The 111,181-nt window shown below is 38.4% G+C and overlaps 1 protein-coding gene across 1 annotated transcript; it reads right to left on the bottom strand.

The window, feature by feature from the left end:
- Positions 1 to 4,441: 4,441 nt before the first annotated feature.
- On the bottom strand, positions 4,442 to 103,880 carry LAMA1 (laminin subunit alpha 1). Its single transcript, XM_066329285.1, has 63 exons — positions 103,797 to 103,880; positions 82,441 to 82,611; positions 81,992 to 82,104; positions 74,843 to 75,085; positions 69,730 to 69,909; positions 66,749 to 66,838; positions 66,172 to 66,289; positions 64,957 to 65,135; positions 63,359 to 63,464; positions 62,698 to 62,858; positions 59,688 to 59,828; positions 58,613 to 58,786; positions 57,018 to 57,119; positions 56,087 to 56,298; positions 54,802 to 54,913; positions 53,804 to 53,914; positions 52,913 to 53,040; positions 52,252 to 52,338; positions 51,790 to 52,001; positions 51,181 to 51,287; positions 50,038 to 50,218; positions 48,641 to 48,777; positions 45,772 to 46,008; positions 44,499 to 44,642; positions 43,975 to 44,154; positions 43,176 to 43,361; positions 42,941 to 43,068; positions 41,795 to 41,915; positions 41,518 to 41,655; positions 39,704 to 39,825; positions 38,739 to 38,825; positions 38,315 to 38,508; positions 37,198 to 37,340; positions 34,236 to 34,334; positions 33,122 to 33,233; positions 32,792 to 32,954; positions 30,266 to 30,476; positions 29,918 to 30,034; positions 29,656 to 29,819; positions 28,883 to 29,021; positions 27,586 to 27,679; positions 26,305 to 26,421; positions 24,689 to 24,871; positions 24,238 to 24,392; positions 22,323 to 22,466; positions 21,307 to 21,440; positions 20,994 to 21,144; positions 20,334 to 20,458; positions 18,922 to 19,072; positions 17,623 to 17,767; positions 16,875 to 17,016; positions 15,623 to 15,737; positions 15,267 to 15,437; positions 14,700 to 14,851; positions 14,030 to 14,215; positions 13,371 to 13,533; positions 12,111 to 12,223; positions 10,844 to 11,033; positions 8,714 to 8,872; positions 7,461 to 7,614; positions 6,731 to 6,864; positions 5,447 to 5,669; positions 4,442 to 4,983 (listed from the first exon to the last, which is right to left on the bottom strand). The coding sequence occupies exons 1-63, from the start codon at positions 103,870 to 103,872 to the stop codon at positions 4,823 to 4,825; spliced, it is 9,288 nt and encodes a 3,095-aa protein (XP_066185382.1). The 5' UTR covers positions 103,873 to 103,880; the 3' UTR covers positions 4,442 to 4,822.
- Between the last annotated feature and the right edge of the window lie 7,301 nt (positions 103,881 to 111,181).

The raw sequence follows: 111,181 nt of genomic DNA, 5'->3' as shown, positions 1-111,181 counted from the left end.
TCAACTGTAATGCCACAAAACCATGCCCCCCTCCCTTCCCCTGTCACATTTTCAGGAGACAAAGGCTAGGTGAGACGGAACATTTGCCCCTAGCTCTGCCTTGTACTTGATACTCTCAGAATTAGATCTGTGTAAATGCCAGACTATGAGACGTGCTAATGGTGCCACTTACAGTCATCATCTTTTTTGTTAAACATTATAGTTTCTGTTTTGTAACCTAATTCTTTTTATTTTATTTTAGCTTTAATATGTAAGCAATTTTTATACTCTGAAGCTGCATCAACAAGAGAGATCTTTGTTCAGGTCTTGTATAATACAGCATGGAGAAGAAACAGGGCTTCCAATGAGAAAAGGGATTTAATAATTTACACATTAGGTCTTTAAAACCATAGCCAATCTAGGCCCAGTTGTGCTGGGGGTTTTACAAATACATAGCTAATTGCAGCTGGCATGCACTCTAAGCAAACACACAGGCTGACAAGAGAATTGTGGGCTGCAACTACATTGGGCATGTCAGATAGGATGTCTGGTTTGGAGCTAGTCAAGAACAAGTGATGTTCGTCACTCAGCCACCTCACTTTGGGCTATGCTGAACTAAAAGAGGTTTGTTGAGTAGGGAAATCACAAATCTCTGGAAAAGAGCAAGTATTTTTTTCATCTGTGTCACATGAAGTAAGTGTGAACCAATGCATTCAACTGCACTACAATGTCCCCATCATTAGATGATGTTGCACAATGAAACCACCCCCAGCCTGAGCAATGATTTTTGTTCCTGATTTGGACACAGAGATGAGGCAGAAGCTCTGTTTATTATATAGCAATTTAAAAGCACTCTGAACGAAATCCTCCAAGTGAACATAAAGTCTGCTGTCCTGCAGAGACAAGCCTGTCACTTGTAATGCTCTGCTGAAGCTGTGCAATGAGGATCTGAACCAGAAGCAGAGCTTCTAAAATGTGTCAAGTTAATCGTGTTCTCCAGTAGTTAACTTTCATTGTTAGTGGTCAGTGAAAGAAACTAACATTGAATCAGTAACTTTGCCAGAAACAATAATGTCTACAGAGGGCAGATCCACTCTTTCCTTATCGATAAAAAACGATAAAAAACTAGCAACATTTTCTTTAAAACAGTGACATTTTTAACTTTCTGGTGTTAGTGGGTTGGGGGGTTTTGTTGTGTTTTTTTGTTTGTTTGGTGGTCTTTTTTGAGGGTGTTTTGTTTTGTTGGGGGTTTTTTGTTTTGGTTTGGTTTGGGGGGTTTCTTTTGTTGTTGTTGTTTTTCCTTGTATGTTTGTTTGGGTTTGTTTCTTTTGTTTTTCCTCTTTCTTCTTAACACTACAGGAGACATAGTTGCAGCCAGGAAAAATACAGGACAGTTGTATTATAAAATACACTCCTTATTTTGACAACTATTTATTTTAAGTATACAAGAGATAGTAGATCTGTGGCTTGTTTATAGGACTAAGCATAAATGTTTTGTCATGTGCTTTGCTCCCAGTACCCTTTAGTTCCCTCTGTGGCAATGGACAGCTCTTTCTGCTTATGCTGCCCTTGTCTGTCAGCTCTAAAGCAGGACTAGTACTTTCCCAATAAAGGCAACATGAGAATTAGCTGAGTTAAATTCTACTCACAGTTTTAGCCAAACAATTCCCTGAGCAGATCAGGAGTTACAAACATCCATCTGGGAAGAACGAACTCAGCAGAGGCTTTTTATGTGGAAAGTGCTTTGAATACAAAGAGAATCATATAAATGCGAACTATCATTGTATCTACAGCCAACTAAAAGGCATTCTGTGACTATACAGAAAGCCTAAACATTAAGAAAATAATTTGAAATGTCACAGCAAATGAGCTAACTTCCTACAATACGTTCAGACAAATACATTGACCTCCTCCATCTTACTCACTCACTTCACTCTGTGTTCTCAACGGCTGCGCAATGGACAGGAGAGCCCTGTGTTCGTGCTGCAACTTGCTCAGCATGTTCTGGGCCTCATCTATGTTATTTCTGAAATACACAGAATGCAGATCTCCCTGCATTCTGTATGGAATACAAGGGGGTTTTGGAAAACTTTTACCACTACACAACTTAGGAAAGTCAAATATGATTTAATAAAATCCACCCTGTGAGCTCTTGTTTTATGTGAAAACTGCCTATAACGTAGTAAGACATGCATAGTAGCAGATGACCTAGATTCTACAGAGTGGCCAAATACCTCCTGTCTCTGAAAACAGAATGTCAGAATTCTCTTTTGATACAAATGGCCCTAATGACCCATGTGTAGTGGTTAATACTGTTCCACATTAAGTTGTTTTGTATTGTTTTGGTACACCAACTTGATTTAAAATGCAGCAGACAAATGGAACAAGCTCAATGGCATTTTGAAATATGAGGTCTCAACTTTAGGTCCTGTATTTCAAGATGCTGGTGGAAGCATGATGGATTTTATTCCTCCTAACAGAAATTTAAGGCAAAACTAAGTTATAAGAGGATTGTCACCTAATGAAAAGTAACACATGTGGAAAGCTATTAATAAGAAAGTGGTAGCAAGCAGGAAGAAGTTTACTGAAATTCCAAAGATGCCTCAAGCCTTTACATACTCCACGGTTCTACAGGGACAGCGTTTTGCATATCAACACAGAAAGAGAGAGAGTATTGTAAAAAGCAGGTGATGCAAAACAGATTGGAATGCTTTAACCTGTATATGCAGCAGATGTCATTAGAAAGTGTGCATGTGTGCAAATGTGTCTGTGTCCATGTATAATATTAACTACCTCACTCTGCATTTTCCAGGAAAAATATTTTGGCTTAGACATTTACTACTTAATCTCTTACCAATTTCACATTAACAGTGACAAAGTATTTCTTTTTGTACGAGGCAAGATTTGAAATTACAAAAAGAATCTAGTAAAATACGTATTTCAGGATATGGATGAAATTTTATCCAAACCACGTTGCCTAAATTATGCTTGTAATGTGAACCTTGTGAGATCAGATGTTGGGGTTAATAGACAATGAACACAAACACACGGTGTTTCATTTTTATTTTGCAATGGGTTTCTATAAACGTGTGTCTTCTCTGGAAAATAATACAATGCCACTAATCAAAGTGAAGCGTTTGTATGTACGTTTCCCTTACAATCCTCATTATGTTTTGTGTTTTGTTGAAGTGCGCCAACATGTAAGTGTATTTGTACAGCAGAGTGTGTCCACTGTATGGTATCCATGTTAAAAATAAAAACAATACAACAAAGCCAGCTCTTCAATTCTAAACACGTGTGTTTTGGATAGAAGCAGGGGGCAGAAAAGCAGTGGTGTATCTGTTTTAAAAGCAGCTGTGTTGTTACAGCACCTGAACTGCTGTACAGAGACCGTGTTCTGCCACCCTTGCTGAAGTGGAGGAGCTCATTGCTCCAGGAGCTCATCCCTTGGACTACCTCTATGCAATGCACAAAACACACTGCTTGGAATCCTGCCTCATTGAAAGCAATGGCAAGCTGCTTTGGAGTTTCATTTCATCCAGTATTTTTTAAACTAGTACAAAATACATAGAGAAAAACTAACTTTAGAACAAATTGTACAAATGCATAGTAAAAGTCAAATAAAATTGGAAGGAACAAACAAAAATACTGGTAGTTCAGTGAAAAAATAAATAAAGGGAGATGGAAGTAACTTGCAAAGAACTATGTTTATTACAGATTCATGTTAAAGTATGAGACATTTGTCACTGCTCAAGGATCTGGCCAATTGATGAATGGATGTCCTTACTTGATTGAGATTGAGTACACATCCCCCAAACCTGGCTCAAGAACACCTAAAGGAAGACTCATTTTAGAAACAGAGGCAGGCATGGTAAGAAATGGTAAGAAAATATAAAGATATAACTGCAGCCTGGGCTCAAAACTGCCTCCCAGTGTCCGTAAGAAATACTGTTTTCCAAAGAATGATGCATTAGTTTGCATTGCCAAAATACGTAATTTTTCCCAAATAAGACCCAAATTGTTTCTTCAGCAACACAGCACTTCACAGGCATCTCTGTGGCATAGAGATGCTGCTTGTGCTGGAGTTGATTCCATGAGAGCATAAATTGGAACATAATCTGTCTAGCCAATGTATCTATAATGAGCATCAGAAGCACCAGATAGTAAGGCAGAAGGAAAAGGAACTGAAGCTACCCTATGAAGTGTAACTAAGAAAATTCTATCCATTAAACTCTGAATCTGAGACCTTCAAAATTATGCCTTCAGTCAGTCTCTTGCTCCCTCTGCTGGACTATGTCCACTTATATTTCAAATAATCAAGAGTCATATAATGGCCCAGCTTGGAAAAAATGAAGATTCTCTAGCTCTAACCTCCCTGTAGTGGGCATACTTGTAACTTTTCAGCCTTCTGGCTCTTTTACTTCTAACTAAAATACATGGACAACTGAACTACATAAAATAATGCGGTTTATTGTAGTTTTATTATGTGGTCCAAAATTATTACCTTCTTACAAAACTGCCAACACACAATAAAATGAAATACTGTGAAGTAATCAAAAGAAAATACTGTAAACACTGATTAATAAAAATTCTCGAAAGAAAAATACCCAAGTAATGCCATTAAAATTGTTGTAGAGGTATTTGTTGTTTAAAACCATTTAGCTAAAATGCAGACATAGAGCTTCTGATTAAAAAAAAAAAATGACCTGAGTTGGAAAACCACCAGAAAAATCAAATAGATGCAAGTTTTTATCAGTCTTCTTTTCATTACGAAATGAGAATACAGAATAACATAACAACAAAAAAAAAACCCTCTCTCAATCCAGACAGGTTTTGCTACAGTTCAGTGCTCGGCCCCAGGGCAGGAATGAGGAAATACTCCACGCAGGTCAAAAGCTCTGCTGAAGTCAAACAATTCTGTATGTTGGCCCTTGGTCAAAACAAGGTTCCTCAAACAGCCACGGAATGAGCTCTTGCTTGTGAGGCAGTTTTGCTTGACATCAGCTGAAAAACAAACATGAAATTTGTAAAATCTATTTCCACCAAACTGAAAAAATACAACGATCCAGGTTATTAAAATTCTGCCCCTCTGAAATGAGAGATAAAACCAACACCTGAGGAGCATCAAGTTCCATTCCTGTTTGGATGAACTGTGACATCACAACATGGACAGTCACTGCTCTTTTCAAGCATAAGCCATGCATGGCAATAACTTGGCAGAGTTTGCAGAAATAGTTCTTGCCAGGGAACAGTGGAAGATGAGAGGGAAAAACAGGAGAAATTCACTCTGCATGGTGTTTTTGAAGTTAAAATAGAAACTAGCAGAACATGAAGCAACAGCTGAGCTGTACAGTGTCACAATTCCCATGGCAAACCAAAAGGTTTGTTAAAAAGCATGTTAAGCGTCACTCTTGTGAGAGTGAGCACAGGAGGGGACAGAAGGGAAAGGAAATATTATTGTACATACCAGGATAACCTCCAAGATAAATGGGATTGTTCGTATCTGCAGATGTTGACTGGATGTAGGGATTATCAGTGTGAACCAAATTCCCATCAATTATCAGTGAAATGTGATGTTTGCTTTTGTTTGCTTGAAGCTTGTGCCATTTCCCATCACACAAGCTATTTGTGCCTCTTGGTTCGTATGTAGCCGTTACTCTGCCAGCTCCATTGTTGACATGGAATAAAACCTGTACAAACAGACAGATGCCAATGAAGATATCGAGTAAGAACACATTAACTAATCTGCCTAGATAAAAGCACAATCACACTGGTGCAGAGATTTCCGTTTTAAATGTTTGGCAATATGCACGGTTAATGTTTACTTTGATGGATAAAGTAGATCCTTATTTAAGTGTTTTTTAAGATTTAAAACACTTAGATCTACTTATGCAATGGTCCATTCATACACTTCACAATGTTTCTTACAAATACAAATCAAGACTTTTTCACAGAAGCTGAGACCAGATCTGAAAGAAGATTCACAGTATGTAACTGAAGAGAAAGAAGAATGAATGGCCTGAAAGCACTTGTCATTGCCAATAAATGTATTGATTTTTTTTCATGTATTTATTTTTCAAAGGAGCAGACATTTCCTCAACTCTGTGGTGAGGATTAATATGTAAGTAGTAACTGGGAAAGTATGTCCCACAGAAGCAGTGATATTTAACACTGTCTCCAGCTAGGAAGCTTTGAATAAAAAATGAGCTATTTCTGCAAAAACAAATACTTAAGAGCAATCAAGTGCATATTTTTTATGCAAGAGATGACTGAAGAATTATGTATATTGATTGTTAAAAGGTTTATGGAGCATAATGGCCAGTAGAAGTAGAGAATGAGTAAATTGCTCATGAATATTGAAGAAGAGGTTACAAAACGGTGTGCATTGTATATGCAATATTTTTCTCAAGGACAAGGATATCTTTACAGCAGAAAAAGTATTATGCAATAAAAAAGATATGTATTTGGTCTAACATACAAGGTATGTTGTACAAGAGGTCAGAGTGGCTGCACACTAACATAAATTACACTAATTAAAAATCCAAAAAGTTCCAGTGACTCCTGCTAATCGCACATTTTATCATACAATGGCAGTGAGAAACCTTGAGACAAAGTCCGTCCTGTATTTGTTCTGTGGAAAGTTCCCTCCATCACACTTCACTGGTGTGTATTTCATGCATTCCAAGAGTTTTAGCCTCCCAGTTTCAAACAAGCCTCTGTAAAATCCATGTGCCTGCACAGGGCAGCCTACCTTGCCATGAACAATTTCCAGTCCAATGGCATCAACCTTGGCACTGCTGACCCCGAGAAGAACCCCGTGCGCCGCTGTGGTACGGAACTCCAGGGAGATGTTCACATCAGACCGCACTTTGTAGCCTTCTCTGACTGAAAAGAAGTCAGAAGCTTCTAGCAGAAGACTTGCAACCCACAGTACCAAGTTAAATATACACATTACCATTAAAAGGTCTCAAAAATTTGTTCATTATGAAGCTGGAATATGATCTTGCAGAACCTCTGGAAAATAAGTTTTCCTAAGTCATAATTCCCATTTTTTTACTGGAAAAAATAAATTCCCAAATAAGGGTTTTTTTCATTAATTTAGATATCCATTCTATCTCATTTGTAAGAAAGAGTAAAGAGCACAAATGTAATCCTTCATGTTACTTCACAAGTCTTTTGTCATTATATTCTTTAACAGACCTTAATATCATGAACATGGATATTCACAGCTAAAGAAAGATATTGTCCATGTCTTTCCCAGTGGTAAAATCATTAATTCTTTTATTTGTGCAAGATAGCCCTTTGCAGAAATGGCCACTTTTGTATGGGGTAAAGGGGCTCAGTTAGAAATCCATATGCAGGGCGTGCGCTCACTGTGTGAGGAGTCAGTTAATTACGCACAGCTCCAGTAAGACCTAAAAGGAGTATGTTTTCATTTACATTAATTCAGTAAGGCACTGTTTTCATTTAATGACACTTACCAAAAGCAGCAAAGCCACTTCCATCAAAGAAAGTACCATCCTGCACTGTTTCATAGCATTTATTCACAGCGAAGATAGAGACAGGAGTCTCGTTGTCCAGTTGTTTGCTGTTAATTGTCATGCTACCAATGCAGGCAGGAATACTGTGAGTAACCTAAGCATATGGAAATGTAAGAGACAATGTTTAGTATACTGCTGTGATGCTTTCTTAGGGATTCATCTGATCATACTGTAGATAAAACATTATCTGAACAAAGCAGAGCAGAATCTAAAATATTTACATAATTAAATTTCTGTTGTTACATATAATTATGTAATAATGTCTTAGAGTCAAAATCAAATTGTTTAGAAGCAGAGTATACACTGTCTATAATATACAGAAACGACTTGTTTATCTCTGCTTAACTCTGAGAGGGATACACCCAACAGTAAAAGCATTCCAAACATGCTTCAGCAAATTAATGAGTAATCAAAACTTTTGTAGGATATTTTGCAAGTTTTTTCATCAAAAAGATTCATCTGAATCACTCCAGAGAGTGGCTGACTACTGGAACAGACTCCCTAGGGAAGTGGTCACCGTACCAGCCTGAAAGAGTTCAAGAAGCACTTGGACAATGCTCTCAGGCACAAGGTGTGATTCTTGGAGTGTCCTGTGCAGGGCCAAGAGTTGGACTTTGATGATACTTGAGGATCCCTTCCAAATCAGGACATTCTACAATTCTATGAGAAACATCATCATCACCAGAATCCTTGTTCACGTAATGGGCTGCACAAGGAGGAAGGTGACAAAAACCTACCCTCTAAAAGCATGTGTAAAAAAATATGCTTTAATCTGAAGACAGCTAAATCCAGTATTTCAGAGATATTTAAGGCACCTAATTTCTGTTTGAATGTGATAGGACTCAGGCACCAAAATGTCTGAGATTTGTAGGTCATATTTTTCCCTTATACTGTGGAAGACAAGAATTTATATTCTTTATCCATTTTCAACAGAGAAACATAATGAAAAAAAATTCTGTTAAGGGCTATTACTAACACACGAAGATATAAGCTGTAGCTGGAGTCATTAAGCCATAGAAAGATAGAAAGATTTATCTGGTAAAGGGTCATTACTTTCCTTGTTGCTTCTTTTCCTAAGTACTTTGTTTTAGCCTGTCAGAGACAGGATGCTGAATGAGATGGGTTTGCTGCACTGTGCTCATACTAGTCTTGCAAAATGCCAGAGACACAACCCCCACCCCAAACCTTCTTACATTCCCAAGGTTCTTTGACACGTAGTCTAAGGGGAGTCCTCCCACATAGAGCTTCCCTTCCACATCCAAGGTGCTACCATCTCCCAGAACATTGACCGCTACCAATTCCTGTCCGTCCACAATGATTGTGCCCTTCCTTTTCATGTATTCTGTCTTTACCTGGAAAAAAGGGAAGCACGCAAACATAAATGAGTAAACTAAAATTGTTACCTAGTCATCACTTGCCATAGAAATAAGTGAGACAATTGTTCAGTGGTTCAGTTGCTTTGACATTCTGTTCTGAAGCATCCTCTTGAAATTCTTCCTGAGGCTGAGACAATTTCTGAATGCAACTGAGCACTTAAACAGCTTTCTTGCCTTCCCAAGGGCTCACAATGATTTCATACTGTCCTGCCTAAGGTTTTCAGTGTTTTATTATTGCCTTAGGATATGGGTACATCACAGAGTTTGGAGAAAGGCTATGCTGGCCTCCTGCAATCATTGTACTGCCCAAGAGCTGAGCCATCTCAGCGCTCTGAAGTGCACATTCCTATGCTGTCATTTTATGATAGGCAGTGCAATGTTAACTATGACCAAAAAGCTTTCCAGTTTTCTCCATCTTGTTCACTCACACCCTTATGCCTGCCTTGCCCTAAAACAATTACTCACATGTGGCTGAGGGGAGTCAGCTAGCCATTTTTTCTTCTCTATTCACTTTTAGCCCCACTCAGAATCACGGCTAAGTTCAACATGAAATTTCACAAACATTTGGGCTGGTAAGGGGTTAAAGGGGTAAAGCAGGGTGGTATGAGCAGAGGGCAGAGAATGAAAATAAGTGGTGCTTCTTTCAGTAGCAATACATATTAGTTTGCATTGATTGCAGAGGGACTGCAATGATCACCTCCTTCTGGGAAGTGGTGTGACTCAGCCTTAATCTCTGAAGGCGGCTGAAGATCTTGCTTTATGTCCTGGGTAGTAAAGATAGGTCAGCTCCTCTATAGAATCTGTTTGTCTCTTAAAATGTGGATACTGTCAGTAGGAGTTTTATGTATGTGTAATTTTAAACATGCAGCTGTAAGTCCTGGAGCATTCTTCCTTTCAGGGTAGGCATCAGAACTTAACTGTGATATCTCTGACAGAAGTTCACATTTTCCTTTCTTCATGTTAATTTTTGCTGTTTTTTCTTCTGCTGATTGTTTATGAAAAGCAAAAAGAACTCTGCTGATTCCCAAGGCATCTAGGAAAGCTGGCAGCTTTGTGTCATCAATCACTTTGTCCCACAGAAGCCACTTCCTAGAGTGAAAGCTTCACATATGGATAAGGGAGGGGAAGGTTAGCAGGATGAATACTGTCATCCTCACCTGCCTTTAGGAAAAGTGATACCCTCAGAGTTACTTCTAAAATTCCTGCAAACATCAGTCACTTCTCACACAGAAAGCCAGAGCCAGCAGCAGGTAGGCTGCTTGGAGGAGCCAGCAGCAGGTAGGCTGCTTGGAGGAGCCAGCAGCAGGTAGGCTGCTTGGAGGAACTGGGCCAACAGACTGACAAAATCTTTGTGCAGAAGGCCCTGAGTGCTATGTGACACCTCCAAGCTGTAGACAAAATTTCTCTTCAACTCTACTTAAGACAAGTTCTCCATTCATTTCAAATGTCCCCCTTTCTCCTGTTGCCTCAACCAAGGAAAGGAAAGACAATGCTTCCCTGTTGTCATTAGCTGCTGTGACATGCTCAGGTAATAAGCAGGAAATGGGAGAAAAGATAAACTGTGCACCCACAAATCTCTGTCACCCTGTCACACACAACAGGTCTTTGGTGAAATGCATTGAAAGCTCTCTGTGGAAAAGGTCAGATTTTTTACACCTCTTTTTGGTCCTTCTCTGTTGAAGATGATCATCACTACTCAGCTGGTGAACTATTTAATTCCTTAATAGTTTGGGATACTTGACAGTAGTTGGAAGATGGATTTGATGTATAATTAATGACAATTTTAAAAAGAAATAGTTATCCAATATAAGTTTTCTGAATGACTTCATGATTAGGTCAGAACCAGTTTGCTTTTGAAACACAGAAAGTATACAGAAAAGGCAAGCAAAACCCATACCAGTACCTCCAGGGGAGAGAAAATGGAGCACAAGATTGGCGACCACCTACCGTATGCCATTTTCCATCACTGACAACAGCAGGGTGAAGAGCTACTGCTTTTCCTTTGCCTAAATCAAATGAGAAATGGAGCTGTCCCCCATAAAGCTGTAGGGCTGCATAATCAACCTGGTTTTGGTGAGCCATGTAGTAAATCAGGCCACTGGAGGCAAAGGTTCTGAGATTCAGCTGGACGGAAAGTCTAGACAATAAAAATTCAGTGTTACTGAAAGGTATTTCTTCTGCAGTGATGAGAAGTTTTCTGGACACACAGAACAGGCTGAACCAATTTACTGTTATGAAAGGAGATTTATTATTACAAAGGCCAGAAAAGTAGAATTTGCGTTGATTCTAAGAAAGCATGACTTAAAATGTATTTCAAAATGGAAATCAGTGCTGTACCTGTCAGCAGTAGAAAAAGTGCCTGTCAAAGAGTGAGATCAACTTTAAGAGGGACAGGCTCAGCTGTTTGTGACTGTAGGCTTGCTTATTGCCCCAAGAAATGAACCCATTCCAAGATAACTTTATGGCATCCATTACTATTAGCCAGGCTTGCTGAGATATTATGGGCAGAACTGAAAACAGAGGGAGACTTAAAAGGTAGAGGAGATGAATGAGCCATTTATTATGGAGACACTAGGTCCAGACTACAGGGCATCAATCCTCTGCAATGTCCTCTGCTCAGCAGCTGTAACAGAAGGGCTAGAAGGAAAAACTACTCTTTTCTCAATGCCTGCAGAGACTTCCTGAATTGGAAGAAGCAAATACAAAGTGACTTGCAGGCTGTGTGATGGGGGCCTTGTTGGGAGCCCCTCAAGCAAGTAAAAGAAGCACAGAGGATATCACACACTAGGTCTCAACAAAATGATTCTTCTCAGTAGTCTTCAAGTGCACCTTCAAACATGGAAGGTGCACTTGCAGAAAACAGACAGGAGAAGGTCATCTGCATCATTACATGTCATCTGCATCAGACAAAGGAATAGGGACCAGATGTGAGCTCTGTATGTGGAAAAAAGAAATCAAAGTAATTTACAGAAGGTACAGTGAGCCTCAAGTCTGAGAGGGGAAAAAAATGCAGAAATCTGATCGTGAGTTATTAAACTCATGATCATTAACCTGGGATATGACACTTTCTTCCATGAGGAGCCCACAGAAACCTGAAGTGAGGGCCATGTTCAAAGCTGGCAATGCAGTGATCAATCATGAAAACCATCACAGCATTTCTTGCAGCTCAATACAAAATAACACTGTGTGCATGTGTAATTCAGGATATACTCACTTCTTCCTGACAGCAGACTGATTGAAGAGCAGGGTCAAGTGGCTGCCTTTGGCAAGTCCAAACTGATGGGCACCTTGAACATGATCAGGCAGCTCATCTTTTGCACAAACTACCTGTTAATGAAAGGACTTTATTAAGCAGGACAGTGTCAGGTGCTACCCAGCAGCTGTTGAATAACAATGTGCCTGCATAGAGCTTCATAGGAAGCAAAACTGAGCCACAAGATAACCACAAAGTATACAGCAAAACATCATTTAACTAAAGTCACAATCATTCCAACCTATCTTCAGTCTCAAAAAGAACTAGTTCTAATGATTTAGCTATGTCTCGTAGACAGCATTGGCCTTTCCTACTGAGAAATGTTTGTAGTTTCAGACATATTCAATTCACTTCTTGTCTTAATTGGTAGCCCTTTTGATAAATAATGCTGGAAGTACAATTTCAGTGTGAAAATCTTACAAGGTTTGGTAGAAATATTTTCCCATTTTATGAGGACATACATTTTTGTTATGATTTGGGTTATGGGGAGCTGAGGAACAGAGTATGAATGAGCCAAACAGCCAAAGTATAATTTAGCTCTAAAAAGGACAACTTTTTTCTTTTATAGCTCCAGTTTTTTGTATGAAATCTTTCTCTTTTATAAAATCAAATGTAGAAAATCTTGCTTTCTGTTGCCACAGGAAAATGGTTTCAGGATGCTTTGGAAACCCTTCATTATAAAGATGTGCAGCTGCAGGAGGAGAGAAGTAACGCTGCCTTCTCTCTTGGGAACAGGGACTGTGTGAGAGGAAACAGGTGTCATGCAAGCTGCATTCAGACACTGTGTGTCTCTCAAGTGGTTTGTGCCTCTTCTCTGACACAGAGCAGAGACTGCATGCATGTGACCAGGAAAATGTGAATGCAGAAATGCACAGCTAATGCAAAACTGAGCACAGAATCCCTTTGGTAGGAATACACTAAAGATAATAGTTACTGTCAAGTCCTTCTGTTTAGAGATTATCATTCCATTTTTTCTTTTCTTCTTTCTTCTTGTTGCTGCCTGAATAGTGATAAACCTAACTACATTTACATTCCAAATGGCCAACAGACTGCTACAAAGGTTAGGATCAGTTTTTCTATAGAAAACAATAATTTCAAATCAACGTCCATTGAACCATTCCATACTGCAGAGGAAGCAAATATACACAGTCTACAATCTGATAATTCTCTACAAAGAAAGGAGAAAAAGAGGTGGCAACAGAGCTTTGCTGCAATACATACTTTTTTTGTGTCTGTGAGAGGTCTCAGGGGAACTGGTAAAGACGGAAGTTCAGGTTGAATCACAATGTCTGATGGCTGTACTGCTGGTTTAGCCTTCTCTGACAGAAAGCAGCTGTCCATATCCACGTGTTCATACTTCATGGAAGTGGTAAAATATAAAAGCCTATATTAAAAAAAAAAAAAAAAAAAAAAAAAAAAAAAAAAAAAAAAACCACCAACATTTTAAGAGGTGCATTTCTGCTTATTTCCAAAGCAGAAGGGAAGTATTTTACAAGGTCTTTCAATAGTATAAGGAGAAAAGGAAAGAAGTGGCATCTGTGACAAACAGATCGAGAAATGGCAAATAATCTGTCCATAGAACAATCTGAATCTACAGTATTTTTGCAAAACCATTCTGTCTGTCACTGCAGATGAAATTATAGTAGAGAAAGCTGTGCTTTGTGCAACATCTCCATAAACATTAAAGACATTTTTAATACTATTAAGAAATATAGCTGGTAATGCCCATTTTCTGTCTGTTATAATACCCAGATCATGAGTATCACGCATTTCTTATGTCAAAAACCAGGCAAACACAAGTGTCATGGAAGAAATCACAAAATACATTTAACAATTACTATACAGTTTTCCAAAACAAGGCAGTTGCCCTTCTGACTTACTCCTTGTTAAAAATAAGATTGCTGATACAGCCATGAAAGGAACCAGCCAATTTTAGCCCTAAGATGCCCTCTCCTGCTGGAATGCCACCAGCGTAGAAGTTGGAAATATTAATGGGGCTATTTTCTGCTGCTGAACCAAGCCTCAATTCTGCAGGTTTACTTTCATCCACCTGTACAGTTATGATCCTGAAAAAGATAAAGTAGGGAAAACATTCAAGAAGGTCTTAAAGAGCCATTTTCAGATCAAAAGCATTCCTATCAAAAATGTCTTCTTCTATTAAATAAAAATTCCATTATTTTGATAATTCTTTCAATGTCTCAAAACTGCAAGCTATTCTTTTGATGATTTTTAAAAAGAAAAGTTTTGACAAATATCTTCCTAAATTATTTTGATAACTGCATATCTTTTTTCCAATACTATTTAGTATGCTTGCACTCAAGTGCCCCAAGCTGTTCTAGAGATTTTGAGAGCTTTTAGCTACACCTCCATCAGTGTCTGTATGCTGTATACAATTACCATGTAAATCAGAACATCTGCATTGACAGCAGAAAAACACAGCCCTGATTATCCCACCTAATAAGCTAGCAAAGGCAATTCCTCAGAGAGTGCAGTGAACTGACAACAACACACAATAATTAAACAGGTAGTACTCTTTGCAGTCACATGTACCTCTTATTCCGAATTAGGATGACAGAGTGTTCTTGTCCATCACTGTATGTTCCATTAGCAGACTGAAGAACTACTTTCCTAGTACTTGCTCTATCTCCAGCATTAACATGCACTGCAAGATGACCATCAATCAGCATGATGGAAAAGAAGGGCTGTAGATTTAATCAGAGGATTAATTTTTAGCTCTAGCTCCATTTTCAGATACTCAGTGTTTAAATAGAACATACATGGGAAAAACTTATATCCAACCTTGTTGCAAACTTTTTAATGAAACTCCAAGACTAGCTGGAATTGTACTGTTACCTCTCAGAGTGCAAAGCTTTCTAACAGAAAACACAAAAGCTGGACATTTCTCCGGTCAAAACAACTCTAGGTAAAGTGCAGGAGGTTTTTTATACACACCCACACCCTCCTTCTCTTAGAGTAGGAAATTGCAAGGTTTTCTCTTTGGATTCTAGAAGCTCCAACTGTCCATCAGATACACAATATATATAGCAACCACACTTCACTTTACAAAATAAAAATGGGGGAAATAATCTCCAAAATTTCTTTGTTTTCAGTACTTGCCAAGTGCGCTTGTCTTCGTTGTCGCTTTTCTAGTCCCCCGCTGAGTCCAGCAAGGATGATGCCACTGCTGTTCTTTGTAGCAAAAGTTGCCATCAATTCTGACTCTGGGCTTAATGACTTAGGTACCAACTCAATATATCCATTGTTCATGATGCTCACACTGTGAATAGGCTGTTTTATGAAGAATAAAAAATACTGAATTTATCCCTACATAGTGTCAGGTAAGAAAAAAATCAAATATAGATTAGATTATCTTAGAATTTTTAAAGATAAATCTGTTTCAACTCACTGTAAACACCACTATTCACTGTTCCATTAAAACAAAGATCATATCACAAAACTTCAAAGTCTCCTACCTCCAATACACAGCCTTTTCTTACTCCATATGAATTTCTAAGCAAGTCAAACGTGGAACGAGATATTTCCAGATTCTTGATGCATCCCACATACATTCTACTATTAAGACCTTTCCTGAAACACAAAACAAGGCTTTCTTTCCAAGGAGTAGTACTTGGAATCTCCTGGGAGAAAAGATTCATTTCTCTTCAGTAAGAGAAGAAAGAGAGATCTGTTTTAAAGAATGCAGTCGGTCCAGTGTAAGTGAAAAGAGAGTAGTTTAAGTTTTACTCTCAGATATTAAATCTGGTCTTAAAAAGAGTCAAGGCAATGTTGTGCCCAAATGAAAACATACAAGTGTGTAATGCTGTGTTGTCAGGTCAGGTCATTTCCCAAAACTTTAAGGTGAATCTTCAGCTGGAAGAAAATGGATTGTGTAAAAGAGTAACTGTAGCTGTAGTATTAATTTTTCAGTTTTCAAGTCTGGAGGATGCCTAATTTGGTTCCTGGTTTAAAGCTGAGAAATCTAAGGCTATCCTGCCATAATCCCTTACAGGCTGGTATGCCAGCTAAGATTAACAAGTCTGCACTCTGTAATCACTGTGCAGAGACCAATAATGTACTAGAATTTACCTTATTGTCAAGAGCATGAAGAAAGTTTAATTAGATTTTTTCTTGCCATATTTATCCTTTCACAGTGAAACCAGTGGAAGAAATGCGACTTTGCAAAGTTCAGTACAGACGTGCAATAAAAAAAACTCCATAAACTACAGACAAGCTATAAAATATGTATTTCCAATGTTTTCTGTTGATCTGTTCACAGTTGTTTTTCCTCTGCTCCAAAAGTTACTGAATTACAGGAATTCTGAAGTACAACTTTAATCCTTAAGCACAGTTTTGCCCATAAATGCCATCTGGAAAATGCATGGCTCGCACAGGTCGAGATCAAAGCAGCGTCATTGCAGACAGCAGTGCTGAATGCTTGCCCCAAAGAGCAGGGGGGGCTGCTGTGACAGCTGGGGTGGAAATCACTCTTGAAGGAAGAAAACAAAATTATTTCTGATCTGAACTGCAGCATCAGACCAACCAGTGGAAAGCACCATATCAGAATTTGAAGTCAAAGAACATGGTATACATGGTGGTATACATGGCCATAAACTAAACTTCAGAATTCACTGTTTCTCTCTAATTTCAGAGGAGATAAGAGTGTGTAGAAGTTCTTCCCTCACCTTATAGGAGTCTCAGCAAAGGTGCAAAAGTGAGACACTTTACCTCAGAGGCCTCAATCTTGGCAGCCCACCAATGAAGACTGGGTCCTTATCAGAGCGGTTCAGGTCTGAAGCAACCCCAGGAGATTCTCCTTGCTTGGTTTCTTTGTAATTAAGGTTATATGCATCCATGACTGCCAAAACTCCTGCAAAGAAAAGAGAGTAAAAGATCTGGAGCAGGACATGCATACATATTTTTTCCTTCTGGCAATCTTGTCCATAATAAAAGAAAATGTACTCATTGACTTGGACATTATGGACAATCTTCTTATTTTTAGAATTAGCCATTTGTTTTACTTCCTTTCTGCTAATCTTATTCATTTCTCTCTGCCAAAACCAAATCTCGAGAAGTCTACAGGAAAACAGATACGTATGAGAATATGTTATAGCTATTTGCACACATGCACTATTGCAAAATAGAGGCCCCCACAAAACAGTTGCACTAAGTAATACTAAAATGCAGAAGAGAAAATATGACCCTCCATCTACAGATTTGGGACAAAATCTTTCACTCTTTAAAGACTGCTGGTATAGTTTTGTCTGGCAGTTTCTACATTGCCTGCTTTTTGTGAGATGTGCTAAACCAAGCACAAGATTTACACTGCAGTCCTTCTAAAACCAAAGTACCGGGGTGTGGCTGCTAAAGACACTGCGTTGGAACTGATCAAATCTGGTTGCAGCGACCTGCAGCTATCTTAGATATTTGTATTTGTGAATGTGCAGACACATGGATTTTTCAATCTGTAGTCTACCTTGCTTCTTATTCCGACTGAATGAGATTTTATACCACGTTCCATTGTTGTAACGATTTTCTGTTGTAAGAGCAAGAGGTCCTGAACCAAGATCAACAGTCACCCTCACTTTGCCATCAACAAGCTCAAGGGACAAGAAGTCTTTCTGAGAGGAAGGAAAAAAAACCAACAAAACAAAACCAGATTACAAACAAACAGATTACATTCCTGGAAATAAAATCTTCCTAAAGAATGGATACCTGGGAAGTTTGGCCTGCTGTGTGGAAAAGATTTAGTAACTCTAGCACCCGAACAATTTGTTAAGCCCAAGATGCACATCTTCACTTTATTTAGGAAATTTAAGTTCACAAGTGAACATTTTCCTATTTAGGAAAACTAAGTACCTCAGAAGGCTGTGGGTTTTTTTTTTTTTTTTTTTTGTTACTACCCTTACTTAAATGCATCGTGAGGATTAATTACTCAGCCGAAGAAAGGTTAAATAACAAAGTCACATTTTCCAGGTTTTGGATGAAGTTGAAAGTAATTTGATTTGACAGCATAATAATCAAACACTATTATGTTCTTTCTGCAAGAAGCAAAGACCTTCCTCACACAGTAAAAAAGACTTTCTGAATTGCATTGAAGGTGCCCCCTCTGAACTGTAAAGCCTAAATCAGATATTATTGTGCAATGCATTCAGGGAGTAAGTATATAATGCAAATGAATAATGCAGTGACTCTGAAAGAATCTGTATCCAAGCAAAGCTTTTTCTTCCTTCAGGAACAGAAAACCACCATCTAAGTATGCAGTAAACTGCATGACATGACAATGAAGGTCTGATGATGGGTCTGGGTTATAGTGCTTTTGCAGGAGTTTAATTTGTTTCAGTTTACTGAATTCCTATCTTATGGATTTAATTAACTATGGTTTTCCATTATAATACTGTCTTTCTGCAAACTCAATTCCAAAATATTTTTACATTCTGTAAAGGTTCTTCCAACTGAAAAAACATAGCTTATTGTCCTTACTGTCTCCTTTCCTATCCTTTAGTTAAGTAATCATTAGTTTTAAATTAATTGTGAGGAATTCTTTTCATTGTTTAATTTTGCCCTTAGTTTAGGTGAATATTTGCTCTAATGAGTTGTCCTCTAGGGTTAAAGTCTTTATTCCTGTGGCTTATGATACCAATAACAGGTGATGAACTACACAAAAATAGTAATATTCTCTAATAAGCGAGCTGAAAAATAAAAAAAAACCAAGAAACTACCAAATGATCTAACACTGTGTATGACAGTTTAGGAATCTGATCCATTTTCTTACAGTGCCATTTGAAGCAAGATACAGAAGAAGCCCATTCGGTGAAAAGGTACTGAAAAATATTATTATCTGAGTCACTGTTGAGCGGAGTGCCTTCTCCACAACTGAGTATCCACTGCCATCAAAATGGAATGAAGTGTCCTCATCCTGTGGGCTACAGAAGTAGAAAATCAGTATAAAAAAGTTAACTGAACATTTGTGTTTTCCCAATAATTTTTAAATGAAGTGTAAGTTAGATCATAGAATAGTTTGGGTTGGGAGGGACCTTAAAGCCCATCCCATTCCACCCCCTGCCAAGTACAAGAACACCTTCCACTAGACCAGGTTGCTCAGAGCTCCATCTAACCTGGCCCTGAACACTTCCAGGAATGGGGTATCCACAACCTCTCTGGGGAACCTCTTCCAGCATCTCACCACCCTCACAGTAAAGAGTCTCCTCATAACATCTAATCTACTCCCTTTCAGCTGGAATCCATTCCTCCTTGTCCTGTCACTCCATGTCCCTGTAAATAATTTCTCTCCATCTTTCTGGTTGGCTCCCTTCAGGTACTGCTCCGTCACTACAGCCTCCAGGCAGTAATTTATAAAGTATGGGAAAACACTTGAACCTTGATGTAATGAATAACTGAAGGATTCCAGCCAATGGCTACTTTCATTATACAGCCTCACAATGGGATTTAGCCATGGGGAAGGATGCACACAAGATAAGTGTTCTTCCCTTATGTATGAAAATAAAAGCCAAACCAAGTGATTTCCTAAGGGGGAAAAAAAATTGTTACAGCATACACCCTCTAAATTAAAACATGCCATCCATTTATCAAAATGCTTTGCATAATTGCACTTAAAATACATCATCTATTAGCCCCTTTCCCTGCGATACAAGAGTTGTAAAAAAAATCTCACACAATCAAGCAGCACCCTCTGCTGTTTCTGCATGAAATATTCTGCAAAGGGAATATGGACAAGCATATTTCTTTTCTATTCCTTAAACATAAAAATAATACAGGCTGTAAAAGCTACCAAGCTCAGTGGCTACAGTTTTGCTATCGATTTTTTTTCTAAGACTGCTTTACCCTGTTTCTTACCCTAGGAAAGAATAAATTTGTCTTCCGAAAAACTACTGGAAAGGAAAGATTTCGAAGTATTTTGTGCACTGGTAGTCCCTACTTCCCATGCACAAAATAGTGATCCAACAATAAACTTCCTCTGAGAAAGTGATTCAAAAATTGAAATTCCATACAAAGATGTTGTTTTGACTCCACTGACATACTCAGATTAATGTGCTCAGAACTGTAAGTTAACAAGCAGTGAGACACTGCAATTTGTCTGATCTTATTTTTAATTAACACAGAAATATAGTATTACAAATGTAAATTATTATAAACCTATTGGAAAAAAAGAGCGAGACAAAATACCTTCCAAAACAGCCATTGCACTTGCCCTCTCTTTCTATGTAGTTCCAAAGACCGACAGATTTGCCATTCAGAGATGCCTCTCCTAGGCACCCTTTAAAATGGGTAACCTTAACTGCAGGTGATTTCTGTAAGACAAGAAATACTTCATGAATACAATTAATGTTAAGTACTCTGAAAATTATGCAGCAAAATTTTTGCTTGGTTGTTTTCCTTGAACTTTAGCTTTGTTAGATATAAATCATAGTAAGAGAGCAAAATGTTTTAGCATAACTATTAACAATTATAATTCAAATAATAATAGATTAGTACATCAAAAAAGTAAAATAACAATGTCCTTGACCTACTTATACACCTCATGGCATGAATAACAATTGCAAACTAAAAGAAGCCATGGAAGAAGCAAACAAAACCCAAATTCATTTTATAATGTCTATACATGGAGCATGCACACACACACTGTCCTGGTTAAAACTTCATGCAAAAATTTCTAGGGAAGATTAACTTCAGGATACTAGAACACCCTTGCAGGATCTCTGCTTTATGCTCAGAGTACCTGGCATTTCTTGATGAAGTAACCAAATCATGCAATTACTTCTAAGACAAAAGTATTTCTCAAATATGTTCAAAACAATTAACAGAAGGCTGATCTCAGAATTTAACCTTGATTTGTCCTCCAAGTCCTCCAATAAACATTAGGGTTGACTTGTTAACATCCAGTATGCTGGCTGTCCCCAGAGAGGTTCCAGATTTAGGTGAAGGCTTCTGATTGGAGTTCATTTCCTCTATGCTCAGTGTACCTGTTTTTCCAAACCTGCCAAATACAAATACTAATAAACAGTCATAGAAATCACCAGGCCTAATCAACACATACGCACTATTAGATTCTCTTCCTAAGGACAAGAAAAAAATTCATCACTGAAAAATTCAGTGGATGATTTGTGTATAACACTTATGATGGTCTCATTTTAATTACCTGGTGGCATGTATTCTGTGCCATTTGTTGTTGTCAATTTGAAAATCAGGGTATTCCAGTCTTGTTGATCCAGAGCCCAAATCCCAAAGAAGAGCTACCTTACCACGTCGCATCTCCACTGCCAGGAAGTCCGCCTGAAAAACAGCAGAGCCTATTCTAATTCATGGCATCAAATGTGTACTTTCACTGGTAACATGGAGAAAGTCTTTCCAGATTCGTGTCCCTACATCCTATATTACAGGAGCTGATGTTTAGCAAAATCAGTCTTTTAACCCACTTCCAACAAAACAAAACTCCCTCAGGTTATATGCAAGTAGGTGAATGTTTTCTTTTATATATATATATATATATATATATATATATATATATATATATATATGTAAAAAAAAAAAAAAACTGGAGAAGTACAGATACACAGATGTCTAGAAATATACAATCCTGAGTGTACGTGAAGTGACTCACCAGCCTGTAAAAAAGTGCTATCCCATGACAGTGTGCCACAAGCAACTAAAAGCTGTGCTTTTATTTGGATTACAGAGGGAATGAAGAGAACATGTGACAGTGAGCCAGCACACTCCCTTCAAGTGAGTGGATGCACTGTGCTCATGAGGGCCAGCTTCAAGAAGTTTATCTGTGTTAACAAGCAAATCATTTGATACACTCCAGCATGCTATATGAAAGTATCACAGAGGGTGTTACACTCCATGTGGTTAATGCACAACACAGGAAAAGGAAGGGGGAGTTTCATCACAGGGCCAAGAGGCAATGGCTAAGGAATCTGGCGCTTTTATTCTGTACCTTTGAAAAATCTCTGGAAACATCTAAGGCACAAAAATACTTCCACCTCTAGTGAACACACCTGTCTGCAAGGGGGCCCACTTGGTTAGTTAGTTTGAAACCAAGTAAGAAAAACAAAAATCAAGTAAGAAAAAAACTATTTGAAAATTTAAATTATTAAAAGACATTTAGAACTTTTAACTACCATTACCTTCAATAAATGTACATCAGAAACTTACCTTTCCATTGCTACCCAAGTAGAAAAGGAGGTTATCTGGTTCAGCAGTTTTCACATTGAGGGTTAAGGTGTTATAATTTGTAGATGAAATTTGGGGCTGATAGGCACGAATGCAATCTCTCTCTGCTGATACTGCAACTTTAATCTGGGGAGAAAAGAAGAAAATGGAATCTAAACAAGTCTCAGTGTACACAGCACCCATTTGTAGAGTATGTACTTAGTTTCTGACCAACAGATGCAAATCTTTTGCTGAGATCCTTCCATGCAATCTAAGTACTGTTACCTGGGTTAGATTTTTGCATTCTTCCAGGTATCACTTGATGAAGAGATTCACAATATAAAAGAATGAAATCTGTCTTAATACACTCACTCAGTTGGAAGGTTTGAATCAGTAAATGAACTATTCAAATACCTCAGAAAATAACAGTAAGTCTTGGGTCAGAAGATCAGCAAAAAGCCATGTCATAATATCAGAAAATAAAAATACAGGAATTCAAAATGTCTTAAAATAAAGGACACCAATTCTAGTCTATGTGGAGAGAATTTTTTTTTTTAACAAATTAAGAAGGCAGACCATCTGCAACAATTCTGGTTATTTTTGAATTTGAATTTGTAACACTTTACACAATATTAAAAATATATTCATGCATATACGGCAAGTTCAATATTTTAAAGATTAAATAAATCATATTCCCATTGTCATACCCCTAAGATCACTGTTTATTAAACTGATAAAACATTGATCCAAGCTAAATGCAGCCAAACTTCCAACAGCTTGGTAGTATAATGACAGAAAATCCATTTTAGCAAGAGAAAAGTCTTAATTCCACTAGCTTCATTGAGTACAGCTGTACTAACTGCACATAGCACATGTGTGTGTATGCATGCATCTACAGACACATACATAAAGTTTCTCTTGTGTAGTGAAAAATTACAAACAAAAAAAAAAGCCCAAACAAACACCTTAACAAAACAAAACGCAAGCCTAACCCCCACCCTTCAAACAGAACAAACTCTCCCAAACTGGAAAAAGGGATTTTGCCAACATTTCTATTAACCTTGCCAGGAACCTCTGTGGCTTATGACACCTCAGAAAATACCATTCCCTTTTTTTCTGCAGTGGATTCATTAAGCTTCAGTAGACTGTGACAGAGAAGAAATAACTATATAATTACAAAGATTTGCAGAAAGAACTGAGTGCCTTCTGTTTTTTTAATAAAACCTCCCAAAACCTTACAATAACAGATCCACAATTATGTCAAAAGCATGCCAAATATTACTCATTACAAAGTCATTTTTGTATTTCTCTCACAGTCTAATGAGATCCATAGTACAGCTGATTCACTTGTGCTGTCTTTAAGGGAGAAGCAGAGATTAAAAAACCTGTACACTGTCTTAAAGTACTCTGGATGCTCAGCTGCTTCCTGCAAAGAACACACAGACATGACAGGCCATAGATGGCAAATTTATTGACAGAATCAGCACTCTTGACAAAAAGTTTGTAATGTTACTTGATGTTATATGGGGGCACCCCACATCAGTCTAAATCCCAAAAATTAACATCTCTTAATAAAGAGAATAGCAGTACCATCCCCCAATTTGTCTCTTTCTCACCAAAATCTCTCATAACTGCTTTCTGACATACTGTGTTTCATTATTTTTATAGGAAACAGGAAGAAATAGCAGATAAATTACTAGCTAGCTGTTCTGACAAACTCCCAAATGCAAGAAGAAACTTGATGCTGAAACCTTAAAATGTACCAACAGCCCTGCCAGTATGATTTTAACATCAGTCAGTGCTCTTTGGACTTCACTGAGACTCCACAACAAACTAAGTACCTTGAAAGTAAATTTTAGGCTTCTTATCTCCCTGCTAAAAGTGAAAAGTCATTTAAGTCTGGGATTATGGAACTTACAGATGCTGCCTGCTTGCGGGCCTGGCTGATAAGTTCTTTAATTTCAGACAGGTTTCTGTTCAGGTTCTCCTCTAGCATTTTCAAAGGTTTGAGTCTATCCAGTAAAAGACTTGCTTGTGCTTCAACTTCTTTAATTTGCTTTTCAGCTGTGAATGCTGTGAAAACATAAAAGAAATGTTGAGGCAGGGTGAAAGCAAAATGTACTGTACATTGCTAAAATACTTAGCCAAGGTAGCCAGTTTGTGATCATTTTGGTTTCAGCAACTTTAAACATCAGTAAGGGATATATACATCCCATGTGAATTCTCTGGAGGAGTTTTTTTTTTAAGTTGGCATATTTTTACTGAATTAGGAATCAACTCTCAGCCCATCAGACTCATATTTAATGCCTCTTAAAACTTCATATAATACTGCTTCTGCAAGCAGTGACATTTTGACAGAGCAAACTTACCAGCTTTTGATGAATCAGTTATGAGTTCACTTGTTTTCCTCAAAGTGTCATTAACTTGGGACAATGTAGAAGATGTATTCATTAGCTTTTGACTGAACTCCCCAAAGTGACTTAAATCCACCACAGCACTGCTGTTTGCAGACAAAGCCAGCTCTTTCACTTCAAGCATGGACTTCCTGGTATCTGAAACACAGTTCCAAGGTTAAAAAACATTCAAAACGTTCATACATACTTGTGACTAACAAATGCCTGGCTTTCTAACAGCAGCTGCAAACATAGTCAAGACACTAAGAATGCTGTCAGTTACATTCCTGTCATAGTAAGAATTGTATTTTTGTTTCTTTGGGGAACTTGATTCTGCCTGTCTTATCAGGAAGTCTGTATGAATGAATCAGGCTCGTAGCGTTTAAGTTCCCCAAACTTAAACGCTTAAGCTCGTAGTGTTTAAGTCTGTTGGCACCCACAGACACTCCTCTGAGACTAAAGTTTGGAATCCTGTGCAAAGCTGGTGTGGCAGAAGGTCAATTACACCCTCTGGTTTTGGCTACAATCACCTGTATACTGAGTGCACCACTCCCAGTCTCAGCCTGCTCTTTACACCCTCTACCCACTATAGTGGGAAGATGCTGCAGCTGGAAAAAAGGCCTAAGTTAGACCTCCAAGGATCCTTCCTCACCACTCTCCACACAGAGAACAATGCCACCATGAATCTCTGACCAGAGGAAAAAAAAAAAGAAACAACTTCAAGAAAAGTAACAACAAAGCTGAAATCAAACCACGTTAAGCTGTGAGTTAAGGAAAACACTCCTGTGATTTTAATGACCTAATTTTCAATGTACAGCTTTATGTTAGATAGCATCCTGCAGTTCATATCCAGTGTAGTAACATCATCACTACTATCACTCCTCAGCATGAATTAGGTCTCTGAATTGCAAAATGGGTATTTTAAGGCTTTGAACTTAACATTCTAATCCAGATTCACAGCAGAATCAAATAACCCTAGTTTTCCTAACTTAAAACACATTATTAAGGTTGGCAAAGTACTTAGGACCCTCTTATTCACAACTTCAAAATAATTTTCCCAATTAGTTTCCGTGAACTCAAGGTCTTGCCTTTATTCAAAATAATGACTGAAAATAGAGGAATTCTTTCACTTTAGAAAAGCATAGAAAATAGATTTAAATCAATTAAACAAAGTCAGCATTTGCAATAAGAAAATATTTACATGTAGACTGTAAAATTCACAAATTTCAACAATTTTGAAACAAGCCAGAAAAGAAAGTGAAATCTCAGAGTTCCGTATTTAAATTTCTCTGTGTGTGGGATTAAATATTCTATAACTTCACTCTCCTTTCATATCAGTGCAATTATGTTTCTGTCAGAGGCCCTCCTGATTTACAGTAATGTGAAATGTGAATCAGACTACAGACCTTATATTATAACCCAATTATGTTTAATGGGTTTACTGGAAAGAATGTAAAATATTTAGGAGGCTAAATGAAGTCTCCACTATGGTTTATTGCTAGGTCTCTGCAATCAGATAATGAACAGGGGTTTATTACAATTGTACCAGAGAGTTCCGTAATAAGGAGAATGTCAATATAAATTTCACTTACTGTTAGGCAATGCTCTGAGTGTCAACAGAGAATCATTAAGTTGGTTGCCAATTTTATTAGTATTTTCCTGAATCTTTTCTACCTTTTTGTTCAACGCATTCAATCCAAATAGAAGTCCTGTTGAAAGAAATAACATATGCATAAACAAATACCATACAACCCACACAAAACCAAATTATTCATTTATCTCATCAATGGGGATCTTTTCCCAGCAGAAAGAACATTTTATAAACAGTAATGCAAAAAGAATGCAGTATAAACAGATAAGCTCCTATGGGCACTGTTCTGTTCAAAGCTAGCCTTTTTTGCCAATTCCATGAGACTGAATGGCTACAAACATAGCGAGGAAAAGGCTATAAATTGGATTCCATGACTGTGAACTCTAATAATTTTTACAGTGTTCTTCATATTTTATGTTATCTAGCAGGAGCCAAAGAAGTGGCTTTTTTTCTATATATTTGTGATCTGTTTGCAGAATCCTCTCATTAGAAATTGAAATACATAGCCTAGAAGGAATAAAAAGAGGTAATTCTGTCCATCTGAATTACATAAAATTCACACGTATTTGTAAACCAGTGGTATTGCAAGACAACATCATTTTACAGTTACATTTTATCTCTGTGAAACATTCCCTTTCTGTCCAATTTTGTTCAAAAATTTAACTTAGGGTTTGCTTCTGCTCCTACACAAAGCCTTTGTTCAAAATGCTTTTGAATTGTTGTGGTGTAGATTTCAATGCCTTGCTGGTATCTTTGGAGGAATAAAAAACAAAAAGTATTTTTGAATATATGCAGACAAAGAACTTCAGCTTCTTTTTCCATTTGAGCTGTCCAGCAGGAACAAGAAAGAAGGATTAGGATTTAAACATGTCATCTTACATACCTGTGTCATCCATAATTTATTAAGTAAAAACAAATGAATGGAATTTTCAAGAATCATTTTTTTTTTCTTTGTCTAGTACACAGTCTCTTATTTTATTCACAAAGTTTGGAAAAATAGCCATTTCAAGCACTGCTTATAGGTAAATGGTGTAGAACAAAGGCCAAATTTTTAAACATTTACGGAGAAAAATTTATTCTTACCCAAAAAATAAAAATACTATGAGGATCCATAAAACACTAGTCTTAATTGCAAGAAAAAATGTACACAGTCATATATATACTTTTACCTTAGGCTCATGCTCATTAAAAAAAAAAAAAAAAACTACACAAAAAAGCAGCAAAAAAACAGAAAATAGAGAAAAGAAATAAGAGGCAGAAATGTGAATTCTATAGAACTGACCATCACTTTTTTGCTTCAGATTTTTAGCTTCATTCTGAAATTTGGAGCTAAGCAGTAGAGTTTCTTTTCCCAGAAGACTGAAAGATTCCTCTGGCTAAAAAACACAGACACCAATTTGCCACATATGAAAAACAGAAATTCAACTGAAAACATTTAAGTATCTGCACACAGGTACAAAATTTATTGAATATTCTTGTTATTTACAAGATAGTCTGTTTGTTACCTTATTAAGTATCCATTAAAATAATACAAGTTGTTATCCTTTATTCAAGAATGTGACATTGAATGCCTTTGTGATTTAATAATTTAAAAAAAAGACAACTATGAAACAAAACCTACAAAATTTTAGTTTAAGTACAGCTAGTGATTCAGTGTTGTCTTTTGTAAATTCTATTTGCAGGCCTAATTCAAAATTTCCGCAATGAGCAATTTAAAGTGAGATATATCAAAATCACAATCTTGTAAGCATACTTCTACCTTTCTCCAACTGAAAGAACCTGGAAAAGCACCTTGAAGGATTCATGCTGCAGAAAGCTTTAATCAGACAGAATGCTATATAATAACAACATACAAGCTCACAAAACAATGTCAACTATTTTGATCACTGTCATGTAAATGCATTATCACACATCTGCTTCTGCAGGTATAATAATTTATTTGCATGACAAAGAGATGTGAGGGGGGGAATTAAATTATATGAGACTGTTAAGATCAGACTGGGAATTGGACTGGTCTTTCTAATCTACTGTTTCAGTAACAATCTGATAATCTTCAAAGGCAGAGGTAGATGAGACACAAACATACATTTGTTATGAAATGTCCTCGACTAAGCAAAGTAACTGTGGTTGGGAATACCCAGATAGAAATGGAAGAGGGATAGGTCAAAGGAGGAGATCGTTGAATAATTCCAAAGGTGAAAGAGAGCACTAGAGGTTTGGGAATTTAAGTTCTATGGGAATACACATCAGATGCCTGATATAAACCTTCATAGAATCAAGTCCAGTCCAACTAAATGTGCATTAGACATTAAAAAGCAAACAAAACAAGGGGAAAATGGTACTGTGGCAGAGAGAAAAGAAACGTAAACCGAACTTGAAATGTGGTGTCATTATTGCCTTGGAGTCCTGAATCCTTGATTCAAGATACAGTACATACTAGCTGGCAGGACTGGCTACCATCAAGGATATGCCTCCATCAAGAAGATTCAAGTTTTCAGCAAGTGCAGAAATAATTAGAACAAATAGTACTAAATGAGAAAGGGGAAGACATAAATTAAAATACCAATTTTAATACTTACTAAATCCAAAGGGCCATTCGCAACTCTAGAGGCATCATCTGCCAAACTCTCTGTTCTTTCAATCACACTTTTAACACTGGAGTGACTGTTGATGGCAGCAGTTGCGTTCAGAGTCACATTTCTTACTCTAGAAAGGTCACTAAATAGACAATTAATAAGCAATTCTGTTTTCAGTCAAGCACTGAGTTCCATGTCTTCAATTACAACGTGCTCATCTCATCTTTCCAGAATACATGATGCACTCAGAAAAAAACAAGCACACCTTGCACAATATTGCATAAGAGGCTTTCAATTCATTATTTTGAACTGAAAGAGCCAGTTAAAAGGTTTTCAATTATGGGACTTTTTTCTATTTTGTTACTTGCTGCTCTGTTTTATTCCATTCTACCTCTTTTTTCGGTTTTTTTCCTCTCCTGTTTTGTTCCCTTTTATGTTAATTTTTTCAATTCATAAAGATCCTTGGAACAAACAAATGGTATTGCCTAAACAGAACAGAAACAAGCCCTTCTCTGAAACTCAAAAAATATATACAGATACAGGATCTAGGAGGAAATTATAAGCATCTAAAAGCTAATCTATATTAAATTTTGCTTTATTGAATTTATCTGGCTGTAGTGAAGCCAAGAATTGCTCTATGTTACTCCAAGCAAAATTTTCAGTTTTCAAAACATGGACAGGAAATTTGTTTAGTTAGGTAGTTATGCCTCTACCTATTTATATTAAATCTGGCACAAATGTAAATTTCATCATTTCATAATTCTTGAGTTTATCACCTCTCTAGTGCATCTGCAAGTCTTTGGAACTGGGTGGCATGTTCCTCAGCTCTGTATACCAAGTCAAGCACTCCTCTCACAGACATCTGCATCACCAGCTCATCCACATGGTGTCGCAGTTTGGTGCTCCACAGGACCAACCCATCCTGGTGGTCTTCCATGTTCTGCAAAAAAAAAAAGTTACCCTTTTTTTTGTTTGTTTGTTCCACTAGCAATATAAGCTTGAGAGTCTCTAAGACGATGTTGAAACTTGAGGACTTACAAATGTAGAGTTCTTTACATCTAGGGCAAGAGTAGCAGCAGCATTCAGTAGGACGTTCCCTTCTTTAATGAGCATGGTTGAGACTTCTTCACCTTCCTTTATTTTTAGCTTTTTCTCCTATAGCATAAATCAAGTGGTTTATAGTAGGATGATAAGTCAGCTATACAGAGGAGTTCACATAACACATAATAGTGTGGTTTTCAAAGATGGATCTCCTTTTTTTCAAAATTTAAAGGTATCATAGATATTAAAACATTTTAAAATGTTTAAAAATGTCAAATATCTGCTTAAAAGCACAATCACATATTTGGTATTTCTTATGCAGCAACTCTGACTGTCGAGTCTTACATTTAACTCTGCCAGGTTTGTGGAGATGAGAGGAAACAAGCGATGGGTCTCACTGATGTTAGCGAGTGCCTCATTCACCAGGTCCTGGGCATCCTGCAGGCTGCTGCTCTGCTTTGATAAGAATTGGCTTGCATGTGTTTTCAGTTCAGCAAGCTCCTGCTGAGGTTTGAGATACTCTTTCTGAACCTGGGTCAACAACTTTTCGGCAGCTCTGAAAAAGCAGAGGAATCAGAAATTAAAGAAACAGCAAAAGGGAAACTTGGGCATGGATTTCTTAAGGAGAAAATCGTGTGATGTTAAATTAATTTATATGTATCTTCCTACTAAAGTCTGCCATTTTTTCTAGAATAGCATACATACATATGGGAGTTTAGTCATTCATCTTACCACACAAAATGATGATTATCTGGGGAGAGGACAGTAATACAGTTCATAAACTTTGCATGTAATGACTAGAGGGGAAAGGAGTGAGTATGAATCACATTCGTTTGGACTTAATTTGGGACATAACCCCTCACATCAAAATCTCTGTGAAACTTTCCTCTGGGAGTACTCTACATCCTTACTGTAGTCATTCATATTTTGAATGTAGGATCAAAAAATCATTTATAAGGATTGGCATTGGAAAGAAACAAGTAACCAGACCTGAAAGACATATACCCAGAGTCCAGAAAAGTTTAAATATCAAATAAAAATAAACAATCTCATTAAAAAGAACACTGAAATGAACAATCTCTGCACTTATACTTTTAATCAGCAACAGAGATTATCTGGCAAATACTAAATTCTCCCAAATCTGTCAGTTGTTAATTGCTTCAGCTGTTCTATTTGGGAATATTTGCATCTCCATTTGAACACTTTCCAAAACTGAAGTAACAGAAATTAAAATCATCCTGAAAGTCTATTCCTTTGTTTTTCTTCATTTCAGCACATATGCTGAACACTGCAACTCCTGAAATGGTATTTTTACATAAATGTTTGTCCTTGTTAATCTGAGTGCATAACACATAGCTCTTTAGCCAAAGCAAAAAAAAACCTAGTTTATTTCAGTTATATACAGCAAAATGCATTCCATCTTTCTTACTGAACAGCAGATGTGCATTTGCATGTATTTCCTAAAACTAAAAAGTCAGAGTCCTTTCAATCAGAAGCCACGGCCTTAAAAAAGTTACAAGATCTAAAGTATTTTACAAGTCAAAAGTGGCTTCTGTTTCAGCAACAGAGTAAAAAGGTTATATTCCAAATTGTCTGGAGACTTTGCCTTTCATGGCCAATGTATGGAGACTTCACTTATAAATGTCGCCTGAAGTACATTATCACAAACAGTCCACTGTGAGTCATGTGGCAATCTCTACTTCCCAAAATACAGCCTAGCAAGCTGCTTATTTAAATAATTTTTGAATTTACAGCTGCATTGCTTAAGAAATTCTGCAGAGCAAACAACCTTATAGAACTTACTAATTCTCTTCTTCAATCTGTCAAAGGACCCTTATCAGAGAGCTTTCAGAAATTTCAAGAGACTATAATTGAAAAAGTTAATTTGCAAACACCTTCTACAACAGCTCAAAAGCTGTTGATGTTGAAAGTCAGAACATTCTTTTACTATGGAACAACACATTTGGAGACATATTTGAAGTTCCTAATAAGAATAAATGGTATATTTCTGGTCCATTTGCATGTCTATGTAGTTTCCATACAGTTCTATGTTCATCATATAGTCTGCTGAAAAAAATGAGACATGCTACCGACACAAGCACTCTATCCTGCTTATCCAAAGCACCTAATAAAAAAAAAGTCAAACTTTCAGAAATATTCTATTCTGGTCTAAGTCCTTGTCCTTAGAAGCCAATGTCAACATTCCTACAGGTTTTGGTGTGCTATGGCATTAGTCAGTATTGCTGAAAGTAGAACAAAAAATTTGCTGACTTTTGGAACAGCCATTTTTTTATCTTGCCAAGTCTGGCAATAAGCACTAATAATGACTATACAAGCCATTTCAAAATAGCCTTCAACTGGGTACACATCAAGAAAACAGCATACAATCCTAAGCAATGGCTCAGAATGCTTTAAAAATGCCTTGGTTTTATTTGCAGATCTTTGTATTACATATTCCAGTGACAATTGTCATGTCCTTCAGCAGGCCTGACATGTCCTGGGCTTCCAACTGACTGAGAGTTTTCAGCCAAAAACAACACAGAGATAGGTATTAGGGTCAGATCTGAAAGAATCTGAAATCACTGAGTCTTTTGACTTATTGCAAGGGAATTTTGTATCACATCCAAGTTAACAGGCATTACTATTGATTTTACAGACTTCTGGAAGACTTTATTATTGACTTGTATCACACAGGATGACCAAGTATTACCAAATCACGTAACTCCAAAACAAAGTTCACATACCCCCACCTGGGCTAACTATCACACTGCCACTTATTACAGCAAAATGTTTCTCCAGATATCTCCCCCAAAAAAGCAGTGTTGTGTGGCAGACACATGTGAAATGAAGTTTTTGGTAGAATAGGCTTACTTTAGGACTGTGGTAGCATTATGGTGCTGTTGAACAAAATCCTTCTTGCGCAATGCATCCAAAAGGGCAGAAATATCATCCTGCAGTCTCTGAGATGTAGCATTTGACAGTGGCAGATCCAGGCCCAGTGTTTCATTGAGTGACAAAGCAACTTCAGCAAGTACTGAGTAGGAGAGTAAACAATTTAGTTTCACCATTTAAAAAAATGAACCTATTTGAATCCTTTTGCAAACTGTAGCATTTTCCATGTAAACAGGACTTTACCAGTCGCAAAGGACATACCCTTACTAAATTCTGTAATGAAATGGAAGTATCTTAAAAACAGGATACCTTTGATGGTTGTATGTATTGTGTCAATAACGCCAGTCAGTTCTTGACTTCTATTCCTGGTTTTCTGAGTCATTGCGTCAAGTTGCTGAGCTTTTTTCAAAAATCTATTTGTCTAAAATAAAATCAGACATGATATTTGACAGTTCTCCTAAAATACTGATTTTTTAAAATAAATTAATTAATTCCTGACACTTGAATTAATTCCTGACACTTGTCTATGGTTTTTATGTTTACTTTGTTAATACTGAGAATATTTTAGTTCAAGGAAACAACGCTTCTTGATAAGGTAGATCTAACTGTTTTACAAATCTTTGATGCTTCCATGCTTGCAGATGCTTTAATTTTGTTTAAAGTTCCAGACTCTCGGATCAGAGTTATCAATTATTTCCATAATCTCTAAGCTCACAATTAGGAAAGCTATTTCTTTAACTAAGTAAATATTATATAATTTTTAGGTACAACTAATTTTTTTTAAGAAAATCACTGTTGTGGATGTATCAATATTCATGCAATACAGTAACAACACTCAGTGGATGCAGCTGGTTAGATTCTCTATACATGGTCAGAAAATTGTAAGAACATATGGTCAGCAAATGAGATCTAATGGCTGAAGAACTGTGGTCTATTTCCTACTTATAATTACTCTTCTGCTAAGACTGGATAAAGAATGCAAATGTTGTCTCTTCTCCTGTGAGACTTCAACAGATTTATTTCTCCTGAGATCATTTTATACACAATACTACAGGTACCAAGGACTTTTCGGTGAATATTCAGCTATGACATAACTTTTAATAAGCTCCACATATTAAAACTAGTGACAAGAAAGTAATTTACTCTGTCCAGTGGTAGGACATTAAATGACCATAGTACAAAAAAACTTAAACAGAAACCATGTAAATCTCCTGTACAGTATCACAAACCTCCGCAGTTTGCAGAAGATTTCCACAAAGCAATTAACTCCTTTTCAGGAAGACTAGAGCATGGACTGAATTCTTTCATTGAACTGTACAAATCTGAAATAATTTCTCAACAAGTCTCTGGCATCATGCTATTGTGCTATGAAATCTCAAATGATTTCTCCAGATAAGCTAAGAATAAAGAAGCCAGCACCTACCTCTTCATGCAAGTGATCAATTCCTCCTGATAAATTCAGAAGATTTTCTTTTGCTGTATCTAACAAGTAAGCTGGATCTTCTCTAGGAACTATAGACCTCTGTAAGAAATGAGAAGTAACAGCTCACTGTAATTTGAAGACTTTGTTGTGGGTCCAGAAAAGTTGGGAAGAAAATAACTCTGTACACTATTTAGATTATTTATATGCTTGAAAGGACTGATTTTCAAAGCACACAGGATGACATAAAGTAATTACATACATACAGTTTATGCAACACAGTGTACCATTTCTATAAATAAGCAAGAATCCAGCCATGTTGTATTTTTAATTGAGTAAAAAAGGAAGGAAGCAGCAGTTCTGCATTCGTGATTCTCAATTTCACCGCAGTCTGAGCTCCCCAAATAAACTATCTTGAGAAGTTCCAAGGCCTTTGAATTAAATATTTCATCCAGCCCCATAGCTGCTACCATTTCAGCAGCTCATCCTGGCAGAACTGCTGCACTAGGGTGTATCTGTGAGGATGACCCTGGAGATCAGCAGTCCTGTGGGTCCCTTTGTCAATAAGAAAAAATAGGAGGCTGCACTGGCCTTCAAGGTCACCTCAAACCTGCTCCATACAGCAATAAATAGGTCATTGTACCCAAGTCTATAATATGTGATACAGTCAAGTCCTGCAACATAACACCTCTCCTCCAAAGCTGCAAAGAAACTTAGGGCATCTCTTACAGAGAGAGCAAGACAAGGAAAGGTTTAGATTTTAAATGTTTCACAGCCAGTCATCATAAATACCATAGTAAGTTTTATATATATATATACATACAAACACAGATGTAGGTAAAATCCAAATTTCTACAAAAGTAATACACAAGAGTGTCCAACAGCCCCGTGTCAGTGTTTTTTCCTCAGCATTAAAAACAAGTGAAAGAGAAAACTAAAGCTCTTGAGCCTTTAAGTCCAGCAGGTTTCTTTAAGAGCCTAGTTCAAAAAAGCAGGATGGGACAGCAACCAAGTTTAGGTACGTCAGGATGAGCAAAGCATGGGGCTTTAACTAGAAAAACAGAACTACTGAAATCTTCCAATGGACTGGAGGTGCACAAGCAATGAGGAATGGACAATCTGAAAATTTGAAAATGTCATCATTACCAAAGGACCCACAGAAAGGTACAGAAAAGAGAAGTACTCGAGCTCCTGAGTTACCAGCATGAGCCAGATACAACACAATGCAGGGGACAGCCCTTCAGGGAAGATCTGTAATTCACAGAAATAACCTTGGGGACTTTCTGGCCTCCAGCCACAGTTTCTTTGCTACAAGGCAAAAGGTTTTTACATACCCAGGACAAGGGGAATACCTGCTTCCAAACAGAGAAAAATTATAAGACTATCAACTTACCCCCACGATTAAGTGGTTTAAAAAACCATGGCCCGACACAAATGAAATTACAAGCGTCCCAAGAAGTTTTATATCACTTTAAGCATCCCACTTCCAAGAAAATGACATCTGGCTTTGATTTATTTTTAATATTGGAAAAAGGTATATAATAAAACTTAAAAAGTAGGAAGGGAGTAGAACCTTACTTAAGCAGTTAAGGTAAACTTGCTAAAAAATTACCATAGTTGAGAAAGTTAAACTTACTTAAGAAGTAAGTAGAAACTATAACTGCCCTTATTTTTAGGTAAGATTTGACTTTTCTTTGCAATGAAGTGCTCAATAAAAACTACATATGAACAAATGCTTCCAAGTAAAAGATGATGATGCTATACAAACAAACTAATTATAGAAAGCAAGTGAATTGTATCCTTGAAGTATTACCATAGTTCAGTACACTTATACCTTAGGACATAAAGGAAAGGAAGCATAACTAAAGCTTTCAAACTAAAAGGTTAGCAACTAAAATTAAAGGGTAAGAGTACCTCTGCTGAAGCATAGACATGTAATTGAATCAAGTTTGCCATAAATTTTTGTAATTATTAACATTATGAAATACACTGATTGGAATTTATTCTGCCTTATATCTTAAATAGAAGAAATCATAATTCAAAAATTTAATTTGCTGAATTTGGCAGCGCAAATAGATATTATTTTGATTTTCTTGTGATATGGTGAAATACAAATAAGGCAGCTTTGTTTCTGACTCAGAGCTTGTCTGCTTGACTATTGCTGAGAAGACTCTTGCCAATAAATGTGCCTAATTTTAGTAGTCATGAAGCAGGGAGGATCCTGTTTATCTCTAGTTTTGTGCAGAGGCCACATGAACCTATTCCTCAGCAACAACAAATGACCTTCTAGAATCACAAAAAGTGGTATTTCATGTTTTGTTTAAGGGAGGGAGGAGCTGAAGGGAAGTTTGCCCTAGGCAGTCTGAAAGTGTCCAACACTGAAACATTCCACCTGACTTTAGTGTCCTGAGGTGGAGAGTAACGCACTTGGGGACTGCCACACAGCCAAAAAGAAAGGCAACTGCTGCACCCCAAGCATCCTTACTAATGGAAAAGCAGCCTACCACTACAGGGAAGGACTCAGGGACCTCTAGGGTAACAGCCTCTAGATCTGTGCCTTGGCAGCTCTTTAGCAAAGGGACCAAAAAGGGAGAAGACCTGGCCTGCTGTTTCTCTCTCACCACGGAAAATTAATCCCCTTGCTGGCCAGACTCAAAAATGCACATAATCTAGGTGAAGCACATACAAACAGCACTTTCAGAAACCCGACTGCTGATTGAAAAATGTATTTATCTGTTTACTTAAATGCCAGTGCAACAAATGAAAAGAAATTAATACAGGCAGCCAAATAACTTAAGGTCTATTTCCACAGCAAACAACATGGTCTTAATCTGGTATCACTCACACATATTCAAACCATGAACCTCAGGAGGTTTTCTGTCAAATTACTAGCACCTGTGGGTGGCTGCAAGTTTTGCTTTAAAAGTGTGACAGAATATTTCTGCTGCTTGTGTGTTCATTTTACCTTCAGATGTTCTGTTGCGTTCTCCAACTCTGACAATATCCCAGAGGGCACATGGTCAATACCAGTGAGGTTCACTGAAAGCATGGCCTCATTGAGATTATCCAAACTGTTTAACAGAACTCCTGTGCAGTTGTCATCACAAGCTAAATAAACAATTTTAAGGAAGCAGTATTAGTATTAAAATAAAGACAAAAATACTCCACTTTTGATTTAGACAGTAGGTGCCTTCATCATTTCAATTAAAAGTGATAAAGTATAACTGAATATACAGAATCGTAGTCTTGCCTTTCCCTTTCTGCTCAAGAGTGACCTTACTCCAGACACATTTTCTTTAGGTTAGCACACATTAAAGCCCTATTGGTCCTGCTATCTACTGAGCTGCTTGCTGTATTATAAGCTTATTGAGTCTATTTAGCTGTTTTGCAAAAATCCATATTGAAGCCACTCAGTCAAACAGGTTCGGCACACAGGAAATTCAAGCCTACAGTCCTGTAATTCCATTTATTTTTTTATTTCCCAGATTTTTTTAAATTTATACAAAATAAAACCAGAGTTCTAAATCCCATTTCATTATAGATGCAGACTGCTGTACTAGATACGTCTTTCCACTACTTACACTCTCATAAAGAATTACAAGTGTAATTATTGGGGAAATACAAGATTATTGGTGGAAAATGCCTATATACCTGGGATAATTCCAGAAGTTTTACTACAGTAACCTTATATAAAAATGATCAATGACACAGGAATTCAAGATTTTGCAATAAATATGATATTATATAGTCAACAGAAGTCTGAAAATTGTCTTTCCTTAAACTTGCTTGTAACACTAAATAAGCCATTTTAAGGACGAACTGTTTGGCTCATGTTATTATCTCTACTGCAGTTTCCTCTGTGTTCACAGAATGGCTGTGTTCACTGAATGGATGAGACCTCCAGAGAATACTTCTCCAAACCTCTGTTTTACAGAAATAGTAAGTTGTTAGCGTTTCTTTCCTTCACAGAAAGAACAAGGCCTGACATCACACACCCACCCAAGGAGTAACCATGTGCAGATAACTATCACTGGAGTGGAGCACAGCCCCTTGGGAAAGTACACAATTTCAGATCCACCTACAGACACACTCGTCGTCCAGCAGGAGATGCCTCGGCTCGCACTCCTCACAGAGCTGTCCCGTCACCCCCGGCTTACAGAGGCACTGCCCAGTGGCACCGTCGCAATTCCCGTGGACAGAACCGCCCGGATTGCACTGGCACTGACGGCAGCTGCCACCAGGGAGCTCCGGGTCACCGTAATAGCCAGGGGAGCACCTACAGGCAGGAATGGCACACTGAACATTACAGCATCAGATGCTACATTTACTGATAGCTAGGGTTCTTTATTAATAGTTCAACAGTAACCAGCAAATCACTCCAAGTCCTTGAGCACTCATTTATACACCTACTTATGAACACTCAATAACGTGAGTACACATACGGCTCATATTAACCAAGCTGTCCTTGGGAGTTGGGAACACATGGGAATATCATGTGTAACTCACCTTTCACAGTACTGTCCCTCATATCCTGGGAGACAAGCATCACAGTGGTAATCCTGAACACCTTTCAGGACACAAGTGGGACTAAAACTGCAGGAAGGATAAACAAATACCTGCTATCATATAAATAAAAGACCATACAGACAGATAACACCTCCAGCCACAGATTAAATACTGAAAGCAACAGCATCTTCTGTTTAATCTGATTGCATTGCTCTGGAATTTGTACTTTAAATTAAGGTTGCTTTCCCAATGTGCTCCACATGCTGGAGCACATTATGGCCTTCCTTTGAAAAGGTAAGACAATGTAAAATGGATGCTGTATGATATGCCTACGGTATGTATTTAATTGACACTTGCATGAAAACACCACAATTGCTAGACTCTCATTCTGACTCAATTATACAAAAGCAAACAATTAATATGCTTTTTGAGCTTCTGGAAAAAATCAGTCTGCACAGCATTCTGGTTTTCAAAACAGAGATAACTGTTCCTCTACCAAACAAGCAGATGTATAAACTTCAGACAAAAGAGTATTTGTTCTTCCCCTTGGATTGATCTCATGAAAAGGTCCTGCATTGAGTGGGGATGGCCTGAATCTTTGTAAATATCAAAGTACTGCTCTCTGAATGAAGACAGAGACTCACATTTGATACTAAACAATGTCACAGCAACTTAGTCAACTATCTATATCAGAGTCTATGTGTCTGTTCTAGTCTTAGAGAAAAAATTGACTCATCTACCACCTCATCATCTTATTTTAAAATTTCATAGTTACCAGTACAGCTCAGAATGCAAGCTCCATTTACTAAATAACAGGCAGCATTCAAATATCTAAAAGTTAAGGACACATAATAATAACCAACCCCTATTACAGTGTAGGAGGAGCAGAAGGAGTAGGAGGTTAAATGAGCCTAAACATGGGAGTGGTAAAATGTACACTGGATTTAGTAGTAAGCTCTGGTTACCTGACAGGGTTGGCTCTGGGACAGGCACAAAGGGAGCAGTCATTGGCAGATCCAGTTACTTTCCCGTAGTAGCCTGGGGCACAAGCACTGCAGTAATCACCAACTGTGTTATCTCTGCAGTTCTGAGACACAAAATTCAGATGGTTTAAAACAACAACAAACAACAGGAGTAACTTTATCTACTTGTATCTACTTTATCAATACAACGTGTACAGTTTCCAACAGTGATCTCTACATGTCACTACCCACTGGTCAGCATTCTCCGAGTGAAAAAACCTTTTATGCAAACAGAATGCCAGCATGTTTTCTCTTATGTGAATGCCCCTTCAGGCAGGCTGACCTGATTTCTTTTCTAAATTTCCATAAAGTCTATGCATTTTTGCTACTGTTAATCAATTCAGGTCAGGACATCACAGTATAAAACAATAAATCCTAAAACCCCCCCCCAAACAAACAAAAAATCAGAAAAAAGAAAGAAAAAAAAAACAAAAAAAACCAAACCAAACAAACAAAAAAATTAAACAGAATTCTTGGCTTTTCTGTTTCAGCATTTCACCAATGCTGAGGACTATGCAAGCTAGGATTCACAGACACTACTTTTAATTTGTCAAGACTGCTGATCAATAACCAGTGCTATTAATATGAAACACTAAATTTGTATTATAAACACAATTCAACTGACTAGTTCCCCAAGCGAACAAAAATAATTTTCTGCTCCCCTCTTTTTTTCTTTTAACCTTTCTTTTTTCTTATTCTGTACTTCGTACACCTGCTAGTGTGTACTTTAGATTGGTTCATGAGGTAAACAGTAGCAATGCAACCTCCTATTTTATGGCAGTAGAAGTCAGGTGAAAACCAAGTCTCTTGCTTACACCACTCAGCTGGAAATTTTTGAGTAGTAATTTCAAGACACAGATGACTTGCCCAATAAGAAACTAAGAGGAAGAATGATGAATATTCACATTTGTGAAAGACCTATGCATTTCAGCCTCATAGAAGTGAGAACCTTAGTTCTTACTCATGAGCTACATACTTTTGTACAAACCTAAAAGCAGAAGAACAGCTTAGAAAAGTCTGAACGAAACTCACTTAGAAACGAACTTCAAGAATGAATTCAGCAGAAATTGACTTTGAACTAACCCACTCACCACTAGAAAAATAAACCAACTGGGGAAAAAATAGGGAAAAGTACTGAGCAATGCCAGGGAATGGCCTTATTTGGTTAGCCAAGAATTTGCTGTCCACAGCTCGTCAGACCACAAGAGAGAGGAAATGTGTTAGTCATATGTGACCCCTCTTTGCAACCTTTAGGATGAGAAAAATGAGAAAATCAATTTAGCTAAAGCATATCCCTACAATACTGTAGTCTCTAGGCATTAAAAAAGCCTCATTTAAAGCTGCCCAGAGGATTCTCTTCCTGAGAAAAATTTACCTTTAAGTCTGTGGTGTGGTATGGCTTACTGTATCTTTTATTTCTTTTTTTCTATGCCTAAGCAAACCTTGTCCAGACACCCAAAAAGTCTCACAGAAATAAAGAAGTCTTAACCAATATATGAGTAATATAAAAAGTAAAATTAAAAGTAAAATAATTAATGATTTTGAGTATGTTAATGCCCCCCAAACCTTGTTAAATTTACTTGGAAACGAACCTTAAGGGAAACTATTCAGATTTTCCACCTTTCAGAGCTGTCGGGGGGGAATCATATTTTGTCCAAGAGGTACAGCCATATACTTCTCCTAAAAACTCCTTGGATAGGTTACTACCATTGTATGCTCAGGTGAAATCAACAGAAGAATGTATAAGATGTACATACCAAGCACTTTCCAGTGTCAGGATCACAGGTTTCACTGTGGTTGTTGCACTGACATGGGACACAAGGTGCTATCAGAGTGTGACGCTCTCTTACACCGAGCTCTGTATGCTTCCCCCTGTAGTATCCTGGAGCACAGCTCTAGTTGTAAGGGAAGTAAAATAAAATTTTAAAAAATTATCATAGCTAACAGCTGCAAACAATTTTAAAAGCCATTTAAGGTTGTTTTTTTTTTCCTTCACACTATAAAGTATACAAAAAGGATTCAAGGGTTCAGTACCTGGCAGGACAATCCAGTGTAACCAGCGGGACACCTACACTGCTCTACAAGACGAGCTAGAGGTCTGCCTAGATGCATTTCTTCAAACTTGACTGCAATTTCCATTGAGATATTTGCAATTCTACAAGACATATGCAGAGGAGAGTGTGAACATCTAAAGAAGCATCAACACCAGAAAAAAATCCAAAAATATTTTCATTCTTCAAGATCAGGGCTACAATACATAATCTTCCATAATTTCCCACGCATATTCCCAAATATCTCTAAAACGGAAGTGTTTTTTACTTATTTATGGGATTCAAGAATCTACAACTAAACACATCAGAGATTATTAAAAGCAATAAAGGTTCATTCCTCTCAGTCTGGAAAACTTCCCAAACCTACCATGCAAGAGTCTGTAATTCTTTCTCAGAAATATTAGACTACATTTGCCTCATGCCACAATTTTGGACAGAGCTAACAATATGATAACTGAGGGCAGGTGAATCAAAAATAACACAAAATCTGGAGGTAGACTCAGACCTCTTCAGAGCTGTGAAGACATACAGACATTGGGTTTTCACTGGATGCATCTTTGCTTGTCTTGTGAGTTTCCAGACTCACAGATGCAACAATGAAATCCCATCCCTTCCCTCTCATTAGTAACTTAGCTCTGGACAAAATGGCAATAAAATGCTACTGCTCTAAGGCAGGACTATCTTATTACCACTGCCCAGAGTGTTTCAAGCTACAGGATACACCTAGATTGATACAAACCCAAGAACTCAGGAAACCACATGCTTCAACTGAAAAAAGAAACAAAAAAATTCAATATCCATAAAAATAAGATGGGAAAGAAGTATTTTAGAAAATATAAAATATTTAACTATATCATCAGTCCTGCAGACCACTGCATCAGCCTGTGCTTCTCTCTGTGTCTTGTTACTGAAGTAAGCAGCAGAGTCATTTAGTGTTTCACAAAAAAGAGTTCAAGAGGGATTCTGCTGCAATTAAAAGTCATAAATGTTTTCTTGTCAGAGGAAAAGTCATAAATAAGAAATTGCAAATTTCTCAAAGTCTTTACTGTATAGCTCAGTTGGGGCTATTTGTTAGTTAAATTACAATAAATGCAATAAAATAAATAAATACAATCAGAGGTTGCTTTACCTGCTTTGCTGTAATCCTTGGCCATAAGCTGCTTTGATAAGGATGTATTCAACATTGCTGAGCACAGACATGAAGTCAGAACGTGAGACAGGTTTATCAGACACAGAGTTAAAATACTTCCAAGAATCCTAGGGAAACATAACACATTCATTGTTATTATTTATTTATTATTAAAATCATGAGCATTCACTTTTACATCAAGGTAGTGCTGCGTTACCGCTGTGTTTTGGCTTACCTCCTTCATTTCTACTTCTTTGTCAGTTCTTACTCCATTTTCTGGAGAAGGGATGTCTACATAGATTACCAGCTTGCTGGTGTGACCTCCCTTCATTAGAATCTGTGGCTCAAAATTTGAGGTTCCAAAGCCACCCAAAGCATAAAAGGCAACAGTGTATCTCAGCTTCCCTCCATAGGCCATGAGCTGTTTGGATTAAAAATTATTACTGTTATTCATTCTAAGGTTCAAGCTACTAGTTGAAAATATATTAACATCATCTGTAGACTGGGAAACTGCCAGTCCTTTGAAGAATTGGCAATAAAACATGAAATCTGACTTAAGTTCAGTGATTTTCCCACCAAGGTTAAACACATATTTCTAAAAAGCAGTATTTCTAGTTTCTTTACCTAGACCCTCTCAAGGTGTGCATACAATTTTCATTAAAATCCTAAGCAATAGAGATTATGTGATCTGTATACTGATTCTAGCATCAAGGTTGAAAATTCATTTAGGTTTCTACAATGAAACCAAATATATCACTGCCTCCCCCCCATCACAGAATTTTTACTGTGAAGTAATTAAATATGGGTGTTTCAAATTTACAGGGCCAAGAAACATCTTGTTAGGTAAGGGTAAGGTAAGTATATTGTTTGTGCTTTCTGCAAGTAAGTTCTGTCACTGAATAGTTACATTGTTATGACCTACAGGAATAGAACTAACATAGAAATATGTTATAAAGTTACTATTCTAGAGTAAAGGAGTGTCTATTAGATAGCCAAGTTATCTTCAAAGCATTCCAATTATTTAATGTTCTTACCTGGTCTCCCTGAAACTGCTCTGGCAACTTCCAGTAAAATGTTTCTGTATTTAAGTATTTTCTGACTATGGCAGCATCCAATAAAACATCAGAAAATTGTGAAAATACTCCTTCCACTGTCCCAGTCAGATTACTTTGAGCTACTACATTCAGAATAGCCTGATCTGGAGTTAATGTTATCTGCAACACAAAGAGCAAAAGATTTATTCAATACAATATCCTGTTTACAATTTTGGCTGCTTTGAAACATCAGAAGTCCATCCTAGAGTAATAAATGCCCAATCCAAAAACCTGGAAAACATGTTTGATATTTCCTTTTTTTAAAAAGCGAGGTTAAAATGCAAGGTTTCAGAAATAAGAGTATGACCATTTACCATTTGCTTTCTTTTTTCTTCTGACCTATGCCACTGGCCCTGTAAGCCAGTCAGGACACTCAGGTGATCCATTAAATGTGCACACCAGTATGGTACCTAACATGAGGATAACAGCAAACTGTGTCTGTGTGGTTATATTGCTTTACTCACAGGAATTCTTACGTAGTCTTCTAGTTCTGAACAAGATGTGGACATCCCAAAACAGAAGCATGGAGTACATCCTAGTGCATTGTTAGCAGACAGACCATAAGTTCCAGGTTTACACTCACTGCATTGTAGACCAAAAACATTTTCCTAGAGGATATTAAACAAAAAAAAAAAAAAAAAAAAAAAAAAAAAAAAAAAAAAAAAAAAAAAGGTAACAGCATACTTATAATACTTCACTATCTAAATGAAAGATGATTATTTTTGGAAGAAAAACTAGTTGCTACATAAACTACATAGCAGAATATCAATTATTGTATGCAATCTGTTTTACTGTGCAGTACATTATTTTTTCATTATTTTCCAATGCTATTTTGCTTTCTTTCTTAAAAAAAAAAAAAAAAAAAAACCAAAAAAACAAAGCCCCATACAAACAATCACATATCATTTAAGTTAAACTCATATATTTGACTGTCTTATCAAAAATTAGCAGCTTTGTATTTAAATTCAAGACAGACTTTCCTCCCAAACCTGCATCTGGAAAATGAGCTCCAAAAGCCAAATAAACTGCTCACTATGAATAAGAATCAAGAGACCTATTCCCCAGTGTGTATTTTTGCACTCAATTCCCAACTGGTAAGCTGAACCTCAAGAAACACCCAAAACTACAGTCATCTTTAACCAGAGATTGGACAGAACACTAGGAAGGCATAAATTTGTTGTCTTAAAGTAAGTTTTCTATCACTTAGTCTTTCAAGAATTGATTCCCATCTTTTCAGAAAAATCTACACTATCTATGTTCTTAATGTTTCCTTTCCTATATACAAGAATATCAGACTTCACTATTAGCAATATATCTGAGTTATCCTTAAGCACTGCTTTTGGTTGCAGCATAAGAAATTAATTTGAACTTGCAACATAAACATATTTCAAAAAACACTGATATTCTCTATTTATTATTTATTTAGTATTTAGTATTTTTCCTATCATTGTAATCTGAATTTTCAAAAAAGCAGGCTGTATCATCTGAACTAACGAGTTGTCCCCAAACCTAATAAAACCAAATGTGTACGAACAGAAAAATGTCACTGCTATTCAATTTTCCTGACTAATAGTAAGATCTGTCACAGAAAATCTTTTAGCAGTGATCTAGGTGTACCCAAAAATGACACAGATTGCCTTCTGAAGTCCTTTTAGCCCCGCATCTTCCTTGGTTTTAATGCAGTCAATGTCTAGAAAACACCAGTGCTTTCCCAGAAGGGGATGAATAACTCGGTACCTTGCAAGCACAGACGCCACTTTCTTCTTCACAACCACAAACTCCTTCAGTGTCATTACATGTCTCTGCTTTGGTTCCACTCAAATCACAGTCACAGGCAACACAGTCTGGGTAGTCCCTGTAGCCTAAGGCACACCTGGAACAGTCTCGTCCTCCAAATTCAGTCTTGCACTGGCACTGACCTGTCAACACATCGCACTGGAGACTGGCTGAACCAGTGCTGCTACAGCTGCAAGCCTTAGCAGAAAAAAAGGAAATGTTCATAAATGGCAGATCTTTTAAAAAGTATGTTTTCACAACAGAAACAGCAGAGCAAATTTAAAAATGACCCTTAAAACTCAGTGTTTGTCAACAAATACCGTACAGTAATAAAAGGGAAGAAATTCCACACAGCAATGAGGTTGTTTGGTTTGTATTTTAGAAGAGAACTACATTTCCAGTAAGCAGTACATGGCAAAAGGTTAGAAGCTTTGTTGATTCCCAAATATGGGTTGGGAACCAAAGGACTTGAAGGAATCTGTTCCAGAAAACAAAAGTATATCCAAAATACTTAATTTACAGTACTAGTAGTTGAATACAGACAATAAATTCAATAATATTGTATAAATGCTAAATGAAAGAAATCTGCAACTATCATCACTTTATAAATATGACAGAAAGGAAACTCTTACAACTAACACACTTTTAGGATTTCAAGAAGCATTAATAGATTCTGCATCTTCCTCAAGCTACTCTCACTATTTGATGAGGAACCAAGAATCTCATTGCATCCCAAAGGTGGGAAGCTCAGCATGCAGCACAGTTCAGTACCAAAGGAACACTGTTTCCTGGCACAGTGCATCTTTCATTATGCAATCAGTAATATGAACCTGTTAGTACAAATAGGCAAAGTGGGTGTACTTTATTTGTCATTCTTTTTTGAAGCAGTATGGATTAGCCTTCACTCTTAAATTTCTTACCTGTGGTTACTTAACAAGCCCAATTTTGGTCTGTGGTTATTTCTAATTGAACAGGCAAGAAGTACATTCCATCTATCATCATCTACATGAGCATTTTCCCTGAGTTATATTTCTCATCAGCTCTCTTTGAGATAAAAAGCCTTTACCTTGCCAAGTCCTGGATGCCAACACCCACAAGTTCTAGAAGAATTACTGTCTACCCTCTAGCATTCTTCACACGTTTGCTGGTTACCCACAGCACTCCTTGTACTAAGCAGTTTTTACTCTAGCACCACGTACTATAATGCCTAGTTCAATACATTTTATGGCCACACAGGTTGACAACTTTGGCTCTCAGGTATCGGTAAAGGCCCACAGCTCTGAACATCAAACTTTAAACAGTAATAATTTACACGTATTCAATCTCTAGCTACTTGTGATGAAGATAAGTAAGGACTCTAAGGTACAACACACTGTGCTGCAGCACCCACGAAAACAACTGTAATCTAAACAAGACTACAGCTCTGCTACACTACTGTACCCAGAAATGGATGCTCAATATCAAGAAAATCTCTAGAAACAGAGCCAGATTAAGTAACCACTTATGCATTCTCTATTGTAGCACCAGACAGTCTGGGCTTCCCAGCATCTCCGACATTTCATCCACGTAGAGAGCAGGCAAAGGGTCTGTCCTGGGTTTGCCAGAAGACATTGCTCCTGATCTTAAACTACCACATTTGACTATTCACCACAGGAAATATCCCTCTATCGGGAATATTATCTGGAGATTACATTACTGTTTGTTGTGTCAAGAAAGGATCTAAGATACCTTACAGTAATCCCCATTCATTATTGCAATGCTGCAACCAAAAGGAATGATAAAATAACCTAGCAAAAATGAGCAACTGCATATTCAATTACACCTGATCATTGGCCAGTGCTGTGGAATCACTCTGTGAATGGAACACCTCAAAGGAAATGCACAAGGACCAGCACCTTGTATTTGCAGTACGTTAGGTAAGAATTGACAGCAAGCCAACAGCTAACAAAGCTGTGGCTTAAAGACTAGTTGCCAATTATGTTAATATGTAAATCACTTAAGATAGTTAACTCTGAAGACTTATTAGGATTACTTTATCATCGTTTACTCAAAATTATTAAAGAGAGAAAAAGGATACCAATTTGGCTGCCATTTAAATACTTACTACATGTAATGACAGACCTTGTCAAGTTGATTGTGTTTGTGGTTTCTCCACTGAAATTACCCATTACATTCATGTAATTGAGGCTTTTTAAAATCTCAACATTTATAAAACAGTTTGGACCTATGCCATATCTGACAGGAATTTACTGCATGAACCTAGAGGCATGAATGGTTGCTATTTCTTGGATCTGCACTGACTTGGCATTTAATTGCTTAATCATAAGCATTAAGGCAAGATAATGGGAGCTACCATTGTTCCATTCATTATACGTTAACTACATTATACCATATAAATTATAAATTTTCAGAAAAAGTGCCTGCAGTAACTTTCAAGACACTTCTAATGTTCTTAAATCTGTAATATAACCACTTATTGATTTCCACAGAAACTATGTTCCCAGCTACCCTTTGCTGCTATAAATCTGGTGCAGAACCACTATTGAAACACCTAAATGTTAGAATACACACCTCACAATTTTAATGTGAGCTGTGCACATATCCAGAATAAGCACTCTGATTATATTTTCAAGGACAGCCCTCTTAGAACGTTCCTCAATAAACATTGTGCCATCTGTTGTTTTGCTGTTTTTTGTTTTAATGTGAGCATGTTGCATTAACACTTAGAGACAGAATAAAGATTGTGGTTCTCAAAAGAAGAATCCAATTCTGACATTCGTGTAAGGCAAGTTGCTTTTAACAGCCATGGCTTTCACCCAGCCTACCATACCTTGCAACCAAGTTGAGGAGAAAGTCCCCAGTAATTTTCTTCACAGAGTTCACACTTTTGTCCATGAGTGTGAGGGGGACAAATGCATTGGCCAGAATCAGCATTACAGTTGTTCTGAGTATGGGCACAGTCACAGGCTGCAAGAGAAACAGGACCAAATGAGTAACTTTTATCCATACTTTACAACCCCAAGAACACCAACAGTCCTACTTTTCTTATGTAGTACATTTGTCTATTCCACTAGGAACTCCCTGCCATCCCTAATCACTGAGAAACAAATCATGCCCACAGTGACATTTTATTTTTTTACTGAAAGCCCATTATTGCTCATTGTCTTAGCCTATTTGATGTTTCAAAAAGCAGTGCTGCACTTCCACAGGGGGATCAACAAGACCAAACAAAATTACTTTTGGAGTAGAGTACATTTGTAGGAAAGCATTTCTATTACAGACGACAGAAAATCATCAGGAGATATTCTAATGTTCTCAAGCAGGTGAAAGAATTAATCTCAAGAATTGCTTATTGAATAATAGGGATGGATAATTATTTTTATAATAATTAACTGCAGGATGCACTTGGCTATTTAAGAAACAAAATACTATTCCAGTTAAGAAGCAGAATTTCAGGGAAGTGATTTTATTAATCTTTTTAGTAACATTTAAATAATTTCCAGTAATGAAATGGTTAAATGTACCCAAGGGATCTTTGCTTCTTAGTAAAGACAAAGTATATTAATTTCAAAACATAATCTTATCACAATCTCTCTGCATATTTCATTTTAATGTACTGTTTGAGGCATGAAAAAAGTGGTTTTGTCTGGCTGGAGAAAAGACAAGCATTCCTTTAGCTATACTGTATTGAAAAGGGCATCTTATTAACATGAAAAATTAGGGTTTGATGGCATGTTCTCCTCTTAGATAAACAATTTCTTCCTCACCATGACTCAAAATCGCACATAGCCAGATGATGATGGGAAAATAGAGTCAATGACTTCTTATCAAAGTATGAAACACACATTTAAGAATTAAATGAAAAAAAATTAAGTAAAAATCTTTAGGAGTAGAAGATCTTCACTTTCCCAACCGCAGGAAAAAAATTCCTTTTCTTTGAAGGACTGAAGGGGTTTTGTAATAAAGAGACAAAGGAGCTATTGAAGATGTAATATTTCTCTCATACACCCTTTATGAGTTATTTCATAGTGACCACCTTTTACAAGGAGTCACACAGTAAGCAAAGAAATGTTTTGTTCCCTAGCTTAATCAAAGATTAGCAGACCTTCCTACAGATTCTTCCATATCGTCATAAAAACAACTGACCTTTGCCAGAGTTCAACATACAATACATTGCTGAAAGAAATTCCAGACAAACTCTGGAAGGATCTCTGGATTAGAGCTTACGTGTGCAGCCACCATCCTGGAATGCATAAAAGCCATGAGCACAACGATCACACTTCTCTCCAGCCACTCCTGGCACACAGTGACACTGCCCCTGATGACTGCAGTCCTCAGACACAGAGCCAAACTGGCTGCAGTTGCAGGGAACACAGCCAAGGCCAGTAAGCAGCCCATAATACCCATTCTGTTGGAGAAGAAATAAATAGATTTGAGCAATGTTTCATAAATTTTTGAAAATACAACAATATACACTTTTGTTTTCTTCTGTTTACTCCCCGTGATGTCTGACCTGCATGAATCATGGCCAGCACTGTGTGACTGCTGAGGAAAGACTCCCTGGCATTATCTCCTCATTGTTGCCAGCTGTAAAGCAATATGCACTTGGGTGAAAAACTCAACCCTGAAATGCTCTTATGGTCCTCTAATCTCACAAGCAGGACACTATGTTTTGAAGTCTGATGCTATTCTAATTCTGAGACTTGCATGAGGTGAGGGTGGGCTGTGCTGATCAAACACAGACACCTGTGACTGAACCAAAGCCTAGAATGGAGCAGGTCAGTGATCTAGTGTACGTGTGTCACAAGTCATTCAGCTGAGCTGGCACAAAAGGCAGGAACTGGGCACGGATTTCCTGGTCTCTGATGTTGTTCTACACTCAGCATAGACTGGAAGCTGCTGGTTTGTATCACCAGTGAATATCTGCTTGTTCTTACAACAGGCCTGCCTTTCAGCTGAATCCCTTGTTGGCATTCAGCCACGATGTATTTATTATCGCCAACCACACTTCTTCAGACATTCCCAACTCAGACTTCATTATACAGAAGCACAGCTCTAAAATCCCTTCAGGTTTGTTAACAGTGTTTGGTTTGGTTTTTGACTGCACGCTGTCAGCACCAGCCCGAACAGCCTTATGCAAGAGGGTGCTGAATCAATTGCATAGCTTCACATCTGCAAGGAGCACGTGCAGAGCAATTTTCAGCCACAAAAACCTCTGCAGACAAACTTTGGTCTCCACTTCAGCAATAGACCTCTCTCTCCTCAAAACCTATTCGCTGCTATTCTCTGTATCTGCTCAAACCAGTATCTATAGATAAAGAGGAAGACAAGAAAATCTATACATTAGCAACAGGTAATATATCTGCTTACCAAGCATTTATCACATCTTTCTCCAATTACATTTGATTTGCAGGAACAGACACCTGTCTCATGTTGACAAGTACTTGAAAGGGAACCATTCACATGGCAGGCACAGGCTTGTGTTCAGACAAAAAGAAACCAAATTAAAAAATTATTCATGTGTATCTATAGGCATTCATTATTATACAGAATTCAAAATCTGGTGTATGATGTGTTTCATCTGTTTATAGCCCACAGATGCTAATATATCACAGAAATGCCTGTGCATTTAGAATAAAATTTAAAAAACAAAACACCTCAGAAAAGCTGTATTTGAGAAGTATTTCTTCTTCCAGCCCTATATGTGACATTCAGAAGTAGGAAATGTGTACAGCATGCCACTGGAGAGACAGTGTTAAGCAAGCCAATAAGCTCCAGGGATTCCAAGTGTCAAACTCTAAGATAATACATTCCCCTCTCTCAGCCTAACTCAACCCCAGAGTTTTCAAACTGCACTTACCAACTCATAACTCCAAGATTAACTCTTTCAGCAAAGGTGCACATCCTCATCCATTTTGCACAAGAACGCTACATTTTTGTGTTCTTTAAATGCTGGGAGTAATAAAAATAATAACTTACCACGACAGTTTTTGTCAATCACTGCATCCCCATAATACCCATCAGCACACTTTTCACAGTGGTGACCTGCTGTGTTGCCCAGACATTTCAGGCACTGTCCTGTGAAGGGATCACAGTGGCCCTCCTCTTGAGGGTCTACATTGCCATTGCATTCACAAGGAGCACACGACTCTCCAGGCACAAGAGGATTCCCATAGTAACCATTAGCACACCTGCATCAGAGATCAAAAACTTTATCAGCTAGAGTGTGGTCGTGTCATGCACTCTCTTCACTGAAGGGAGTTTTTCCCTATTAAATTTTAATCTAAAGTGCCTCTGTATTACAATTAAAGGCAAAATAAGAAGGAAAATTTCATTAGGAATGTTCTGTTCATGTGGTATGAACAATACGAGGAAGACAGGATGATGAACACCTAGTGATGGCAATGATACAGATATTTCACCCAAAACTAATGTACCTACTTTTCGCATTGAGCACCAGTATAGCCTGGAAGACATCTGTCACAGACAATTCCACCTTCCTCAGTCAGCTGGCAAGTGGGACTGAAACTATTAAAAATATTTATGGCAGTTAGTATCAATGCACAGAATCACAAGGCTTCTGCAAGCACTCAATACACACCCTTCCCCGCACCTAGCTATATTAACACAAATTTGCAACTTTTCCTAGTTTATCAATGCTTTTAACAACACAATGTGTCAAAATAAACAAGTTTAAAAAACTTGGGGTTTTTTACTTTAAAAGCAAGATTTTAAAACTTTCTAAAAATTTGACTTTCATTCCAGCAAAGCAGTGTAATTGCTGAATTACTTTTTTATTGATACAACACTTCTGTCCTTCTACTGTTTTCTGAAAAAACAAGGAAGATAACCATGGTTTTGGTGCAAAGTTTAAGGACAGGTTGAATTATTACTTTCACCCACCATGCAAAATCGTACCAGTTCACTCAGCCTCTCTTAGCCTAGTCTATACATTTGAAAAACAATGTTTCTATGTGACACAAGCAAACAAAGATGAAGGGAGAAAGTCCTTTTCTATCCCCTTCAGATGTCATGACGCTTTTCTTTATCTCACTTTCTGGTTTTGCTGAAGATGCAAAAGAATCTTGCATAAGAAGCTTACTTGTTTGCAGCAGACTTCAGAGGACAAGCACATGGCTGGCAGTCCTCAGCTGTTCCTTGGGATGGATTTCCATAGAAGCCAGGCAAGCACTGATCACAGAAAGCTCCTGTCGTATTGTGTTGACAAGCCTGTGAGACATGGAAAAAATCTTTTTGTATTTTCTCTTGATGGTTTTTCGGCCCCTGAGGGATTCCTGCAGCAGTCTGCATGCAGTATGATATCCAAGGAAGCCATTCTTCAAGCCATGAAGAATTGCCTAGAAAACTCTGAAAATAAGTGTTTGATTGTTTTTCTCAGTCGTAACAATCCTGATTGTTTTTTCCTACATTTTAGAATATACTTTATGAAACCAGACACATTACTTCTACACATACTTAAATATTATTTCACATATTGCACACATTTGTAGTAAAAAACTTAGATGGTTTGTACTGGTGTTTAGCCATTTTGTTCCAGTAACGTTAAATTTTCAGAAGAGATGAGAGTGCTAAATTTTCTCTTCACAAGGTAATGTACAATTTCCACTGGTGTTAGTCATGGAAGATGCACATATATCTGTAAACAGATATTCTCCACTTAAATTTGTTCTTTTCAGGAACCTGCAGCAAGCAAAGTCGAGATTTTCATCAGCCACTATATGATAGCATTTTTGTATTAGTTCTGAGTATTCTCCACTTGAAATTATAAACTGAAACAAATTCTTTATTGGAAAACACAATAATGGAGTCTTGAAACAAACTCTGAACTAAACAATGAAAACTACCAACAACTAACACTTGGTACCCATAGCTCGAAATTATTCACACTGTAAACTTGTCTCCCACAGTCAAAATGCTCTCCTAATTCCTAAGTGCGTGCTTAAAACACGGAGCACTTTGAAGGATGACTTACAAAGCAAACACCATGAATGTCACACTCAGCTGCATGCCCATTGCACTTGCAGGGTTGACAAATACCTCCAAAGATTATTCCATCCACACGGTAGTACCCAGGGAGACAGGACTGAAAAGAAATGAAGGGGGAAAAAAGCAGTAGCATTATGTGTGTTGAAAATACACATCAGAACTTTTTCAAAGAGAGCAATTCTGACCACCCACCATCCTACCCATTCACACTGTGGTAACTGAATGCTCTTTCAACCCTATTGATGTCATTGTAGCTCTTTTCTAGTGGTTGTTTTTTACTTGCACTGGATAAAGGGGATAAGAATTAACTCCATAAAACTTTGATTCATCCCTTTGTTCCCTGGAGGCATGAAAGTTTACTTGTGTGTGGTTTAAAATGTGAAATTCTTATTATGGGACAATAGAAAAGCTGTTCTACCACCTCTGCAGAGCCATTAACAATGCTATAGCACAGGGCTTCATACTGAAATTATTTGTCAAAATAATTCCTGCTATTCTGCAGTAGGACTGTGCCTCTATAAATCTTCTATTCACAGATACACAAGACATCACCTTGCACAATGCCTCTCACCCTTGTGGGTTCTTCCAAAGGCTAATTCCTCCCTGCTAAGGTTCCGTATTGCCTCCATAAACTTAATGACAGGAATAAACTGAACAAGATCCAGATCCAGAAAAAATGCTATTAATGAGTAAGGTAAGCTCAAAATAGCTTCACAGAGCTTTAACAGCTGCTCCCTCTGCAGCACTGATATTCTGAAGTGCATCATCCTTTTTTAGTGCCATGAAAAAAAATCCAAGAAGTAAGTTTAAAATCCTATTTAGAGTATCTGAAAGAAAATACCTTCAGGACTGCGTATAGTAGACAGCAATTCACCACAGAATATATAATTTAATGGCAGTTTTATTAAAGGCAACCTGCCTTTCAACCTATTTCCCTTACAATAAGAGATAAATTTTGCATACTCAAAACACTGTAAGAGTTACCTCACAGGATATTCCTGTGTAACCCTGAGGACATTCACAGAATTCCACATCTGGTGCTGAAGAAAGATCTATAACATTTGCACTTGCAGTATCCAGGGTCACAGAGTCCAGTCTAGGATTAAGCAGGAAAACATCACGTTATTTGTTTCCCAAAACTTGATCTTCACTTGATCTTGAGTAGAACAGTTTGCTTCTGGGGATGTAACACCAGTGAGCACTGCTCCCTGGCAGGGACAACTGAGGAACAGGCACCAATCTCTTCTGTAAGAAGTCTGTGATCATATTCTTACTACAGCATTTGCACTCATGGGAGGAGATGTCCCCTGTTGCCATTACTGTTACTGGAAGAGACAACCTTCTCAGCAACAGATAACATTTTTGTAAGGAATCTTTACAAACATTCCATAAAGATGAACACACTATCCCTAAATGAACATAAATTTCACCAGAGTGGTGTGGGTGAACAAAACAGGTTTGGTATCAGTTCCTATTTTATTGACATAAAATGCTACCAAATGACAGAATATTCACAGTGTATTTTGAGTAGAAAGGAATCATCAAGCCCAACTCTTAAATAAATGGCCCATATGGGGATTTGAATCCATAACTTCAGTGTTATTAGCACCATGCTCTAATTAAGGAATGAGGAAGAAAGGTTGTCAGTGAGTGTAAGGAAATTAGGTAAGTAAATGATTAAGCTGATTCCCTTCAGAGTTATACAGCTTTATTCCTATATCTTGGAGAAGAGGTAAAACAAAGATGTATAAAGTCTGACACAGGTACTGCCAATGCTGGTTTGAGACTATGGAATGATTAGCTAATCCACTGTAGCCTAATTTTCCTGTTCAGATCTCCCCTAGAGATGAGTCTTAATAACATCCACAAACAAACATCAAGAGAAATTACAATCAATGTTTTGATAGGTTTTCAATAGTCAGTGATGGACTAACTTGTCACACACCCAAATGAACATACTGTAGAGAGTTCTGCAGCTATTTCCCTCTAAAAAAAGCAGCCATTGTAATAAGGCTTTTATGCACTATTACTTTGAAGCAGAAGACAACATCTCTACTATCAGGTATCTTTAATATCAAATGTCCCTTACCACACACTCCATATAACTGTATTGTGGGGACAAAGACAGGTCTTAAGAAAATTCAGTAAACATTACTTACTAGAAACTTTAAACATAAAGCTTCAGGAATACTGCCACTAAGAATCATGACTCCTATGCAGAAAAATAATACAAGTATATAGATAAAACATTCAAGTTAATCTCCCTTACCTGTACACAGCCTTTTTGGCAATGTTGTAGTTGGCCCTGATCAGAAGATGGGTCACATTTGCCAGAACAGTCATCAGCATTTCCCGGTCTATTGCCTTTTTTGTATTGAACTCTATGAAATTCTCTGGTACAAATCTCACTGAATTAGAATACTCCTCATATGGCTGTAATGACAAGCCTGCTGCTCTTGTACCCAGAATCTGCCCATTACCCTGAAATTGAAGGACAAGAGAAAACATCTTCCATATTTGCATGTAAATTTTATTAAGCAATAACATTTAGGGTCAAATACACACCCACAGAGAAGAGGCCATCAAATTAAATTCCTTGCATTAAGAAAAAGTAAATAAAAGGTCAACATCTTCTGTGGCTTCAAGACCACAATCCCATTCTCTCTCGGTTCAGAGACTTCAGAATTCTTTTGTAAAAGAATAAACTGAACTGCAAAAATCAAATACCTCTACAAAACAGCATATCCTTTCTCTTTTGTTCTACTGCTAAGTACATATTAAAAAATAATGTTTTTAGAGATGTCTGGATTCAGTATAGAGCCTTACATTTAACTGCAATATACATCTAGAACAGGAAGCAGTCAGCAAATACTCTCACTTGTTTCATACGCATAAGTTTTTCCACTGTACTGCAGTTTATTCCGATAACACAGCTTAGTACATTTAGTAATAAGCAACTCACTCATATACACACAGATTAAATTCTAGGTATTTAACATATAAAACTAGTATTGTATACCTATAAGATCAGACAAATGGATTAGAAAATCAGAGGAAATGAGTAGTAATAAAACCTTGATAGTGACTTTTAAGGGACTTAAAACTGACAAAACTACTACTATAGAAATATTATTTTATGTTTTAACCCATTCATAGATTCTTAATAATGTCTACATAGTAAAAAGCTGAAAAAAATCCACCTGAATGATGATATCCACACTAGACACTATATCACTGTCCACGCTCTCCATTGGAATGTCATAAGATACTGAATACTTCAAGTCTCCACCAAAAGCTGTGAGCTGAAATAACAAAAAGCAGTCTTAACAACACAATAACCTCCAGCCAACACAAAGAAATTACACAGGTTAGTACAATCTCCAAATTATAAGACAATTGTACCACTTTACAGGAAAAGTTTAACATGCCATGAGTGTCAGCAAAGGGACAAGAGCTGGCTTGTTGCTGTGCAGGTGGTGAGAGGTAGCTCCAGGCTCTACAGATTATTCAGATAAGTGCCCTAATTCAGTGAAACGCTAACAGGGCTCTGAACAGGCAGCTGAGGTGTACACTATCATCCTACCCAAGGGGCACAGCATGTTGGTGTTTTTCACATTCCACACACCTTCTTTCAGGGTCCTTAGCCCCACAGCTGCTGCCGACTACTACAAAGTAAGTTAATCAACAGTTAGACCTATATTAAATGATTAAGAAATCAGAACTTGAGTGAGTGTTGCCCTGTGCAAAATCTCAGGGCTCCTTAATGTTAAACTCTTACACTTGTTTTCATTTACTGTATCTCTATACTAATAACAAACAGCTGCATGGGCAGAGAGAGAGGACTGAAAATAATTACAGGTAGGACTGCAAGGTTCTCCTCTGCTCATGACTGGTGAGGCCACAGCTGTCTGACTCCAGTCCTGGGCCTCCCAGTACAAGAGAGGTGGACATGCTGGAAAGAGTCCAGCAAAAGGGCCACTGAAATGATTAATAGCCTGAAGTATCTCTCATATGAGGAAAGACCAAGAGTGGGTGCAAAGAGGATGGAGCTGGGCTCTTTTCAGTAGTTCCCAGTGCCAGGAAGAGAGGCAATGATCACAAAGTGAAATACAGAAGATTCCTGCTGAACATCAGGAAACACTTATTATGAGGGTGTGAAGCAGTGGCACAGGTTCCTCAGAGAGGTTGTGGAGTCTCTATCCTTGGAGGTACTCAGAAGCAGCTCTCTGATCTAGGAACTGGTTAACCTGCTCTAGGTGTCCCTGCTTGAGGATGGAAATTGAGCAAGATGACTCCTAGAGGTCCCTTCAAACCTCAGCTATTCTGTGATTCTGTTGAAAAAACTAGGACACTCAGAGTTTTAGCCAGTAAAAAGTGAAAAAATCAAAGACTAGTTGTTAGAAAACATAAGATGGCCAAGGAGCAGGTAAGAGATTTTAACAGCCCTATCTACTGTTATTGGACAGGGCATAAGGGGTGTAAGTTTTGGGATAGGAACCAAGTGCATGGGAAATGTGAGCATGTCAGTCAGTAACAGTCAAGAGAGATTGTATTGTGTCAAGGATAGGCAGGGAAGGAAGTGGAGAGATGGATGAACTTAAAGACCAAAAAAAGGGTACTGGGAATGTCTGCATAGGAACATTCTGATTAAAAAAGCAAACATACAGTGAGAAGTTAGGTAATACTGAGCTTTATGTGTAATCTTTAACTACAGAAACTATATTTTTAGAGCTATTGGTTATGGTTAAGACAGAGAACATATGAAGAAGTTTTGATTTCTTAGCTGAGTACTTACTTTATTTCCTAGATATGCCTCAGGTGCTGACCAGTAATAAGTATTTTTCAGTACTTTCACAGCCTCAGTGTTGTTAATACTTATTTGATGGGGTCCATCAAATTGGCTTCGCTGAGGCTGCACACTCCTTGTTTTGTACAGATCAGTAATGAGCCATCCAGTCATGTCTGAAATCTACAAGAGTAGTAATATTAATAATAGTGGTGTCACTGAGAAATCATTCACCTCTTCCTAGATATTCATTCAAACTGATGGATCTAGAACACTTTTATTAGCCAAGTCTGACACCTGGTATATGCAAATATGCCACTTCAGACACTTCAGACTGTCTCCACCTTTCTATTTGACAGGAATGAGTGTGACTTTCATCCTTCCAACAAAATTAACATTATACCTATGCAACTCCCTGAGACAGAAACACAGAATTTCAAAGGCTTCAAGGCCAGTTGTGCCCATTTATAGATAAGGCTGAGCTGGAGGAAAGTGAAAACTACAGTCCCAGAAGAGGGACCAAGATGAGAGAACTTTGTTCTTCTCAGAGAGAGAGTTTGATTCAATCATCTTAGAATTTCAGTAATTTTGATATATTTTCCTTTCTTTTTGTTGCACACAAAACAGGAGACCAAAGTGTGGCTGGCTCTCCAAGATACGCAATAACTCAAGAACTGTTTAATCAGAAGACAGTAATATTAACAAACATTGTTTGCTAAGAAAGAGCATTGGCCATATTGCCAGAGGTCCAGTAGGCATGAGGGCAAGGAAACAAGTTTGGGTTTCTCTCTTCAGAATGAAAAACATTTAACAGTCAGAGAAAAAGTCATTTCTTCAGTGCATTATTGCAGCTTTCACTACCCAATGCTTCTGATGTTACTGCAAGCCAGCAGGGCCACAGCCTACACTGGGATGACTTGCTGACTACCTCAGAGCTGCGCGATGATAGTGAAAATCCATTCCTCTGTAAGGAGACACATACCAGAATTTGCAGTTATCTTGCGCACGTGTCAAAGGGAAATATAGTACATTCTGCAGCTGCCTGAGGAAAGAATATTAGGTCATGGACATAACATATAAATACCTGACTGACAGGCCACGTAAGACTGTCACAGACATCAGAAACTCCAAAGCAAAAACACTCTGTGCAGCCCTGAGGATTTCTTTCTTGCAAATTGTAGAATCCTGGTTTACAGAGATCACAGTTTTCACCTTCTACATTTTCCTGTCAAAGGCATATAACATTTGGTTCACATCAGCATTATTATGGTAACAAATACCATGGATTAGGTGGGATTTAGGCGTAACAGCATTCAGAAGGTTATAAAAGAAAACACATTTCAGCACAGCAGGATTATTGAATAAGACTCAGAGCTTAAACTGAAACTGATTGGAAAAATTCATCAGAATTTGCCAGTTCATCAAAATCTAAACAAGCCCCAGCAAGGGTTCTATTTTAGTTAAATTTCAATACACACGAAGGGTTTGAAAAGCTTCTGCCAGCTTGCCAGCCTACTTGTCTTGTAGCTTGACTTTGTAGATTGCTCTGGAGAAAAGAGCTCACGTTCTCTGACTCCAGATGGATTACCTTTCAGATATCTCATCACACAGAATCCAGAAAGTTCACCTTTAAGGCCAGGCTCTTGGAGCCACCACAGCCAGCTTCAAGATAACAGTTTCTCAGCCACCTCTTAATATTTATGCTGTGACACCTACTACTGCTGCCACCTCTTCCTGGAAGAACCTCATATGTTAGCTGGCAACTCTTTCACCCAACATGCTTTGGCTAAGGTCCAGAAACTCCTGTTCCAGAAATAGATGCTCTACTCCTTTAGCTCCTTTCATTGGTCTTCTGCCATGCAAACTGGGTAGTTCAATGCAGAATTTACAGGGGGAAAAAAAAACCTCAAAACGGTGTACCAATTTTTCTTTTTTCTCACAGAATTTGTGCAGCAAATATGTGGCTATTTCTTAAAAAAAAGTTTAGACAATTGCTGCTGACAAAAAAAAAAAAAAATCCAGCAGGGAAAATTTTTGACAAATATCCACAAACCTGTGTAAATAGCAGATCTTCATAGGCATTTCCACACACTAAGATACAGAACGTTTCCTACTGCCAGAGGCAAGGTTCTGCTAATGTCCTAGCTTCGTATCAGAACAAGACCTCCATATCAGGACCACTCTCCAGTCTCAACCTTTGGTTTCATTTATGGGAAAACTCCACTACAAAGGCAAAAAGAACTTTGTAGAACACCTCACAATGTTCCCTGATACGTATGGTTTGAACACTAAGACTGCAAGGCATCCATGTGAATCACAACTGTGTTGAGGAAGCTTATAAGAGCTCTGCATTGCCATGTGAAATGCAAAGCCTGTAGACCAAAATCTGCTTTCAGAGGCAGTTACCAGGGTACCTTCACTTCAGTCACAAGAATCACTCCAGATTGCAGACTTACATCACATCTCATACTGTTGAGCAAATTTTAGGCATACCAGAGAGCAATCTGAGACTTCCAACTGTCTTTCCTTCTGGAACAGTGTTTGGCATGTCAAGTTTACCCAAGACCCATGTCAGGTTCTGTGGTTTTGTAAGCAAAGTACAACCTCTGCTTGCAAAGCACATTAAAAATTTATGATCTCCAGTTCTGATTCACAGGTCGAAGATGGCTGTTTCTATTTGTCCATATGCAAACTTGCAAAAAATCGCAGGCAAAAAATCGCAACAAAGTGCCCCCTGAGATAATGAGATCTTAATAGCTTGGATTTTTTACAGAAATAATATCTGTACGCTCTTTTCAGCTTTTTTGTTTCCCAGTCTTCAGGATGGAATTGGATGACACATTTCACTGTCTAACATTGTCAGACAGAAATTATTTATTTCTTAATAAAAAATAAAAATCTTACCCAATGACTAAACCTCAAGAGCTGTGTTTCTGGAAAAATCAAATATTACAAAATGCACCATTATATAAAAAGAATACCTTTTTCTACTGTGTTCACAGTGTCTGCAAAGGCTTAGAAATTCTGTGTCCTTCATTTGATATTTGGAGAGTACACCTTTTCTCCTTTCATCTCCATAGGTGGTCTGCTGGCTGATGACATTCTTTGTGATCTGGCCTAAAAAGATCTGTATGCCAGGTCCATGCCCACAGCAGCACTGAAAACGGGCAGTTTCTAGTCCAGATTATCCCAAAATTTTCACTAGTTAGCTGCATTGGCTTATACAATGTTACCCTAGCTCAAAATCAGGCACCTACCTCCGGTTTCATATTTAAATTGGTGATTGAAGCCATTTTGTTTTTCCAGAGTCTTTTTATTTATGCAAGTTTGATTTTTTGGATCCGATAAATTATGCAAAAGGACTAAATTTTCAGAAGAATTTTCAAACAAATCATGTTATCTTTGGCTCCTGTTCACTATCATATTTGGCAACAAATACATAAACTACTCTAACAGTGCTTCAGAAAATTAAGTAACTTCTTTAAATGTTAACACAGTTCAGTTACAAAACTCAGTGGAATCTACAGCTGCAAGAAATTTTAAGAGGTTTGGATATCTACCAAAAAATAAAATGCTGCAAAACTGCTCTTCTCAAACATTTTTATGGTTTATATTTTGTAATTGAATAAGTAAATCATATTCCATACATATGCCTAGTGCAAGTGTTCCAACAGTTCTTTCCAAACGCCTGCTGTTTCTTCACACAAAGCAGATGTTTTAAACACAACATTTGTTTACAAGCAATCAGTGGCTTTGAAGAGAAGTATCAGCTCATTCCTAAAACCAAACCCAGCTAGGCATGCTCACTCTCTGGGACTGCCTCACACATGCACAGGTTCTATTTCACTTTACTGTCAGTCTGGCCCATTATTATAGAAAATGTTGTATTAGTAACATACGGAACTACCCAACATAAATTAACACGCATTTCAGTACAGAGAATAATCAGTAGTTTTAAGTTCTAGGCTGTCAGCTACATGCCAGATTACTTCTTATGAAGCGATTTCCCCAGTTAATGAAGTAATTGCACTATTAACGAGGAGTTAATAAACCACAGATTCCATTTTGAACAAAAATGGCCGTTTAGTACTCACTTTGCAAAGACATGGTTCTATGCATGGATCTTCATTAATGCTCCCCACCAGGCTGCAGTTACAACGCAGGCAGTTCGGGTAGCCCCGATACCCAAATGCACAACGATCACATTTTTCTCCTGCATAACCATCCCTGCACTGACACTGGCCTGGCCAGGTCCCTTGAGTAGCAAAAGTAGGAAAAAAACCAAAGAAAAGAAAATCAGAGCAGGCAATAGGCTGGATTCAAGATGTCTCAGATAAATTACAAATAATTTAGCATTCCTTTTTTATTACACTCCATGTCATATTCCGCAGATATGTGGCACAAGGTCAGTCTCGCCATTTATTTTTCATATTTAAAGAATCAAATGAACAGAAACTGCAGCAAAATGAATTTTGTGACAGTTGTAACAGTATTCACAAACAACAGTGTTAGATCTCAACACCTCACATTGTTTTACACAGTAGGAGCCCACAATCTCCACAGGAGAACACGTTCAGGGGCATACCCCAAAATCATAAAACTACATTATGCCTCAGCCTCACCTTCCCGAAGATTTACCAGTGTTTTGAAGTGGTACCTAAAAGGCAGCCATTCAATGGTGGATAGGGTTCCCTCAGACCTCAAACCTACACCCAGACTGGAAATTTAGGGAAAAGGCACTTCCTGCTTCCTTACCATGCTGAGAGTCAGAATGGTGCTCATCTTTAACACAGACAGAACTCAGAGAGCCAAATGGGTCGCAGTCACAGGGATAGCAGGGGTGATCCTCATAGGGAGAAACCTATAAAATAGAAGTTCTCTGGTAAATTCTGAAATCTTTAACTGGGAAAAGTAAAGTTACATCTGTTTCCAGTCTTCAATCACCAAAATTAAAACGAATAAAGACTGGAAAAAGATAATATGGGGTAATAGATAAAGGGACTAGTCTAACTTTAGCAAGCAGAAGGATCAGGGGATTGCAGTCTGGAAAAAGCTTAAATGTGGGAACAAAAGCTGATCTTCAATAGCACAAAAATATAGTAACTGCTAATGCCTGGAAGCTGAAGTCTGACACATTCATTCAGCATAAATAGACATTTTTATAAAGTAAGAGCAATTAACCACTGTGAAGGTTTGCCAAAAGATATGGAAATGTTTAAGAAAAGAGTGGATGCTTTTTGCAAAGATATTCTTGTTCAAAGAGGAAGGAAATTAAAGAAATCTTTGGCTCTGTGTTCAATGGAATTGAACAACAGCTTATCTATTAATAAAGACTCATTCTGACTTCATGATCTATAAATCTTTAAAATATGAAGCAGTGCAAATCATATGAGAAGATTTTATTTTTTTGTAGGGAAAATTGTCCTTTTGAGGTGCTTCAGCTGTAAAGCAAATCAGTAATGACCTCTCAGATACACATTTAATGGCTATGATTTGATCAAAGACTGTTCTTCAATGCTTCTTACAGCAACTCTAAGACAATCTCTGACTCCAATTTCCTTCTCTGGATGAACTGTACCTACTGTCTAGCCATACTCCTATGGACTCACCCTTGTTCTCTGCACCAATTTATGCCAGATCTTTAAAGTATGGGTTTTTCAAAACATGCATGGACCCAACAAAGCAAAATCACGTGGAGCAGAAATTTAGTTCAGAATGTCTCATTATACAGAGAACTCTAACACTGCAGTTATATGCATTGTTAAGTTACATAAGTTCATATGTTTAACTCTGTCAGCCACATCTTAACAAATGTCTCGTAGAGTTTATGCCCTTTTTCCAAAGAGTGACACTGGAAAGTAAACTCAGAGAGCATAAGTTCTGCAACGATCATATCAAGAAAAGCATTTGCCGCAACATCTCATGAGCCAAAGATTTTGATCTTCAAGCCAGGTCCTTTTCAACACTGGTTGAAATGGGCTGATACAGGATGGTACACAATTTTGGCACTTTTGACAAAACACTGAAACTTTAGTACCTTTAGAGCTTTACCCACAGGAGAAATGGGTTTCCTATCAGAGCATGTACATTTCCACACTAGAATATCAAGCATTATCTTCACTTACAATTTTCTCCTCCAACAACTTTACCTGCCCTCCCACACAATTGAACAAGCATTTTGGTTTTTTTCTGAAAGTTTTGGCATTGTTATTTATTAAAAAAACCCTCTCTATTGTTCTTAGCTATTCTGCAACTGATAAAAAAACAATATATTAATCACAATCAGCTGAAATAGGCATGATACCATGTTATAATCCACCAAAACATTAGAATGATACGTTCTAGAATCTTACTTTGTGTGGTCTAAAATATCCATCAGCACACATTTCACAGTTGATCCCAGTAGTATGTTGAGTACAATTTAAACACACACCACCTCCTATATACTGGCCGTGAATATCCATGCTTCTTTTCTGATCTGCAATACTCTGGTTGTAGTAACAATCTTCTGCTTTGTTATGACAGTTACATTCTGAGAAGGAATGGAAAAGAAATCAATTTTTTTTTCTTATTCACACTGTAACATTTCCTATAATACTGACATTTTTCAAAGTTGAAAATATAAGTAGAAGAGCCTATCAACTGACCTCAAAAGTGTGTTTTTTCCCATGTGCTTCATCAGATTTAATACACTACATCTCTTAGCAAGTAAGCAAATTTCAAAACCACTGTTATCATTTTAACAGCACTGTTTTTAGCAGTATTCTGTATATCCTACAAGGTCAATCTTGTCAGGACTGCTGTCGAGAGTGATGTGTGTAATTAGCAATAACTGTTCCATCTTTTGTCCACTGCATTACAGATGAAAACCTGGCTAATTCTTCCCTTATTTCTATTATAGACAAAATCTGAGAAGTCAACTAAGAAGTACGTAAGTAGAAACTTTATTTAGTTTAAAGAGTGTCATTATGACTTGTTCTTAAGACTTCAACTAAAAAGACTTCTTTTCCATCCAGAACTTTAAATTTTATCCAACAGGTTCCTAATTGTCTGCAGCTTGTGCTGTGCATTAGTAATGTGAAGTGAAAAAATGCACTAATTAGCCCTAGCAACACATTCAGCCATACTGGCACAGCCTAAGTCAATCTATCAGACAATCTGAAGTGTAATTGGCCAGTAAAAACATTTGATATCAGAACAAAGTTCTTCATCTGACAAAATTTATGATCAATTGATGAAATTTGCATTTCAAGTAGCTAACAAAATGACTGATGTAAACCTGCTAGTTTCTACAGGAGTACAATAAATCCCCAAGTCCCCTTGAAAAAGAGACTCTGGAAGGTATACTACATGACAACTCCACTAGTCATGGAGTCACACTGAACAGATTATTGAAAACCATCTGAACATTCATGATTAGAAGTAGGTTCTCTACCTTTGAACAATCTCATAGAGACAGTTAATAGTTTGTGGATTTTTCTGGGGAATTGGTACAGATCTGTATGAAAGCAACCTCAAACAAGAGGGCAAGGCTTCATGAAACTATCTAAATGCCTGTGCATACTTACTCTCACATTTGTTCCCAGCAGAAAGGGTTCCTGGTCTCCATGGTTTCTGGTGGTAGCCTGGACAGCACTTGTTACAGCTCTCTCCACATGTGTTGTGTTCACATTGGCACTGCAATTTCTATGAATAAAGAATCCACTTCCTTGAAATATTTTTAATGGATAATTTCATCAATATTGCCAAAAGTCTGCCCAGTATCAATCTTAATCCAAAAAATGGCACAAATGTCACATTTGTCCCACAAATACCTAACAATTAGCACTGAACTGCTCTACCACAGTACATCAACTACTAGGGAATAGCCTTTCCAGAAAAGGAAGGGCAAATCTCCTGTGCTGCAAGACAGACTATGTCTTGTGCCCCTTGAATTGTTTAAATTTAATGACAAAGAAGAAGAGTTTACTTCAAGAAAGTTACATTACAAAACCCAGATATGCTTGCTCTGAAAAAAAGAAGAATATAGCAAATAATTTTTATGCATCATAAGATCTGTTTTAGCTTCCTCTTTCTCATTCCCCTTAGGATTTTTTTATTTAATTGGAAAAATTGTTTTGCAAAAATAATGAGATTAAAGAATACCTTTGTGATTTCATCCAAAGGGCAGCTTCGAGCATGGCCATAACAAATACACATGCCACCAACAGAGATGTCCTTTATTGAATAGTAGTACTACAAAAAAATAAAGATGAGAAAGGTATGAATAAAAGACATTTTCATGTATTTACATTTCTCTGCCCTACTCTGGAAAACAAAATGCCAACATTCAACTACTCTTTGTCTCAAAAAATAAAATAAATACTTGAAAATATCTGCCATTTGGGGAAACCTTCCATTTTTTCCCGTATTTTCCCTATTGGTATGAAACACTAACTGACTTTTAAATAGGTATGTAAAATTCCTCAGCTTTGAGAAAGATCACCAAATGTGACCTCAGCCAAAATGTACTTGCAAAAAAAAAAAAAAAAATCTTTTTTTCACTTTACAAGAAGCCACAAAGAATAAAAAAATTACCATATTTTAGAATCAGTTTGGGGACTAAAAGTTCTTTAAAACTTCTTTAAAATTTGAACTCTCCCTCCCTTAAAACCACTTTGCACTCATTTCCAGACCAGCTCTTTGCTACTACTGTGTAGCCAGTAAAATATTCTATCCAGACTCCTAGTTTAAAAATTGCAGATACAGCAGAATACTATCCATTAATATTGCCAGGTGGTGAGCAAAAAAAAAAACATACATAAGGAAAGGATTTAATTTTCAAGGCAAAGAAGAAGCAGGAAATGACCATCTGGGTTCAGTTGCAGCTGAAGTATCAACATGGTTGGCCTGCTTGTATCCTGGGGATTATGTACTAGAGGGGAATGAAAAAGAAACTCCTTTTGAGGATACTTCTAAGGGAAGAGTTCAATGCTCTCAGACCTAGCAACCCTAATGTCAGCTGGTTCAGGAAGAGAGGTAGCCCTGGGTGGTCAGACATGCTGACTCCTGCACTGTTACTTCTCTGAAGGCTCTTGGAGTTGGGAGCACACTGTCTTCTTTGATTTCATACTTTTTTTTTTAATGGTCTTAAATTTCTTATGTCCACTATTTTGGGAGGATTTTTAATGTTATGGGCTTGAACTACAAAAATCATTCAGGGACTTAACATGAACAGTAAGTCCTCAACTACAAAGAAGGAGGTTCAGGGTGAGAAAGGAAGGAGACAAAAGCAGAATTTAATTTCTCACTGCCTTCCCTCCTTCATCTCCTTTGTCTCATTTTCTGACACTGTATGGCTCAGAGCAGCTGTGTGCAGCTTGGAGTGAATGAGAGACCAGTGAGAATCAGACACTACAGACAGAAATAAATAAAAAGAACACAGAAATAAAGGTGCTGTTGAACACTCAGAATCTAAATTGGCTGTTTTTCAAATCCGTAGACAGAAAACTAAACATAATCAGCATCATCAACCACAGCAAAGTCTTCAAAGACAATAAAAATAGCATCCAGAAAGCTGAAAGTAGTTATCTTTCTTGTAGCTGGTTGTACAAAAAAGAGACTCAAGGTAAGATATCAGGATTTGGGAATCTCGGCCAATATGTGTAGTTTTCCATGCAAAACTGCACTAAGCAGTGCCAGGTGGAGAAGTACTAAGCCCTGGCTTGCACAATTGTGTATGCTGCAAAACCAGTGACCATGCTTGTCCAAATTCTTCTTTCCCAGCTGTATGTTTGCATGCTTCCATGTCAAATTTTTCTTTTTGGGGTGTACGTCTTGATACGCCAATAATACAAGTAGATGTAAGTATCAACCAGCCTGTTCTGTGGAAACATCTCACCTCTCAGGCTGTGCAGTTCTCTACTGCCAGCAAGGCACAGCTGGAGCAGCTGTCCGATACACTGCACTTTTGCAGTCTCCATGCTAGCAATTCCCATGGACAGAAAATGCAAACCATCCAGCTTTTACACTTTAAAATGCTGCAGTTGAATGGACACCTTGAAAGTACCCACCAATCCCTGACCAAATCCAAGTTCCTTCCTCCCTTCTGTACTCAGCTATCCAGACAGCACAAGGATTGCCTCTATCACAGAAGCCACAAACTGCAAGAATTCTGTTGTTGCCTAAGAAGAGTTGCAGATGCTTTCCAGGAAAAAGAACTACAAAGGAAGGAAAGAGAACTTCTCATGGTCTCCTGTCCTGAAACGACAGCCTACTTTCACAGAAAATCTTGAAGTCTCTGAGGTGTTAACCTATGAGTCATGGGCAAATTAAGATGGTCAAAACGGCAAGATACAAAGCAGAAATCTTGCAGAACTGTTTAGACTTCAAATATTGAATTTATGTGAGAAACTGAAGACGTCTGCCTAAGTGCTCAGGTCTCAGTTTCCACAATTTCAGTTTCAAATCTGGAAATCAGTTAACACTCAGATATCTATGCAAACATTTTACACTAATTAACGGGCTCTAAAACAATTGATTATAACAGCCTTTTAAAAATGAAGAAAATTCTTCAAGAATGAAAATGAAAGACATGAAAATTCACAACAGCAATGTTTTCAAATAATCACATTTATGAACCACAGCACTGGGTCCTGAAATGCATGATACACCACAAAAAGTACTGCAGTGGCATTAAGAGCAACTTGAAGTGATATCTCCATCAGCCAAACCATACTGTGAATTCTGATGATGAAGCGTTATAAACATTGCTCCTAGCACAAATCATTTACACAAACAGATAAAAATAAAACAAATAAAAAAATCTTGAAAATATTTTTCTAAAAGCTGTTTATGAGAAGATATTTTTGTTAATGGTGTCAAAGGCAAGGCAAGAATAATGTTACAACCTATCAAAGCCACTCTGTGAATTACAAGGATGAAGTACTTCTCCTTCTCAAACAGGTCAGAATAGATTCTCATCAAGCTATACTGAATATAGCTTATATATATAATATATATAGCTTGAAAATATATATATTTCTATTCAGTATATAAGCTATATATAATACTGAATATATATATGTTCAGTATCTAAGCTATGAATACAGCTTATATACTGAATATAGATTCTCTCATCAGCTTACCCTTCTGGTAACAATGGGGTCTAGCTCCTTAGGATCGTTGTGGCTGAGAGTCATGAGGTCAGCATTCAGAGTTCTAATACGCTGCAGCCGCAGGCGGATGTATCGTGCAGAAGTAAATTCCAGCAGCTTCTGTGAAGGATCATCAGCGCTAGGCCTACCATTGATCAGTGATGTGTGAATCTGGAAAGAAAGGCTGGCTTAGTCACAAACACAACTGTGATTCATTCACCACAACAAACACTAGTCTGAGAATCAAAACCACAGAACTTATCTCCCAACAGCTCAGGATGGTGACATGCTAAACTACCCAGAGCTCCTTCTATTTCCCCATTGTCTACCCACAGGTAAAATTCCTGGTGCCTGACTCACACTGTTCTGAAACCATCATTATCAGCTCATCACAGTCCTAAGTCTCCTGGGCTTGTGTGGAAATAAAATAAGGAGAAAAACCAAGGTGCAATATCAAGGTAAGTACCTAGATATGGCAATCTTCCTTCTTTTCTCTCATTGAGATAAAATATGTAACTCTGGCCATAAGCTCAATTCTGTCCTAATAGATTTCTACTCTGAAAATAGAAATATCTACAAAGCATAATCCAGTCCACATTCTTAATCAAGAGTCATTAGCCCTACACCTAGCAGTGACAGGGCTGCACAATCAGCAAGTAGTACTCACTGATAAAGAGAATGCAGTGAAAAGCCACAACACAGATGACAACCGCAAGCAAGGAGTTGCCTCTCCTTTGACCTACATCGTTCTTGCACAATTCCAGGAAGCCACACTAAGATGACTTTTGGTATAAACTGCACAGCCTTTTCTGGCAACAGCCCCCTCCTTCTTACCAAAGCTACTTAGGAATATAGGATATTCCTAAGCATAGTGCCCTATGACCATACAGTCCCTGCTCCATCTTATGTATGAAACAGAAAAACAAGACCTTACCCTACAGACAACAAACAAGTGTTCAACAGTTCACCTGGTGTCCATAACAAAGAAAGGGTCATGTTTTGGGCTTGCCAGCTGCATTTCAAAGTGCATGACATATTCTCATTCATGAAGAGCAGTTTTGTGTCATATACTACTCTTGAATTTATACTTTCGATTTTGTCTAGTACTGTCAAATTTTCCCCTGAAAATATTCCTACATTATAGGGTTTTTTAATTATTATTATTTTTTAAATAAATATTAATTCTATAACAAAGCTAGGGGCTCCCTAGAGAGTAACTGTATGCCTTATTTAAAAGGCATACAGAGACTTGTAATAGAGGTCACATTCCCAAAATTATAATTTTGACATTTATTGATTAGCACCATTCCTTCTTAATATTCTAACACAGCACGTTCAAAAATTTCTACTTTTTTGATAGCCCATCCACTTTTTAACCACAGAATAGTAGTTATGAAAACCAAAATGTTTCCCAGGTCTCATCCTGCAAATCAGCACCACCTGATACAATATTCAGCTCTCACAGAAATGCAGAGAATTCTTCTAGTCCATTTCCTATGCTAAAGCAGGATTTACTAGAGTTTTTTTAGATGTTTGACCAATCTGTTTTTGAAGACCAGTGTTGGTGCTGACTTTACAGCTCTCCAAGGCAATTTTTAGTACTCCAGGCCTTTTCGGCCTTATTGTTAGAAATGCTCCTAATTTCTAAACCATGTTTTTCTTTGTTACAATTTCAGATCTCTTCTTGGATCCAGTCTCAGACACGCAGAAAAGAATTTTCCTCTTAGTACACATGTTTTATGCAACTGAAGACAGAACATGCCCACCACATCTGAGTCTGTCCTCTTCAGGCAAATTGGTTGACACACTCATTCAGAAGTTATGTTTTCTGCTGGGAATTACAAGGCAGAATTGTTGGTCAAAAATTGAAATATCACTGCATTCCTTTTACTGAAAGAAATTAACACATACACACTCAGCTACAGATGAACACAACTTCAGCATGGGGCACCGCATCCTACTCTCATTTACCTTTCAGTACAGAGAGAAAATTTGCTGGGCTTGCTGCAATCCTTTGATTTCCTCAAAAAAGAGAGCAGGACCAACCACAGCACTGGAACTTCAAACACATTGTGTTTGCTTTTTATCACTTAGACACCAGAGATCTAAAGATCCAGAAAAGTCTGTCACAACTAATTGGCCTTACCTCCCATGTGTCACATGCCACTTCATTTTATATAGTCTTTCCTGCCTAACATATACTCTCACTACTTGGAAACAGTGCCTTCAAGTGATGAAATTTACATTATGACTCACTTCTTTACTCTGCAATTAAGAGCTTGAACAGTAGAAATTCTATTGTGTAGAAATTCTACTACTAGAAATTTTGTAACAGTACACTTAAATCTTTACAGAAACTGTAGAGAAATCTTAACAAGCAGAAAAAGGGAGAAACAGAAGGGATACTGACTATGATACTGAAGAAATATCATGACTCTCCTTGCACACTGCTAAATTTGGCAAATATATTGCTTATATATGCTTATACAACCCTGATTTTCTGTATTATGTGTTTTTGGCTTATGTGTCCTTCATAATTTAAGACTATTTTCAAACAACTGCAGCTTAAGCCTTACAATTCATCATGAGTCCTGAACTGATTTTGTAAATTGCCGGGAGCAGATCTTCAAGCAGAATAAATCAGGCAAACAACAGAACTTGCAGTAAAGCAGCTATATCTCTTCAAACCTGAGAACAATCCAGCAGCCAAACTAGCAAAATGTCAGATTTGGCAACAAAATGTTGTTAATGACATCCATATTTAGATATGTGGTCTTTTTACCCTAACAGTTATTTCACATCAAGACACTGCAAGCTGTGATGGCAGAGAGCTGGGATGCCAGCAAATGCTGGATACAAGGCAGGCACTTACAGATATCAGCTCCTTTGCTGGGCCATTCTTAAATTCAACAGATTGGCCAGAAAAAGGTACAAAGCCCTAAATACATAGACTTTCCGTAGAGTTCCAAGAGTCATTAATGCAGGTTCTGAGATATTCTGTGCAGGCAATACTCCTGCCTGACAGACAATCCAGTCACAAAGGAGCAGCCTGTCCTTTGTGAATGACAGCTTTTATGCATGTGTGCTGATCTGCTGGCGGGCAGGAAGGCTCCCCAGAGGGATCTGGACTGGCTGAATTGCTGGGCTGAGGCCACTTGGATGAAGTTCAACAAGGTCAAGTGCTGAGTCCTGCCCTTGGGTCAAAACAACCCCAGGCAGTGCTACAGGCTGGGGCAGAGCAGCTGGAAAGCTGCCCAGCAGAAAAGACCCTGGGCCTGCTGGTTGACAGCCGCTGAACCTCAGCCAGCTGTTGCTCAGGTGGCCAAGAAGGCCAATGGCATCCTGGCCTGGGTCTGCAATAGTGTGGCCAGCAGGGCCAGGGCTGGACACTGGTGAGGCTGCACCTCAAATCCTGTGTTCACTTCTGGGCCCCTCAGTTCAGGAGGGTCAAGGACGGGCTGGAGCGTGTCCAGAGAAGGGCAGCAGAGCTGCGGAAAGGTCTGGAGCACAAGTCCTGTGAGGAGCAGCTGGGGGAGCTGAGCTGGGGTTGCTTAGCCTGGAGAAAAGGAGGCTCTGGGTGACCGCATCACCTGACAGCAGGCTGTAGCCAGGCGGGAGGCAGCCTCTTCTCTCAGGCACCAAGTGACAGAACAAGAGAAAATAGCCTCAAACTGTGCCAAGGGAGTTTTAGGTGGGAAACGGGGAAAGCTTTCTGCACATAAAGTATTCTCAAGCATTGGAGAAGGCTGTCCAGGGAAGTGACAGAGTCACCATCCCTGGAGGGACATGTAGATGTGTCACTTTAAGAACACGGTTTAGGGGTGAAATTGGCAGTGCTGAACTCATATAGTAGGTCTCAATGACCTTAGTCCTTAGTAGTAGGACTAATAGCTGGATTCAATGACCTTAAAAGTCTTTTCCAACCTAAAAGGCTCTGTGATTCTCCATATAGACGGAAATTTAATTCTGACATTTACTGTGTTGTTTTCCATCACTGCACTCAAAAAAAAAGGCAGCGTTTTAGATAATTAACTGAGCTACACTATCTGTACCATCAGGAAAAAAGAATGAGGGAAAAAATGCCACTAAATCAAATTTCTGGCATCCCCTGAGCTGGAGTTGTATGGCCTACTAAATGTACATCACAAGCAGCACTGTCCCTATACAGTGAACTTAAGAGTTTTCTAGTTAATTGTGTGGAGAGACACGTTTAGGTTTCTTTGTTCCATTTGATCTGTTAGTTCTATGCTGATTCTATGTTGATCATATGCTCACAAGGCTGCAAGAAACATTTTATTAAAGTAAGTATGACTTTACATTATTGAATTTCACTGGGGTTTTTCTTGCTGTTAGTTTTAATTTTACATAATGGCTACATACAGTTAAATCTTTTTTTAACCAAGAAATAAATAAAAACACATTTATTTCTACGAATCTAGGAGTTACTAGCATTCTCCATAGATACCTCCATACTTATTATCACAGTCATACATTTTAGCAATCACGATGGAATAACCACTGGTTTTAATGTATCATTTCATTGTGTGGCTGCCTCTTCATAATAAATTACACAAGTACTCTAAATAGTGTTTGTTAAAAGAAAGAACAATCAACAGCACAACTGCACAACTCATAGCCCTTTTAATTATGCTACATCCTTGAAACAATGCCAAGGCTTGTTTAGGAGTTCCAGCTGTGCCGAGCACTTTAACAGTGTTTGCAGTTTTATCTCACACAACCAGGTGTTCCTAACACAGGAGTTTTCTCTACTAAATGAAAAAACTGGCAGAACAAGAGCCTCTGTTGTAGTTTCTCAGGATAAAGGAACTAATAATTCACAGCTAATTGCTAACATCAAATTATATGGAAAGAGAGAACAAAGAGTTTAGTAATGGGAACACAGAGAGCCAAAGACATATTTCATCCCAACATTTAGGAGTTTGCTATACTAGTACGTGATGTAAAGATAATGTTAATAAAGTAGAGTAGCAGATGATCTGCTAGTGCTGAGAGCGATGAACTCTGTAACTGCAATTCAAATGTTTTCAAATTGCTATCACCCCATGTTCCCAATCACAAACTACAACTACAAAAACAAAGATACCTCTCCATGTTCCAGAGGAACTAGTCTGGAGTAATAGGAAGTGCAGATCACTTCATCATCTCTCTTGTAAGTTGGTGGCCCAATTCTTGGTGTAATATTGTAACGAGTTAAACATTCAGTATCACTAATTGCATAGTACTGCCATGGCCTGAACTCCGTGCCATCTATGGAGCGCTCCAAAATCCAGTTTCCAGGTCGTGGAGCATTAGCAGCTTTGATGATGACATATGCAACTTGAAAGACCTGAAAAAAATGCAAGAAGGAAATCTTAACACTTCATTGTACTGTAAAACATCACAGGAAGCCAACAGGGTACTAAATTTAAATTTTAAAAGCAGTATATGTTTTGCCTGTGGAGAGGGTAAAATTTGGTACAGTAACTAGATAAATTTTTTGCACAAACATTTGAAAAGAGGTCCATCTAATTGTGTCCAGGGTGTCAGACTGTGCTGAAGTAATAATTGAAATCTGTATCTATTCCGCACATTTCAGGATTAGTTGTGTATAACAAACTGTGGGAAATGTTTAGCTTTTCCAAACCACTGAGGGCTTAAAAAAACTGGGGTTTGGCAGGGTTTTCTTGGTTGTTTTTTTGTGCTTGGTTGTTTGTTTTTGCGGGTTTTTTTATAGATGCAGTGAACCTAAGAGTTCTTTAGTTTACAAATTAGCAGGAAATGTAATCTTCTCTGTAACAGCATTTCTGATAAAGTTTTTACACCTTATGTTGAAAACCTCTTTGCATTACAATTTCATCTTGTGTTGGAAGTTATTTCAGCCTATGCTGGAAGTAGAAGACTACTTACAGACACTGCTAAAAATACACAGAGACAAATAAGCTGAATGTGACAAAAATAAGCATGACAAAATAGCTAACATTCTTAAGAAACATTAAGATGTACATGAGCTGTGCAGCTATCTTGACTATTTTTCTGACAACCCAAAGTGAAATCCCCGTGCACATAACAGGACTGTTCAGCACTTCTGTGAGTAGGCAAGGCAGTAATTAGGTTCATATCACCTTATAAATTACCTGGTTATGGCAGCCAGATAATCTGCACTGCCCCAAACCCATTACAGCATCAGACACAAACACTGAAGGGCACTTACTGCAAAGCCACCATGTTCTCCCTTAGCCAATTCGTGCTACATCACCTTACCCAAAAAAGGGTGCATCTGCAAATTCATAAAGACTTTTACATAGGAGATGCTTCATATACACTGGAGTAACAAGGCACATTTAGATGAAAGAAAAACTTTATCATTCAACCATCTCAGAGAAGTGTATTTCCACTTGAGTAGACTGCCTGGTCGGCTGCTATTATCATCATAATTCCTGTCTGCATGTGCAGTATTAATACTGTGCTGAATTCCAATCTGGCTGCAATCAGTTCTTTCATACATTATAAATTTAAATTTTTAGGCCTTTTAAATTTTTTTTTTTTGTAATACACATTAAAGGCAAAGCAAGAACAATATTTGCCACATGACAGCAGGTTTTGATTTTGCCAAATGGGGAAATAAACTCACAAAGATAAATAGTAATTGCATTGTGTATGCAATTCAGGAAACTACTTTTGAAACAAAACATTACTTAAGTGAACAAAGCTTTGATTAGGAGATCTTGCACACATGAGAAGGAGAAAAAAATTGGTGATACTTCAAATTATTTACTACATATAGTATCTTTTAAAAAGTAAAACAGTCTTACTTTTTTATTAAAATCAGACATAACTTAAAGATACTCATTTGGTTTGACTTTCTTTACAGGCACTCCAGTTTTATCCTATTAAAACATCAGTCAGCTGTTTACAAACAGAACATTTATAATTGTTCTAATAAATATGAAAATGTACAGAAAATTAGGTGTTTTCTGCGACCTTTCAGCAACGCAAGCACATGCAGGCAAAAGGAGAACCCAGCTCACTATTTAGTCAGTCACAGAAATAAAATTTCTCTGTTGTGTGTGAATCCTCTGTTGTTTCACATAATCTTAAAACTTGATCAAAGTTAAATGAATATCAACAATTATAATCCAACTTCTGTGAAGAGAAGAGCACTTTTTAAACAAAACCTACATCATGCCAACAATCTCCAGCTGGAAAATAAAAGCCAAAATACAGGGTTTCAAAGGAACAATGTACATCATTTGGGCAGACTTGAAGCTGAACGACATTCCCTACACACAACCTGGATTTCACTGATTCAGCTAGTGGTACTGAGTTTTGCACTCAGTTATGGCCAAGCAGAATCTGGTGTATCATCATTCCAGTACGCAAAACCTGAAGACATATGTTACAGGAGGTGCCTGTATGGGTATTTTCTCCATCACAGATGAGAACTTCACAGAAGTATTAAAACTAGAGAAGTTTTATTGACTGGGCTTAGAAAGAGCTATGCACATCCAAGTTCCTTTGAAGTCAGTAATCTTTCCCTAATGCATAAAAGATGCAAGACTGGAACTCAAAAGTTTTTCAAACACCATGATAAAAAATCTCCCTCAAACACTCTCATACGTCCCTTAATTTTTTTTTCTCTCTGCTTGCTGTCATCGACTAAACTGCTTCCCTACTTATTACACAGTTGGCTGAACAACAAATGATCTACTTTTGATTACATTGAGATTTTTCAAGACTCATTACAGTCTGCAGCTGATGTGGCTAGTTTTAAATCCAGTTCCAACTAGTAACAATGAGCTATCCTTCACCACAAACTAACTGCTGCAGTAAAAGGTATTCACAAGAGTATGCAAGTTAAAGTTATTTTAAATATCAAGTTCCTTGATGAGGGGTGAGTGGAGGAAAAAGCCAGTTAAATATTAACATTTTTACAGTAACTGTGCACAAATTCAATGCACAACTCAATAAATTAGATCTCCTTTCAATTCTTCCATTTATACACATAGCTCACAGGTATCTCGTTTTACTTCACAGGTAAATTCACAGGATAACGAACATCAACTTCAGTAAAACTGTCAGCCCCTGAAATAATATAGGTTAAATAAATGAATAAAGGATATTGTATAAATGTTCTCAGACTCAAGAAATCACAAGACTATCTACCAGGAGGACTTTTGCTCTCAGGGATTATGTTTCCAAGAAAAGGAATGAAACTGGAGGAAGAGACCAAAGTGTTCATAGATGAAGATGTTTTAAGGAATGTCTGTAGGTAGGTTTGCAGACCTCCTGTCCCACAGCCTCTGCAACCTATAATAGGTCAAGAAGTCTATGCAATACAAACTGATTTTCCTTTGAGCACTTTTTTACAGAATTTGACTTCTTCAAGTTTGAACATCACCAAAGGCAGTTTCTTATCACCTTCCATATTCATTCAGTGCCCACCAATCAGCCACGTGATAAACCTGGGCAAGAGCTAATGATTTGTACATTTTAATTTGACTTTTTAACCCTCTCAGAACTAATTTCCTTATTGAACTACAAGGGTAAAAAGGGCAAGTCAAAGCAAGTTAGCAATTCACAAGCCATAGGTAAAAAGTATAAATTTTACAGGCATTTCAATCCTTATTGTTAAGACCAGCCAAATAAACTTGTACTAAAAAACCTCTTTTTTGTAGCTGCAATGTCAACAAAACAGGGAATTTCTGCTTTAATTAGATTTTCTAAAAACCCTGCGTCCCTGAATGGAGATCTAGCAACATCAAGTGCATCACTCTTGAATACTCTCAAAAGAGTAGAAAAGTAGACGAAGGGATGTGTATCAGCTTATACTGTTTACAGAAATACCTTTCAAAGAGATAAGAGCTTCATGCTCTTAGACACTGTGAAGCCTAGTAACTGTTAGCTACATTTTGCTCTGACAATTTTGTGACGTTGAAAGTGCAAAATACACTAAATCCAGCAGAACTGCTAGTCTCATTAATTACCTTTTAAGATTTTGATTCATTATGTGCAAACACTAATTTGGAATAGAAGGAAAATCCATTTTACTCAAGAATTATATTGTAAGAATGTACAGATGAACACCTGAATCTTGCATCATCAGTTTTACAAAGCCACAGAAGGTTTTTAAGGAAGCTTGCCACATACAATTAATTAACATTAGCCTTGTAAAGTCAACAGAATAGCATTTTTTTACATCAGCAAACTATGTATCTTTACCAAAACCTGTTCTTACCAGTTGATTTCAAGGTGAAAGCGCTGGAAAAATCATATAATATTCACATTCTTTCTAACTTTGTAATAGCAGAAACCACAAATTACTCTTACATCAGCCTCCAAGTAGTAATCCAGTACTCATGGAATATTCATGAGCTATGACTTAATCAGAAGAGTTGTTTTCTCAACTCAGCTTAATACTATGGGGCTTCCAAGAAGAACTAGTCTTGCTTTGCAATTCAAGAACTTTTTGATATACAAACATCTGCCTTTCTGCTACATCAAGGATACGGAGCACATTTAAATACCTTTAGAAGTCCAAAGCATGGTAATAAAACCCAGGTAAGTAGTCTTTGTTTAATGGTGTCACAGAGTAATATTTTACAGCTGGCTCAATCACACCCACTAAAATACATCATAGCCAGGATTTATTAGAATTGTAATTTCACAGTGCAACTGCCCAGAGGACTCAAACTCAGGCAAAAAATGCTGTTTTTATAGAAAATCAACGCTGTGTATTTTGTTTCTGTAAAACTACCAGTGTAGGAAGCACAAGGTCATAAATCAAATCTTAGTGTCTTGTACATCAATCCTACACCTCATTGCTACACTGCTCTTTCCCAAGTTCTGGATCATTGCCATACATTTAATGGAAAGGGGGAGGAGGAGGCAGTGGTGCAGGGTGTGGGAAGGAAAGACTACCATACATGTGGATCCTGGAAAGACTGTAAGGCACACTAGAATAAATGTACCTAGTTGTCATGATGTATACGAGCTAGGAAATCATGACATAAGCACTCGCTATCCTTATAAAATGCTATATTAGTGGTAATAAGCACAGGTTCTGCAAAGGAGAAAGACAAAAAAAAAACCAAATTTTGATGCTGATTTTACTACCCAGCCCTGTTTCCTAACTGAGATCCCATCAAACTATTCTCCACTGCAGTTGGTTTTAGACTAAACAGACCAATAACAAGGTAGAATGTTAGCTATAAGAATATCTTCTATTCCCTTCAACTTGAAGCCAAGAGATGAATACAGTCATAGAGGTTCACCTAGAGGAATTGGCATGGAGTCAGTGCCCACCACCTAAGGGAATCTTCCCCATATTTACCAGCCAAGGGTATATTTCAGCACTTACCAACCCAACTGCTTGGATTATATATCTAAATTGTACAGTGGTAATAATCCAAATAATCTCTTTGTCCTACAACTTCTGATAATTGCACAAAAAAACACCCCATAAATGATGACCAGATGATCTTTTTAACATCACAAAAAAAAGTGAATATATTCCATACCCTGGCAAGGAAAGTTGAAGGACTTGTTGACATTAATATGGTATTTGACAGATTTCATTCACAAAGCTTGAAATGTAAAAAAAAAAAAAAGTACCAATGTTGAAGTTATACTGAACACAGGTAATGACTTTCAGGAGTATTTTTACAGGTCCTATTTTAAGTAATTCTGAAACAAATGTATGAGATAAACAACTACTAAAATCATTAAGGTCCTTCATAAGCTTTTTTGTTTTCTTTACTTGCGCTGCCTCCTTTAAAGTCAGCACACCAAGTCAGCTCTAATAACTCACTGACTTCAAGCAATCTCTGTTAACCAAATCCTTTCTCACAGAGCAGTAATTTACATTCTGTTTGCATAGCCCTAGATGCCTTCTCTCTCAAACTCTCTAGGGAAAACACAGAAGAAAGGCCCCTTAGGGGAAACTTTTCAAATCGAATTAGTGAAACTGAGCATGGGTCAGGAGAGAAAAGATATGTATTTGCTGAAACATCAACAGCATTAAGACTGAAGAATAAATGACTCAGAGGGTAGCTCAGCTGGTCTGTTTCCAAAATTGAATTGTTCTAGGAGGATACAAACTAGAACATCCCCTCGTTCTTCATTTTTCCTTCCTGTTTGTCCATTTACAAATGAAACACAAAGCTAACTCTTCAAACAACACAAAAAACCTATCCAAACCTTCTGTCACTGACAAGCCACCCTGTGATTATTTTCCTAACAGTCCTGGTTTCTAATTAAAGAGCAAACTGGGCACTTGTCAACCTATGCTTTATTTGAAAACATCAAAGTTAAAACCCTCTGTTTTTATCTTTAAAGTAACTTTTAAGCAGGGTCTACAGATCCTGCAAAAAAGCTTCTTAACAATTCTACACCTCAAGTATGCATTCCTTAGTAAGTAATAAAGCTGCTTCTTCCAGAGTTTGGAGGCATCCCCATATTAATAAGGAATTGTTGAGCTATGATTTTCAAACAACTTAGATAGGCCAGCACATAGATCTGTTCAAAGCAAAACAACAAGAAAAAGCCAAGAAAAATATATTTCTTCACCAATAATTTTGTCTTTTCTTGGAGCAGGGTAGGAGACTTCTGCTTTTCCTATATCTAACACACAAACTTCTAAATTAGCAAATGCCCTGTACAGTTTAGCATGCTCCTGTCTAAGAATGATGAATCCCTCCAAATTTGGCCATACAGAGTGGCCAGAACAGAGAAACCAATTTTTGCCCAGACAGCTCCAGACTCGCCAGGGTCACCAATCAGTGTCTCAGAAATTTAAACCCCAAATCTTCAGAGCAGCAGACAGCAAGAAACAGCAAGAGTTCCTAGATGACACAGTTTAGAATATTTTTTCCCAGTGCTCCTTCCAACAAGATGATGATCAGAATCAGTCAGATGCCTCCTCATATAAAATGCGTGCTTTGGCCAATACCCTGAAAACATTTCTGTTTAAAGTAAGTCCTTGAAAACACAGACTTCAAACAACTTTTAAGAAATAAAAGGTGGAGGAAAACAGTATCATAGCACTGCTGGGGAAAAGACAGAAGGGTGAGACAGAGAAAAGTTATCAAGAGAAAGGAATTGGTACAGATGGAATTGGTAAACGACACAGAAAGAATATGGATGAGAGCTTTAACTAAAAAATTTTTGTTTTATCTAAACACAGAAGAGCTGCAATCTATCTGTATTGGCTTGTAGCCCACATTCATTCAATGACAGCCACATAAATGTTACTCACCTGCCTTAAATCCAAGGTGATGGTGACCCAGTGGTATTGCCTTCCATTCTGAATGCTGGGACTCTGCCACCAGTTGTTGGTACCATCAATTGCACTGGAAATTGGATGCTGCTCTGTTTTAAAGCAAAATAAACATCTCTTGAAAATAAATCCCACTGCATTTTTCTGATCTAGCACATTTGTTTCACACAAAGCACAATCCACTCCTGTCATAAAGAAGTAAAAGCTGAAATCTGCATTCAGACAAAAAGGTTGTCACTGGATCTTGCAGTGCTCAGTGATGATACATGGTGCTCGGAGTTTGCCAGCCCTTAGCTCCAAGGTAATTGCACTCATATAGTAAAGAGCCTAAAACTAAAACATATTTGACTCCAATACACTATTCAAGGGGAAGGGTTCAAAAAAAGACACAAACTCATGAAACAAAATCCAAACAACACAAAGCTTGCCTTTGGGATTGGCACTGTGACGGTCACAGACGCGGCACTGGGCGTTGCGCAGGGGCCGTCCAGGGACGTGCTCCACCAGTTTGCAGAACATCTCCGGTCCCTTCTCCCCGCAGGTGGCATTGGTGGAGATGTGAGCGTTGCTGGCCAGATTCAAAATGGCAGGAAACAAGCCTTGAAAGAAATTATGTTTATCAGCCACATTGTAAGGCATAAAAGTTGGCACCCTGACAGCAGTATCCCTGTTCTTTCACTCCACGTTTGGGTGCTTTATGCTGAGGAACACAAGAGTTTGCAAACCAACTCCCCCCATTATTAAACCTTCCCTTGCAAAGTTAGTTGATCAAAACCTGGGAGACAACTGTCCCACTGTCAGAATCCGAAAGGGATTGATTCCACATTCAGCTGGCCTGGAAAACGGCGTTTAACACAAGCTCTTTGTAGCAGCAACACCACTGGCCTGAACAGGACACTCCAGACTTGAAAGACTTAAAGACTGAACTTTAGACCTTTGCTACAGGCTTCTTCTGCAGTCTCTGTAAAGTTAAGGGATATTTTGCTTGCCACTTTTTAATCTTTATACAAACACTTCAATGTACTTTAAAATAGTTTTGCTCTTGTGCACTGGAATAATGTAACAACAGACTAAGTTTCAAGATTACAGCTACCAGACCAGGAATCCTTTGTTTTTTCTAAAAGGAGTAAAGTTTTACTTTAGTTTGAAGGCTACTGATAAAACTTTTAGAATATCGTATGTGAAAGAAGTTTAGCACAGTTTCTCAATCAGCTTCCAGCTGTCCTCATCTGCCAAAAAGCTTTTATTTCTTGTATAGCTATGGTGTAACAGAAATACTCCATTTCCACTCAAAAGTAAGTGGAAAAAAAGCAATTTTGGAAAGAGGAGTCCTGTCTTTACAGATTAAACCCAGTGTGCTACAATCAAAGCTAGAGCCTTGGTACGGAACATTAAAAATGCCACGAGAATTGCTAATGTTGCAATAGTAAGGTAGTAAAATCACGTTTTTCGTCTGTTAAAAAGAAATCTGGAAAAAAAAAACCAAGCAGTATTTGTGAAAATATATGCCTATTCCACTAGTAAAACTGTATGAATTCTTTTACTTCATTATCTACAATATACATCCAAAGAAACTGTAATAATAAAATTTTGCTTTTCTTAGCTGTTTATACATATCAATATCTCCGAGGTGGGTGCCAAGAGGATGGTTACAAGCTCTTTTCAGTGCTCTTCAGCAGCAGGACAAAGAGCAGTGGCCATAAACTAAAACAGAAGTTTCACCTCAACATAAGGAAGAACTTTACAGCAAGGGTGGCAGCACGATGGAACAGGCTGCCCAGGGAGGTCATGGAGTTTCCCTCTGGAGGCATTCAAAACTCACCTGTACAAGTTTCTGTGTAACCCTGCCTTGGCAGTGTCACTGGACCAAATGATCACCAGAAGTCCCTTCCAACCCTAACAATTCCATGGTTTAACAAGACTGCATTCAATATTCCTTTAAAGTGTCTTTGCCCAGTAATTGCACTACCCTATAAAGCCTGGAGAAAAAATTTCAGTGTTTTTAAAGACTCGACTTCAGCTATTGAAAATTTGGCCAAATCCAAACCCTTTCCATCACTGTACGGATAACAAACTCTGTGTTTTCAATTGTGCTATACTTAAAATCTAATAGGCAGGAGATGTATCTTTTTATTTTCTGGAATCCTGACTTCATTTAAATCCAGACTAGGTCAGATGCCTTGTGTTCATTATACCTAAATCTGATGCAGATGAGGATGCTGAAGACATCCTAATGACTACTCTAGTGAGGCTCTTCTGCCAGTAAGATGTTTTCTGCACAGGCTTCTCTCTTGTGCAGTATGTGCGCAGTGCATCTCCAGATGTAAAACTGGAGTCAAAGAAAAAATGCTGTCCTGTGTTTTCCTACTTGACAAGAAAGCTCAGTGGTGGAAGAGAGTATTTTTTTAACACTGCAATCCAATCATATAAAATCTTTCTTATTTAATATTAATTACTGTTCATGCAGGGGTCTACCAGCCTGCCTTCAAGAACTATCCATTACTTCCCAGGTTACCCTCACTCACACAGCAGCCTTGCCATTTCTTCCCAAAGTGATTTGCTACAGTGAAATAATTTGCCTCCAATAACCTTCAGTAAACAGACTTATGCCAAAGGAATAGCAACACTATCTCACGATGAGTTTTCGTGGTCCCACAGAGGTAAAAAAGAGCACTTCAGTCCAAGTGAGTTGCACTGCAGTTTTGCCCTTGAATCCAAATAAAAAGCAAGAGGCTGTTGACTCTCCTGCAAAGTACCGCATCTCTTCAAATCCTGGTTGACTCTTTTTTACCTCTGAATCTCTTTACCACACTTACATTCTAAGGCAAACTGCAGAGGTGTAGCCACTGATTTCAGGGAAGATGAAGAATAGTGTAAGAGATGATTTATTAGGAAACAATAAGCATCTGCAAGAAATGAAACTGAAAAAGGGCAAAATTCAAATAAATTAATTGCACCCTCAAAGAACATTGCTCCTTTTTTATTCTTTTATTAAGGAGAGCCAGGTACTCAAGAGTTTCATGTTCAAAAGCTCTTAGATGCTCTGCCAACCTCCCTTCTCCCTAACTTCTCCACTCCCCCTCCCTCAAAAAAAAAAAAACAGAAAACCAAACATCTGGTAAGATATTTTTAAGCCTAGTAGGAAGCAGTAGGCATGATAAAGATGAGCAACCACAGAATCAGTCACTTAAATGAGCCACTTGCAGATAAACAGGTGACTGTCATCATATCCTAGTATGAAATGCAAGCGACCATAACTGACATAAAACTCCATCAAAAGATACCGTATTCCATTAAACTGAAACTTTAGTAAATGATATTTGTATTTTTCAGGACATCACAGCATCATTTAGTCCTTAGAAAAGGACCTCTGAGATCATCAAGTCTAACCTCTAACTGATTACCATATTGTCAACTAGACCAAGCCACAAGCCACATACAGTCATTTCTTGAATAGCTTCAGGAGCAGTGACTCCACCACTTCCCTGGGCAGTCCATTTCCAACGTTTAACAACTATTCCCTTGAAAAAATTCCTCGTGAGGTCAAACCTGAATCTCCCCAGGCACAGCTTCAGGCTATGTCCTTTCATGCTATTACTTGTTGCCTGGGAGAATAAGCTGTCCCTCTCTTGGCTACACCCTTCTTTTCAGGTAGTTGCAGAGTGATAAGGCCACTCCTGAGCCTTCTTTCCTCCAGGCTAAACAACCCCAGCCCTCTCAGTCGCTCCTCACAGGACTTACCCTCTAGACCCTTCAGCCATTTAACTTTAACAGTTTTCTATCCAAAGTACAGCACAAATGATAGATTGAATTGGATTTATTATATTATTTCCCCTAGAAAGGAAGGCAAGTGCTCCATGGAAAACCATGGGAATTACTGTTCAGCATTTTGCAAGATACTATGGTGATCCTGGTAAAAGCTGGAAGAATTTTTAAACTCATTTACTTCTAACTGCTCGCCAGCTCTTTTCATGGTAAGGTGAACACTTTCATTATTTTCCAGCTACTCAGATGCTCATTTGCCTCAAACCAGAGATTCCCACACACCCCAATACCGGAAAATGAAGTGTATAGATGTTAATTCGACCTTTAGAACGAATAACAATTGGTTCACTACAGCTCAGCACAAAAGCTAAGCACAATGTTTTCATTAGATGTTCAAGCAAGCTGTTCTCATTTGTAAGGACTTGGGTTTAGCCAGATGCATGACTAAAACTCAGTAAGGGAGAACTGAAAATCTGAGTGGGTACTGTCAGAACTATGTCATTCAGAGCTTTATCCTAGAGAGATAAAACATCCCAAGCTCAGAGGAAGTGGAGGGACTTACATCCCTAGAGGAGTGACCAGCAACGTAGGTAGTGCAAAATTAGTCACATCCACACTCTACACTGTTCAATCCTTCAGGAAATGACAAGAAGTAATTCAGAGGTTAGATGGATTTGTTGTATGTAAGCTCAGCAGGCAGACCTTATGGTGAAGGACATAGCATTAGTGTTTCAGCAAAACTCGGGAAAAAGACTTGTTCGTAATGAAGCCAGTTGTAACATTTTCAAATGATGAATATCTGGTCAGCATGCAGTATGCCTGGGAAAAAAAGACAGGCAAAGAGCTTTAAGGTAGACAAGGCAATTTGTATTTCACGTGCTTCAATATGCCAATTGACTCTGATTCTTCAAATTAACAGGAACATGTGGACCTTGCCCATGCAGATTATTGAGGCAGATTCATAAGTACTGATAATTCACACAGGTCACCATGGATTGCCTAAATAAAAGTCACCTCTAGCCAGGACAACTATCCCTCTACTGTAAAGTTAATGGTCAAGCATACAACCTACATTTCTTCGGGAATGATTCTACTTTCAGCCAGATTATACACACATGCTCCTTGTTGCTGATGTAAACATCATCATCTTTCCTGGAGACTCAAATTAATTCCTTGTGTCTTTATAAGCTTTAACTTTGTTACATATCTAGACTACCAAGCACCCTGAAGTTCTCACCAAGAAGCATTTCAAGGATTTGTGACATTTCCAGGATTTTGGCAACTCCAACTGTGGTCGATGCGTATCTCTTGCTTCATTCTGGATACACCTGATTTACTGCACGTGAGCGGACCATAACAATTATAATCATTCCATAACACTATGCAATGAGTCTGACGTATCTGGACTTGCTGAGCATTTTGTCTAGCTCAGATACCCTGTCCATGTAGAGCAGTATCAGTGCAGTCCAACACTAGACTTACTCTCCATGCTCAGCCCACAGCATACACCCATCACTAAATGCAAATATGGAAATCATATGCACTTGCGCACCACCCATCAAAGGCTTTTTGAACATACTTTTTTTTCCTTCCATCTATTTAAGTTTTGTCAGTGTAGGACCCTTGGCTGTATTTTGTACAGCTCGAACTGAACGAAAGCCCAATTTCATTTTCTGATTCATTCTTTCAATCAGAAAACTAATGGTATTTAATCTCTGCTCTGTTTTGGGTAGAAGTGGATTTCTACATTTTGGCAAAATTTATCCATGATCTGTGTTTTGCCTAAATATTGCAAATTAAAGTTTGCAGCTGTTCTGCTAAGAAACCCCAAACTCACTCCATAGTTAAATCCTGTAAACCTGATGCTAGCAGAACTTCTCCTCTCTGTAGACCTACAGGAAAAGGCATGATCATATGTTTTTGACCATGTCTAACTGTACGAATCCTTACAATGTGACAGAGTAAAACTACTTTTTACGGATGGTACATGAAGGGAGACAGTCCCCAAAATAAAAATCTTCCTTGCAGAGGCATAGCTGATTAAAATAACTTTTTACAAACAGTTGTACAAACAGAAGGATGCACATGAGAGTTCTACTTTACAGAAGCTTCACTACACCACCAAATATGTTCAACAAACACAATAAAAATAATACATTTTGGTATCCAGATCAACACAGGAAGGATGGTAAAACTCTTACAGAAATGCGATGTTTAAGACAGCTTCTTCCTGAATCCAGAATCACCGATCTGTCTGAGATTTCTAGAAAGCCAACTAACCTAGGGAGATGTTTGCTGGGGGTGCTTTTCAAAGAAGACAAACTGATGGGAAGTGAACTTAAAAGATTATATGAAGCAAGCCAAGAACTGAGTCCAGAAAGTTTTCTGGATTGCTCATTAGTGTATACAAAGAAGACTAAACCTTCAGTGAGCAAAACTGAGACATTCAGTAATGCCAAGAGCCTGATTTCTCTCTAAGTATTCTGGCTTGCCGTTTTTTTTTGGTTTTTTTTTGTGCTGAGTGTAATAATGCAGTAATTTGCAAGTGAACAAAGTAGATCTGACTTAAAAAACATAAAGAGCTGATGTGTTCAGTAACAATGAGCTTTTATTGTGTCATTCTTCAGAACACAGAAATAGTTAAAGGGGTCTAATCTCATTTGCAAGTTAGCGGTTTTAAAAATGTTAAGGCAATCAGCAGCTCATAAACTGAAGTTTGCTCACAAGCAATGGACTCTCCCTTTACTGAAAACACTTACAGAGTACACAGTGACAGTTGTTCAGAACAGTTTGATGCACTTCAAGAGAACAAAATGGACTAAGGACAACATGTAATAAAATGTCACAGTATTAGAATGTATAAAATATAAATAGCATTACACACAGAAGTTGAGGTCACATTCTTTTTTAACATTTTTAGACAGTTCTCAATAGCACAGATTTGACTTAAGTTGTTCTGTCTTATTTAAATTTTGGATTAAATGAGTCTACTAAATAAAAGCCCTGGAACTACCAGGCTTTGGTTCAGATTCCTAGTCTGCTCAGTAGATTTATTCTCATTTTATTTTTCCAACAAGCATCCCTATTTTAACCTTCTCTATACACTTTCATCAGAATCCTACCCTGTAATTACATCAAATATCTAGGCTGGTTTCCCTAAAATAAATGGGATGAAATTGCTAACTTCTAGCTATGGGAATTAAGGTACTAATTCTCTGTTCTTACTATCAGTAAGAAATGTAGGGTATAACACTCAACCTGCCTTATAATCCACTTTGTGGAGACGTTGCTTAAAAATGTGTTAGCTGCAGCATAAACCTATTTGAAAAGCTGAAAGCCTCACCACAACTTACACAATAGGTTTAGGTAGCAAACCACGAGTTAGAAATTATTTTGAAAACTGATCATGCCTTTTTCTGTAGCTCTACAGAGAGGAAAATTTCTGCTAGCAAAACGTCAAGTTTACAGGATTTAACTATGGAGTGTTTGGGGGTTTTTAGCAGAACATCGGCAAACTTATTTCAAACTAAATTTGAAATATTTAGATAAAACTATTTCAGATTTAAAAGAAACCTCTACCATAGCAGAACATTACCTTCTCTTAAAACCCATTCTCTATTTCTTCTCATACTGTAGAGTAAAACTGACTAATGTGTCAATCACAGAAATACTAGCTAGTGAAGATTACATTTATTCAATTTAATCAGCTTTTAGTGTAAGAAAATATTGTCTATTTTTAAGAGCTTCCAATGAGGGATACTCCTCAACATCCTTGACAAACCTAGTCTGGCTCTTAATCACTTTAAAAGTTACACATTTTCAGTCCTCTTTGCTGCATTCACGATCAGTCATGACCTTGATTACAGCTTTTGTTTACCTGAGTTATCACCCACCCTTTTCCAGACTAGGTACACAACCCTCTCAATCTTTCTAGTCCATTTTCTAAACTTCTTATCCTTCCCGAGTTCTTGGCAGTTTGCATTTCTCGAACAGTGCGGATCCTCAGAACTCATCAACACCAACTTCAGTAGACTAACTTCTCAAATTCTTGACAGTTTTCTTAACACATGTAAGTTTTGGGGTTCTTTTTCCAGATACAGCTGTTCTGTTTGCACTGCACACCAAGGTAAGTAAAAGATCCTGGTCTGTTCTACTTCAGAGCCTGGTCACTTCAAGAAAGAAGTATACTCCACATCAAACCCTGGGATGAGCTCAGGTTCTGCAAAACAGATTACTTCGCAGGCATTTGCTGAACACTCAACCACTTGCTTTCAGAACAGCCTGCTGATTATTTTACAGCCCTGATCCAGTCAAGCTTTTGCAAATCGCACTTAAGCAATCGAACTGGAGCACCAGAAAAAAGGACAACAAAACAAATTCATTACACTAGTTCATGTAACAAAAAACACTGTTTGAACTCTGCAAGCTGTTTGAGCACACACAAGCTGCAGAGGGTGAAACCTTGCTCCTTCTTCTAAATGGCAGTCTTCTCTGCCAAGTATTTTTTCCTGCGGTTGCTTATGTGCACTCAGCATTATTAATGAGGGCCATAATGCAGACAGGGCACTACAGCAAAAGCATTTTACCTACTGTGGTCTGCCTTAGGCTAGATGATGTGCTAATTAGCATTCAGTGCTCAGAAATGTATTGAAAATAATTACAACGCTGCAAATGAACAAAGTTAATAAAGTTGTAACACTGGAAATTAATAAAATTCTGTCAATCTCAGACTGCAAACAAAGTAAGCAAAAGTTTGTTCATTGAAGAATGAACACCAGCTGCACTATTTTCCCACAACTAGTTTCCTCAATATAGTTCGTGAAGGTTAAGGATCAAGTGTCCGGCATAACTTGCATGTCTTCCTTAAAATTCCCAAACACCAGCATATAGCCAGGTTGATTGGCCCAATGTAACACAATTAGTTAAGGGAGAAAAAATCCTTTTGCTTTTCAAAAGGAGGGAAGAAAACTTGAGCTCTAAAAAATTCAAATTTCAAAGTGTATGAAGCATGCTTCATACAAAATGCATTGGAAAACTAAGGTAAAGAAAGAGTAAGGAAAGTAACATGTCCCAGTTAAGTGTTCATTGCAATATGAAGTATTGGGAAGAGGAGTATTAAGGAAAGGAAATTAGGGAATTATCAAACTCAATAAAAAATGTCCACTACAAAGAAGTCCCAGACTTCCAGATTAAACGTTTAGAATAAGGAAAGCCAAGTAATGCTACTTAATCTGCAGAAGAAACTGAAGCTTGTCCTCTCAGTTACACAGTAACTAGAGTTTGCTTACACAAAGTATTACATTTTTAACACCACAGATGGATTAGAGATTTTTTGTGTTAGTACTCAGTCTAAACTAATGTTATCAGTTTGATTAGAAGGCTATGCATTAACAAGTTAGTTGGTACAAACTTCACCACATCCCACCTTCTGAGTCTGCCCACGCTCAGCTTGCAAACACAGATCTAGATCACTGAGACTGTCTCAACATACGTACTTAAATTGGAAGTAGAGAGGATAAGGCTGCAAAGACATGATCAGAGTGTAGATGCTTAAAACTGAAGAAGTTCGAGCTTTTCAGCCCCAACCAGACATTCCTACAAATGCACTACACCTTGTTCCTCAAAGGAGTGCACATCATCTTTGACAGCCTGAGCATAGAAAACACTGGTGAATTCAATGAATTTCATAACTTACATCCCAGCCCTGAATGTGGTTTCCAGTATTATGGCTTAGTCCTTTCATAGATTTCAGGGATTTGAGAAAAAAAATTAAATTCCTGGGGAAAAATAAAAAATTCTATCATGTATTTCTAATACCTTTAATATTGTCAGTAACTTACTATTTATAACAAACTAAGGGGTAGTAGAATAAAAGGAAACTAGATTTCATGCTAGTTTTCAGCATCAGACAATACAACTTGATATGAAAGGTAAGTAATTAGTGAGTATTCTATCATACACTTCCAAAGTATAATCAATATTTCTTCTGTCAAGTCACATCTTGCAAGTATTGATTTTTTGTATGCTGTTGGCCAGTTCAAGAATCTGCCCAGAAATTGTCACAGCATTTGCACCAAAGCAACAGAGCCAAAAGTTGACAGATGGGCAGGCTGCCAAAGAACAACAAACCTGCCAGACCATGAAATTAGTTCTTTCTTGTTCACCCAAAGCTTTTTCCACACGTCGAGGAGTCTGCATCATTGTGCCTGTTGGTTTGGGGGTTGTTCTTCCTTTTACCAACACACTAACTTTTTTTCCCTGAAGTCATCAGTTGGGGACAATCTTTGCTCAAACCTGAAGTAAATACAAGGCACAGCTATTAAAGACTTCAGCATCTTGTCACTTTTGCTTATACGCTGCCCAGGACATAATATTAGCTTAGAGCAACCTAACAGAAGTACTGGCAGGGTGACTGGCATGTGAAAGACAGGGGACCTCAGTCACTTGTCACTTACGATGTGCCCCAATATCAACAAAACTAAACATTTTTGTTCTTAATGATGTAGGACCCAAAGCAGACTTCCCCCACTCCTACTTAATGAGTCCTTAAATACTAGTATCACCCCCTGAACTTCTTCTCTAAGATCACCAGTTTTCAGTGTGAAGCAACTGTCTTGTAGATGAAGATCCTCTTGGGTTTAATCCTAATTAAATCTGAATGCATAAATGCGCAGCTTTAGACTGCACTCCAAGTCTTTCATTATAATAAAAAGGAAGTTTTGACCCAAGTATCTATTAGCCCTCTTCTGATTCTAAATTTCCATTTATCATTTGCAAATTCTGGGAGACCTAAGCTTGAGAAGAAATTTGCAGGTTTAGAGGTCCCACTCAGTTCAGTACTGCAACTCAGTAGCATAACCAAAGCGTTACTACTTTTTGCCCCATGTAAACATAAAGAAGGTTAAAACAGTCAGAAATGCCCTTGAGTCAGTTGGCATCACCTTGTGATCATCAATGAAGGAGGTGCACTACAAAGGAACCCTGAAATATAATTTTTCACTTAGTGAAAGCTTGTTATATTAACTAGCTGTACATAAACCCAAAAATTATTTCATTTTCTTAATTTTAAAGGAAAGATTTGTCACTTCTTTAACATAAGAAATTGCAGTTGCATTAGATGAAGTTAAATTTCTGATTAAATTATGTCAACTTTTTCCATTTATTAACAAAAGCTATTTCAAGTTGAAGAGGTTTGGGCATTTCAGACCTACCAGCTCTCCTGTTTTCAGACAGGGAAGAAATATGTTTTCATTCCACCAGGCACAAAGCCATTATCAGGGCACATAAAGCCCTGTGTCACTGCCAGATCTTCCTGGGTAGAAGGAAGCACATTTCCTCCAGCTTGAATGGACCTGAAAGGATTGCAACTGTGCAATCCCAAAGATATGCAAAATTTGGTCATTCCCTTAACTCTACTGACAAGATTTAGCAATCTCTAACTTTCAAGGTTAATTGGGAAAAACCTGTCCCGTTTTTTTTTTTGGTTTTGAGTTGTTGGGGTTTTTGGTGGGGGTTTTGGGTTTGGTTTTGGTTGTGGTTTTGTTTGGTTGGGGTTTTTTGTTTGTTTGCCGGGGGGCTGGGAGGGAGGGGGGTTGTTTGTTTTGGGTTTTAGTGTGTGTTTTGTTGCTCGGGGGTTTTTTTTTATTCATTTCAGTAATAACCAGCGGTTCAACATGCTACAGAAATGGCTTTCTGCTCTTTGTAAAAAGTAAAATATATCCTGTTACTTTTTTTTTTTTTTTCCCTAGGCATTTTACTCTAGGCAACAAAGTAAGACTACAAATCACCATGCTTTGTTTGGTCATACATCTGCTGGCCTTCAGGCACACAGATTAACAAATGTACAGGGCACAAACTTCAACTATTAAAAAAAAAAAGAATAGCAAGTCAATTGCTGCACGTTTTTTATGTTTTAAACTCTCACCATGTGCAAATTCTTATTTCATTATTTTACAGTAAATGCCTCCATGAAACTCAAAGGTATTTGTGTCATACAGGTTAAATTCTTGAAAAAGTGTGATTTTAAGTGCCCAAAAAAAAAAAAACGGGGGAAAAGAAAACAGGATTTTAAAAAGTTCTCTTCTGTGCTGCCATTAATGCTCAACAACTCAGCCAGTCACATGGAACTTTAATCAAGTGTTCTGAAAGTATTTTGCCTTTGGCCTGAAAACAAGAATGATGCATTTCAGCCCAAAGCGCAATTTTTAAGAAAAATTCTAACAGATGGAGTTCAAGTAGTTTAATTTAAAATTCAGCAATGTTACAGTGACATTAAAATAATAGCAAGGCTTAGTTGGATCCTGCCTGAAACACCCCAAACATTTTTTGCTGATGATTGTGGGAAATGCAGCAACAACATCAGTAGAGCTGCAGAGTGGCAGCTTATTTCCCATTGTCCTTAAGAACAGAAAAGATAATGGGGGCTGCTCAAATTTTAGAGAGATCGTATCATCTGTGATACTCTGTGGTACACAAAATGGGTTTTCCTCCTTGGGGCAAATGTCCTGACCTCTTCCCTGCCACTGCACCACCAAGAACCCCCTGTGACTCTCTTTCCCTACCACTCCTGCAGGAATCTCAGCCTACCAGAAAGAGCCAAACTTGGAGGTAGGTGTCTACTACCACTATTAGCCATGGCAGCACAGTACAAGCAGGTCTTGCCACCAAGTACCCAGAGCAAAGTTTCTGCACAACCTGACACATCACTGGAGCTAAACATCAGTATGGCAACCTCTGACCCACACCAAAATACCCACTGAACACAGCTGTCCACCAGCAGCTGTGTTTTGTACTTACTGCTTCATGGCTGCCTTTAGATCGCATCCTACTTCTCGTCACTATGGAAAGATGCTCAATTCATCTGGAAGCTCCCCACCCCATCACATACATCTTTCTCACTGCCTGCCAAGTGTTGCCCCCTCCACATCACAGAAGACTTGCACTGTACTTTGCAGAATCATTTCTTCAATTAGAAACATTCCCATTGCTATATTATCAAATATGCACAAAACTAAGCTGTCCCCAGTGGGACCACTCCCAAGAGTGGTCATCCAAGGACAGACTCTGCGTTTGCTGCATGCCTCCTTTAGCATTGATGAACTTGCTCTGGAGAACATTGGCAGACACACTGTAAACCAACTTCAAGGAAGATAAATTGGGATAGGTTTGGAAAAGACATAACTCCTGTAACTTTTTGTTTAAAATTCATGTTTGTGTCTAAAGACAATTTCAGTATCAAATCTCACATTTTTGCATTAGCAAAATAATGTGTGGTTCCTAAAATTCTAATCAAGTCCTAGTGAGATTTATTGATACTATCTAAATAATCCAGAAAATCAGAGATACATAGCAGATTTGCTTTGTATCTATACAAACTGTCTTTTTTATGCTGTTTGAGATATATTATCACATAAGCATGAACTACTTTGGCAATTAAAAGCAACACACACAAAATGAACGCATTAGTTAGCAACTAGATACAACATAAATCTGCAACAACTCTCTCCAAGTGAAGTAGATTTTATCCTTAATTTCTCCATCAAAAATTTTATTTCCTCAGCATATTTTAAAGGGTGTTTTCTAGCAGAAGGCATGGAGCACACTTTTCAGAGACTACAAGCTAAAGTAAATAAAAGGAATCCTAGAAATTTCAACAGCTTGTATTTCACAACCCTAACTTAAACCACAAGGTTTCCACAGATCTTGACAATTCAAAGAACCTTCACGTCAAACTTTTGTTATCTAGCCCTTCTCAGCCAATAAAGTAGAAACAGCTTAATCATCAGAGGCATTGGCACACAGCTACAAGCCTTTTCTGCCCTCCCCTCCTAAAGGGGTGCAAGATATGCACAAAAGACAGCACAGCAAAGGAAAGGAAAATATACGAATGGTGTGGCATGCAGAATAACAAAACACACACTAGCTATTCATGCATTTGAAGTAAAACCAGACAATAGAAAACAGTGGACTCTCTTCCCAAGTTTTATCAGGAGTGAATCACTTTCAGGAGCTGGATTTCTCAATTCTGTAAAGAAACAGACAGGAACAGGGAAGGTGGAATTCAATTAACTGGTTTTTGAAGAACAGGCCTACTGCTGGTGCTAGACTGTCCCCGATTCCCTCACTGTCTAGATACCCCAGATGGATCAGGAGTCCCCCGAGGAGTCAGTGGAGCCTGGCTGGGCTCCACCCAGCAGCTCCACCTGGGTAGGGAACTTCAGAGGTGCAGTCAGGATCCCCAGGCTGCCGTCCTCCCAAGGCACTCAGCCTGCCCAACACCTTGTGTGCTTGCTGCAAAGCTCACTCTGCCAGCATCCACAAAAAAAAAAAAAAAAAAAGGGATAACTTTGATTCCTGCTCCAGTGCTCCCTGGCAAGACTGCACCCAGCCACAGTCAAACTGCACTCGATGTCTCAGTTGCTACCGGGCTTTTTTCCTCCCCTTCCCACACAAGCATTTCTTCACACACATTTTTGGGTTTTGTGACACAAGGCAAAATTCCAGTCATGCTTTCAAAAAACCTAATAAAAACAATCAATACTAATCTAAGTTACCATCAATGACAGCTCCAATTGGCATTTACGCTAAATGACTGAATTCCAATGCTTTTTAGTCAGCAAGACCTACTCCACTGATTTGCAGAGTTAGGATTTTGTTACTAAAAATTTCTTGCTTCATTTGGGTCCAAAAGAAAAAAATAATAATCAAAGAATCAAATCAAGACTAGAGAAGTTGTTCTGAATTACCTGTACAGGCTCTGCACTGTCCTCTCGGACTTTCAGCAAATAAAAGTTACAGAAATAAAATTAAGAAGGTAGTGGATATCAGTTTATTTTCAAGGTCATTTCTGAGATAGCAGCAATTAAAATGCAGGCAGAGCCAAGGAGAAAAAAATAAGTTTCCACTTTGGGAAGACTATTTCTTAAGCAGCTTTTTAAGCTTCATTCTCATGCGGGAATCAAGATGGGGGCTGAGTCCCGCAGCGCAATAAATGAGCTCACAGAAAGGAATTACATTATGCTTGCAAAACAACTTTCAAATCTGAATCTTTAATCTCAAAGAACTGGTTAGGGAATATCTCTGACAGAGCTGTTACTATATCGAATGACAGTTTCAAAAAAACCCAAAAAAACCAAAACCACACACAACCCACAAACCAGCAAAAGTTAACAAGTTAAAGATGACAAAACAGAAGGAATTTATTGCTGAAGGCTGACATCTACTCCGCCTACACAAAGCAGCAGTGGGATCTTCCCGGCCTTTGCCTGGTAGGAAAAGCCCAGAAATGACAAGAAAAAAACCAACCGTGTCAGCCCATCGACCCACATTAGCTGCTGCTTTACAAAGCCTGCCAAGCTGAACTTGTGGAAAGGGCAGTGGGTGAAAAATGCCTGCCATGAATCCACCTCCCTTCCAATGGCGCTCTGAGCTCACATGGCCACTAGAACAGTTGTGATTTTCCAGAGATACTTTAAAAAAAAAAAAAAAAACTAAAAATCAGGTTTTCAGGTAAAACCAGAGCATTCTCTCTGTTTTGCCCTGCACTTCTCAGGAATTTCAACTGCTGTTTCACATCAGAAGTTTAAATTATGTGCATCTACAAGATTTGCTATTAGAATACTGAAAGTTAGTTTCTGGTCTTACAAATTTTATGCTTTCCTATTTTTAGACTGCTATTTATATTTACTTTAATTACAAAAAGTCTTCCAGTTTTCCTGTAAAATTGTAATGTATATAGCTTTTAATACTCAAAAACGTGTATAAAATAATTATTTTCAGCGAAAAAGCCGGCTTTTTCCAGCCTCTACAAAAGAGCACGACATAATTAAGAAATCATTTAAGTCCTTAAAGAGCAGAAGTAACTAATAAAGAATGAACACAAATACATCTAGCCTTATTTTTGCTCTGACACACAAGCAAATGAAGCACTGGCCTCAAATCTCAGAGACCTGTACCCATACCTGCAAGCTCAGAGGCATAGTACAGAGCCTCTCAGATATATCACTTAAGTACCTAAAAGCATAAATAAAAAGAAAGTTTGACTGATATGCTCCTAAGGTTTATGCCAACTAACAAATCAAAATTCCTGCAAGCCGACCTATCCAATCTTGTCTTGCAAAACTTTTGCAACACACTGTTCCTGTGTTTGGTCAGGAAGGGACATCTGTAGGACAGGAAAAAAAAGGGAAGGCAGCAAACCCCACCTGAACATCTTTTGTGAGACTGATGTAAATACCAACAACTGATCAACACACACTGATAGCCCTAAATTTCTAGAGATGCATTTTCTAAGCCCTCAGGGAACAGAGAAAATATTTACGACAGACAAATATTTTTTTTAATCTTAATCTTCAGTCTAACTTAGAATGCTTTCATGGGATTTTTCTCTGTCACATACCTTTGTACTCCAGAAAAAAAGAAAATTCTGTGGCTTGTTGGTGATTTCTTGCAAAATAAATCAGGGAAAAAAAACCACAAAGCAGATTTTAAACTTAGGGCTTTGATCAATGCCAAGCACATTTTCCCCAGAATGTCCATGACACTCCTTGCAGACTACCAGAAAAAACAACATTTCTCAGTTCTTTCTTCTTCTCCCTCAACCACAGGTCTCAACCTCAACCAAGTCAGGTCTCAATCAGCACAATCTGTCCCTAGTTTAGATCAACAACTTCTTTACATTACATAGCCCTTTTAATAAGATCAAACCTCATTTATATTTAATAAACGTTTCAAAATGTATTTGTGTTGCTTATAATGAACTTAGGGAACCTTGTAACTTTAAGATAGTGGTATCCACAAAATCAGCATTCCTGAGGACAGGTAATGTAACCTGCCTCTGAGGTGACATCATCAAGTGGTCATCTAAAATTGACCTTTTTAGAGTACTAGAGAATAAAGCCCACTACATTAAGGTTGTGACAGTCAAATGTACTCAAGAGGAAACAAAAGCCAAGAGCTCTGGCATTATATCTGCTCTTCTACAGAGTTTTGCTGGGGTGTTCCAAGGCCTGTAGCCCAAGAGACATGTGGCTGCTGCAGCTCCATGTCCCCAGGCCCAGCCACTAGTAAAGCTGAGCACTTATTCCCTACAGACACAGAACCACACACATAATGCAATGGATATACACAAATACATATGGCCAGCCACACAGATTCACAAAGACAGAAACACACAAATGCAACCAATGGCTTCATCCTGTTCCCTGCTCCAGGGAAAAGTACATGCTCATACACAGATATGGATTTCTTCAACACCCATCCACAATGTGGATTTCTTACACACCCAAAGTTGGAGACTCACTGGATCGAGTAACTTGTGCTCCCCCACACTCATGATCTCCCACTGCTGGTATCCGGCATGTGAGCCCCTGACAGCTCCACTCCAGACACTGGTCCATGAACTGCCTTGCACACATACCAGCCCCATCACACACACACACACTATGGATCCCTACATACTCACTCTTTGGTAAATCACTTTGATCCCCGCATCTTTGGCCCATCCTCTATTCATCCCAAAATAAGTCTCGTATGATGCCAAAATGTTCTTCCCCTGTATCCCACGATGAGTCCCATATCCCTGCAGACTGTCACCACCCCCACCCTGTAAGCTCTGAAGAGTTGCTCCCAAAACACATCAGCAGCTGTCACAGGACATCCCTGGCAGAGGCTCATTTCTCTGGGCTCGTTATTGGTGTTGCTTCACCTTGAGCTTGTGTTCCTTTGTGGGTGGACATGACACTTCTCACACAATCTAAGAACTTCAATAAGAGTGTGGACAGCTAATAAGTACCTTAGAGCTCTGCTCCTTAGCCTGCCTGAAGACACAAGAGATAGACAGGCTCACTGTAACTGATTTCCAACCCTGAGGAAAAAGTGGAAACTTAAGTCAAGTATACCACTGTACCAAATTTTGCCAAAAATTAAGTTACCTTACCACAATGTTAAGTGATTCTGCCTCAGACTCCTCTCATATTTTAGCTCACTGGTCTCCTGTCTCACACTGCAAGCTGCAAACAGCAGAGCTTGTAAGTGTTCCACAAGCCTCAAGGAATCTGAAGTTTCTTTTAGTGTTCTCTTATCTGGAAACAATATTCACATCAGTGGAAACACAGCAGAAATGTAAAAGGAAAATATTTAGAAATAAAGAAACTTTGCAGGGGAGAGAAATCTTCTCATCTTCTGTAACACCTAACTCTGTTGCAGATGTTGGGAAAAAAATCTGGTATTTAAGACTGATAGCAACAAGATCTATTCACGCCACTAACATACACGAACCCATGCAGTATGGTGAAGCACTGAAGATACATTTTTCATCTCATACAGAAAACAGTTGTGAATACAACATCCAATTCATCTTGAAACTTCCTCTAAGTACATTCTGGAAGTCTGTCTCTCCATTTTAAAAGTGTCAGAGGAAACTATTGCACTGCACAAAACACTTTTGAATGCATGAGGTTGTAGCGAGGCAGCAGAGAGTGTAAGAGCCAACTACCTAGGCTCACAGACTAACAACCATATCTGCAACACCCCAAACATCCGTCAAATGCTGTAACTCCTACAATTAAAGTACAGTACTTCTTGAGGTGAAGCTCACCACCCTGAATTAGGCAACAAAGAGCCCTTTCTCCACTAGGTGGGATCCACAACCACCTCATGAGTGGAGCCAGGCTTAAGTAATCCTGCAAAAAACAGCACACAAACAAACCCCAGCAGACACTAGTGTAATAAGAGAGTTTCTCCTTAAGCTGCTTGTGGCAAATAAATAAAAGAGAGAGAAGCCTGCACTTGTATTCTCCTTACAATGATCCAACTAAAGCATCAGCTTTTTTTCCATCTGGAAGGAAATTTGCCATCTTGGCTGTACAGTAGCTCAGTTTCAAAGAGAGGTCTGGAGAGATTTTCCACACTCCTCCTCCTCCACTGCATTACCTGTCACAGCAACTTGGTAATAGAGCACTCAATTCAGAGACTGGAGATGCGGGTTCAAACCACCTCAAACTAAGGAGATTAACATAAATCTCCCACAGCCTGGGAATGTGCTCTAACAATATAATTTATATCACTTCAGTTTCAGAAAAAAAAAAAAAACGTGGTTGCTGACCATAATGTCATAGTTCGTATATAAGTCACAGCCCAAAAAACACTTTCTACACCTTGAAGCAAAGCAGGGCCGAAACCCAATGGGTGACAGGCACGTGAAATACCCATGTTCATCACTGTCTAGATGGAGCATCTTCCCGGGGCCATTCAGTTCCCTGTGAATCAGCACTTATCCAAAACTCCAGCCAGGAACAACAGAGCAGACTACTTCAGCACACCAGCTTACACAAACAAACTGAGATGCAGCTGAGGAAATATTTAGTCTACAATTACAGCCTTCCAAGTTAACACTACCACAGGTTTACAGTAGCAGGATTTTATTTTAATTACAGAAAAATCACCTGACAGTGGCAGAGTCAAACTTATGAAATATAAGTAATACTGTTCAAAATCATTAACTGATTTTCCTTTCTACTTTGAAGACATATATCACTTAACTCCAGTATAACAAAAGAATGTGTTCCAAGGGAGCAAAGCTGCTACAACAAGCCTCTAAAATGGCTTTTTTGCTTCTGATGTTGTAAAATAATTTCTCTGTATCTAGACACTGAGTTACACATTTCATGAAGAGTGGATACAAAAGACTCAACAGAAAATGCAAACCAAACTTTTCCCTGTGATAGGGGCACTTTAACAAAACACCTGTAATTAAAATACCAACTAAATTTTATAGCTATTTAGATATTAATCTTTAGGCTGAAAGAACCAATCATTAACTTTCAAAGTTGCTCAGTGCAGTGATTTCAGTATTGTGTGTTTCTCTTTCTCAGACTGGACTTCAGCACTTCCCGACAGACCCTCGCAGCTGAGGCAGCCCCCAGTTTCTTCATTCGCTGACAGGACAAAAGCAAAACTGAACAGCTCAACAAGAAATGCCTTGAGTTCTACCACAGCACTCTCCACAGCCATGCCAAGACACCCTCCCCCTAAACTTCTCTTGACAACTGGGAAATCTTTCCATCTTTACTTCAAAATGTATTTTTACCTCATCACGATGCTTACAATTCTGAGCTTAGCCTGTTTACTTTCTGCAAAAGTAACATTGCTATTCTAATCTGCATCGCATTCTTCACATTGTTTTAGGATCAGTTATCTTGAATCGTGGCTTTTGTAAGGCAGTTCACCACCAGGGGGGTTGAAACTCACAGCTTCCTTGGATGATCTGTGCTCTCACGCTGAGAAAAAAAATTCTATCAACTTAATCTAATAGGAGGAATGGTCTCTCGACCTGATCTTTCAGCTAGAAAAATAAAATTATTAGTTTAAATATCCCCAGGAGGGGTGGCTTAGAAGCAATGAAATATATTGGTAGCTTCAATCACTGACATAAAAAGCAAGTACTTCATCCAGATGTCTCTAACATCCGTGGGCTGCTGTATAAAAGCTGCACATTACTGCAGTAAGATCACTGCAAATGTCAATGAAAAAACTAAAAAGGTATTAGCTCTCGTCACCTACAAGCTTCAGGAAAATTCCTACCTTTTAAACTGCATGTTATAATATATATTCAAATAGGATTTTGTATTGAATTAAGGTCATTTGATGTAAGACGGTACCTTAAAAAAACTTAAAAGCAAAACTTACATCACTTTGTCTGGCATTTCATTTGTTTCTACAACTGAATTTTTAATCATGAAAGTAAAACGTATTTATTTTCAAGCTGAGACATATGGCCTCTGAAATGTACATCCTCTTTGCCTAGAGGATATTTTGTACACATAATTATATTAATAAACACTCGCTTTTACTGCAGCCTGTAAACATCCAGATGCTAATCTCCCACACTATATCCATCTCAAACACCATACTTCACCACAAAGAACACAAGTCATGCATCTGCACGACATATGCCTTCCAACCACTCTCCAGTCAAGATTTTTTTGTTGTTTTTTTTTTTTAACAGAGACCTAATGGGACAGGGGATTCATGCGCAAGGGAGTAGGGATCGGCAAAAATTCTGCTGTGGACTCCAGCAGGAGCCGACCCAACCCAAAGGTGAGAGCATCTGGCGTCTACCAGCGCTTCCCATCACGACTCAGCACACCGCAGAGTCAATCGCTGTTAACCCAGCAGCAGAGCGAGCCGATGTGCTCGGCAACTTGTGTCTCCCTGGGACAACCCGAGTTACAGCACTGGGAACAAAGAGGATGCCTGTGATGAAGGCATTCGCAGGGTAAGAACTCGGCGCGGAGCGTTCCCGTGTCCCGGACACAACGCACCGGCCAGCCCACGTGCAAAATAAGGAAAACTTTCGTAAATTATCTCCACTACTTCTTCACGGGACCTCCGCCTCGTGCCCGGAAAGTGGTTTAGGACTCTTCTCGCTCCTTATAACAGAGTTGAATCTGGTTAATGTTATCGACAGCGTGCGGCATCCCTCGGGGCTCCGGCACCTCTCGCTTCCCCCGAGAGGGATCCCCAGGGCTGCGGCCCGTGCCCGGCTGTGACCCCAGCTCCCGCCGGGACACAGGCTCCGCCGGGGCTCCCCGGGCCGCCGCCCGCCCCCAGCCCCGGGAGCGGCGGGGTCGTCCCCTCCCGCGGCTCCACAAAGCGAGTGGGCGGCCCCGGAGGCGCCCGGGCCGAGCCGCCGAGGGAGGAGAAAGGACTGCAGGAAAGTGGGGGAGGGCGGCTGCAAAACGTGGAGATGGGGGAAGAGAACAGGGATAAAGGAGGTGGGGGAAGCCGTGGGGAAGCCTGCGGTCGGCACTGCGGGACCCCAGCCCGCCTCCCACTCGGGCGGCGTTCGCAGCCCAGCACGGCCCCCCCGGGACCCGCTGAGCCCGGCGGGGACGGGGACACTGTGCCCAGGCTCCCCCAGCCCCGCGGGGCGAAAGGCTGCCACGGGACCGACCCCTCCGCAGGCACTGCCCTGCTTCGCCTTGCGCTGCTCACCCCCGCGCCCCTGTTCTGCGCTCACCTCGGGGCTGGCCCTGCCCCGGGACCCACAGCAGCGAAGTCGCCGCCAGCAGTGCCAGCAGCCCGCCGCTGCCCATCGCCGCTGCCGCCGCCGGAGGAGCGCTGCCCGTCCCGCCGCGCCCGCCCGCCTTATACGTGCTCCCGCCCCGCCCCGCAGCGCCGGGGGCTCGCTCACACAGCCCCCTGGCACACACCCCCTCACACACACACGGACACACACGGACGCTTTTCACTCTCCCCTCCTCACACGCTCAGGGACCCCGCGCCGCCCCCGAGGCACTTGCCGTCCCGGCCGCATCTTGCGGGGGATGCCCGAGCTCCGTGCCCGAGAAGTTCTGGAACGCCGTAGTTACTGAACTGAAGATTTTTGCAAGGAAGAGCAGGAACGGAGATGTGAGTGTGCGAAATAACGAGGTAAAAGTGTGGGAAGGGAGAGAGCGCCGCTAAGCTAATTCAACGCACAGCTGTTCCGTACGGCTGATATTTTCACGTGTTAATAAATACATGCATACATAATAATAATAATAATGCGTACATACACAAAAAATCTGTTGAGGCTTTCCTTATAAACTTGTCCTCCCCGCCTTTGAAACTTCGTTCCCGTGTTGATGGTTTTCCAGCCCCTGTTCCACATAGCCACAACAAATCAGCCATGTTTGTAAATGAAATGAGTTCTCTCCTCAGCTGCTAAGCTGTGAGGTTGATTACTTCTTGTCCCATAGGAAATCTTTGCAGCTTTTTAATAATCAGCTACCTTATGAAACTAGCATGAAACGTAGCAAAAATGTTTTAGAGATTTCTCGAAATAGACACATTGATTCAGTGCTTCAGGAAAGTTCATCTCCATTAGGCTTCACTGCGCTAAGGTTTGTCAGGTCATAGAACTCATATCTGCAATACCCCTTAATGAGTATTTCAAGGAAGGTGCAGGAGGAAACATTTTCCTGGGAAAAGAACTCTATGCCAAAAATTGGTTAAGGTAGGGGAATTTAAGTTAACGGATACCACCTCTCAAATGTGAATTCCTTCTGTTTTAAGAAAAAAAAAAAAAGTAAGGTTTAAAAAATGACGTTTATTTTCTGGAAAACCTGTTGCTCCTCTCTATGGTATTACATTAAATACAAAAATGTGTGAGTTGTATGAGCAGAGTTAGGCTGCAGTTCTTCAAATTGTGGGCAGCTCTTTGCAGAGTTTGGACTTCAGCTTGGTTGGCTGGAGATTTTTTGATTGATCAAAAAAGTCAGGAAAGTCAGGAAAGTCAGGAAATTCAGGAAAGTAGTAGTGAGTTACATATTTTACATAAAAGCAATTTCTTATGCAACCTAGAGTTATGAGTTATACTTGAGAAAGTATAGCAATGTTTATATTCAAAACATAGACAAAGGGAAATATCTATGGGTCAAGGAGACATAAAATGAAAAATTTCTGGCATAAAACCTTATCAAAGGCCTTCAAGCCTGCAAATAAATAACACTCCACATCTGTCCCTTCCAACAGATCCATTCTTTGCTCACACCAGGAACTTCTTAAGTTTCAGGACAGGCAAGGAGGAGCAAAGCAAAACATCTGTGGAGAGAAAAATCAACAAATTTCAAGAGCCAAAGTGTCGTTTGTTCTAAAATCATAGAGGTCAGGTTAAGGAATCCTCTGTGCAGGAACATAAGTACCAGTTGGGAGCCAAGTACAAAGGAAAGGGAAAGAAGGAGCATCTGCGCAACATAAAATCTGCCAGTTTACAGCTTTATGATCAGTTTAACCATTTCTTCAAATAACAGCAAGCTGAAGAGCACTATCTTGCAACTGTGCAATGATAAATGCCAGTTTATTGTTGCATGTATTTATCCTCGTCAGAATATTACACAAGAGCTAGGAAATGTAAATTGAGATGCCTCTCTGGACTTTATCATCTGACTTGATTGTTATAGTTTAACTAAACATCTGTATACAACTAAAAAAATCACCATCAAATTAGTTTGCAGGAGGATGTCGCCGTTGTTCAGTACCCGTTATAATAATTTCCTAAGAAAATGGATTATTCTCAAATCTCATTTCAGTATGTACATTCTTGGAGAAGAAGAGGATTACTGTGTTTTCTGTTGTTCCTCTCCCCCAGTTCATTGCTGGTATTACAAAGTACTGGGCAATCAGAATGATCATATCAAAGGTACGGCACCACTAATATAATATTTTCCTAAGATAGGTTTCTAATGAGCTTTGACTGAATATAAAGATAGATGAGAATCTCAGCTTCTTAAGCAAGTGTAACTTCACACATACCCTGAGTGAGTGCACTGGATATTGCAAGGAGAATATTAGAAATTTCTTAGTCTTTGACAAACCAACCCAAATGCGAAGATGGAATGCTGTGGTACAGGTAAGACCACGAATGAGTGAAGAAATGTGTGCAAGAATGAAAGCGGTTTACAGCACTTTTGTGCATGTTTGTACATTCCCCAAAAAGCATCTGCACAAACTGAAACTCTGAATGATACTATATCATATATGAATAACACAGCTAGTAGAACTTCAAATTCAAATAGTACAGCAGACATCTATATTTAAAAAAATTAAATTGCTGCTGCTCCAGCTTCACTTGAAAAAAGGACAGAGATTGCAAAAACTTCAGGAGGGGTAATATCTGAATGTTTCACACTTACTGGTCTTGCTAATTAAAATATACAAAATAAATAAAATAGACAAAATAAAACAAGCAAACAGATTTGAAATGTAAGACAAGATCTCTACATTCCCAGAAAAATACTCAGAGATGTGGTTATAGGGAATTTATTAAAATCTTGTTTTTTCTCTCACCTCTTTTCATTAATTACATTAGTCTTAAGGACTGAATGTTTCAGTTGCAAAGGAATAGAAAATCCTGATAGCTAGGACGATGTAGCACAAAGTGGATATGTTAATCCAACCATCCACAGATAACAAACTATGGACAAAAACATTGCCGTCGGCAGAAGCGGCAATTTGAGGGAGTTCAGAACAGAGAAAACCCAAATACCGAGTCTGAATAGAACCTCTCTGGTATCCTGCACCTAAGTAAACTCCAAGAGAACACCAACTATGTTTTTTCAGCTTTTGTCTGTGCTGCTGTGCTAAAGACAGAGCTATTGTGTTGATGGCAGGTTCCCTTCAGGCCCCTCAGGAGCATGAGGGTCACCTCCTGACCCCAGAGGGCAGCGGGGGCACTCATAGCTGTCAGCAGTGCTGTGCTTTTCCTCATCCATAGCATTTAATAACTTGCATATCCCACCATCCCACCTTACCATCCATCCCACTCCCAATGCATTTTAGGGATATTTCTACACTGTGAACACCACTGATGCAACAGCTGCTGGAGTTGGGGTAGGGAATTTGGAATAATTTCCAGAAGAAGGTATGCTGTTATAACCAGTTGATAAACACACAAGCAGCTACATTGAATAGCTAAATAAGATTTTTATCTGTAACTGTACTGTACAACAAAGGATTTCTAATTTTTGTTGAATTTTGTTCTAATTTTTTACACACGCTTGTAATCCATTCTTCCTCTCTGCCTCATTATCTCATAAGCACCTCCTGAGTGTTCTGAAAAGGCATTTTGGAAATTATTATCACTTGTAATCGGAGGTAAAAACAATAAATACAATAAACTGCCTGTCTGCCACTAATATAAACATTCAGTCACTACTAAAAGCTGGTTTAGATAATTTTTCAGCTGTTCCCCAGAACTCTTATTTTTCTCCCTCCCTCAGAGAAGGATGTCCAGAGGTTAATAAATCTGAGCTGTGACAGACTAAAGAGAGGAGTAAATTCAAAGCAAAAAGCTCTTCACAGCACGCCCTGCCCACAACTTCCTCTCGACAGAGACACTACCTCAGCAACTTGACAGGCTGGAAAGTGCAACCCAGTAAAGAGATGTAGGCCAAGACATCTCTCAGGTTGCTCCTGGTATTCCTCAGCTGGTAGCCTGACACTCTGCTTCAGCAGCAAAAGTCTTTGCCCTTTCAATTCCTGAAAGTGATTTCAAGCTGTAATTTGAAATCCATGTTACTTGGCTCTGAGATGACAAGGGCTTCCATGAAGATTCAAGAAAAACTGCTGTTTCACAGGGATCTGCACAAAGCTGTCAATAAGCTGCACAAAGGCAAATAGAAAAGGAACAAGCAAATTGAGTGCCTCCTGCCTAGCCAGAAAAGACCCCATGTCAGCTGTCCCCCAGAGCAAGGCTTGGTGGTACAAGTTTCACTGACCTCAGGAGTTGGCTGGACTGAAGTGCTCACCAGAGAGCAGGGCTGGCTTTGGAGAAAAGCAGGAGATCCAGGACAGTGTGGATGCCACAACAGGGAAGCAGAACAAAACAAGAAACTGTGTAAATTCATACTTCTCTCAGAACCATAATTGTCATAACACAGTTTTTTTAAAGCTTGGGCTGTCACCCACGCCTGGTACTTGGCCCCACATTCATGCACCTCCATGTCACTCACACTGGCAGCACCTAGGATCACTGGTGCCCTTCCATCCAGCTTTCTGGGGCCTGTGAACAGTCAGTCACACCCTCCTATTAGCAGCCATAATCTATCCCAGGACCTAAGACAGAGGGTCCAGCCACCTCCTGTCAGGCTGCTCAGAAGAAGGTACCAAGGTCTACGGCAAAGAGGTCCAAAGCCCTGCCAAGAAGAGGATGTGGGCAGGAATAACAAGAGCACAGAAGTATTGTCACACCCTGGTTGTGCAGGGTCCTTCTCCAATTTAAATAAAAAGGCACAACAGTTAATAGCATAATAAAAGTGGTTAATAATAAGATACTAATAAGAAGAGGTATATAGACTGTAATTCCTAGATCTCCTCATCCTGGGGACCCTGCTTCAATGGAGCATTGGATAGACCTAATGAAAGCAGTGCAGTTCTCAGACTCTCTGTTTTGAAATTAAATACAGAGCTGTTTCATTATATTTCATTATACATGCCTATATTTGTGACGGAGGGTCACATGTGCGGCTGCTGTTAGGAGCACGAAAGGACGAAGCAGGCCAGCAGGAGGTCAAGCAGGAAAGCTTCTACTTTATTTTTCTGACTCCATAATATATACAATTTTACAGACAGGCCAAGATTGGCTACACAGGTAGCCACCTCTTCCACCTCGTTGGTGAACATCACCATCGATCATCTTTCTCCTCCTAGAGAGGAGAAGTATGTCAACAAAGATAATTTTCTAAAAACATATGTAGTTTACTTGAAGCTGCATGAGAACAAAATGCAAACAGTGAAAAGCAGGCAAACTTGAGGCAACATATATTGTGCCTAGGCATACATGCCTGACTGCACATGCCTGACTGTGGAGGCACTGCTCGTAACTCTGGGCTCTTCATGGCTACTAAAGCAGGAGATGCAGGCAGCAAGAGATACTGGGTAGATCAAAGCCATGCTTGCAAAAGGGTGGCATGGTTTGGAAACAGGTTAGTAGAGCTACACTGATTCCACATTGCAAAAGAAATGGTGATGGTTTTCTGTTGATTGGGTTTTGCTGTTTTCCTGCTAGAATAGACTCATTTGCATCAATGATGTTGAAGGCAAGACTCAGCATATTTTCTGTGATACAGCACCCACGCTGGAAAGTGGTTGTTATCCAGCAAGACTGACCGGATAGTAATGGCAAATACAATATTCCCCAAAAGATCACAGTGAATTCACATTAATTTTTCTTTTGTTGAAAAAGATGAGAACCATAAGCAATAATGGGTCTCAAATACTGTCACTACCGGTAATCAGCAACAACCCTTCCATAATGCTCTTCCCGGTCTGGGCACTGGACTTTTCCTTATGTTTTGATTAAACTTTGCAAGGACTTAAAGGCTTCAGTAGCCAGTGCAGGCTAAGGAGCAACCACAGTAAAGTTCACAAGACAAGTCTTTAACATGAAGAAAAAATGTTAACAGCATGAAGAAAACTTGCTGTTCATCTCCAAACTGTTCTTGTGGGAAAAAACTTGTGGAACTTGAAGGATCCAAACCATCACCTCCACATTTGTATTAGGAAACAGTGAGAATATGACTTGATAGCCTGCATAGAGATGTGCAAGCTAAATGGCATTTAATTTAAGCTCGTAACATCTCAGATAGTTCTGAGTGGATAGAGAATTTATAACTTAGCTCATACTTTTAAATGACAAATAATTCGTGAGAGCAGTTGGAGTTTGTGGATAATTTTTGCTTCCTTATTATTTTGCAAAGATTATTAAATAGGAGTTAATAAGTTAATCATACCCTCTGATCTTTTCTTCAGTGAAATTTGCATTTCTTTTCAAGTGTAGTCAGGTGTGCAGTCGGGAAAAGATCTATAGGACACCAGTGTTATTCTGGTGGTTGATCTTTTACCAGCAAGTGGTGAGATTTTCCTGCTCAGAGAATATACCTGTGTATGCAAAAAATCTGTGTTACAAGATCTTGATGTGAGATTAGTGAGGATTCATTACCTTTTTTTTGTAGATTATATAGAGATAATACAAGAAACAAAACTTCAAGAAGGCATAAGATGAAACCAAGAGTTTAAATATGTGACCTTAGTCCAACTTGTGGAACAATGAACATCTCCAGTTGTCTTCTACAGTGTTTAAAATTAAGTAATTTATTTATACACTTAAACATGAATTTGATGTCAGCTTTAAGCTTCTGTTATAGAGATTTGCCATAGAATCCAATTCAAGAGGCAATTTAACTTTATTAATGTGGGAGGAAATGTGAGCATAATGTGAGCTATTTTTTAACCTTAACTGCCATTCCTGCTATTGCAAGAAGGTGTCTTACACCTATCTGGAAAGCCATTATTAGCAAACTGAATAATTTATCACTTCCAATTTACAAGAAATTAGGCCTGCCTAAGACTAAAACCAGAAACCATTTAAAAAATAATAATTCAAAGACTTATGCCAGGTTCCTAGTTTGAGGAACAGTAGGCGTGTCCTCATGTGAGGGTCAGAGAGCATTATTTTAAAACCAGATCCAACTTTTCCTGTCGATAAAGCAGGTAACTATGCTTTGCTGCTACCTTATGGTCACCCTTACATGTGTTTCAGCTGAATTTTCACAAGTGCATAAAAGCAGGAAATTGTGATATGGAAATCTCTGTGCTTCACCTTTTTAAAGCTATTTAGAGACATCCTTTACTATTCAAACATTAGCATTAATAAATAGAATGGAAACAGAGTTAATGCTTACATTTTGTCTTTAAAATGAACTCTGCATTACTTGAAGTGTATGAGTTTTGAATTAAATACTCTTACATTTAACTAATGACAGGTAGTTAAGGGATCAGTCTTTGAATTTTGTTGAAAGAATAGCCTGACTTGGAAAATAGGGGAAATCAGATGCCTCATTATTAATAAATAAATAAATATGG

This window comes from Sylvia atricapilla, chromosome 1 (genome assembly GCF_009819655.1).
Source record: "Sylvia atricapilla isolate bSylAtr1 chromosome 1, bSylAtr1.pri, whole genome shotgun sequence".
Taxonomy (NCBI): Eukaryota; Metazoa; Chordata; class Aves; order Passeriformes; family Sylviidae; genus Sylvia; species Sylvia atricapilla.
This window is presented reverse-complemented; position numbering and strand designations above follow the sequence as displayed.

Bases quoted from the DNA above. Each gene is read 5' to 3' on its own strand.
- LAMA1 (XM_066329285.1), bottom strand. From the start codon at position 103,872: ATGGGCAGCGGCGGGCTGCTGGCACTGCTGGCGGCGACTTCGCTGCTG. The intron at 53,915-54,801 runs GTAACTCTTACA...ATTTCTTTTCAG, and splicing joins ACACAGGAATATCCTGTGAG to TCCTGTCTCCCTGGGTACTA. The intron at 52,339-52,912 runs GTAAGCTTCTTA...TATTTTTAATAG, and splicing joins CTGAAGTCTGCTGCAAACAA to TTTCAGTCCCACTTGCCAGC.